At 40.7% G+C, this 143,439-nt stretch overlaps 8 protein-coding genes, 2 long non-coding RNA genes and 1 other non-coding gene across 22 annotated transcripts; 7 read left to right on the forward strand and 4 right to left on the reverse strand.

Annotated features, from left to right (window-relative positions):
• The first annotated feature begins 7,708 nt into the window (after positions 1-7,708).
• Positions 7,709-10,967, forward strand: LOC103702687. Of its 3 annotated transcripts, none has more exons than XR_603348.4 (4): positions 7,709-8,114; positions 8,190-8,479; positions 10,001-10,217; positions 10,372-10,967. XR_603348.4 is itself a non-coding variant. In XM_008785226.4 (3 exons), exons 1-3 carry the CDS (start codon positions 7,823-7,825, stop codon positions 10,055-10,057), a joined length of 639 nt encoding a protein of 212 aa, XP_008783448.2. In that variant the 5' UTR covers positions 7,709-7,822; the 3' UTR covers positions 10,058-10,962. The 3 variants fall into 3 exon arrangements, 1 of the variants encoding a protein (XP_008783448.2); XR_603347.4 differs by having other exon boundaries at positions 10,405-10,967; XM_008785226.4 differs by having other exon boundaries at positions 10,001-10,962.
• Positions 10,968-17,908: 6,941 nt separating this feature from the next.
• On the forward strand, positions 17,909-22,634 carry LOC103702686 (homeobox protein BEL1 homolog). Of its 4 annotated transcripts, none has more exons than XM_008785223.4 (6): positions 17,914-18,393; positions 18,487-18,704; positions 18,948-19,736; positions 20,459-20,841; positions 21,411-21,471; positions 21,679-22,634. In XM_008785223.4, the coding sequence occupies exons 3-6, from the start codon at positions 18,987-18,989 to the stop codon at positions 22,306-22,308; spliced, it is 1,824 nt and encodes a 607-aa protein (XP_008783445.1). In that variant the 5' UTR covers positions 17,914-18,393; positions 18,487-18,704; positions 18,948-18,986; the 3' UTR covers positions 22,309-22,634. The 4 variants fall into 4 exon arrangements, with proteins under 4 accessions (XP_008783447.1, XP_008783445.1, XP_026658656.1 ...); XM_026802855.2 differs by having other exon boundaries at positions 18,607-18,704; XM_008785224.4 differs by having other exon boundaries at positions 17,914-18,389.
• Positions 22,635-29,498: 6,864 nt separating this feature from the next.
• Positions 29,499-33,801, reverse strand: LOC103702685 (BTB/POZ domain-containing protein At1g63850-like). Of its 2 annotated transcripts, XM_008785219.4 has the most exons (3): positions 32,410-33,801; positions 31,299-32,301; positions 29,499-30,028 (listed from the first exon to the last, which is right to left on the reverse strand). In XM_008785219.4, exons 1-2 carry the CDS (start codon positions 33,349-33,351, stop codon positions 31,321-31,323), a joined length of 1,923 nt encoding a protein of 640 aa, XP_008783441.2. In that variant the 5' UTR covers positions 33,352-33,801; the 3' UTR covers positions 29,499-30,028; positions 31,299-31,320. The 2 variants fall into 2 exon arrangements, with proteins under 2 accessions (XP_008783441.2, XP_008783444.2); XM_008785222.4 differs by lacking the exon at positions 29,499-30,028 and having other exon boundaries at positions 31,051-32,301.
• An 8,846-nt stretch (positions 33,802-42,647) lies between these two features.
• Positions 42,648-46,308, reverse strand: LOC103702746 (serine/threonine receptor-like kinase NFP). The gene is made up of 2 exons (XM_039123506.1): positions 44,932-46,308; positions 42,648-43,713 (listed from the first exon to the last, which is right to left on the reverse strand). The coding sequence occupies exons 1-2, from the start codon at positions 46,153-46,155 to the stop codon at positions 42,976-42,978; spliced, it is 1,962 nt and encodes a 653-aa protein (XP_038979434.1). The 5' UTR covers positions 46,156-46,308; the 3' UTR covers positions 42,648-42,975.
• On the forward strand, positions 46,250-65,065 carry LOC120109895. Its single transcript, XR_005510652.1, has 3 exons — positions 46,250-46,263; positions 55,101-55,106; positions 64,748-65,065. It is a non-coding gene; the product is annotated as an uncharacterized LOC120109895 (long non-coding RNA).
• LOC120109894 (E3 ubiquitin-protein ligase RHA1B-like) lies at positions 63,463-65,021 on the forward strand. The gene has a single exon (XM_039123507.1). The coding sequence runs from the start codon at positions 63,669-63,671 to the stop codon at positions 64,257-64,259; it is 591 nt and encodes a 196-aa protein (XP_038979435.1). The 5' UTR covers positions 63,463-63,668; the 3' UTR covers positions 64,260-65,021.
• Positions 65,066-77,150: 12,085 nt separating the features above from the next.
• LOC103702684 lies at positions 77,151-84,382 on the reverse strand. 3 transcript variants are annotated; one of them, XM_039123508.1, is made up of 6 exons: positions 84,024-84,382; positions 82,581-82,679; positions 81,862-82,215; positions 80,864-81,776; positions 79,033-80,818; positions 77,151-78,925 (listed from the first exon to the last, which is right to left on the reverse strand). In XM_039123508.1, exons 2-6 carry the CDS (start codon positions 82,581-82,583, stop codon positions 77,521-77,523), a joined length of 4,461 nt encoding a protein of 1,486 aa, XP_038979436.1. In that variant the 5' UTR covers positions 82,584-82,679; positions 84,024-84,382; the 3' UTR covers positions 77,151-77,520. The 3 variants fall into 3 exon arrangements, with proteins under 3 accessions (XP_038979436.1, XP_008783438.2, XP_026658652.2); XM_008785216.3 differs by having other exon boundaries at positions 79,033-81,776; XM_026802851.2 differs by having other exon boundaries at positions 79,033-81,776; positions 82,835-84,382.
• Positions 84,383-95,405: 11,023 nt separating this feature from the next.
• Positions 95,406-95,511, forward strand: LOC120110037. Its single transcript, XR_005510815.1, has one exon. It is a non-coding gene; the product is annotated as a small nucleolar RNA R71 (small nucleolar RNA).
• A 9,997-nt stretch (positions 95,512-105,508) lies between these two features.
• On the forward strand, positions 105,509-108,226 carry LOC120104415. The gene is made up of 3 exons (XR_005506839.1): positions 105,509-105,596; positions 107,145-107,307; positions 107,448-108,226. It is a non-coding gene; the product is annotated as an uncharacterized LOC120104415 (long non-coding RNA).
• A 2,453-nt stretch (positions 108,227-110,679) lies between these two features.
• Positions 110,680-112,952, forward strand: LOC103702744. The gene is made up of 2 exons (XM_039123509.1): positions 110,680-112,462; positions 112,581-112,952. The coding sequence occupies exons 1-2, from the start codon at positions 110,984-110,986 to the stop codon at positions 112,695-112,697; spliced, it is 1,596 nt and encodes a 531-aa protein (XP_038979437.1). The 5' UTR covers positions 110,680-110,983; the 3' UTR covers positions 112,698-112,952.
• Positions 112,953-133,077: 20,125 nt separating this feature from the next.
• LOC120103750 lies at positions 133,078-140,291 on the reverse strand. Of its 4 annotated transcripts, none has more exons than XM_039123510.1 (6): positions 139,643-140,291; positions 138,766-139,563; positions 138,508-138,607; positions 137,782-138,135; positions 134,948-137,697; positions 133,078-134,842 (listed from the first exon to the last, which is right to left on the reverse strand). In XM_039123510.1, the coding sequence occupies exons 3-6, from the start codon at positions 138,508-138,510 to the stop codon at positions 133,444-133,446; spliced, it is 4,506 nt and encodes a 1,501-aa protein (XP_038979438.1). In that variant the 5' UTR covers positions 138,511-138,607; positions 138,766-139,563; positions 139,643-140,291; the 3' UTR covers positions 133,078-133,443. The 4 variants fall into 4 exon arrangements, with proteins under 4 accessions (XP_038979438.1, XP_038979440.1, XP_038979439.1 ...); XM_039123512.1 differs by having other exon boundaries at positions 138,766-139,072; positions 139,155-140,291; XM_039123511.1 differs by lacking the exon at positions 138,766-139,563 and having other exon boundaries at positions 139,965-140,291.
• Between the last annotated feature and the right edge of the window lie 3,148 nt (positions 140,292-143,439).

The raw sequence follows: 143,439 nt of genomic DNA on the forward strand, positions 1-143,439 counted from the left end.
GAGCCGCCGCCGCTGCCGGAGCCGCCATCGCCGCCGGGAAACCACGCCGACGACTAGAGGTGAGAAAGGCAACCTATTTATTGTTTTTTTTTGGGGATTTAAGGGGAGAGAAAAGAGGGATGACAACCGGTTTTCATCCCCTGTTTTTGGAAAATTTTTAATGGGATTCGGCCGGCCGACGGTGGCCGGCCGGGGTCAATCCGGCCGAAACGAGTTCGGCCGGAGGTGGGTGAACGGGGGCCGGGCTTCCAGCCCCGGTCTCCCTCTCTTTCCTCCCTTTTCTTCCTCCCTCTCTCTCCTTCTTCTCTTCTTCTTCCCTTCCGTCGCCTGTGACCGTGGGGTGACCGACGGTGGCTGGCCGAGCGCCGCCGCCGAGGGCCACGGTCGGCCGCCGAGGGCCGACCGGAGCCACCAGCCACCCCCCCCCCCTTCTTCCTTTCTTCTTCTTCTCTCCTTCTTCTTCCTCTTCTCCTTCTTCTTCTTCTTCTTCTTCTTCCGGCTGGGTGTTTTCCTTGCATCGTTTTTCGTGCCCTATTGGTGTCTCAAACCACACAAATGAACTTTGGGTGTTTCCCTTGCATCAATTTCCGTGCTCTGTTGGTGTCACAAACCAGACGCAAATGAACTTTGATTTGATTGAACCATCTTCTGACTGTGGATTTGGTCTAGACTTGGATTGGTCTAATTTGAGTGTAATCTGGTTTGTTAAGCTTGATCTAATCTGGGCTGATCAGAGCTGGTTTGGTGTGGGCCGGTTTGATCTAGATCTGTAATGTGGTTTGGTTCAATTGGGCCTAATCTGGGTTGGGCTGAGTTGAACCTAATTGGATCTGTGGGCTGGGTTGGTTTGGGCCCGAAATCTGATTTGGACCTGATACCTGGTTTGGTTCAATTGGGCTTGATCTGTTTTGGGCCACAATTGACTTGGGTTTAAAGGGTTCTGATTTTAGGGTCTATGTTTGATCTTAGGGGCCCATTCTTGGATCCATGAACTTAGGAGTTTAAGGGTTTGAAAAATTGTTTAAATTATGTTTCTTAGTTAATTAAATAATTAATATTTATGTTTAACCAGGGGTTTGTGATATCTGTGGCAGGGATTTTTAAGCGATCCCAGGTAGGTAACCTTGCTCAAAGTATGATTTACATGTATTATGCATATGTGTATGATTATTTCCGGCATATTGATATGTTTTATATTTCTTGGCATCATTATTATTTAAAAGCATGTTTTTGACTGAAAATCGATCATCTGAAAATCTATTATGTAGATATTGGTTTTGAAAACTTATGTTTATATTAAGTTTGATTGTTGGAAATTGTGGATGTGATTTTGGAGACCGCGTGACTATTGTCTAGGATTCCCGCCAATGGGGTGGAAACGTTGGCCCTGTCGACTTGTATGAGGAACTAGTTCCGGCACTATGGGGTGTTTTGGCTCTGCGGAGCATGCTCTGAGGAGCAGAGATTGGGCACCCTGGGGTGCAGCACTGCGGTGCAGGGCTCCATTAGGAGCAGAGTGTTGACACTTCGGTGTGACCATGCCACTGGGTGATGTGGCCGTAGTCATGCGGTTTGATCTGTGGATTATGTTATGCGTGATATGATAGACGGAGATGGTATATATATATTACTTGAGTATCGGATTGGTTTGCGGATCATCATATTTATTTTGTGCACATGACCTGTAGTTACATTGCATATGCTTTAATACATGTTATCGTGACTTTATGCATGTTGTTACCTACTGAGCTGTTGTAGCTCATACCTGTTTTTGACATAATTGCAGGAGATGATTGATGGGGGATTCGGGAGGAGAGGACTTATGACAATGGACATAGATAGATTTAGATTCATTTTGTCATAAGTAATTGATCTTGTAAATAAATGTTATCAACTTTATTTGAGACATTTGAAATTGAATTATTGATTTGATTATCATAAATGATAGATTTTTAGTATTGATATTGTGATCTGATGTTGTGACTTGAGTGTCTGATTATTCAGCCTTGCACGCCCGTGCGGTCCGCCGTGCGGGTGTGCGGCGTCTGACGCGTCCCGGGCCTAGGTTCGGGTTCGGGGCGTGACACTTGTCATTGTCTTGCTCAGAAAACTCGCTTTAGAAATTTCACTGTCTCAGGCAAGAAAATTTTATAATGGCTATTATTTGACCTTTTTATTGTTCATTTGACCGTTATTTTTCCCCTAGGCTTATTGTGCATTGCAATGTTGCTAAAGTAAAAGTTCCTAGTCTCCACTAAAAAGCGAAACTGATGGTGCTTAATTATCCTTATTAAGGAAGAAGCCCTTGTACCAATGGTGCCATGCGTCGGCTGTCCCAAGTTGCTCGTGATATGCGACACCACCGTGTCCCCTACTCCATTGCCTGCCCGTGCGGTATGGCAGTGCTGCATCTCTATGAGTAGCCCTGTCCTTTCTGAGAAGCGTGCAAAATCCCTGCATCCTCTTAAACAGAGATGATGATTTAAGTTTTAGAAACCTTATTAGGTCTGGAGAATGGGAGGATGAGCGAGACAGCGAACAGAGAGAAAGCCGGTGCTTGCCGAGCGGCACCCTCGCCACGGCTAAAACAGGGGATGGCCATGACCGGTGGCTCCCAGATGGCGGATGCTGCGAGTCTCAGAGGAGGAAGTGGAGAACTCGACACTGTCACAAGGTTATTACTTTCCCTGAGGAGTCGTCAGGGACATCAAGGGCAGAGTGGAAACTTGCCGACGCTGGAGAAGAGACTGAGGAAGGCGTTGATAGCCTCTTCTCTGAAGAACATATGGAGGTTAGAAAATGCATTGAACCGTGGAGACGATATTTTCAGGCAGCCGAAACACCCATCCGACATGCAGCCATTTGGGATCGGTTCCAGGATTTCCCGATGGAGTTCCAGAAGAGGGAGATGATCTTGGAGGCCTCTTCGGTATATCTGGATGACCTAAACGCTTCAACTAGATTTGGTGCTTGTCGATTCCAAGAACCGCTGGCTCCGGGGGTTGATGTGGGAGGGAAGGGAAGAAGGTGTTCCGGCTGTACCCTGTGGGAGGATTGGACATGGTGCTACTGAATGCTGTTATGCTGAGGTCGAGGGGCCTACTGCTACGGCTGACGACAACCCGCCGGAGTTGCGAATGGAGCCGGGAACCTGTCAACCAGTAGATGGGGATCTCCCCGGCGCTTCACCGCCGAGGAGGAGGGAGAAAGGGAAGTTACTCTGCTGCCATGGCTAGGAGCACAGAGGGTCAGAATGGCCAAGAACGGTATCGAGGAGAAGACCGAGTTTAACGCGGACCAAGCATAAACAAATCGCCGAGACCTATCAGGTGACGTGGCGCAGCGGCCCGGGGGTGGTTGGCCGTTAGGGACTTTAGGAAGAGTAATGCTAGGGTAACACGGATACTTAGCACAAATACCAAGATGCTGGCTCCTACCCCACGTATTAACTTTCTTAGAAAGCACTTTTTGATCCTCAAAAATTTTTTTTGGGGTGAATATAAATTTTTGATAAAAAAATTAAAAACTTATTTTAGTTTTAGCAAAAAGCTGAAAACGTCTAATTGGAAAAAGTTCCAAAATAGAGTTTCTTTGAAAAAAATATTTTTAGTATATGTCGAAAAATTATTTTAGATTTACAAAATTTTCTTTTTAGATCAAAATACTCATGATAAAATTATATAATTACCGAAAGTGTCCATTTATATCATAATTCATAAAGTAAAAAAAATCTGCAGAAACCCCAACAAATAAGGAACCCTAATCAAAGTATTATATTATACTATAAATATAATATTTTATTATATTAGAATAATATTATATTACATTACAATAATATTATACTATATCATATATTGTATTAATATATTATATTCATTATGCTCTGTTATATAATACTATCCAAGATCCTTTATAACTATTTTGTTATACTAAAATTACTTTCTTAGTTTGTTTGCCAAATACATATTAAAGCTTTACAACACTTTAAAAATATAGTTACAAAACAATAAATAACTTTTTATAAAAGTTCTACTTCAAAAATTTCTACTGCCAATAGTTTTGCCAAACGGGATGTTGGTCATCGCGGTGATGGAACGATGAATTCGTTTGAGTAAGAGAGGGTAGAACTGAGAATGGATCTCAGTTAAATGCTAGAGACCTTTCGTTCCAAAACAATCGTGAAGATATTGCTGGAACAACCGTTTCTTGATCTTTGATTGCTCATTCATGTTGCAACGTGACATGTGTGCTTAAATTTGTACATCATCATCTGATTTGAAAGCGATTGCTAATCTTTTAATTTTTCATTTATTTTACAGAGTATGCAACGAGGCAAATGTTGCTTCTTTAAATTGGATTTTTTATAGGTTTTTTTGGGACAAACTGCTAGCAGATTGTGATTGGGCAGCCTCTTCACGTTTAATAAATGCCTACATACACATCCAATGTCTCAGATTTGAGATAAGGCATGGCAACCCCGGCTCTGTGGATAATAAATATGCGAGTCTTTGTCATTAGTATTAAAATATATAGTACAATAAAATTTACATAAAGATGAAGTTATCGATACCATCGAGACAACTAGAACCAGCCTAATTGCAATCACAACAAGAATTGTGAAGAAGATCCAGTTGTGCTCCTCGCTGCCCGCGAATAGAATCTTAATTTTCCAAACCCAACTGTAGATATTTCACAACAAGAATTGTGAAGAAGATCCAGCTGTGCTCCTCGCTCACGAACAAGATCTTGATTTTTCAAACCCAAATGTAGATATTTTCGATGGAAAGATCTCACAAACATTTTTGGATGAGTTGGAGACTAAGTTCATAGAATGTCCTTTTATAACATGCCTTATCCATCAATATCAAAGTTAGCTAGGAAGACTAAAATACACATTATTTTCACTATAGTTATTTAAAATTTAATTTTATTGCAACCATCCTATAATATATTCGGTCACCATAAGGAGGCTTGTTTTGGATCAAAATCTAGATTAAATTAAAACAACTAAAGCAAATCTCATGACGTGGAACACAACCTAATTGGCTCAATCGAACAAAATTTCAGCGGTCAGCTCAGCCACTGATGCAATAGATATCATTTACGTCAGCTGTGGTTTGCCCCCTTTTTTTTATTATTATTTTTGAGAGAAGAAGCGTAGTCAATCGTTCATTCGTCCACGAACCGTCACGCATGAGCTCGTGATCTGTAGGCATGACTTTGGTGAGTTTCTTGTGCTCGTGAAGGAACCTGCATCCCTTTTTTTTTTTTTGGGTAAAACTCGCAGCCTTTAAATCACGTGAACCACACGAGATCCCAGTAATTGCTTCTTTGCTCATGTCATGGTCAGCTTGGATGGAAACTCTCGGAAGAAATTCAAATCATTGTTTCAGTGTCTCACACGGACACATTATGTGAAAACTTGTACCAGCATATATTTTGTCCGCATCAATTATTTATCAAAAAAAATTAAATATTTATATAAAATTAAAAAAAATAAAAAATATTTTTTTTTGCTAGACCGAGTGATTCATACAACATGTGTACGGATACATCCGAGGCAGCTCTCTATCTCTCATCCACAGAGTGCTGCTAGTATGGTTAGCCATGTAGGTAGCCACCCAATACGCAGCTCCATTAGCTTCTCTAAATACATACTTCATCTGGACAACTCCTTCGTTCCTCATCATCATTTAGATATCGCGAGTCAAGAGATGGCCAGCAGCAGCAATTCTTGGATTCCCTGGATCCAGCTGATGATCATAGCTGAGTCATCTTTTAAGATGACTGAACTAGCTGAGAGCACGTGTGCATCTAATTGCTGAAATTTTGCTGCAACATAGGCAGTTGCCTGCGGTTGCCCCCCAGACCCCTAGTTATGAAGAAATCCCTTGGGTGTTTTTTTTAACTATCTGAGATAAATCGAAATGTGGATTGGTGTGGCTGCAGGTTGGCCGCTGAGGTGATGGCTGAGGTCCCAAACAGGACCTCACAATAACTGCCTTTTCAGAACAAAAGAAGGTTCTCTTCACATGGACTTTTGACCAACAGAGGGCTAAATGGAACCGGATCCTTCAGACCAAGCCACCTGTGGACCGTAACGTTGTCCAAAGCCAGCAGTTGATGTTTATGCTTACGGGTGTTGGATCCGCTCCTTTAGCCGCAAACAGCGTGGCGTCCCACCACGTGATGATTCGCGGAAACATCGCGTCCTCTGCGATGGGTGGGTGAGAATATCTGGAGCCTCATCCTTTCATTTATAGGAAATAAAAAATATTTTTTGGGTTTTGCTATGGTAATTTTTTTAATATTAATTTATAAAAAGTGAAGGGATATCCATCGGAATAAATGCGTGAATTTACTTGGATAAATATGGACCATGGGCAGCTATTTATATAGGGTTTTGCTATGCTGCTACTTTATACTATTTTATAAAAAAGTTAGAAGGCATCTTGATCGTGCAATAAAATAGAATATTTAACGTATTTTATCGTTAACATATTACCAGTAAGTTTCCAGTCGCTCCTTTTTATTATTTTTCTTGTAAAGAAAAATATTTTATTAGTTACCAGGATCTATTTTTTATTATTTTATAAAAAGAAATATTCTTTATTATATTTTATTATTTTTTTATTTTTGTCTGTCTTTTCTTAATCTCCTCCAAAAGCAAGTTTTCTTCAAAGAGCGAGTTTCTCCTGTAGTTTTATTTTTTGGAGATAATTGAGTTTATCTTTGATTGCATGTTGCCGACTTGCCGCCCTCACTAACAAAGTGTGTGGTAGAGGAAAAAAAAGGAAAAGGTGGCTTTATAGATTTGGAACAACTCTAGAGACAGTGAATTTGGTGTCCAAGAGGAAAGCAAGGGCACAAACTAGGTATTGTGGTGGCCGGCAAAGACGACAGAGATCGTGGTGCAGATGCTGGAGAGGTAAAAGGCCTTGCAGGGGTCACTAAAGGAGAAGTTAAATGGAAAGGAGGGCCTAAGGATGAGGCGCTAAGTGTCGAGGGTGGTGGTGTCATCGAAGATGAAGATGGAGTCAAGGCTGCCAAACTCCTAAGGTTCGGAATCTAGAAGTCTCCTGGACGTTGTTGTTTGTGATGATGAGGGCGAAGGGGCAGAGGATGGAGGCAATGAGAAGGAAGGCAGAGGACGAAGATGGTACATTATCAAGGTATCGTGGACTCTTGGAGAAGGAACTGTCTAAAAAGAGAAGAAGATGAAAAAAAAAAAAAAGGAGTAACAAGCTTTCAAAACATCCCTTAACTCAACTGCAATTATAAAATAAAGTATAAATTTTATTTCCAAATGCTCTTAAAATTTAATATATTTACTATACCAATCATGTATACGAAGGATGGTTGCTCGTAGATATGTCAAACCGTCGATACTAAATCGGATGGTCAGAGATACAGAGTCGAAAGGATATTAAATTTTTTTTTGAAGTACCATAGAAAATTCCATTTATATAAAGTACATTTATAGGGATAAATATATAAATTCAAGTATATATATATATTATGCGAGAAAGATAAAAAATAAAAATAGAGAAAGGGAAAGGTTTGGGGTCAGAACTAAGAAGCTTCCGCGGGCCCCGGTGGGAGAGAGCCCCCCAAGGCTGCTGCCGTACGCCAACACGGAAACGGGGCGGTTGGGGCGGTCAACTGGATTCTTATGCACGCGGCCAGCCCGCCCGGACGGCAAAAAGAAATTTCTCTGCCAAATTCCCTTCCTTTCGGTCCCTTATATGGCTGTTGTCCAATGAGCCCATAGCAACATACATCGCCGGCTAGCTGGACTCCATTGCCCCAAGCATAGTAGAGCATGACGATGATGATAGGCGTCTCATCCAAGGTGTTATGGACTCGGCGGCCATGGAGATGGGCCAAGACTCTCTTCTTCCTGCTAACCATGGTGGCCTCCCTTCTAGTTGTTTGCGCCCCTCCTCTTTTAATCGTGATTCTCGACCTCCTGGTCCCAACTGCCCTGGTATCCACCTCTTCCGATCCGGCCTTTCCCTCTGCACCGCTCGCAGCCCAGCTGAAGGATTTCAATTTCCGGACTTCGCTGGTCGACGTGCCCATCATATCCGCAGCCAGATCCCTCCTCATCCTATGTAAGAAGGAAATCCAGTTCTAAGAGAATCGTGTCGCCGGATGAATTGGTACTCATTGGTATCGCATGCTTGCAGGTGTTTATGTGGTTTGTGGCGGACGGGGGCTGTACCTGGGGGTGGCGATGCTGTGTGGCTTTGGTTCGATGGGGTACGTGTTGGTTAAGGGTATCGGGATGTACGGGGCGGCGGCCTCCGTGCGAGGGGAAGGGAGCCAGGTGAGGGTTGACGGGATGGACGGCGCGGCGGCGATGGAGGGCTTGTTTTTGAGCTCGGCGGCGCTGGCGATGGCTCACATCCTGGTGGCCTACCGGACCGTCTGCCGGGAGAGGCGCAAGTTGCTTGTCTATAGAATTGACGTCGAAGCGGTCAGTCTCATTCTCCCCTTGTTTTTGGTAGAATAATATTTCAGCATATACAATATATTCGAAAACAAAAGTATCAGATGGAAGATTATAATTATTTTTGCTAAAATTATTGAAAATACACACTGATGGGCATAGGTATTTCTTTTTTGACTTTTAGTTCTTATTTTATCTAATCAAAATGCAGATAGAGGAATTCACAGAGGAAAGTAGGGTCAATGACAATATAGAAAAAAAAAGATGGCTCATATTTGGTTAATTTTTTTTTTTTTATAACAAAGTATGGTCAATGAGAATAAGAAAAAATAACTTATATTTGATCAGAGTTTTTAGAAAAGATAGACAAAAAAAATAGTTTTTCCATGAGAACATGAATTTCATATTTTATAAAAAGGAAAATCTATGTGGAATATTGAAAAGCTCAGTTCTTACAAGTTAAAAATTGAGATAATATTTTTTTCAACAATATTCAGAAGCTTTTAGATAGAATAAGATAATATATATATATTTTTTCAGAAAAATAGATGCTCATCATTCTAAAATAGAAATATACAAAAATTATTATTTTTAGATATTAAATATTCAGCTTTCTAAAAAAAATATTTGAGTAAGAAAATTTTTTTGCCGTGAAACTCGGCAACCCCCCGGGTCTCGGTTTAGAAGTTTCTTAAAGTTCGAGTATGCAACGGTAAGAGATGGAGGCCCTTGGGCCCTACTGTAGAAAGTTTGCACTGTATGCCGGAGATTGTTCGATACTTCAAACTCAATTGACCAATAAGATTAGCTTAGTTTTGACCGAGTAACTTTGACTGATGACCCGTAAGAATATAACCAATACAAAGACGTGTGACCAACCCTCTTCTTGACACGCTGAAACATTCAAAGAGTTCGTGCTGGTCTCAGTGGGCTGGGCCCAAAACTCTCAAAGTTTTCATCACCTACACAAGTTCCCAAATCAGCCCTAGTCATGCTTAACCTTCAAATATTTAGGCTTTTTACAAAAACGGTTCCAATTCAGACCCCTACGGAAGCCCACCAAGTTGACTGAGATCCCTCAATAATTGGGAAGGTCACCCCCAATCTAATCCTTCCATGCGACGTACTAGAGTTAACTTGAGCAATTTGTCTTAAATCCATCTTTCAAATATGCGAGCAGCGACTTCAAAAGATAAATAAATATAGAGCAATACTAAAATACTTGAAATGTTCATTAGATAAATATATTGTGAAAACCCGTGCGGGCGTATGTTTAATCCCGTATCAGTTATTTGCCGAGAAGATCTTGGATACTTATAAATGACTAAAAAATTCGAAAAAAATATTTTCCGGCTAGCTTTTTTTGAGTAAGATCTTAGGTTATTACATATATAGATCACATGGCAACTACCCTTGCAACAATAACCCTCAGCTAAGGACATTGTTCGTGTGCATCTATTCTTAGCAGTCTAATTGCATTACTAAGCATCATTTTATTAAAAGAAAGATGGTCATACCATTCTAACAATAAATTTCTATCTTATGCAGGTGGCAACGTGCAAAAATGACTTCCCTAGCTACCATAAAATTGCACTTAGTAAGTGAAGGCAAGAAAGATTTTTTGTATCTCTAAAGGGCATATCCAAGGAGCATGTAAATTGCAAGGAAGCTTTCAATGTTACATGCCAAGATTTAGTTCGATCCATGCCATTTCAAATCAAAGTGATTTTCCTACCATTTGATTTCGTCAACACAGCTATCAGTTGTAAGTAGTCAATTTTGTAGCGGTACGATAGCTGTGTACATTCATGTCTATGTTCATCTTGTATACTTGTATTTTATTTGATAACGGTGTGTGTGTATATATATATTCTTTATCATTCTTTTCTTCAAACGGAATCTTATATATGGATGTTCAGATAGTAGCCTGAACCATCCCTCTAACCATGTAGCAATGGAAGAAGCAGAGCCGGATACCGACTGGGCCGGGCTGGTTCTGGATCTCTTCATTTGGTTGGACCCAATAGACTGGATCTCTTCACAGCCCAAGCCTGCGTTGAGGGTCGTGGCGGAAGGTGAATGTGACTTGCCGACGGTGATCGGGGGGCCGTGTGTTTGAGAGCCATGAAATAGAGATGATTTTTTACAAAAAGACTTATGTTGGGATGGCGTGGGCCTAATAATCTGAACCCGGCCCAACCTCATGGGTGGGAAATGTTCAGGCTCTTCTTGTTATTTTTTGTTGTTTTGCTGCACAAATAGCCCCACTTCTTTGTTTCCAGCCTCTAGCTAGGAGTAAAGGAAGTTCACGTTCCGGGAGAGGTTAATGAAGCTGAAGACCTTTCTAACTTAGCCAATGGATCCTAGCATTGGTATGAGAGTGAGAAAAAATAATCAAACATCAACAATACGCCTTATTTTTATTAAAATTTGTGGAGCATTTGTATTTGAAAACTTTGAACAAGGGGTTACGTTGCACAATTTTGTAATGCCTCAAGAGTACCTGATCATGTTATTCTGGTTTGGTGGTTGCAAGTGAGATAATGTGAAATTGGTGATTGCAAACATGTGAAGTTTTCCAAAAGATAAGATCATTAGTAGTGTAATGCTATTTGGTGACTTTTTTCATAAAAAAATTGTTTTTTGATCGAATTATCGACATGCCTTTTGTTGTAGACAAAAAAAGAAAGAGTGTATAAGAACTTGAAATTGATGCTCAGCTTAAAATATAAAAATAGTCAATGACGAGAAAGATGTACCAATTTCAGTATTATGTGGTAGTATCATTAGTATTACAAGTTTTCATGGAATTCCATAAACTCGCGTTATATTAACATCGAAGGTAGTATCGGATGCAAGGTCTATCTTTTGATGGAAATGAATTTCATTTTTCTAAGGCTTGTCAGCTTACATTTTTGCAAGAAAAATCTAAGCCGCCTTCAGTGTTGATCGAGTAGTATCAGAAAAATTGTATACACTCAAATCCTTTGCCCTACGGCCAACTCTAAAGCTTAAACTAAGACGTATTTAGGCCCTTAAATTTTGGGGAGGGTAAACCCACGCAAAAAGACAAGACCTGAACATCTCTAAGTTCTTCAGTTTGTGAGCCATGTTTGCTATTTTATATTTTTCCCTGCCTTGTCTTTTTTGTTTTTCTCCAAGAAATCAATTCATATCCAGATTGAGGGTTTAGCTGACCCCTTCACAATCTTCACCATTGACATCAGTACTTCACCAAAAAAACAGTCATAAAGGCTTTAATTAAAAATCACCATGGCATGCTAATTTCAAGACCTGCGCAGATTACTGTCACGACTCACAAATAATATGAATTAGTTGATATCTTTTAGAATTAACATAAGGTTAGATTTGGTCAAGTTCTAGCCAAGCCCTTTGACTGCACCCCAAATTTGATTATTATCATGCTGAAACAAGTAGACTGAAACCGGTGAACTGGGACTTCTCCTAATCGTCGTGTATATCCCTCTGCTTAGAGGATTTGACTTCAAATCTTGGATGATGCGTTCTAAGCATTTGGACCTAAATAGTTATATATAAGTCTCCCTTCTTTTCTATCAAAGAAAAAAAAAAGAATAAAAGCAAGTTTTCTTCTTCTTCTTCTTTTCAAACCAGGTTGTAAAGTGAGATTCGCATATGGTTAAAATTCATCAATAAGAATCCATCCAATCATGGTTTGGTTGAAACAAGTAGACCCGAGCAGCTACTACTATCTCTTTACAGGTTGGACGCCTGGTACAGAGCATAGATATTGTCAGGCCTATCTGGGTTGTTTATTGATGACTGGATTTCTGAATGCGATGATCATTGTCTCACGTGTTCACAAGTTATTAACCCATCGGGTACGGATCTATTAGACAAGTCGACCTTTAATTGATAACCATTTGATCATTCGGATTTGTCTGAATACTGTGATGTCTCATCTCAAATAAAATCAGTGAATGGCTTATCCTAATATTTCACTCACAGCAGCCCAAAGTTTTCTATTTCTTTGTGTTTTTGATAAATATGGTGAATTAAACAATACAATATAGATACATTTATGGAAATCAAAAAATAAAATATTTAAAAATTAAAGGAGAGAATTTGTCGAAGAATTCTATGCTATAATTCCAGTACGATTGATCATATAGATCGCCATCCAAGCAGTAGCATTATTAGTTTTTCTAGAGATATATGATATCTCAGTAGAGAGCGTTGCACATACCATTCGCCAGCAATATTTTATAGAAAGGGATAGATTTTGGTATCTGTTGCGGGATTTTCACCCCGGCAACAGCCCGCACACCGGCCGAGCAGGAAAAGCGGCTGCGTCCCTCCTGAGGTATTGTCCGTTCTGGGCCCCGCAGGCGCGGAGCTCGCACGGGGTGCGCACCCACTTGCAGGCGCGGAGCTCGTACAGGGGGCTTGGGCGTCCCTCACGGTTTTGTCCCACAAAAGGGCTCTCGTGAGGAAAGATTTTAAGCCGCGAAAAGGTCTGTGCCTTATAATGAGGAGGCCTAAAACCTTTCCTCATGAGGGCCCTTTTGTGGGACAAAACAATGAGGGATGTCCAAGCCCCCTGTACGAGCTCCGACACCTGCAGGTGGGTACGTGCGCACCCCGTATGAGCTCCGCGCCCGCGGGGCCCAGAGCGGACAATACCTCGGGAGGGATGCAGCCGCTTTCCCTGCTCGGCCGGTGTGCGAGCTGTTGCTGGGGTAAAAATCCTGCAACAGATGGCGCTAGAAGGAGGGCCCCGGCTACGCACAGACCTTCTCGCTGGGGGCTGTGTTGTGGGATGGGGTTCCAAACTTTAGTCCCACATCGGCTAATCAGCGGAAAGGTCTGTGCCTTGTAATGAGGATGCCTAAAACCTTTCCTCACGAGGGCCTTTTTGTGGAACAAAACCGTGAGGGACGCCCAAGCTCCTTATATGAGCTCTGTGCCTGCATGTGGGTGCGCACCCCGTGCGAGCTCCGCGCCCGCGGGGCTGAGAGCGGACAATATCTTGGGAGGGACGTAGCCGATGTTGCCGGGGTGAAAATCCCGCAACAGTATCCGCAAAAGATGAATCTAAAAATCATCTACGAAGGAGGCCTCCTTTAAACAACTATTAGAAGCACTCAATTTACATGGTACGGTAGAATCAAAAACTTTGACACCTTGCGCAGCTAATGAAATTTCACCAGCACTCCTTATAATTATCTCTCTCTCTCTCTCTCTCTCTCTCTCTCTCTCTCTCTCTCTCTCTCTTTCTTCTCTCGCTTTCAATCATTTTTCTCTTCCATCTTGTCTTTAGCTAACTTTGTCGCGCACCAATCTTTCCTTTTTTTCTACTAAAATCTCCTCGCACTACAGATTTGCTTGGGTCGAATGCGGATGATACCACAAGCTGTCAACCAAAGCAGGATTATAGGAGTTTGGAATGTCGGATTCAGAGAATTCAGGAATTGTTAACCTGAAGACTGCGATCTGCACGACGCTGCCCGATTAATATATTACGTGTCGTGGCCTGATTTATGTATACAAGAAACAAGGGTGGAACGGTGGAAGCTAGCCCAATTCTCCAGCCTACGTGAAACAAGTGATCAAATGTTTCAACTTGAGCTCGACTTGCAAAATTCCCATATTATATTCTGTGACAACCAAGTTGACAATCTAACCTGAAACTGGTTCATCTGAGTGACATAAAATGGACCACAGAGAGTCCACGCACTGCACAATTTGCACCATTTTTGCATATTTGTTTGAAAATATTCTCTTTGGATTAGCAGGAATATTGAACCTTCTATCTTTAATCAGACCATACTCTTGTAATATAATAAGAAAAATGATTCTTAGGACTAACAGAAAGTAGTTCAGTAACTTCTCTTTACGTTGTTATTTGGTAAGTTCCAATTGTGATTCAGCCGAAGGATCCTGGCATTGCAGGCCTTCGAGCCGGGGGCCATCCGTGGGGCATTTAGATAAACAAACTCCTCATGAGGTTTGATTATCCAGATGAGAAAACAAAAGATTGTCAGCTTTCAGCAAAATCTGAACTGATTCCTGGCAAGGAGTAGTTTATTTTATGATATCTTACCCCTCAATGGCAGATGAAAACAGAATCATGGCAATGAATTTTAGTTTTCGTTTTTGATAAATAAGATGTTCTACATGTCTCTAGAGTAAATAGCATTGGTAAACACAAAGTCCTGCAATTGAAGTGGATAAGCATCAGTCTCTTTAGCATAATTCTGGTGATCATATGGCAATGAACATAATTTAGTGTAAGTTTAGGATATACAATATCCTATTAACGCGAGGAGAAAGAAGTCCAAAGACAAATGAGAATTACGATTCTACTCGGCAAAGATTATTCTAATGGCTAAAACATTATAATTAGCGGTCGCAAAAGTTGAGCCTCAACCTCTGAAATCTAGAACAAGTGGATGGATTAGCTTGACTCGATCTAACCAGATCAAGAAAATGGAAGCAACAATTCGAAACACATCAAAATGGATAGATTTTAGTGAAATTCATCCTAGAACAAATATTATGTGACCTAACATTCTTCACCCTAGGTTCATTTACCCAGAATAGCAGAATACCTCTAATAATATCTCATGTCAGACTTAGCTTCGCTACATGGGCCAACATGAATGTGCATGCTACGCGCATCAATTAGATGCCCTCGCGGCGATAGTGGCGACCACCCCATGCACTTGGCCTGGAAAATGTGAAGATATGGAACATGAAGCATCACAAATTAACACAAATATCAAATTTGATTTATATGGTAGCATCGATGTATGTTTACAATCCTAAGACGTACGTATATGCAGTCAAACAAGAATAAAGCGCATGTTGATTGTACTATGTGGAATTATCAAATATACTTCAGACCACAACTTTTGCACTGCAGAGTGCGGTGCCATCGTCGACAGCTGCCGTGCTATCTATCTTAGAGATGGGTGGCTCTCATGCATTGCAGTGATGGAGAAGGGCGATTCGTATCCAAAATGAATGATATGTTAGCTATTTACGGTGGTATCGTAATCCCCGCAGCGTGTAGATACTGCTCATTCCTTAGTCAAGGTCGTCTCTGGTTTGGGTGAGAGCTAAAAACGTTTTGCCTTCCATCACGGGCTTCCTTGTACTTCGATTGAAAGGCTAATTAACGTCTGAAACTGGAGATGACCTTGACTCCGTTCCTTGTCGATCGACCTTGCAAGGAGGGAATCGACGTGATTCACAATTTCACAGGAAACTGAACCATTCATCAGGTTCCATGCCAGCGACACAGGGTTTGGCTTTGGGCTCGCCGGTTTGTCCGCGGGTGAACGCTGTTTGGAGTTGTTGGCGCGAGTTAAATCGCAGGGCGCCACGCGTCCCGAAAGCCGGATGGAATACCGCCCGAAGACGGAGCCGATCAGGATCGGTAACGTCAATTCATGGGCCCCACAGGTCTCTCTGGGCTCTATTGGACAGCTGTATCCAGTCAGGTGCCACACAGCCATGCAATGCTCACGTGTTCTAAGGTAGGTCCCACATTTACTACACGACAGGACAGGCAATTATGTGGAAGATTTGGCTGTCTGTTCTTAGGTACCAACAGCGGATCTACTTCCGGGCTGGGCGGGTTGGAGAGATTGGAGAATCTGGGGGAGGGAATGGGTCCGACGGTTGGCGTGTCGGCTCCACCGACACTGCATCCACCTGGTTAGGCTATTCCAACGGTCACTTGTGTGGCTGGCGTTGTTCCAGCCTCCCCAACTAATACAGAAGATGCCATCGCAGCTAGCATGATGTCCCCTTGCCCCCCTGTTTGGTATGTACTCTCCTTGCTCTAATTTTGGCACAAGCTTTTTAGTACTATTTTCTTATGCTCCTCATTAATTTGAGATCCTCCTCCTCCTGAGTTACCTCCTATACCAACCAATTGGCACCAGTTAGCACGTATTATGTCATGTTATATTATCCCAATCTCTTGGAATCACTCCTTTTCTATCGAAAACTTCTCATCTTTATGTCAAGATGTCACAAGCAATTCTTCATGAAGGATAGAGATTAAAGGACGTAATTAGGACTTTAATGGGAGAGGAAGACTAGCACGTTTCAATTTGCTTTTCTATAGAGGCATCTTTTTTCTCTCTCTCTCTCTCTCTATAGCATGTAGAAAATGCTATATAAGTAACAAACAGTAAAGCTAGCAGTATTATAGAGGCACATGTGAAATTCAGCCAACTTAAAAAGGCTCCTGACGTCCAACACCTAAACTTGATCTTCTCCTGTTCAACCAATCCACATTTCCTGATTAATCTTTTCTTGGGCAACAAAAACTCATTCACTTTCATCCTTTGTCAATCAATGACCTATTCTGCTGGCTATTTTAATCATGTAAGTGCGTGCGCGCATACACACACACACACACACACACACACATATATATATATATATATATATATTTCATCCTTCAAGATATTTGGGTTATATTTTTTATGCAAAAAAATGATTCATCTTCTTTCATGACTTTGAATAGTTGGATTGCATAATGGCTACTTCAAGATCTACATAGAAGGGTGAAAAAAAAAAAAAAATGAAGTGCTTTGGGATCTCTATAAGCTGCATGATGTTCTAAAAGAAGATCAATTATTCATGAGGCATGCAAAAGTTGCAACCGGAGTCCCCTGTCCCACCTAAAAAATATTATCTAATCATGATTTATATTGGGCACATCTCCCCAATTATTGTCGCTACTTTTCTGAGCCTAACCTCTTGCAAGCTTACACGACGCCAACCAAAATAATTGAAGTACTATATATGAGGCCAAGCTGATGGTGGGTGTGGGTCCGGCATAAGATAGAAAAGAGACGTGCGTGGTACGCAGCACGCATGGAGTGTAGCTCCCACAAATGCCCACCACTCATAAGCCTACACTCAGAAGAGACATGGCGACCCCATTAACAAAAGGTGGAATCCGCGGCACTTCAACGAACACAAGCTCATACATACCTCTCCCCTTTCCTTGATCCACTGCTAACCTCTTATTGCTAATGCCGTTACTAAGGCTGCATTTAGTCCAAACAAGGACGACGATTAAGATGCTACGAATACGATGACGTCCGTCGGACGAAAGCGAGCAGTGCCAATGATAGGATTAGCACCTTGGATTAAGGTAGTAAAACTATTTTATGGAAGAAAAAAAATTAAAAAAAAAAGTGGATTGGTAGGAGGTGTAGAAAGCGTGAGAGTACCACCAAGGAGTAAAATAATTTGAATAGTATAAGGGAGAAAAAGTGATGCGGTCCCAAGTTGTCTGGTCCCCATTTTAATAGGCGTTTTAATGGGAATTTGTTGGAAATGGAGGACCACTGCCCCTTGGGTGGCGCCAGCCCCTTGGGTGGCGCCAGCCCCTTTTTTTCGGAATATTTTCCAGGCGCATCTATTCCACTGTTTTATTTACTCTTACACCCTCTCTCTTCTCTCTCTATCTATATCTTCTCATCTTATTTTTACTTTCTTTCCCTAGCTTTCTTTCACTTTTCAGAGGAAGAGGTGACGCCGATCCTCAAAGACCCAGATCCATATCTGTTTTCTTCTGAACTGAGGATGCAGGACCAAACAGAAGGCCATCTGAAAAAGTAGTGGGTGGAAGCAGGGAGGAGTAGGGAAAAACCCCCACTTTGGAGCATTTGGCATCCGTGCCAGTCCGAGATCTGGCTACTCTTTCATCCTCCGAGGAAAGGAAACAATAATTAGAGTGCTGCAGCTATTTACTCTGAGAGAGAGAGAGAGAGATAGAGAGAGAGAGAGAGCCAAGGCCAAGCAAAAAGAAGGAGAGAAGGGGGTCCATCTTACAGACTCAACTTGTAGGCCAGCAAGAACTACATGTCTTTGTGAGAGAGAGAGCGAGCGAAAGAAAGGTGAAGGGAAAATAAAGGCCATGCGGCGGCTGGTAGGTATGTCCAAATGAAAGGACGAGGATCCTATAAACTGCCCTGTTATACTTGCTCGTGATATCCTTTTCTTTTATCTCTTTTGTTTCCTTTTAGCTTCCAATCTTCTTAAGGAGTTGTTCATGGACGGCAACAGTTTTGATGGGGGAAGAGACTGTTTGTTTACTTTTAGCCTGCCCTTGGAAGCACTAACTCTTCTAGTGGTGTGCCCTTCAGAAGGTCTTTTACTCATCGTCTTGGCAAGCCCCTGGGTTCCAGGTTTTTGATACCATCTTCTTCAGAGACGGCACGGGCCATCTGCTCTTCCAAAACCGGTAACGGGGTTGGCCTACCTCGAGTCGTCTCTTGGACTGTAGAAACTAGATCATCTTGCATCATTTATATCTGATACTTGGAAAAATATGGCATATGAGAAGTGATCCGTTTGTTTTCTTTTTTTTTCGTTGATCTTTTGATTGCTTGTTTTGAAGGATTTGATTTTTCTCTTCTCTTTTTAGTCGGTTTAGTCTTGGGTGTCAATGTTTGACGTTGTGATTTGATATCAATTATTGTTGTAGGTTATAAGGGAGAGTTTCTTTTAATTACTGGAGAACAAGATGGCGCATCACCCACAAGAGAAGCCAGGGACTCAAATCTCTCCAGCTTTCGGCTACATCGATTTCTCCTCCACCGGCAACTCCAATATCCAGAGCTTCGAGTCCAACCAGGAGCTGTACAGCCTCCGGGCCGGGATGGAGATGCTGGGGAGAGGCTTCATCCCCAAGGTTGGCGGCAGCTCCTCCGGCATCGGTGGAGGGTTCTGCCAATCATCCAACGAGAATCTTATGGTCTCGGCCGAGACTGCGGGGACAACGACGACGGTGAATTCGTGGCAGCATCCGAATCGGATGCTGGTTGAAGATCCCTCGCTGAGGTGTCTATTCCCGAATGTTGCGAACCAGCAGCCGATCCGGGGGCTGTCCCTGTCCCTGTGCAACCCCGAGCCCTCCGAGTCTATAGCCGGCATGGAACAGCCCATCCTTCAGCAGCACCTCCCCACCAATTCAACAGACGAATTGTTCCCAAAATCCGCAGCCTTACTTCAAGACAGGAGGTTTTTCCAGCAATCCTATCAGCAACCACGACAGCTAAAGAGCTCCAAGTTCTTGATTCCAGCACAAGAACTACTCAACGAGTTCTGTAGTCTAGGTGGGGCAGGCAACTCCTCGAAGCAAAAGTCCTATAAAGCAAACCAATGGGAGGAAGGAGGGTCTTCTTCCAACTCTTCACGTAATCAATCCCTCTACTCTTCTGACGTTCTTGAGCTGCAAAAGAGGAAGGCTAAGCTTTTGTCAATGCTAGAAGAGGTGAGCTACTTAGTCTTCGCTTAGCTCTTCCACCTTGGTTAATAACACTAGAAACTACAATACTGAACAGCACACCCTCCTCTATATTGTTATTACTCCTAGGAGTAAAGGCAGTAAGATAAGTGGATACATGATTGATTAGAGGAAAACAGAAGACCATACCTTGGTGAGTCCGAAAGAGATAGGGAGTGGCCAGACGCATTACCCGGGGTAGGAGTCGATTCGTTCGGAAACTAATTGAATCCGGGTTCAATTATGTGGGACTGGCGAGATACCATTAATGCTGTACTGCGTCAGGGCAGGGACAGATTGATATTTCGGGGCATTCCATTTACTTTTGGAAACCTCTTTTCTTTTCTCTTAGTCGTCTAAGTAGCCCTACCAGCACCTCCAACCTCTCCATTGAATGGAACCCACCAGATCTATTATTTTTTACCATCGAATTCATTTATTTACTAGTTTCATGTTACAATTTGCGATAATTTACTGACAAAATCCGGGGTGTACTCCAAAAGCATTCGAGTACGAAACATTTGATGACAAAGCTCCATTGTACAAAACAAAAAGTTGCAGTACGTCATAGGGCCTAATTCCATGGTTCCCATACAGACTCTAGAAGAAGCTCCACACTGTTATTTCTTCCTCTTCTTGTTTGACACACTAATATTAACATCAAAGCAGTATTGTTCCTTTTTTTTCTCCTTTTGTTTTCACTGCATCAGGTGGATAGGAGGTACAAGAAATACTGTGAGCAAATGAGGGCTGTTGTCTCGTCATTTGAGGCGGTGGCCGGGGAAGGGGCAGCTTCGGTTTACTCGATGCTGGCATCAAAGGCCATGTCGAAGCACTTCCGATGTCTCAAGGATGGGATAGTGGGTCAGATCCGGGCGATAAAGAAGGCTATGGGAGAGAAGGACCCGGTCGCACCAGGGACGATCAGAGGTGAGACCCCAAGGCTCAAGCTGATCGATCAGTGCCTCCGACAGCAGAAAGCATTTCAACAGGCCGGAACGATGGAGAGCTGTCCATGGCGGCCCCAGCGGGGCCTCCCGGAGTGCTCCGTGTCGATCCTTCGAGCATGGCTCTTCGAGCATTTTCTTCACCCGTAAATCTCTCTCTTCTCTGATACACGCACAAGTAATACAAAAGAGGAACGTACGTAGGTGTCCACTGCTTGTGTTCGTTAATCACTTTACTACTTCAAAAAATTCACACGTTCTGGAAAGACATGGGAAATCACATATCTTCTCCCAAGAGCATAATGATATTAAGCTATCGACTACATGAACCATGGAAGAGTCCCAGTACAGATGCTCCCTTTTTTTTAGAAAAAAAAGAATCAAGTGCTGATGTTTTAGGGCAATATAGTTGTCGATATAAGCTTCATAGTGAATTATCACAGTTTTGATATAAGATATTTATCTCAATGCATGCATTCCCTAGCTTCTATCTTTTAGCTTATTACAGCAGGTGTCAGGTCATATTTCTATTTATTGATTGATGATTCATCAAACATTACTTTATGGATTAAAATTTCTCCTCCACATTCCTTGTTTTATATCGAAAGCAAAAAATAAAGACGTCGTCGGCGAGGAGAAACAAAAACCTAGCTATCAGTTGCCTCAGCTCCTAACTAATATCGACCTTGGGCTTATAAATTACACTTGACTACAGGTACCCCAGCGACGTTGATAAGCATATATTAGCTCGGCAAACTGGACTCTCCAGAAGCCAGGTACGTCAACATCCCTCGCCCGTCCTTTTTGCTGATTAATCTATCCTCCAACCTTGAATCCCACCATCTTTTCTTTATTTGTTATTCCATATGTTGACACATGTGTGATAGCCGCGTGTCTTCTGGTTCCCAATTCATCCAAGATCCAATACTGTCGAAGAATTTCTGAAATAAATATGTGAAACGGCTGCTTGGTTTCCGCTACAGGTTTCTAACTGGTTCATAAACGCAAGGGTTAGGCTATGGAAACCAATGGTGGAAGAAATGTACTCGGAAGAAATAAAGGAGCAGGACAAACAGACCTCCCAAGAGGAGAACAACGGTCACAACAACTGCCGGCCTGGAGAGCTACAGTCAAAACGAAACCCTAACCCTAATTCTAGCTCCCTGCAGCTGCATGCCGAGGACCAAAAGCCCACACCTGGGGAGCTCCTCAACTGCTCAGACTCCCTCTCCTCCATCGTCAACAGCAGCCACCACTGTACCAACGGAAGGGATCCCACAGACGGCAAGAGTTCCTTCCACGACCCTCGGCAACACCACCCGGTCCCCAGGGCCGAGAACTTTGGTGTGATGGACTTGGACTTCACTTCCTATGGTGAGTGCAGCAACCAGAACTTTGGAGACGGTGTCTCGCTAACTCTGGGTTTGCAGCAGCACAATGAAGGGGCCATGAGCCTGTCGTTCTCGCCGGCCTCTCAGCACTCTCTCTTCTTCTCCAGAGCGCAGATGGAGGACTGCCAACCGGGCCAGTTCTCTATATTAGACGGGGAGGCTCAGAACCTTCCCTACAGAAACCTGATGGGAGCTCAGCTGCTGCATGACTTGGCTGGGTAGAAAAAAAGGTGAGGGGGGAGGTCTCCTTGTGGAGGTTAAGGACAGGGACATGGTAACGGAAGTGGGGATATGGTATACTGGGTTCGTTGGTATATTATTTTGGGCAGGTTGGATAAAATAGGTAGATGTGTACTATAACGTAAGTTTTGGCCCTCAGTAGAAGGTGGCATATGGACAAATAGACAATGTTATGGCATTAATAGAGCAGAAACGCTGTCATTATTTGGTGCAGGAAAATACATATACGATTTTGTGGAGTCCTTAGATGCAGACAGTTCTTCCAGTGCTGCAGTACATGGAATAACTTCCTCAGCTTGTCGGGTAAATCCACCTCCTTTCTCCTTTCCCCCCTCCCCCCTCCCCCGAATCCTTCCTTGTCCCCTCAAATCATGGAAGGGGAAGGACAGGCTAGGGCAATGAATTGTTTTTTAAAGATGCTAAATTTTTATATGAACCCTCTATTAGATTTTACAAATCTTATTGACAAGACTAATAATGTTCGTGGATGGTGTTAGGATAGTCCAATGAATTATTAGTTGCTAAAATGTTACACCGACAAGAGGACACCAGCCCTCTAGTAGAAAAAGACATGAATGAGAAAACGTTAAAAGGATGTAAAAAGAAGATCTTGCAGATCTTTTTGCGTGGTAAGTCTTAAACCTCATCTCATTTTAGGCCATTTAGAGAAGGAAATTAATAGCTAATAATAGTGGATTAGAATAAAAAATCCTCAAAAATAAATGTGATAAGTGCTTGTGTGATTCATGTTAAAATACTATTTGATGATATGCAAGTGTTAGTTCAAAGACTGGAATTGTTCTGTAAGAATGTGAAACCATATTTGGATTCTATGCACCAGTAAAATATTTTATACGTGCGTGTGCACACACCCACATACATACACCCAAGGCAACATTTGAAGAATTATTATTTTTTGTTTTTATTACTTCTACTACTAATGCTATTCCATATTTTGAGATAACTTTCATAATCTTGCATTGGATAGAGAAAGGATTTTAGTGGTGCTTATATTCATGGGCCCATCCACCTATTAGCTTAAATGATTGGATTGGACTTTAACATGGTTCAAAAACTACATTCCTTTTTAGATGCTATTCTTCCAGCATTCTCACTTCAATTTCTCTAGCTCTGCATGTGAGAGAAGATGTTGATAGAGTGGTAATAATCTTACATCAGATAGGGAATATTAATCATGCTTATATACTTATGTGCCCATCCATGATCCATCTATTAATTTAAGCTTTTGGGTTGGATTTTAATATTTTTTTTTATGGTTCCAATTGCTAATATTAAAACACTCATGCTGCTGTTGGTGTTATTATTAATTAGTATATAGCTTTCCTATATTAATTTTACAATGCTTGTTCTAGATACGTTTACAAGGGTTGGTTGAGTTAACACATTTATTACCAAAAAGATGACTACATTATTAAAATATGAGATAGCGTTATGGTACAGGTGCAAAACCACTAATACATAGAAGTCACAAAATGACAATTTTTTTCTCTTTGATTGAAAGAAAATGTTCAATCAGACATCTAAAATGAATGGGAAATGCAATTAGAAGATGAATTAACAAGTTTGACCCCTAGTATGTATATGCTTTTGATGAAGATTGGTTTTCTGAATAGCTTTCTTGGAGGCTAGAGATATAGCCTTATTAGGAGCCCTCTGGCTTCCAATATTGTTTTTATGCTATTATCATTGAATCTTTTGATGATAATTAAAAACTAAAGTAATTTTATGTTTGCTACCCCAAGGCATAAGGGGTTGAGAGTGTAGAGGAGTTTGATTCTATTAGTTCTCTTGATGAAAGTCTTAGAATTCTTTGATAATTCTTATATGATATTGAAGGAAAATTAGAAACTGTGAATCAAGATGATGCAAAATATTCTTTTTGAAAAGGGAAAAGTTTAAAAAACACTAAATAAATATGTTTTTTTGTATGTTTGTCCTTACCAAAATAGCTTATTGTATATTTACTCTTCAAAAATTACTATATGTATAGATATCTCTTAAATCATTTTGTTTTTGCTTGTATCACTTCCATTATATTTTTGACTAATAGTGATAATAAACAACTACTTTAAGTATAACATGACGTATGCATTAATACCGTTGAAAATATTATATAAAATTATAGCTCTTTCAATAAAAAATCTAATGTAAATTTTTCAAGGGTGTTAACGTAAAATATGTAGCTCCAGTCGTCACATTATCAAGGTTGTGAGAGAGAGGAAGAGAGAGTAGAGGAGGTTGGGAGCCTTTGTTGGTTTGCCCTATAATGCTTCTAACCTCTGGTAGTCTAGCTTGCCACCAAGCTCCAATTGTCCAATAAGGAAGAAGGGGGTTGGGTCTTTCTGTCTCTTACCAATCGTTCTTTGAGATTCATTAAGGGTGGGCGGATGGTGAGAGAGAGGCCAAATGGAGGAGAAAAGATGAAGAGAGAATATGATAAGGTCTCTCTACAGTGTTGAACATTGGCTTGGTCTCTCCTTTATTTTTTTTAAGAATCGGTTTGTTTGAAAGAACTTAAAGCTGTTTTCACAAGCCAGCTGTTCAACCATAGGTTTGGGCTACTATTATGACCTAGTCCTAGGTCTTGACCTAATAGGACTAGTTCAAATTTACTTTCAACAATCTCTATTAAGCCTAATGTATGCCTATTACTTGACCCGGCAGAACTAGTTCCAGAAACTAGCACGAGCATCTGCCCTAGTAAGACTAGTTAAATGATGGGTTTGTTGTTGCTTTTGCTTTATAAAAGAAAAAAGAAATTAGAAACTAGACTTTTTAGCTTCTTCTAAAAGCATTTTTTTTTTCATTCTCTTCTTACAAAACACTACTCATATAATATTACTAAATATTTATTTTTTAAAAATATATTTTTTATTTCAAAAGTTGTAAATGTACCTCTTTAAACAGTACTTGAAATCTCACATAAACAATTTTATCCCAATAACATTCTCTTGCGAAATTCATTTCAAATAATCATAATGCCTCACATTCAGCTAAGCATGACAAATCACCATGATCTTATAACAAACTCCGAAGCCTTTCTCATGGCCATCTACCATTAGAAATATGTCATTCCGTGTTCCAAAAAAAAAAAAAAAAACCATTTCATATTTGCTTGATAAAATCAATGACAGGTCTTCACAAGCAACATTTGGTATTTTGCAAGTTGGAAGCCGCTCCATTCAATAAAGCCAAAAAGCCATTCGCAAATTTGATGAGACGGAACACGATAACTTACTCCATCAAATAGCAAATATTGCTAAATTTAGGATAGAACAAAAGTGTTGTTATGTTTATTCCATCCATATGTAAAGTAGCAGGAACAAGCGACATATGAATCTATTTTAAACAATACAGCATCATCTCTTCGAGTCTCCAACAACAGTAGTCATGCTGTTCGGGTTGCATTTGTACAGTGGTATATCCAATATATAGTAGTTTATTATCAGGTATAACTATAAATAGTTGAGTACCTGTACATATTCTTAAATTTACGCATGCATGCACCTGGGGGGTGGGCACGGTTAAGGCGAGAATTAAAGCCCAGAGAGAGTGAAAAAAAAGGGCACGTTGTAGGGTCATTCGCATCGGACAGCCATTCCTTTTTGTTGGTATCTATTGATCATTTTTGTAGCATAGAAGAAGTTTTACAGTCGTTACTGATGTCCAAGCCCGAGTGGCTGGATCCATGCGAACTTCTGGAGGACTTAAGGGTGGCAAGAAGGCCAAGCCACCGCCACCACCGCCTCCAACGGTGGTGGACAAACCAGGCAGTGTCATCTAGTTGAAAAGGAGGAGGTGAACAGAGTTCTATGAATAGAATATTTAGGCCATGAAAAATGGAGCATGAGTTAAAATAATAGCCATTGTAATATTATAACAACCATTATAACTGTCTCGAATATATGCTAGGATTATCATTAAGACTCACATAGCACCACAGCCTAACTCTATCTAGACCCGATCTAAGTATATGGGTTGGGTAGGTATGGATTTAAAAATAGATCCATGTTGTTTTTTAGCTCGAAATTCATGTTTTTTAAAAGTTTATCCCATCATATTAGATTATAGGTTTGATTTTCATGAAGCAATCCAATCTAGACCCAGGTCGAATCATTGTGCGTGCGTGCGTGCGTGTGTATTACACTCAGCATACTGCTCATATTTTTAATGCTTTAAAGTGAAAATTATTTTGCAGGCATGAAATGAATTGAACTTTTTTTTTTTTTCTATTTTCTTCAGCTACAGCTCTTGTTCGTGGGGGAAAATTGGCTATTTTCTTATTTCAAAAACTCTCTCAAACTTCTGTAAAATTTGGAGCTTGGGGCCATTCTGGATTCTTGTGCTTTTTCTTGAAAATTTTTATGACATCGCTTGGAACTTCCAAGCAATGAATGCTCCTGCTTGTTGGTCTGGATGAGGTTCTTTCCTCTACTGCTTCTTTTTACAAGCATCAACATTCTCTGTTCTGATTATCAGACACTTGGTTGGAACCATTTAGTTTCTTTTTCTTGCATCTATGCCTATCCTCTCTTGACAATGCAACTCATCTCTACCTCTCATTTTGTTGTAAATACGATTAATTTTTAATAAAAGCCGGGTGGCTCCTTTTGCCTCCCTCTTACATCAAAAAAAAAAAAAGGAAAAGAATTGGGCTTTTCAAACAATAATGCTTGCTTAGAAAGCAAAGCGGTCAGATTTATGTAATCCAACCCAAACCTCATCTCTATTAGACCCAAGTCCATCAAAGTCTGGATTCAGCCAATAGCATCCTAAGATCAGTTATACCGTACACATTAATAATAGAAATATGAATAGCAGATATAAATAAATTACCAAAAAATTACAGGCACACTTTCACTGTAAATGCTATTAGGTATTGAAAATAATGGTTGTTGTTATCTAGCATTTACATTGTTTTCTTAAATTAAATAATATTTTCAAGATTTGATTTTTTAACCGTTTGTCCTTCCAAAAAAGGTTTGTGCCACACAAGCCAGAGTAATTTTTTATTTATCAAACACTTATTCAGATAATAATGTTGTTACTCTTTTATTATACCATCATTATGATTGCCCCTATAATAGTTGCTCATTTCTTAATAAATATATTCTCAACCATTTAAATTGAGACAAACAAAGTTCCGCCACTTTTGCCGGAGGTCCATCGTGACAAAATAATGAGTGAGAGAGAGAGAGAGAGAGAGAGAGAGAGAGAGAGAGATGCATGGCTATACAACGCGGAGAGCTGAAAATCTCGTGCATGGAACTTGTTTGTTTCTAGTAATGTTGACTTCCTATGAAGAGTTTAATGGAAGTATCAATTTGGAGCCTGTCTCGGCACCCCGGATGAAGGGACTAAGTTCAAATTTGACATAATATAATTATGTACGTATCTTTCATGTGAAAAAAGGATTCACCTTTCAATCCAACATTGGATCATCCCCCGCATAGATCTCAAAGCCTCCGAACACTAGCATTCATCCGCCTGCACACTCAAAAGCGAGTAAATCAGTGGAACTTGCAACGTGTTGTCCCAATGCTTGACATGGGTTATTCTTCTCCTGCTCCATGAAATGGGTTATATTCTCATTATTCTGCCATAAAAATAGAAGAATAAAGTAAAAATCTCCAGCTGCTGCAACAGCCAGAGGAGCTCTCGGCTCTCTGCCCACTATTTTGGATGTGCAAATTAGAGCTGTCTTGCAGCCCCAGTGATGAGAAACTCTTCCTGAAATCAAGTGATTGCCGTCAATTCACTGCCCCCCTTAAAGAGTAAATCCTTGCTAACTCCAAGCAGACCCCTCCATGAGACCCCTCCATGACCAGGCCTTCATCGGGATGGGAGACTATGTATGTGCTCATTGAAAGAAATGCTTAAGGGGTTGATCGCCGGAAGCGATCAGACGCCTGCCCAAGCCCGCCCCGCAAAATTTTGGGCTTGGGTTGGCCTTAGGCTGGAAATTTGTTTTCAAATCCTAGCCCGAGCCCGGCCCCAAAATATTGGGGCTTCAGGCTGGCCTTAGGCCCGGAATTTCTTGTCACAGCCCAATATCGCCTGACCTGGAAAAGCTCATTTGGGCCAAAAGGCTAGGCCCTTCACGAATTGGCCCGTTTGCCCATGAAGAGTTTTGATCAATTTACTCAAGGTTCGGGCCGGGGTCCGGACCTTCGAGCTAGAAGCCGCTCTCTGGTGTTTTTGGCGGGCCCAATCTGGGCCAAGCATCCGCCCATCCCATTTTATAATTTTTCAGGATTTTTTTTTTGAGCTCAAGCCCAAGCCGAACGATCTTAGGCCTAGCCCAAATTCTGACCCAAAACTGCATCAACCTGATAGGCCATGGGCCTGCCGTAGCCCATTTTCAGCCCTGGTTGTACAATTTGGATTTACTGACTAGATTTAAGCTAAAAGACCACAGAGGTCAATACTTCTAAAATCATGTTTTTCTGCTCTTGGGTTGATCATTCGGAAGCAGAGAACGCTAAAGTCATTTGAGCAAATCCATGTAGAAGAAAGCAATAAATCCTATATTTTACATCCTTCATGCAGATGACAATCCCCATTGCCGAACCATACCATGCACTTGGATTACTCCCTTACAGTATGAAGTTATATTGACAGACCTATCAAACATAACCGCCCCGAGTTCGGCTATAGTTTCAGATCTTCTCAGTAGTTTCAAGTGCACGCATGACTCATGAGAAATGCAAATTGACCTATAGTGGGAAATGTGCAAATATGATTTGATTTCAGAGGCTGCTTTGTGCTCAAGGGCTAAAAAATATCATCGTTTTAGTTCCCTAGTTATGCATTTCTTTTGTCATATTGGCCCCATCTATAGTGGGAAACACCATGGAGTGTGCATATTTGCAATCTGGGTAAGGTACTGCATGCTTGTTCTGGCCTTCGCACTTGCCCAGCCCAGTGAGAGCAGTTCAGTTCGATCAGTTTGCGGAAGGTTAGTACAGTTCAAATCAAAAACAGCGTGCTGAGTCTGGTACTGGTATGAACCCGGGCATCTATGGGCCTTTTTGATATGGAACGTGATAAATGAGGCTCCTATTCCCCCTCAAAAAAACAAATGAGATTTCTTTAGGGGATTAATTGCACCCAAAATCGATACACACTTGGCATTTGTATAAGAGAGAGAGAGAGAGAGAGATGCTTAGATCAGTTCCTTCAATAAACTTATTTGGTAAGCCAGAAAATAACTTTTAAGTAAGAAATCCCCTAGAGAATTCATACACTTGAGCTCGTCAATCTTTCACCAAGAGTCAAGCATCCCTTGATCTTGCAGCGTACTTGATTATATCTCACCACACCTAGAAACAAAATCCAACACAATGAAAGCAGAGTCTACATGTTTTTTAAGAAAAGCCCTGCAAACTTATTGTGCGCCTTTTGGTTTATAATAAAAACAGACATTTCGAGCCATACATGTATTTAGAGAAGCTAATGGGGCTGTAGATTGGATGGCCATCTATGTGGCCAGCCATGCTGACAGTACTTTGTGGGGTAGAGATGAAAAGTTGCCTCAAGTGCTCCATGATATTCTGTTTTTTGGCTTCATATGCAACCTGTTTTATTAAAAAAAAAAAAAACCGACATTTTAACACTTGCTGGGCCTTCCAAGCGAGCTTTAATTGCACGGATAAGGCCTATAGCAATCCCCCTAGGAGTCCTGTCCAAAGAAAGGGTTTAAGACATTTTAACTCTTACGAAACTAGTTGATGTAATGGTGATGGAAAACAAAAGCTACATGCCTACATAATAACTGTCCATGAATCCAACACATGTACCCCACCTGGCAATTGAAAGAAGCATGACACAATGTTCGCTCCAAATTTATTGGCATCATGTCAAAACCACCGACAGGTGGGATTCCAAGAGTTATGTCCACCGCCTAGATTTTAAAGCGGACGTATGGGCAGCATGACTTTGGATTGAATGCATTTATATTAGATAAATAAAGCAATGTGATGATGGCTGTTCTATTGTTTCATGCATTAATGGTAAACATGGCCAGGGACGAGAATCCACATTAGATGAAGGTGCCAGCTCAGGCTCTTGTTTTTGGAAGATGCACTCATCTTATTTCTCGCCATTAAGGCATAGTTGGACGAAGTGTAGGACACGTGTGGTTCTCATATATATTTATGGCTAAGATCCACGATACTGAAATAAAAAAAGGCCTCATGATTAAAAATTCCACTGCTATACTAAAAAATGCAGCTTCGGTCAGATTAGCTGATCACTAATGGAAATTTACTTAGCCTCGAAAAACAGAGCGTAGGGCAAGTCTGAATCCAAAGGCAATCACATTCGCAATGCACATGCAGCCAGCAATTATAAACAAAGATGGTCACTCAATTTGCTCTCCATGCATGAGGCCATCCAACTGGAAAGCAAGCCATGCTGTATAAAGAAATTTGGAAAACCATTCGATAGTATAAGAAAGCATTCTTCTTAATTCACAATGATAAGGTGACCTTGCAAATCCACATGCGAACAATTTGGATTGAATATTTCACATTTTTAGACGAGTATAATGGAAGGAATCCTAATTGTTATCTAGATTTGAACACTTGCTAGTCCAATCCTACTCTATTACCTAATTCAACCGACTACCATTCTATTTTTTTTCCGAAAGGAATAACTGCCATTCTGGTCATGTTGACTCTAATTCTATAAAGTGCCAATTGATAGAGAAAAGTTTAATGAGAATTTTTCACCAGAATTAAGGGGGCAGTCCAAACTCACATCCCTTCTAAACTTCCACTCAAAACCAGGCCCAAATCAAGCTAAACACCATAGCCTACACAGGAGGTGGTTTAGGAAGGAAGAAGAAGATGGACTGCTGAAGAGATCTTATCATACAAAATCCAAACAGAAATAGAATCGGAAGAGAGTTAAAAAAAAATGAGTAAGAAGAGAATAAACTAAGAGCAAACCAGATGGCAACGAGGCTGCTGGTCAGGAGGAATTCTCACAGACGGCGGCGATCCTGAGCTGCGGCGGCTTCTCGGGCTCCCCATTCCGCCGCCAGAAAGCCCTCCGCCACCACACCTCGAACCCCCTCTGGATGTTAGGGCACTCATCGCCAGAATTCAGGAACCGCTCGAACCAGGCCAGAAAGATCTCCTGCTGCATTGCCAGTGGCAACGTCAGAATGGTATTGGCCAGCCCGTCCTCGATCAAGTGGCGGTCGAGCCCCTTGCAGGCTCTCCTCATCCACCCAAAGTCCTCGTAGAAAGGCTCAAGCCAAATCCTTAAGAGCATGCACCTCGCCTCCTTGGAGACCAAAATCTGGCCCTTGCCCACCCCAACAAAGAGCCGGGCGGTGACCCGGCTCACCTCGTAACGGTGGATTGCCGGGACTTTGGAATGCACCACCGAGAGCTCCGCCTGGGCCGCCCAGGTCCGGAGGAACTCGTCGGCGATCTGGCGGTCGATGAGGATGTCAAGGATCCAGTGGAGGTTGTCGGCCTGGCGTGCTATTTGGGCGGCCTCCGACAGGTCGGCGGCGGCAGCGCGGAGGAAGTGGTGGCGAAGGAGGCGGAGACAACCGTCGCAGGCGGAGTAGAGGGACTCCTTGCTGAGGTCCCCGCCGGAGGCGCAGCCGCCGCGCCTGCCGTAGGAGGCGCTGTTCTCCCGGAGCATTTTGGATACGAGGCCCTTCATCTCCCGCCGTGCCTTCTCGTCCTTGCCCTCCAAGACCACCTGGAGAAGCCGGACCAGGATCTCCTGGCCACCGTTGCTGTTGGCTTCGCTCGCCGACGAGGGCCCTACTTCCATGGAGACTCTTTTGAGGACCTCCCCTGCGCCCGAGCTCCCGAGTTGGAGCTGGGAGAGGAGCGAGGCCACCTTCTCCTCCTCGTCCTCGGCCCAGGGAGCGGCCTCCAGGTACTCCAGGCAAGACAAAACCCCGGCGTCGAACACGATTGCCGCCGAGACCTACTCACAACGAACAGAAGAAGGAGACATTTTTATGATTAGAGAGAGCCATTGCGCAATGCCCTGATTCTAAGAAGGGGGCTAGGATTAGAGGATTAAAGGCGGGACCTTTAGGATGCCGAGGACCTTGGAGACGTCCTCCTTCATGAGGCGGCGGCGGAGGTCCTTGCAGTACATGAGGCAGAGAGTCTCGATGTAGACCTCGACGTCGTCGCAGTCGGAGATCTCGACGAGGTGGGGGAGCGAGCGCTGCTGGCGGGACCAACGGTCGGAGAGCTTGGCAGCGAAGAATTGGCTGTGGGCAACCAGGATGTGGCGATGGACGTTGAGGGAGACGCTGAGGCCATCCTTGGAGCTTAGGGTGAGCCGGACGTCGCTGGAGTCCGGGTCATTGAACTGATTCCCAGGGCTACAGCTGCCCAGAACATCTGCGATCCGCTCCTGGAGCAGGAGCCGCTGGTCCTGGACCTGGACGGGCGCGGCGCGGCCCGCGGGCGGAGGGGGAGGGGGAGGGGGAGGCGGCAGGGCGCGGGGTTGGTAGTCCTGCTCGTTGGTCATCATGTCAAAGAGGGTGGGGCTTGAGCGGGGCGGGGGGGACATGGGGTTGAGGAGCCCCGCGTTGAGGGCAGAGTTGAACTTGTTGTAGCTCGAGGGATACAGAGGGTAGGCCGGGAACGCGGCGGCGCCTGGGGCAGCGTCCATGGCGGCGCCCGGTGAGGCCCAGCCTGGGGAGACCCGGGCCGGCGACTGCGAATGGAGGGAAGTCAAAGGGGAGGGCTCCTCGGCGAAAGCGGGCTCCGGCTCCGGCTCCGGCTCCGGCGGCGGCGGCGAAGGTGGAGGAGGGCGGCGGGGGTCGGGAGGGGAGGAGGCAGGGGAGGGAGGGCGGTGGTGGTGGGGCTTGGAGGAGGCGGCGCAGCACCAGGCGCCGCCGTCGGACGAGACGACGTGTGGGGAGGGGGAGGTGGAGATGGTGGTCTCGCGGCGCTTGTGACGCTTGGATCTCGAGGGGTGGGGATGAGACTGGGTTTTGAGGTGGGCGGACGCTGCCATCCAAGGCGGGGCGCGCGGGGACTTTAACTCCTCCCCCCGCCGCGGTTGTCGTCTTTTGACGAGAGCGAAGGCAAATGGGGCTTGCCTTGGGGGAGCCGCAACACTAAAACTAAAAGCTGCACGATTCCATTAATTTACTCTTGTACTGATAGATTGGAGTATGGCGATTGTTTCGATGAAGACAGCTGCTGAGGCTGGGATCGTGAGGTGACTCGAACAGTGAGCGTATACGAAGAGAGGAAGCAATGCATGCAAGGAGGTTGCAGCTGTAGCGAGACGAGCCTTTTTTTCCTTTCTTTGGGGTACATTGATCTTTCTCTCTCTTTTATGCTGTGTAGTTTATTCTGGATCTTGTCAGCTTGCCAGAACGCCGGTGGAGTTCGACGGTGAGCACGAGATGGGCCTGGAAATGATCAAAAACGGACAGTGGGGAGAGGGTGGGGTTCGAAGCATAAGGGGGTGTGGCGGGGTCAAATCTCAAGGACTCCCTGCCGATGATTTCGACTTCCTTGACATGGCATGTTTGATATACTTGTCCGGTCCTATTACTGCCATATATATTTCGTATGCATTTGGTTGTCGGTTGTATTGTTTAAGATGTTTGCCTGGGAGAGAATGAGCTTAAGACGAGCTTTCGTCGTCTCTCCTCTCTCAGCTTTCATCGTCCGACGACGCTATCCAACAAGAGCGGGAAGACGTGAAGGCGCTGAAGATTTGACTCATGGGAAGATCCTTTGCGTGCGTTTGTGCTTTTTCTCCTAGGAGAAAACGGCATATTAGTCGTAGATTAGGACTTTTTTTGCTGGACCGTAGATTAGGACCTTTGATGGTCAGGTTGATGCAAGAAAACAGTGAACAAAGATATCAGAACATGGCATTAAAGCTGTAGAAATTAGATTCACTCAGAAGTCCTTTGACTCGCACGAAAAAAAAAAGGTCGACTAAATACCTCATGTTTAGTTAAAATTTTCAAAAAAAGAAAAAAGAAAAAAAGGTTTTTTAATTAAAACAATATTTTATGAAAAAAAACATATCGAAAATTGAAATTATTTTTTACCAGCTAAGAATTAAGATAAATTCTTTGACTTTATTGGGTGTATCCGTACCCGTCAGGTATGATTCACCTGTATTAGCAAAAAAAAAAAAAAAAAGAATTATGATAATTTTTTTTTTCAAAATCCTCTTAAGCTTTTATATAAAATAGAATAAATTTTTTTCTTTATTTAAAATATAGCATATATTTTATATAATTTTTTTAAGAAAATAAATGCTCAACCAAACATAAGTAATTCTATAATGTATCATTTTTCTATGATCAATCAAATATGTAAAAATTACTTTTTTAGGCATTAGTTTTTTTAAAAAATAAAAAAATCTTTTTAATAATTTAGATTCTATCATCAGAATAAAATTGCCCTTGCATTGTTTATATAATTAGGAAGCGGGTAATGGTCAAAGAGTAATTAAAAGGATAATTGGGCGAAGTAAGTTTTGGCTAATTCGATGGATATGCTTATTTGGACATAAATGAAAGGGTATACTAGGTATAAGTGGAAAATAGGCATGTTCGTCTGTGCCAAAAAGTTATTCAGTAATATGGGAAGTTCTCCTATTTATTTTGAAACCCAACAAGGCCTTATACAATATTTTATTTAACAAGTTAATAAGAAGTGAAACTAGTAAATTAATAGAAGTCAATTAGTTAACCATGTTGCGGTCCAATTAACCATATGAAACAAGCTATATTAGACTTAATTTGATTGTTTTTTAGCATTTCCTCTACCTCTTCTTATCCTGAGAAAACAAGGTCACCTTGCGTCTTTAAACAGATAACTTTTCTGTTTCTCTTCTTTGAAAACTCCAACCAAATAAGCGGCATCTGTTTACTTTTCGGTTAACTACATTTTTTTCTTTTTTTTTTCCGCGAACCAAACGAGCCCCTATTGTCTAAGGATTCGACATGCTAATGGCATCATCTCGCACATGACTCGGCATATTTGTTAAATTTGTTACATGTATTAGGTAGTGTTGCCCGTTTAGCAAGCAAAATACATCAGGATTTATGCTTCTGGTTCAAACGGATTGCATTCTAGTCCAAATTCGGGATTCATTTATTAACTGAGTCATATATAGATTGATAGTTCTGTTATCATACAAAGTCATCAGGGTCTCAAATCCGATCCAAACTAGACTGTAGTTGATCCAATACCACCACCATTTTAAGACATGATATACCTCTCCTCTTCCTTTCCATGACTCCAAAAAAAAAAATAAAAAGGTACATATCCCATTACCTGGAAGAAAGATTATGCCCCAAATTTCAAACCCCCTCCCGTTTTTCTTACTTGTGATGCAGCAAGTCACACCTACTAATCCTACGCGACAATGGAAACTCAGCACTAAGTCCTAACCGACTCTACCCAAAAAAAAAAACTCATCTACCAGCTCCCTCGCATTTCCTGCCACCCTACAGTCCCTAAAAGAAGAATCCAAGAATCCTCAGCCGAGAGAAAATCATGCATGCCCTTTTGCGTGACCCTAGCTTCTGCTTTTTTTTTTTTTTTTTTGCTAAACTAGCTTCTGCTTTTTTACCAACGAACCTCAACTTTTTGATAGACAATTCTCCAGTTACCAAACTACCCCCACCCCCACCCTCATGAAAAAAATTATTTTCTTTACAAGGAGCAAAACTAATTATTTTATTTACGATGGCCCTGGCAATTTATAATTCGATCCATCAATCCGATCCATATTAAATAAGTTTAGATTTGATATAAATAAATTTGGATCGTAAACAGACTAACCTGTCTGGCCCGATTTATTAAATAGGTTAGATCTACATTTAAACCTTTGACCTGTTTAACTTATTTTGATTTATTTAATAATTAGGTCGGGTTATAATCCGATACATTTAACCTGTTTAAAATCTATGTGACCTATTTAAAATATACTTAGCCTGTTTCCGCTTAACTTATTTAACATGATTAAATTTATTTAATCTATTAAAAATTTATTTTACCTGTTTAACATATTTAATTTGGCATAATCTATTTAATAAATAAATTATAGAAATTAGATCAAATTTAATCTATTTAATAATAAATCAAATGTAGACCTTAATTTTAATTTATTTAATAAATAAATTGGATTTTTTTTGCTAAAACAGGTGAATTATACCTGACGTGTACGGATGCACCCAATAAAGTCAAAAAACAGAATGTCTCGAAGTGACAAGGGCAATTCTCTATCACCAGCCCACAGAAAATTACCGGAGTAGCTGGCTATATAAGCAGTCACCCAATCCGCAGCCTCATTAGCTTCACATAACACATGTTTGGTCTGAAAGTTCTCGCCATCCCTCACCATAACCCAAATGGATTTGGATTTGGATTTGGATCGGTCAATTTTGATTTATCCAATCCGAGCTGATTGCCGCTAGGCTAGCCTTAAAAAAATAAACGAAAAAACAAAAAGCTTTGAAGCCCCATGTTAATCTGTCCCCGTGATCTGCCCTTCTTTTCTTACGAAAACGGTGCCGGCATTGTTCAGCGGCCCCGCGCGAGGATAAGCGTGGGAGCGCGACCTTTTTCCTCTTTCGCTTTTGTTCGTTGCCCTACGCTTGGAAACGATCCGAGGAAAGCATCGCGTCCAGCCTTATAAAAAACGTATTTTTCTGTGGGAAGATGGTACCGAGCTGGCCGGGAATACCATGCTTTCTCGTGATCAGAAAGCCTCATGAAACGTGAGGACCGTGGGGACTCTGGGCATCCCGGTGCCCTCTGACCGATCTGGCAGTGCAGGAGTGCTGGTCCATCGATTTGGTGGTGCGAGTTTACGATAATGTTTTCCTCCAAAGATTCACGAAAATGCTAGCATGGGAGTCTCTCAGGCACTATCGGTTGGGCATATCCTATGCGAGGAGGATTTTTGAAGCCGACAGGATATTTCTAGAAAAGGATTTTATCGCAGTAGTTGACTAGATACGAGGAGAGGATCCGCATGGGAGACGGGCACCCATTGCTTTGTGAGATCCGTAGCTTGACCCGAAAGACAAGCTTCCTCTATGTAGTACATGTTTATCGGAAGGCGAACAGTATGGTAGACTGGATCGCCTCCTTTGCGGCCTGGCATTCGGGCAGATTGATTTGGATCAGGGTCGGAGATATATCCTACCCTCTGTATCATATTCTTTCTTTTGATTTGGCAAGTTGTACTCATGTGAGAACTATATGAATGCCGCTTAAAAAAAAAGAAAAAAAAAAAGAAAAAAAAAAAAAAGAAAGAGAGGAGGAAATAGAAGCATCACCTGTTGGTGGTCCTCCCTCATCGAGACCTGCACATGATCCCTTCCGAAAGGGTGGGTTTGAGAAATAAATTATCAAGGAACAGTTTGGAGATATAGCAAGTTCGCAAAAATAAGTTTCAGGAAACATGCTATGCCACTCCCTAATCTGCTCATATGCCTCACTAGTGTGGTGGAATTGGTGAGATTTGTGTCTATTCATGAAGTAGCACTTCATCAATCAGATGGTGGGGTTGCATTGCATTTCCCAAGAGGCTATATGATCGATGCTTAATTTTTCATCGAACATTTCTTTAGTACCATACTGTAGGCAAGTATGACGCACCCGATTCCATGAGAACTCCTAAAGTAGGCAGTATACAATATTTACTGACAGATGCAATGGAAAAAGTACATATCAGCTACGTGAATATTTTGGTATGAGATTCATCTGTTATGCTTGCAAAACGCTAACTTTGCCCCAGTCGTGAGACCAATTCCCTTACGCTTGTGTTCATCCAATTGATTCACAAGCAATTATGTTTTAAGATGGAGGAGAGGATAGGACCCAGGACCGGACGGCTTCCCTCCAGTATTCTTCAAAATATATTGGTCGATCATTGGTCTAGAGGTGGTGGAGGCGATACAGCAGTTTTTCAGCTCGGCAGTCCTACAGGCGGATAGGAAGAGGACATTTGTTACTCTGATTCCGAAGAGGGCGGATGCCTCGGAGCTGGCTCATTATACACCGATAAGCTTGTGTACTACCCTGTACAAAGCTACAGCGAAGGTTCTTATTGCTAGGCTGCGTGGCGTTCTACCTAGATTGATCAGTCCGGAGCAGAGGGCTTTTATAGGAGAGAGAAGTATCACAGACAATATTCTTATTGCCCAAGAGTTTATGCATGATCTTCGGAGTGCCCCGAGACGGAGGAACTTGATCAGTATCAAGCTAGACATGGAGAGGGCCTACGACAGGATGCGGTGGGATTTAATGCGCAGTGCACTAGTGAGCTTTGGTTTCCATGAGCAGTGGATCGACTGGACTATGGGGTGTGTGCTCTCCATCCTTTGCCATTCTGGTGAATGGCTCTCCGACACAGTTTTTTGAGTCGACGACTGGTCTTCGACAGGGATGCCCCCTATCCCTGCTATTTTTTATTCTCTGTTCTGATGCATTGTCTGCCCTTCGGTAGGCGGCTGAGCACCAGGTCCTGGAGGTGTATAGTCCTGCGGCAGGGGAGTGCCAGATCTCGCACCTATTTTTTGCTGATGACGGTCTGTTGTTGACACGAATAACTCATTGGGCTGCAAGGGTGATTTGGGATATATTGGATGATTACTGTTCTGCTTCTAGTCAGCTGATAAACAGAGGTAAATCTGTCATTTGTTTCAGTCCAAGGACCCAGCCACAAATAAAGATTTCCATTAGTGAGATTCTGGGTTTGGGTGAGCAGGACGGTTCGATGCGGTACCTTGAGGTTTCCAATACAGGTCGTCGTCTTCGGCGTAGTGACTGCTCTGAGGTGGAGTTGAGCATTGGACGTAGACTTGAGAGATGGCAGGTGGACGCTCTATATATCCATGATGCGGTGTATCATTCTGGTGTGGTCGGTTCTGCATTCGATTTTGATGTACTTGTTGGCGCTTGTGTCTCTACTGAGGTCTATGGAGCAGCTGTTTAGAGATTTTATGTGGGGCGAACGAGACGGTAGGAGTGGCATTCATTTGATGGCTTGGGAGGTTGTCTGCTAGCCGCTTAGACATGGTGGGCTGGGGGTACTATCACTGAGGGTGAGGCGTGAGGTCCTAGCTGCGAGGCGTGCTGCTAGGTTTATCCTGGAGCTGGATAGTTTGTGGGGCGCCCTGATGAGGGCTAAGTATGGTGCCTACTCGACCGGAGTGCAGCCTCGGGCTAGGCGGCACTGTTCTTGCATTTGGCGAGAGATCTGCTCCTCCGCCTAGATGGTGCTACTGGCGATTCGGTGGGTGGTTGGCGATGGACAGTCCATCGACGTTCTGGAGGATAAGTGGTTGGCAGAGTTACCGCTGTGTAGGATGCTGACGATGGTTGACTCTGCGAGACTGCTGGGCTTAGAGTCCGTGATATGATAGTTCCCGGAGGGGGTCAGTGGGACGAGGTCTTGATTCGCGAGGTTTTTGTGGCACAGCTTACGGAGTACTTGCCATGCCGATACCATAGGGTGGACAGGACAAGCTGGTTTGGGCGGCGACTGGGTCTGCCAAGGTGAGGTTGGCGGATATCCAAATTTTGGTGAGGGGTGAGATGGCCAGATGTCATGATGAAAGTTGGATTTGGAGGTTGCGGGTTGACCCACGGGTGGCACTATTTATCTGAAAGGTGGTCTGAGACTGCCTGCCGACAAGGAGTATGTTGGCTAGGGGAGGGGTCGGGATCTCTCCGCGCTGTGTGGACTGCCCTGATTCGGTGGAGACAGTCATGTTTTGTTTGAGTGCCCTCGGGCAGCCCAGGTCTGGAGGAGGGCATCGTTTCCCCTTTCGGAATCCGGTTTTGCGGTAGAGGACTTTCTTCAGCAGGTGAGAGCCACTGTGCGATCATCGAGCACTGTTGGATGGGGCATTACTGCAGTTTACTTGGCTTATCATATTTGGCTGGACAGGAACACCAGAGTCTTTGAGGATAGGAGGGCCCCCCTGAGATTTGTTATTGAATGGGCTCTCCATCAGGCAATGGAGGTCATTGAGTCATTTGAGTTGGATTCACCGGTGATGGCTAGTGACATCTTGGAACCCCCCCTTCACTACCATAGCGCCCAGGTTTCTTTTTGTCTCTTGGGAGCCCCCATACCTTGGCTATCTTAAGGTGAATTTCGATGAGAGTATGCCTGCCAGCGGAGATTGGGCAGAAGTGGCTTTTGTGATCAAAGAACATAGCGCCAGGTTAATTGTTGCGGGGGGATGTCGTTCCTTTGAGGCCTCGGCATTCGGAGCGGAGCTCAGGGCTGCATGGACGGGGCTATCCCATGCGAGATATGTGCTGGAGGTGGATGGGATCATTTTAGAGGGGGGACTCTGCTGTCTTGATTGATCGCCTTCAGGTGGAGAGATGGGAGGTGGTGGAGCACCCACTTTTGTGCGACATGTGATGGATGCTACGGGGATGCCGTGCTATTTAGGTCAGGCACGTCCTTCGGGAGGCGAACCAAGTAGCTGATTGGGTCGCCTCCTTCGCTGCTTAGCATTCAGGGGAGTTTCTATAGATCCAGCAGTCTTTAGTTCCTTCTGTTTTTACTAGTATTCTTGTTAGTGATGTAGCTGGTCGTGTTCATGCGAGAGCAGTTTAAGCAGCCGAACCACCAAAAAAGAAAGAAAGAAAGATGGAGGTTCATTTCCCAAATTCTTCATGTTGTAGGGGTTTTTCCTTATGACATTTTAATTAGTTTTAAATTGTCTCCATCATGACGATCACAAGGTTATTCTGTTGGTTCCATCATAATTATCTGCAATTACCTTTGTTCCTTGTACATGACCATGATGAGGATCCTTCGTTATGCTTTCAAATTTCTATCTCATCCAGGTTATGCTTACTTTCAAAATCCAACCCAACAGAGACCGCTCATGGGACTCAATACCTTTCTTTCAATGGCTGTTCCTGAGGTTTCCTGACACGAGACAAGCTAGCCATTTTATCCCATTTGGTTTGTTGAAATAATCAAAAACATGCTTCAATAACCAAAAATCATCCATTAGAATAAGAACATATTTTGTTGTACTTCAAATTTGGCCTGAGGGTGACCACGCCGGGAGAGTCAAGGAAGCTACCAGCTGAAGCGGAGAAAGAGGAGCCACCTTCCGCACTACGGCATACCTGCACAAAGCCTCACCAGTGGTTTTGGTGAGGACCATCCGACGCTCAAGTTAGAGTGAATTTTAGTTGGTCCAAAAAGGATCCCCCTTGCATTACCTGATGGGGGCTATGTATAGTCCCTGTAGAGATGTCCAGATGATAGAGGTATGGTCCGTTCTCATCATGGGAGGGGATGGGTTTTAAACAGATGACGCGCAGCTAGAGCTTGCTTGAGGCATACAGCGTAGGCCGTTTCTGTGGACAGTAAGGCGTTAATAGGTGTGACGAGGTATGGCTGGAGCAGCATGGCGTTGTTGTTGGCTGTCGTTGGCCGGCAAGCAAAGCATAGCGCGGTGATGTGGTAATATACGGCCACGTAGGCGAGTATGGGCATGCACGTGGATGCAGTCATGGGCGAGACCGAGCTCGATGAAAAGCAGCATCATATATTTGGCAAGGTCGGCTTGGCGGGTGCTGAGGTCAGCCTCGCTTCTCCTATTCCAAGGTTTGCTCGGTAGGGCTATCGGGGCGCATCGGCGAATATAAGGGCGCCCCGAGCTCGGTCGGGGCCCATTGGCGAATATAAAGGGCACCCCGAGCTCGGTCGGGACGCGTCGGCGAATATAAGGACACTCCGAGCTCGATCGGGGTGCGTCGGCGAATATTCATGCAGTTGAAGGAGTTCTTTGGCTTACAGTTGATACAGCAAGGCATTCTGAGCTCGAGCACGAGACGTCATTATAAGCATCAGAAGAGGTTGCTGCGAGTCATAGCGGCGGAGAGGCCTGGTCAAGGTCGACTGAGCCTTCGACGGAGTTTGAGATTGAGCTAGTTTCATATAGGACTGAGGTTCTGTCCGATCGGAATGGGATGATAAGGCATGACGATCCATTGTCTTGTGCAGCACGATCCATCCCGGCCCCAGAAGCGGCCACATAGCCATCAGTTGTGTTACGGTACAATTGATTAATGGACAGCAAGGGATAAGAACAATTTATTCAAAAGACTTGCATTACCTTACACTGTAGACTGTAGTTAATTGTATCCGTTGAGAATAAAGAAAGTTATATCAGAATTTTTCGTCCGCTTTATAAATAAGGCCGAAGATTAGCGTTTTTCTTTACAAAATTGAAAACATTAACATATATGAAAGGAAATCGTACCATAACACAATTCCGAACAGGATAAGATGGAAATGGTATTTTCCTTAAATAAAGACAAGATTTTTATCATATTCTTGGAAAATCTCATACAGGATTATATAAATACACGGTAAACCCCAGCACAGATTTTGCATGGGAGATTGCCAAGGAAATCATTCATGATGGCAGGGTCCCCTTTTATTTTTCTCGGAAACCAACATAAGACTAGAAACATAAAAAGAAGGAGCTGACCCCTCGGGACTCAGCATAACCATTATAACAAGCACTAAGTAGGTACCAATTAGTTTATTTTGCTCTCGGGAGGGGCAAGCAGGTGCCGGAAGGGAGCGCCCACCCCAGTCGGGGTCGCTTCACCTCGCCAGGACCGAGACATCTTCGCTCCCAACCGAGAGTCCATCCCCGGAGTAATCCGAGAACTGCTCGTCGGCCTTGGACAGGGTATAGGCCACGTCCACCATGGTCGGCCGCTTAGACGGATCCCGCTGCAGGCACGCCTTGGCCACGTTCAGCACGGTCACCACGGTGTCGATGGGGCAGGACTGCTCCCTCAACACCGGATCCATCCAGGCGACCACATTCGCCTCCGTCCTCTGGAACACCACCTCCGCCTCCACCCACAGGGCCTCCCCCTCCTCGCTTACCGCCTCCTTCCCCGAGATCAGCTCCAACAGCACCACCCCGTAGGCGAACACGTCCATCTTGGTGGTGACCAGCCCGTCGGCGAGGTACTCGGGGGCGATGTAGCCCTGGGTGCCGACGATGTGGGTGGTGACCGCGTTGATGCCGGTCTTGGCGAGGCCGAAGTTGGCGATCTTGGCGTGGAGCTTTGAGTCCAACAGCACATTGCTGCTCTTGATGTCTTTGTGGACGACGCGGGGCCAGGTGTGCTCGTGGATGTACTGGAGGCCGTGGGCGAGGTCGAGGGCGATGCGGAGGCGGGAGCGCCAGTCGAGCCGGCGGGTGGGGGCGGCGTCGTGGAGCCACGAGTGGAGGGAGCCGTTCGCCACGTACTCGTACACCAGGTAGCAGGTGCCATCCTCCGGGTCGATGCAAAAGCCTTCCAGCTTCACCAGGTTGGTGTGGTTCACCTGATTGTCAATAATATTTTATTACACTTCCATCCGTGACCGGTGATGAAGGAAATCGAAGGCTGACCAAGTCAGGCCTCGTTCGCTTGGGGCATTCATTTCACCTTTTGTAATGATTCCGCTACTTTAACATCATTTTCAATGGGCATCATCATAGCCCGTGATTAGCTTTTGTATATTTGGGTCAGTGGATTCATTTTAATAGGCTGTTCAAGGGTGCTAAAAGTTCCAAACGTAGTGCATCTAGAAAGACAGTGCTCGGAACCAACTGCATTAAGCCAATGCTTCAGTGTCTAGTTGGAATAATTGTAATCGTCTCTCGATCTTTTTGAATAATTTATTTGTAAAATGGCAGGAAGGAGCCCATAGGCTAAACTTTATTCTGCAGGACTCTTGGCTGACTATGGGCATCAAGACTGTACAGATATAATATAAGATGTGGATTAAAGCCAAAGACACATTTGTCAATGAAAAACGTTAAGGGATGGAAGATGACTTGTCATGCACTGAGCCAGTAAAGAGATGACTATGTTAATTGTAGGATGAAAAGTTAGGCGGAAGCGTGGACATCAATAAGTCGTGCGAGGGAAATTATATGTAAGAGACAAATATAGTTGCTTAGCTAACAAAATTAATGTTTAGAGACTCACACAAATGCTTACTTTCTAATTGAGTACTCGACTGAGGACACCTTAACAAGCAAGCATAAACTAATTAAAAAAAATCAATCTAAAACAAGCAAATAAAGAAAAATCAAAATGGCTGAAGTCATCATCGATCATACTTAATTGACTATGTTTGATTAGATTCCAAAGTGACTATGGCTTTCATCATATGCCTGCCGTATCAACTCCAGCAAAGGCAGAGAAACGGGCTGATGATTTGGGAGGCCTACTAGAAAGAGCAGATATTTTTTGTCTAGGGGAGAGTTCTCTAAACGGGTGAAAGGAAGCTTACATTTTGACCTTTTGAAATGTATTCATATTAGGATTGTATGAGCCATCTATTATAGTAAAAAAAAAAAAAAACAAACTACCAAAAAGTCTAGTAGGTGATCGATGATGGGAATTGGCGTGTTAACTCGGTCCAATTTAAATCCAAGACCTTTTCCTACCGAGAAGTAGATAGATACAAAAGTGATTACTGAGAATACCTATGAATTAAACTAACAGTGAATATACTTGAAAATCAGGTCTAAATAAAAGAATATCTAAGTACCTTCTGCAAGATCTTGAGCTCTTCGCAGGCGTTCCACTTCATCTTCTTGATGGCGAACACCTCACCATCAATCGTCCCCTTGTACACCGTTCCCTGGATCAGACAGCTATAATCGAAATCAGACGTGGCCCGGCGCAGCTCCTCGATCTGGTAAAGCTTGTACTTGTCCAGCAACTCCGAGATGTCCGTCATCAGCTTCACATCCGACCCACTCCTCGCAAACCTCCTCTCCCCACCTCCCTTATTATTCCACCCACCATCCCCCTTTCTCTTTCTCGCTTCTCTCCTCCTCTTCTTTCTTTCCCCTAAAAACAGCACCAAGACCAACGCGAGCAAGATTGCGAAGAGTCCCATGCCGACTGCTAACCCCACGATGACTCCCGTCCTATCCCTCTTCTCGACGACGGTGGAGGATGGTGGTGGCGGGGGCGAAGGCGAAGGCGAAGGGGAGGACGAGTTCGATAGCAGCAGCGGGGGAGGGAACTTGGAAACGGGAATTAGAATCACAGAGAAATTCTCGACGGCTGTCTCCGCGCCGTTGAGCGAGATCAGAGACTGGACGGTGGTCCCGAAATTTGATGCGATGGAGGAGTAGGAATCGGAGGGCTGGAAGACGTAGCTGACGATACTGACGGTGGTGCTGCTGTTGTCGTTGATGAGGGTATTGGTGTTATTGGGGCACTGGCAGAAGATTGGGAAGACGGTGATGACGCCGATGGAGAGGTTGGTGGGGACGAGGGTGGGGTTGACGAGTTCGACGGCCTGGTAGCCTGTGAGGTTCTGGAAGTTGGTGGTGGAGAGGATGTAGAAGGTGTCGCCGCCTTTGATCTGGTAATCGACGAGGGCGTATGAGTGGTTGTCGACGCAGGAGCAGATGAGGGGGACGAGAAGGGGCTGGCCGGAGCTGAGGACGGCGGTGGAGTTGTCGGTGATGTTGCTGGCCCGGGCGATCGATAGGGTGCTCACGCCGAAGAGGTCACTGACCGAGGCCAGGTCGTCCCCGCCGCTAGCGCGGTACAGGGCGTAGGCGCGGCACGGATACACCGACCGGTTGGCTATGCAGGTGAAGCCGCGGCATGGGTAGACGGACTTCTCGGCTGCGCAATTGTAGTTGTCGGTTCCCGGGCGGGAGGATCCCGATTGGGCGTGAGATGACGGGAGTATTAGGGCGAGAAACAGGAGGAGGAGGAGGGGAAGAAGGGGGTGGGCACCGTCTCTTCTCATTCTTTTTTGGGTTTCTTGGTTGGTTGGGGGAGATCCGCAGCTTGCAGATGAGGAGATGATTTTGTTCTTAAGCAAAAAAGATATTTTAACTTCTTCTTAATGGCTTTCGTCATAGGTTTTTGGTAGCAGTCGGAGACGGGAGAGGGGAGTCGATTCAAAGTCAATGGTCTTCTGTCGCTGTCGTTTTGGAAACGGAACAGCGAAGTCCGCAAGCGGTGCGTATGTCATCAGGCGGACAAAGAGGTTGCAGGGGCCAATCCAGCCAGCTTTAGGTGACTCCTCCGGATGACCATAGCTTCTGGATCAATAGTGCCGCAGGAAAAATTGACCATCCAAGCTCTGGATTCGGCCGAGTTTTTGATAAATGGATCGATTGTCCAGCTCTATAAACTTTCTAGCGAAGCGCATTTGAGAAATTACCACACGGAACATTAAAAAATATGAGCTATCAAATCTTCGGCCAAAAATCATGATCGTGTCAACCACATTAGAGGGAGATGGCATGGTTCTTCATGAGACAAGTATTGAGTGCTCCAAGATTTTCTTCTTCTTTTTTTACAAAAAAAATTCAAACTATGGATCTAGAATTCAAATTTTGGTGCACTGATGGATGACAAATCGATATGCGTAGTAATTGCATATTTTATTGTTGTTAAATTTTGGTCGGTCATTCATGGATATTGTTGCAGCTTCGAATAAAAGAAAATTTTGATTGGGATTTCAGCAACTAACCATCGAAATGGCGGTTTACTGTCTGGAGGAGGATGAACTGATCACATTGATGGTTCATGTCGTGATAGAGCATGTAAGTCGTATGTTTGATGCATTGACCAAGTGTGTTGCTTGGTTTAGTGTTGGGTCGTTTATTAGCCTGAGGCACGTTAGGCATGTAATGCAGACAATGCTGGGAGATATAGTTCGGAGGTTATTCCTTTTTAAAAAATAACTTTTTATTTTTTAGGCTCCAAGATGTTGCTGTAATAATCCAGATTTTTGGATTTGTGGACCGGCCTGGAGTAGCCAAGCCCGACCCGAGCTGCCTTAGCTCACCAACCCATCCGTGCGCCAGCCCGAAGTGGCTAGGCCCACGACCCGCGATGCCTCCCATGCGTGGCACGTGAGGAAAAATTGGAGAAGAAGGAGACTTCTTCCTCCCGATCTCGATTGCAATCGAGCAGAATACCAGAAATTTTAAGGCAAACCGAAGACCGGATCTCACCTATTTAAAACCTCATCCTAGGAAAGAACGGCTCTTTAGAGTGAGAAACTCTGAGGAGAGAGATGATGCAAAAATAAAAAGAACAAGAATATATATATATATATATATATATATATATATATGATATGCTAATGATTCAGATAAGTAAGAACAAGAATAGTTTTATGATAGTTTTAGTATTAAATCATATTTTGATCATGTATGCTTGTGCTTGATAGTATGATGGGTGTATATGTGAGCATAATTTACACTTGCATAATCAGAGTAATAGATGTGGTGCTTTAGACTAACCATGTTATATTGATTACCCCGTCATAGGTGGAAAACATAGCCGTAGTTAGTCTACAGTCGGAAATAAAAAGAAATTGATGTGTGGATATAAACTGGATTATATGAATATGAACTTTGGGCTTATCTTGTTACCATGCCAGGCCCCATTACAGGGTGGAAATGTGAAATTATAGCAGGCCCCACCACAGAGTAGAACTGTGAAACTATAGCATGCCCTGTCACAGGCTAAAAATGTGAAACTATAGCAGGCCTTGTTACACACCGGAGATGTGATACCATAAAGCCACATCAGAGGCTGGAAATGTGACTAAGATTTGGCCCAAAGTCGAAAAGATAATTGATTCGGATCAAGTTAAAAAAAAATAGAATGAAAAGTATTGAAAACATTATTGAAGATTTATGAGATATCATGTGATATATCACTCTTGAGTGGCTGAATTTCAATTAATATCTTATATATATATATATGTATATTATTTATTCGAGTATTATTAGTAGCGGTTTATGATTTCATGATGTGTGCCATGATTTTTGGCTCTTTTTAAACTTATATTAGTAGGTCGGTATGAATGCGTGGAAATTTTTATTGGGCTGTAAAGCTTATAACTTCTTTCTTTTTTTTTCTTTTTCAGAGTTGCAAGTTGCATAGTATATAGCTATCCCAACCCCAATTGCTCTCAAGTGTCATGATCTTTGTTTTGGTTTGACAGCTCACATATGTCACAATCATAGTAGGCTTAAAAAGAAAAAGATAAGACTATTGGAAAATGATATTAGAATTACTGACCCGATTTCAATATTTAAATAGGCCATTATTATGAGAGGCCACTGTATAGTTAAAATTCAAGCTACCATCGATTTAGTGTCACGCGTTGGACCTAAAGCGTAATAGATGTCGCATACGTACAGGATAGACCATACAAACACACAAGGCTACTGATTAAATCATAATAATCTCAAAGTAATAATAATAATTCTTCAATCCTCAACTATTAATTTCATCAAAATCCAATCAAATTATTCTCATAAATAAATATCTCATAAAAATAGCATGCTTAATCTACTTAATCAAACACAGAGCAGAGATAATAACCACATTTAATAAACTAATTATAATTTTCCAAAGATCATTAGAAAATATACTTTGAAGCATTTAGTTACGTACTTTGCGAGCGAAACCAAACTACAAATTCAAATAATTTCAAAAATTTCTCTCAGAACCTAAAATTTCGACGAGCGCTCAACTAAATCTAGTGTGATCACCATAGGCCAAGATTGTTGGAAGTCAAGAGAAGAAGAAGAAACGAACCTGCGATAGTCTAACGGTGTTGATATGCAAAATCTATTGTGAGTGAGGTGCAAACGGTATGGAGGTCTTTAAATAGCAGCCGATGGAAGCTAGGTTTCCTAGCTCCGATATGAAAGCGAGATGGGGAAAGAGTCCATCTTCTACTCCAAGTTGAGCAATTTTTTTTTTTTTTTTCATTTCCTATCTCAACTCTTACATCTGAATCAATCGAGTAGACTAGGCTCACTTTGTTATTAGCTCGATTGGGTGTTATATTCTTCCTCCTTAAAAATTAATTCGTCTCGACCAACCCATCCACTATAGTACCCAGGCGCGATGTAGCTCTAGCTAGCAATGATAGTTGTGGTGATTACCTTGCACCCGGTCTTGCGCGGTGATCTTGGCATGGAGTTTGATGTCCAATGAGGCATTGCTGCTCTTGATGTCCTTGTGGACGACGCAAGACTGGGTGCAGTCGTGGATGGAATGGAGGCGGCCGCGCCACCGAGCGTGGAAGAGGTGGCGGGGCCGTGGAGCCGGTAGCGGAGGGAGCCACTCTCTGCCTTGTGGACGACGCAAGTTGCAGGTGCCTGCTTCCAAGTCGCTGCGGAAGACTTCCAAGCTTGACCTGGTTTGATGTGGTTCGTCCGTGTTTCCCGGCGGCGCCATGAGTAGGGATTAAAGAACGCAAAGTCGAGGCAATAAAGAAAGAGTGGTCGACAATAACGCTGCCAGGTCCGATCAAACGGAAAGCGAGGTCATGAACTTGTTGACGTGGACGTGGGAAATGGCAGTCTCCGTGCGGGTAGCCATCAAAGATGAAGGGATGGATGGCACTCAGGGCTTTTAATGGCTGGTGAAGGTGCCATCTGGATGTCGCCATGGGAACAACTGACAAGACTAAGGACCATTGCATCCGTGGCCGGCCGAACTTTAGTTTCACATCTAGCTGGTAAATGATGGAACTCAGTTCACACAATGGGCTAGTGGAACTTTCCAAGGGATTTATTAGATTCGAAGGAATGAAATAATTAGCTCTTAATCAGTGTCCGGCGCCCGTCGATCCGGGTGGATCGTTTGGTCTTCGGAAATTTTCGATCGCGGGTCGCTCCATTAGCCCGTGGTAATGATAAATAAATAAGTAAATAAATATTAATCAAGAAAAAAAATTAAAATTTTAAAAAAATGAAAAATATGACATTTTTACAATAATTATTTAATCATAAATAGTAAAATGTAAAAAATATTTAAATAATTGATTTATATATCTTTATTTTCCACTGAAGAGAAAAATATTTTATTTTTTATTGAATGAACGGATTACTCAAATGTCACAATTAAATTTCAAACTGTTTCATGACTAGCGTACTTTATAAATATAACAATATGTAATGGTGAACAAGCACCATATAAATCGCATAACTTTTAGAGATTAACTTTAAAATGGTTAATATTTTCATAAAAATAAATGAAATTAGAAGAAAATCTTGATAATCCTGCATTAAAAAAAGTGGCTTGGCGAAAGGACATAGCGAATACACCTTTAAAATTTATATAAATTTTTTTATGATAGTTAAGATAATCACTATGATATAGTCTTATAACAAAGAATGAGCACTCCCCAAGTGTATTCTCAAATAATCTTTTGAACAGTAGTCTCATTAAGGCTCTACTCCTTTTCACAGAGTGTGTTAGATTTGGAGAGCACTCCCAAAGCGATGCTTATCACTTATTAAATTATAGTAAATATCTAGACTTGCATTTGGTATAATATGTATCTAATTAATGTACATACAATACAAGTCCAAGCCGCACTGTTTGGTGGCCCAAATATAGCTTGATTTTGAGCTGGGCTAGAAATTTGTGATCAAAAACTTAGCTCAACTCAAAAATACGCAAGGAATGGCCGGGCCCGTCTGCTCGTGCATCACGAGGATGACCACAGCCAATGGCTCTAATATTATTACAACTTACAAGCGCCAAAGTAAATTGGCCAATTGGCTGAAGTTTCAGGCTTGGGCACGGTTTTAGGTCCATGGGACGGGGATGGTGAAAACTAGATCATTGAATTGCCAAATCCTTTGCTATCTACCAAATGCTAAAGATGATGACGGTCATTGAAGGACTTTTGGACTTCAATATAGCTTGGCTTCGGCTTGGTTGGGCTTCATTTTTGGACCAGCCTAGGATTTTTGGACTCCCTTCAATTTTTACGTCTGGTGGCGCTCCATGGCTCGTAATGAAGGCCGGGCTTGGTCTTTCTAATTAATTTTGCTTCTTTGCTCCGTATGGGATAGCACAGCGTATCACAGCCCTAAGCTCTAGCGTGTTTGCAAGTACAAATCTATAAGTAGCGGTGTTCACATAATTAACACGGTTGTCTGAAAAAAAAAAGGCACCAAAATTGCTATGAAGCCTCGGCAACCCTAGTGCAATTGTAATTCTCAGCAATAATATATCACCTTTGGCATGAATCAATCAAATCTAGAAAGGGCTTAATTATATTTATGTATAAAAAGGATAATATCCAAAATCAAAGAGTATTCTTTCTTGGTTCTATTCGTCACTTTTTACATCAATAATGCCCTCCAATTATCTTTAAAATATCTTAATTATTCCATTAAGTTTTTTGCCCATATTAACTACCACATGCATTTTTCTTTAATTTGACTCAAGACGGGGAAACAGATTGGACTCAATCACATTCTCATCTCTCTTCCCTTCGACTTGCACTTCATGTGCCTGGTTGTTAATAGTTAACGAGAGGTTAAATTTGTCTTGGGGGAAACCTACAATGCCATCTTATTTGTCATGCAATTATATTTCTTCGTTGTTGAACAGCTGCCAATCTTTTAAACAATTTCTTTTGTTGAGCAATAAATTATGGGACTCATTTATTGGCTTTAAGGCTAGTAATAGAGATAGGGAAAGTAAAAATACGAAAGTGAAAAACATGCAAATCAAAATAAAGCATGAACTCCAATTAGTTATTCTTTGAAGAGAAAAATGAACCTATGTCAAGGGAAAAAAAGATCTCGATATGTTATATCCTATTTAATCATGCATAAGCAAAAAAAAAACTAAATTATTAAACTACTTTTTCACTAGTTATTATCCATCTCCCATCTCCTTTTTTACATTTGTGTGGAATCTCCTCCCAGAAAACCTCTTTGCATGCAGCAAATATCAAGTTCAAGAATCAACGATACTTACACTTCTACAAATGGGAAAAAGAAAATTGCTAAGAAATGCAAAATAAAAAGCAAAAGGAAAAAAAAAATAATACAACTAGTACTAGAATATGTACTTATAGAAAACTGGATTAGTATCATGTTGTAACATATTGTATCGACACACGGTACATACATCGGTGCTGATCAAATAATGGAGGAGAGGAGGTAGATTGAGAGTCGGAGGTTACCAGGGTTAGAGCTCATCGATTGAGGCTACAAATCATCGATTCAGATGAGAGGTCGTTGATTGGGGGTTGGAGTCCTATCAGCCCTAGGTTGGTCAGGTTAAAACCAAAAGATTGAGTTAGAGATAGGCAGATGGAGTGAATTTACGCTTTGGAAACTAAAATCAAGTGCCTGTGAAGCTCACATGGAGAGAGAGATGCAGCAGTGGGAGGGCAGTGATAATGTGCCGCACAAATGTAACATAACAAGATAGGATTATAGACCTTGTTGGATCCTAAATGAGCTAGAATTAATCCATCTATAAGCTCTATGCTTACTTTAATTCTTTTATATTTAATTTCCTAGCATGTAAAATAAATGGCATGGTGGGCTTGAAATCAAGAAAAGCAAGATGGGACGGCCATGTATGTGTGCGTGTGTGTGTGTGTGTGTGTGTGTGTATTGGACCGGAGAAGAGGGGGCACAATTCATAAATAAGATCAAGAGCGGCCCTGAACTATTGTAAAAGACGAAAGGAACAGAAGAATTCCTATTTCATGTTGCCATTTTAGCTTGGGCCAACGTGATTTCAGCGACGGCTCAATTTGCACTCATTAGGCTGAGTTGGGCAACAAACCAAGTAAGGTTGCAGGTGTCTAGTACCATGGACTCATTTGATTCATGAAAAAAGAAGTAAGAAAAGTATGGTCAACTAAAAAATGAAGTTTTCAAAGAAAAAATACAGAAACTTACTTTCCAATGAAAATAAGATTTCTATAATCCATGAAAAAAAAAAGTCATGTAGGACATGAAAAAAATAGCTTTTCTATAGGATAATTTTATAAAAAAAACGTACTTAAGCTTTTAGATAATATGAAGTAAGTTCTTTTCTTTTATTAAAGGCATAACAAATATTTTGTATATTTTTTTTTAAAAAATAGATATTTAATCAAATATAAGTCATTCTGAAATATATCATTTTTTTCATGGTTAACTAAATATATAAAAATTACATTTTTCAATATTATTTTTCTTCAAAACACATTCTAATGAAGAAATTTATTTTTGGTGAACCAAATGAGGCCTAAGTGCCAAGCGAACGAACGGTAGCCTAGTCCAACTCCTTGGTACAAAACCCGTAGGTCTGTTTTTTTCTCCCTTGGATGATGCCCGAGTTAATATGCAGTCCCATAAGTTTTTTTTTTTTTTTTGCTAAAGCGGGCATTACTACACGAGTTCGAACACATCCAATAAAATTAAAAAATAAAATATCATAAAATATCTTAGACAAATCCATATTCTGAGTCCACAAATTTCAGAAATTTTGATGGCCTCGGACTTGGAAGCCCGCACCAATGTCAATGTCGCTACCGTGCGTCGCTCGTGAATCACATGCCCAGTTACCTCACGGCATTCCATAAACGCACGGCAATCTTGAGGCACGATTTAACATTTGCGAACCCAGGCGCTGGCTGACAAGCTGCCGGCCCAAACCTACCATTGGTTGAAAGAAAGAGCTCTTCCTTTTCGTCGAAGAAGGATGATTAGGACTAAATTGTCTGAAGCACGAGCTTATTCAACACCAGTATAATTGAGACATATTACCGTGTCCGAATAGGAAGAAGCCATGCAAAACGGGTTACCTCATCGCGTGCTGAATCAAAGCACTCAACAGCTATCATGAGTTCTATAATATGTATTGTTATAACTTGACTACTTGCACGGGCATTTTATGCAGTTCTTTTTTCGTTGGATAAGAATACACCGTGATAACTTTGTACCAAAGGGGAGGGAGGCATGACATGGAGGATTGGAAGGGCGATGTATAGAATTAAGTGGATGGTCGTCATAATGATAACGTTTGGTGACTACATGGAGGTTTCCTTCGGCTGTTGTGATTATGTTCGTATCCATGAGACTGGGCAGCATGGCTATTGTAACAATTTATTACCTCGTCGAAAAAGACTATCTGAAAAATTTTATTTAGATTTCTACCCGGCGAATAATCTATGTGGGACTAAATATATGCTCGCACGGATTCTCATATACTCTACTTGTTTAAGTCATGACGTCCTCATCAGGCTAAGAATCCAAATCCATTCAAATCTAATAACAAGCATTATAATCGGCATGTGGTCAGCCACAATAAACCTGTGTTGCAATGTTCCATAGTCTATATGGGCCGGACCCACTCTGATATCATTTGTAATAATCCATGACCTCATCTAAAATACAGGTGCTGTAATATTTTCTAATCCATATAAGCTATAGGCCGGACCCACTCTGATACTATTTGTAACAATAATGACTTCTTTTAAAATGCGGGCCTCACATACTCTTCTCTTTTAAACTCTGACTTTCTCGTTAGGCTAAGAGTTTAAATTTATTCAAATCTAATCGCAAGTATCACAATCGGCCCGTGGTTAGCCTCAATAAGCCTATGCTGCAATATCTCCTAGTCTAAATAAGCCATAAGCCAAATCTGCTCTAATATTATTTGTAACAATTTAGGATCTCATCTAAAAAGACTAATTAGAATGTATTATTTAGATTTTTTTGATTCTATATATCCATAAATTATCATATTTTTGTTAAAATATTCTTTCTATTTTCAAAGTGATCTACTATTCTATTCCGTTTGCGCCCACACATTTTGTCTGTCAAGTGGTTTAAATAGGGTCCAAGTTTAACATAAACTAAGAATATGGGTTTCTTGACTCCGGCTTTGTCTAAGTTCTTCAAATTTGAGACCTTAGTAGGTCTGTCAGGTTGGACAGGGTTTCAGTGATGATTATTTTTATAGAGAAACGAAGAAAAATGTTTGATGAGAACAATTGGGATCAGGCCCATCATGCATGAGGCACGGGCAATTGCTTGTGCTACTACTTGCCATTACATAAATAGCTAACAACTGGCAGGACATTGTGATATCTTGAACAGTAACTAAGCATGCTTTTTTTTTTTTTTTTCCCCCTTTCTTTGTTACCCTTTTTGTTTTCAAAACAACAGTTGGGGTACGACCAATTATTTGATAAGATACAATAAAAAATTTGGCCATGTGGCAAAACAGTACAGTATTTGTCGAGTCTCGAGCACACCAGTTACCACCTCCTTTCAATGGCAGGGTGAAATCTCTATGGAGATTACCTCCCATCAGTCACAAATCCTTCCCTCCTAGGAGCCGAACTAGCTGTATTTGCGAGCATAGGGAACCGCAAGAACAAATCTAAGGGAATAAAAAAGATGGGCCATTCAAATATAAGAACCTCAGGAAAAGATGAATTTACAGAGATATGATTTATCCTTCTCATCAGCATGACACTGAGTTACTGGTTCAATTAATATCATATTGAAAAAAATATATATATACATAAGACTTGTTTAGTTCACAATTTTTTTTTCTCATTGAAATATTTTTATAAAAAACTGATATCTAGATATATAATGCCTGAAATTTTTTTTTTTTATATTTGGTTGATTATAAAAAAGTAGCATATTGCAGAATGACTAATATTTAGTTGAACATTTACTTTTTTAAAAAATTATATAAAATATTTATTATAATTTAATAAAGAAAAATTATTTTATTTTATCTAAAAGCTTAAAAACAGTTTTTTTAAGCAAATTATATCAACTTGCACCTGATGGGAATTAGACATTTTCATATCCTATATTGTTTTTCTTTTCTATAAAATGTGGAACCTTATTTTCATAAAAAAATACTTTTCCATCCTTTTTTTAAAAAAAACTTCAATCGAACATAAGATACTTTTCTATTTTTTCGTTGACCATACTTTCTCCTTGCTCTTCACGCGAACCAAACAAACTCATAGTATTCCCCAATTTTGTTCCATATATAGATTCAAGAAACAACATTCAATAGTATTCCCCGATAATGATCTATGCATATAGATTCAACAAACAGCATTCGAAAATAGAATTCTGCCCATGTCTTTATGAATAACAAAAATGAGAAGTGCCCATCTGTTAGCTATATAACTATGATAAGAAGCTTGTCAGGCGTACATTTGGCTCCCAGTGGATATATAGTTGTTAGCTGCAAGTAATTGACGCATTAGTTCATAAGGCATCGTGTTTTAATCGGTAAGGCACGCATCAAATAAATTAATGAGACATTGGAAGGCCGTGGGGGTAGGGCTGTCAACGAGCCGAGCCGAGCCCAAGCCTGGGAGAGCTCGGCTCGGCTCGTTTCACAGAAGCTCAGGCTCGGGCTCGGGCTTGGGCTCGGTAACGAGCTCTATTTTGGGCTCGAGCTCGGGCTTGCTTGGCAAAGCAAAGGCTCGGGCTTGAGCTCGTAAAGCTCGTTTCAATTACGAGCTCTAGAACGAGCCCGAGCTCGGGCTCGAGCTCAGGCTCGGGCTCGATAACAAGCTATTTTTCTCTATATGATTAGATTTTTATGAATTATGGTGCTGAAATAAGATTTTTCAGTGGAAGACTAAAGCTCGTTTGGGCTCGTGAGCTGCTCGGGCTCGAGCTCAGGCTTGGGCTCGAGTGTAAACGAGCCTCATATTGGGCTCGGGCTCATTTGACTACCGAGCCGAGCCCAAGCAGCTCGGCTCATTAACAGCCCTACGTGGGGGTTGGAGGGCGACTTCAGGGCGACTGCTGGTTGCGGGCCCGGGTGATGGCGAAGAGCGGGAGGAAAGACCGGCAGCCCACGTGGGCGATTGGTCCACTCATTATATTCGTGCCGGCTTGATGTCTCAATCGGCCCATGAAATGGTGACGCGGAAATGGCACCCACGCTGATTAAGAACAGACTGAGCTCCCCCCCCCCCCCCCACACAATTTCTTTTTCCCACCAACCACTCTTTCATCTACGTTCAATGCAGCTAAATAACAATGCTTAGGTTGGAAGAAGGAGGGATGTGGTGGTGGGGAAGGAAAGGTCGAGAGAGGGGAAAAATTATGAGAGTAAAGTAAGGAAGATTAGGTGATCACAGAGGCGGCGGCGGCTCGGAAAGGAAGAGCTAACTAACATCCAAAATAGAGGTCAGAATAGATGAGCAGTGCAGGGAAAGGGAGAACATTTTGAAAAAAATCGAACTTTGAGGAGGCAATTGAAGGTGCTTATTTTCCATTCAGGCCTGCATTGCACTCTTTTTGCTTAAGGCTGCAAAGGGACCGAGGCCGGCCAGCTGAAATTCGATTCATATATGAATCGAGTTTGAATTTAAATTCAATTTTCTAGTCAATTTTCATTCATATCGAAGTAAATGAAATTCAAGATTGCTTTATTCATTTATTGAAATTTTGGAGCAGGATGATCAGGAAAAATCAAGAAACGAACCATTCGAAACATATATAAACTAGGAACTTGATTATATGTTAAATAAATCGCGCAAACATAACTGCATATGAAGATTCTTAACAACCCAATAACCATATATTTAAAGAAACTAATGGCTGGCTAATAGAAGGATATTAGTTTCTTGAATTCAAGTAAGGTTGTGATAATTATTTTAGGTTGCTTCAGGTTCAGTTTAAGTCACCAAGTCAATACCCGAACCATTTGTGAAGCAGATCACATTCTTCAATAAAAATCGATTGAAGCCAAGTTCTAGCACCTTGATTAATAATAGATTGTGTTATTCTCAAATACATTTCAATCCACGAGTAGATCAATCCAATTGGCATGCATTCGAAGTCGTGTTCTTTCGAAATGTTGTAATGTCGCCTTTGTGCTTGCCCAAGCAAAATACCATGATCAGTAAGCTGGGACGCTCAATGTGCCAAGCAGCATCGGCACTTTCAGCAGTATGCTTTCTATCTCTACTTTTTGAAAGCATGACCAGGCAACTGTTCATGAGAACCATAGTATTATTCACTCAGCAGCTAATATAACAAACATGGGTGTGTATAAGTTGAAAAATATTCCTTTGGATGTCTGTGGGTTGGGGGACATTTACTTGAACGTTTCGTTATTAATAGAGTTTAAAGGTCAAGTACTAATATTACCTCAAAAAACAAACAAAAAAAAGGGTCATGTGCTAATATATCTTAGGCCTTGTTTGGGTATGGACACCGACAGCTGGATCCCTAATACATCATTTGTCGAATTGTGAAAGGGTTGAAGAGATGGCATGGAATGATGAGCAGTCAATTCATGATATGGGAGAGGCGCCAGATCGACGCTTTAATTCTAGGATTTGCAAGATACCGTCAATCAATTTTTTAATTGATTTCATATCAAAGATATCTAATGGAAAGATCTTCCTTCTCGAGGGCTGTCTAATTTTTCCTTTCATTAATTGGCTTCTTTTCTATCCGTGTGACAATTCGTAGTAGAGACATCGCAGCATATAAATGTTGGATCTGTAAACAAGCTCTAAGATTTCTGCTGCAAAGATAAATTGTGCTTTGTTTCTTAGTAGCTCACTTGCAGGAAAATATCTCTTTCTTTTTTTTCTTTTTTTTTTTACGTGGGAAAAACTAGATGACTGAGCCGCAGATGATTAGCGACCTTGGCGGTGAGAGGGCAGGGAACCAGTACTGATGGTGGTTCGAGCTTTTGATTTTCTTGGTTTCTGAGAATTTTGGCTGTTTGTATCCTGAACATAAATTCATCAAGAAAAAGAAGGAAAAAAAAAAGAAAGGGTGATATCTTAATGGAGATGCTAGAATCATGGAAGCTAGGAGAAGGATACAGACAACTTTCGTCATTCTCACATCAATACTTCCCCTTTACTCCAACCCTCTGCTACATGAAATCGATTTAGCTTGCTAGTGTTAGTGAGGGCACGGTGATTGCATTGCATGCGCACCTCCATTATTGATCAGTGTGAGACGTGAGGCGTTTGCCGTGCCAATGACGAGGCAAACTGCTTCCTTGGTACATATTATACAAATGCTTTAATAGATGTTGTGTATGTGGGAGCGAATCTCTCACTTTCAGGTACATGATTTCTCATGCCTTAAATAATATATATATATATATATATATATATATATATATATATATATATATATATATAAAATAACAATAATTTATCATATTTTATTTTAATTAAGTTTAATTAAAAAAATATATTTATTGATAAAATGCTCTGAGAGGCAAAATTGATCGTCCAGCCCGCAACTAAAATGCGGCCCAGTTTCGGCCCAATAAACGTCAACTCCAATCGGCTGAATACTCACTTCGGCCTAAAGTCAGCTCGACTTCGGAACTCCGCCAAAAGCTCCACCAACTTCAGATATTCGCCGATTTCCCCGACCAAATTCGGGGTGCCTCTAGTATTCATCGACTCCTCCGACCAAGCTTGAGGTGCCTCCAGTATTCGCCGACTCCCTTGATCAAGTTCGGGGTGCCTCCAGTATTCGCCGACTCACCCTGACCAAGCTCGGGGCGCCTACCTTAGCAGTACGCCCGACCTTCGAGCTTGGAGCGCTCCACCGAGCACACCTCGAAATCCGGAAAGGCGAGCTACTCTCAGCACCCATCAAGCTGACCTCGTCAAACGCATAATGCGACCTCTCAACAAGCTCGGCCTCGCCAACGACCGCACCCATATGCGTGCCTACGCCCACCTACGTGGCCGTACATTGCAACACTACTAGCCACGTCTCCATAGCTGGCTTTCAACAGTCGGACGACACCTTGACTACTCCGGCCATACCCTGCTGTGACTGTCAACACCCTACATTTTTTAAGAACGGGCAGTACTACACGCCACCAACCAGCCTAAGCTGTGTGCCATCCGGCTCAGAGCCACGCACCCTCATGATGAGGGCTGACAGTGCCTCTGTCATCTGGGCCTCTTCATTGAGACAAAAAATAGCTCGGTCAGGTAACTTCTAAGAGACTTTTGGCTGGACCAAATTTATTCCTCTAATTTGATCGTCAGAGAGTCCCCACCGAAAATACCAATGAAGTTTTGTGCATATCCACGACGGTTGCACAAGAGGTGGCTTTCTCGATTTATCCGACGTGGTCACTCTCGTACCAAATTTGAACCACAACACTCATATTAAATTTTTTTTCAACAAACAGCATGATACGAATCAAGTCCCGAGACTCATTAGTATGATCGATGGATGACTTATTGAATTCGGTGCAACGGCTTGCAAAGCAGTGAACATCTTGTCACGAACTCCACCATTTATCATAGTCTTACCATCGTTCCCACAATTAGACAGTCCACACCGTCCATCAAATACCGAGTTGCCACCGCGCTCTACCCGTACCCCTACCAGAAGGCCGGACTCATTGAACTAAGAAATTATCAAATGGATCAGTTCGACCACAAATCTAGAATAAAATTATTTTATTTTTTTATATTTTTATGTATAACAGTAATCTGTTCTAGGATAATTTATTTTAGATCCATGATGGCCGCCTTCATCTGTCCCTTCCCTTTTTTCCCCCCCTCCATTCTGCCACACCAACAATGCCAGCTAAGTCACCGTATATTTGGCATTTGCCCAACAATATGAGTTGGTGGGGCCGGTTTCTATGGAATCCAAGACGGCTAAGGTACGGATCTATTGGGCGTAAACGATCCACAAGCTGCTCGTAATCCTATGCAGTAAGAAAGAGACGACGTGTTCATGTGAAAGCCAGCGAGACCACGCTGGCCTTTTTCTTCGCGCCAGAGCTGGCTCTCTGAGTCATCCCTCGAGTTGGGAGTATCTCCTTGTTTTTTTTTTGTTTTTTTGATGAAAGGGTTGTATCTCCACTTACTATTTTGGGAATGCAAACTCATGATGCTTCATGTGATTCTCTGCGTCCATAGTACGGGATGTGGGAGATATGTCTCCGTAAAGAAGGGTAGAACGGCAACAGTTTTGAGGATGCAGCTTGGTTGAGTCACATGGGATCATGCCTCATGTCACAGGTTCCATGACCATAAGAACAGAGAGAGACGGAGAGTATTATCTTGTCTACAAGCTTATCCTAACGAGGTTGGGAAAGTTTGGGCCAATAAGTATTTAGAATCATGTGATTCCAGATCACTTCTGTTTGACTACCACGAAAGTTCTTTGTTATTGATTTATCTCTGCTACTTGTTCTTGTTAATTTAGCTTTTACGTTATGCTGTGTAGTTGGCGGAACTAAATTATATACGTAGAAACTTAGGGAAACACCTACCATATGTTTTCTACTTCCAAGTCAATTAAAGGGTTGCGTGTGTATACAGTTACGTTGAAACTTAACTTGGGGGTTCTTTTAAGGTGATGTAGTAGAAATATTTGAAGACTTTATCTTGGAACAGAGCGGGTTTGGCGCAAATGGAAGGGGGTTGGTGCGAAATAACCCCTAAAACGTCAATGGTGAATAAGAATTTTGAGTTGCCTTGAAAGATAAGAATATAAGATTTTGGAGTTAGTGAGGTTAATGAGCATGCGAGAAGTCTATCTCTATTCTTGCTTTCTGTGGGCAGTTAGAATGTGCGGCTGTTTCAGTCGAATCACTATTTTGGCTGTCTGCCTTGCTAGAGAATTTCACAGAGCTAACAAATGTGAGGTCTTATTCTTCCTCTAGTCTTTTGATAGTTCCCTCCACCTGGAATATTTAAGGTCAATTTTGGTCTGCTGGATTCTTAACCAAAGATTACAGGGGCACTGTTCTTCGCGCAACCAGTCTTAAATTGTCTAAATGAGGCAGAGCTAATAGCTACTTGGGATAAAATTTGGTATACCACTCAAATGCTCACAGGGCGATAATGCCTTACTCCATTTTGGACGATCCGTATAGCTTTTACCCGTTTCCTTGCCTCTCATGCTTTTAATTAACGAAAGTTTGGCTAATAAAAGCTTGTAATCATGTGCAGAAAGATTATTTTTATATTTTGAATCTATGATACCAAAATCACGATGAAGTAACGTTATTGCTGCGTTAAATCTCACACTCTTGCCCGTTACATCTCCACAAGGTTCTTATTTGACATGTCCTCCAGCCTTCCTGGTTCATTCACTAGTTTGTTCATTCGCTCTAGTTTATAGCTAAAAATGAATCCCAAGCTCGGCATGGTACAATGTTTGAGTGCCCAATAATATGCCTCGGCACGCATATATTAAAGAGAGAATTGCAATTGCTCTACTTCATTTGTCTCGATCTGAAGCTGGGAGCTGCAGTGGCTTAATTTATTCCAGCTGAAGACATTCTTGTTTGATGTTCCCATCACAGGTCAAGGTCGTGTTTCAGGGGGGACTACTTCCCGGAGCTTCTCAGTGCAGCAGCCCTGACCTTACCGACAGCATCACATAGGTGCACCGTGAAACCATCTTACCCTTCCGATATGTGAACTTAGAAACAAATCCTAGACCTGACCACACTGTGAACAAACTCCGGGGAGCAAAATTCTGGCCTGAAATACCTAAAATAGTTGAATGAGACAAACAATCTGACCTTGCAAGCGTATCTAACAAGCTATGATGGTTCTCCAAATTTTTTGCCAACATCAAAACTAAATGCATTCAGGTGAGACACGTTCATGTCCAAAGACCGCATGCAAATCTCCAAAATCCATAAATGCTCTCCAAGATGACCGCTCCCTCACCAATGAAGCAAAGACTAATAATAATTTAGAAAATAATGATTTTTTAGACGTATCCATCAGCATATAATGCAGGCAGTAGCCTCTCCCATCAAGGCAACTCATTTAAAATCTATTGTAGATCAAGCCGAGTGGTGCTCCGGCCCCCACGGCACGTCACTATTAGTCTGAAAGAAAAAGAGAGAGACAAGAAGATGATTAATAATCTACAGTTCTCTTAGTCTAAAAGAAAAAAGAAAAATCTTCAGCCCAAATACGATCAAAGTTCGTAGATTTTCTAAAGCTACAAAATGAGACATGAATGATGTAGAATATTAACAAAGAGGAGACGGGGACAAAAAACAGTTCCAAGAGCCAGGAAACAGGAGAGAAGGCTTCAGTTTTTGTTAAAAAAAAAAAGTCGTTGGTGCTCGTGGAAAGCGCACCTTCCTGTAACCATCCCCATCCAAGCATCAAAAGAAAATCTAACAAAATATTATACGACCCCACAGCTCGTTCTTCAACAAATCCCCACCTATTCTATAAGAATAATTCTGCCACTGCATTCACATGGCATTTCCGCGTCCCCACCCTCCCCCCCCCAAAACCTCTGCATAAAAGCAGCCCAGCTTGCAGCTTGCAGCAACCCCGGCATCATTACTCCCATCCCGGAGTTGCAGGAAACGGAAGAGCGAAAGAGAAGTGATCAAGTCTCTCACAACCCAAGCCCAATTCCAAGAGGATCTGAGGAGGGGAAGGAAAGGCGATCCTTTTCCCAGGTGATTGAAGTTGGAGTTCCCGGTTGAGCTTAATATATAATGGGATTCCCGGTTGGCTACTCAGAGCTGCTCCTCCCCAAGCTCCTCCTCCACACGGTCTTCCTCCTCGGCTTCGTCCGGCGCGTCATCTCCTGGATCTTCACCGCCGTCGGCCTCGGCGACCTCCTCGACTCCGACATCCCCTGGGTTGACCCCCCTGCCCCCCACGGCCACGGCCAGCACCACCGCCCGGAATTCCGGTCGGCGTCGGCGATGCTGATCCAGGAGGTCCTCCCCGTGGTCCGGTACGAGGAGCTGGCGGGGGAAGGGCAGCACCTGGGGGACAGCTGCGCGGTGTGCCTCTACGAATTCGAGGCGGCGGAGGAGGTGCGGCGGCTGGCCAACTGCCGCCACATCTTCCACCGCGGCTGCCTTGACCGCTGGATGGAGCATGACCAGCGGACTTGCCCGCTCTGCCGCACGCCGCTCATCCCGGAGGAGATGCAAGACTCCCTCAGCGACCGCCTTTGGGCCGCCGCCGGCGTCCCGGACTCCTTCTACGACTACTACTATTCCTCCTTCCCTTCTCCTCCTCCGACGCCGACGCTGCTCGTTCACCACCAGCTTCAGCTTCTTTCCACTAGTATATAAATGGCATACGAGAAGGAATCTGGAGCGGCCAATTGTACATAGCACGCTCGCGGAAACCAGAATCTCTCCACCACAGCAGCAGCAGCAGCAGCAACAACAAAAATAAACAGATAGAAGATCGAGAAGGAAAGAGAGGTGGTCGGAAATTACGTGTGTGTTCCTTGGAATTTGGATTTCTGAACGCTAGAATTGGAATTCGATATGTAGCATGCAAAGGGTTTGTTATTGTTTTAGTCTGTAATTTCTGAGGGCCAAGATCGCCACAGATAGTAATGATAGCAAGGGGTGTCAAAAGAACCTCAAGAGAGAATAATTTTTCCGACGAGTGTTTCGAGGAATTGAGCACGGTGATCCAGCGGGGAAATGGGGGTAAACAGGGAGGCAGACAAAGCAAGAGGGGGGCTTTTCTTTGTGCTTCGGCCTCCAAACAAAATTTGCGTCTTGACGGAAAAAGGATTGACATAGAGTTTTCGCTTTTTAGATCGAAGGCTGGAACAGCCTCAATTCCTCTCTCACTCACGATGAAAGCTAAGAGCTTGCTCGAAGACAGCCCAACTAGGGGATGTCGACTTCTTTTTGTTGAATTGATTCAGGCGCTTACTTAAAGGTAGGCTCCAAAAGTCGCAAGATCATGCCGAGAAAGTCGAAAAGCCACAGGCTGTTCTCCCACCAGAGAAGTTCATCTAGAGAAAGAGTAGGGAGGAACAAGCTGTCGATATTTGTTTATCTTCCTCTATCTATAAAAAATTATTATTTTTTCCATTGCTGAATGATTTTTTAATTCCAAAAGCAAACAAGTTGAAGTAGTTCTTTGATTATTTGCTGTCCTCACATTTTTGTCGGTATCAAAGAAGATAACGATCGAGCTCGCCCGAGGCCTCGTCTATCATGCTTCTTCCATCAATTAGAGTGGCGGCTACTGTTCCTTAACATCCTTTGCCGCCAGCCTTGGATTCCTTGTGCCCAATTCAGCCAAAGGATATTGCAATAATCTACGGCTCGGCTTTCTCAGATCTCAAATGTACAGTTTTAAACTTCGTGGCAAAAAGCCCGAATATAACTCGAACCACACAAGGAGTTCTCATCATCCCCACCTCGATTTAAATTCTGTAGAACGGATGCACAATAAGAACCTCTTGCTCACAAAAAAATGTTCAAAGTCGAGCTACCATGTTTGCAGCCATCTTGCAATCCAACGAAACTGACATTTTTTTTTTGTTAAGAAAACTCTTATATTCAAGCTCTTGCAGCCAAAGCCGTTGAGCGGAAAAAATCTAGTTCTGCTTGTAGGATCCTCTGCTGTCATTCCCATCCCGGAAAACCAATGTCATATCTAATGGCGCCGTTGGCATTTATATTTCAATGAAGTTTCTAGGTACTGCCAGCCATTTGATCCAGGTCGCCTCCGTCCTGCGAGACTCTATTTTAGAGTATGGTAGGCTTGAAATCTCCCACCAACTTCCGAATCCTCCAATGGATAACGCTGCATAATTTCTGAACAAGCATACGTTCCTCGTACAACCTTCTCTCATATATTAAAAAAATCCCTCGTACATCCCATGTCTTAGTATCCACCAGGGATCCTTTCAAGAGATCCCAAATGGCCTTTGTTCTTTATTTTGTTTTTTTACTGGTCATTAAATCACCTCCGCTCCTTCACAATTAGAAACCATTAAATGCTTTCAGTCTCTCTGATAGCTTGGATACCGTCCAAACTGAAGTGTAGTCTCCAAAAGGAGTTTCCGGTGACCGGCGCAACTCGAGCAATAGTCCACAGAAGAGGTCACATCGTGGGCACCACAGGCATCTTCCTCGTAGCTTTCTAAAGTTCACGAATCTCTTCATGGTAGCTAGCAAGAATATGCGCGCTTAATGATCATCAGATTCCATAGTCACCAAACTGATGCATCAACGTCATGATGGAAAATATGCTTGAGATCTTGCTGCACTTGCTCGACTTCATGTATTCACCATGTTCCGCACAATGATTTCAGTTTTGACTAAGAAGTTAGCAAGGCTTCTAGCAGGACTCCATGAACTTCCAACCTTCAAGCCCTTAGTACCTTTCCGCTATTGAGCATGTTCATATTTACATTTTACCGTTCTCATCCATGTACAACCCCAACAACAAAGAATTTTACCAGGTTGCTTCATTACAAATGTATCTGCACTGCCTTAGGCTTAAGAAAATCTAGAAATGTGAGTCTCATCCAAATATACAGTCACGCACCATGACCACATCCAAAAAAGTTATTCAGAATGTATTATTTAGATTTTTTTGTATTATATAAATATTTAAAATGTACATGGTGCATAGTCAGTGTAGGACTAAACACACGCTTGCACAGATCCTCACATACTCCCTCCATTTAAGTCCTCAAGTTCTCGCCATGCTAAGTATCCAATTCCATTCAAATTTAATCACAAACATCATAATCAGCCCATGGTCAACCTTAATGCAACTGTGCTGCAGCATCTCTTAATCCACATAAGACATGGGTTGGATCTGCTCTCGTACCACTTGTTACAACAAAAGATCTTTTCTAAAAAGACTAGCTAAAAGATATTATTTAGATTTTTTCGATCCTGTATAAGTATCCAAAATACATGCTCACACGAATCCTCATATTTACGAAGATTCTTACTATTTTCCTCCATCGGAGTTTCCTAACTGCCTTGTTGACCGGACATCACATGCAGGGAAATAATAAGGAAATAGCTAGCAACAACAGCTTACCAAATTAATCATAAGGCAACTTCACCACTTCTTCGAGATTACCACAAAAATAGTCTATGTTTTCTCCATTAAATCCCCAAGTACACATTTGTTCTTTCTTAGGCAGTTCGTTGCTCAGGGTATTTTGCTGGATAATCTTCTTGGTTGATAAAAATCATTGTCTCAATCATCCGCCTCTGTTATACTCCAAGATGAATACTGCTATTTTCGTTTCAGTTACAAGCTATCTTGAGGCCTCCCACTGTCGCTAATATTCACTCTAATAACGAGCCCTGGCACCGCTGATGCTTGCAATAACAGCTAGAGATAATCTAAACCCACTGGTTAACTTCTTTTCAAAGCACCCTTTGGAGATTTCATTGGATACGCACAGCTAATGCAGGCATTGGTTAACATCTCGTCAAACAACTTTTCCCATCCAAGGAAACTTGACGGTGATCTTTCTAAAAGGCAGGCGTGATGCGCACGCGGCCGGGGAAATTTCCAGAGCTTAGATGGAAAGCAGCTGGATGCTTAGGCAATGGTTGGAGGAAACTAAAGAAAAGAAAGAACGTCAAAGAAATGCCTTGACCTTTTCTCGAACACTTAATCTACTATATCATGTTGGTTTAGTAAAATTACAAATATTCCCCAAGATATTCAATTATATTAATTGATCACACATCATCATTTAATGCAACTAGCAGCTGTAGAAAATGACAATTTGAATCAAACAACCAATAAAAATAGTGTAGTTTGTAATTTTTTTCTACGGTGTTACAGAACCAAAGAGATGCGGCGTCTCTCACGGTGCTTTTGCTAGGCTGTTAGCCAACAGATGTTGCCTTGGACAAATTGGTGCATATCTTGGTAAGTACCTTTCCAGAGTTGCACGGTCTGAAGTGGCAATGAACCTTACGGTCTTAGGTTTCAGGTCCGAGCAACTTAGGAATTGGGACTATGAAAAAAAATTCTACTCGGTAGGAGAATGTCCTCTCACAAGAAAAGATTGAGCTATTTGACAAGAATTGACACCCATATCTTGCAAACAGCTTGTGCTAAGGGAACAATTCGTTTGGTTTCTTCAACAGCAACCATCCTTTGATGACTTTTCCCTCTCTTCCATCAACAAATGCAGGAGCTCCACAAGGCTAAGAAGATAAATGCATGATGCCTGATCCTCCCGTGTTAGTGCCCTCAATAAAACTCTAGCTAATTTTCAATTGCTTCTAGCATATCATAATGCCCAACTTCTAGACTTAGCCCTCTACTGCAAGCAGCTTTTTCCGAACCAAAGGATCCAGGTTCTCTTGAAACAAAATATCCTGATCCCTCAGCATCAGGCGATGTCTCAGTATCATCTGCATCCAAATCAGAATTTGACTCCGAAGAGGGACAACTCACTTTTCCATAATCATCCGACAAGTCGAATCCATATCATCAGAATAGAGGGCATAGGACATGAAGTTAGCATGAGTAAAAATCTGGTACCAAGATCCCCCCAGATTTGAATTATTTCTACTCTGCTGCCAAGGTTCTGTTTAATAAAACCAGGTGCTTGTGAAAATTGTCTTTTGGATTTTCGCTACCGTCCTTCTTCAGTCTTTTTCACAAGCTGCTTTCCCAAGGAAACTTGAACCTGAAACCTAGACCTGAACCCTTCCAAGAATTTAATTACCATATCTCTTTTCGTGACATCAACTTCATTTCAATTTGCACCCTTTCGCTTCAACCCTGATCACACGATCCAAAAGAGACTTAGTATGGACCAGATACTTTTAAGTTCTAAGATGATATGGCTCAAATTTTACTGTCAACACGCGGGCCGCATTAGGGACAATATAAGTTAAGCCAAGAAAGATGCAGGCGGCACACGACCGAAGTCTATCACCTTATACTAAATCTCTCGTGTTGCTTCACCACATAAATGGATATCCTTTAAGATGATCAATCGAGTAACTCATCTGATAAGAAACATAACAGTAGGCCTGCCCATTACCTTAATAGGTCCCCAAAAATTCTTTGACTGGCGCAGAACACCTGTGTTCTCCAGCAACAACATGGGGAACATAGCTGCTGAAGCTAAAAAATTTCAACCCAAAGCTCTCCTCTTTGCATGTAGCATGTACTAGAATAAACAATAGTTATACTTCTTGACTGCTACTTATCTGAAGGCAAAATGTCAAGTGCGCTACATGTATCTTCTAAAATTAATGAAACTTGCTTTAGCAACATCCTTACCCATAAGATGAAAATGCCACTGATGGGGCAACCAAAATGTATAGAAAGATAATGCGCATTCAAGCCAAATAGGAGAATGGTATGCTACAAACTTCTTTTACAGCTATCACCAGAAGCAAAAATGATACACAATTCTGGATTCTGTTCCCTTCTAAATTCTTCTAGTACATTAGCATCTTTGTTTTGTTAATCCCTCTGCATTTCCAACACAAAAAACTTTGTATGTTTCCTTCAGAATTTTATTTTAAGCAACCGTTCTCTAATATGACATTGTACTCTTTACCTCCATTCATCCTCTTTAATGCTGACACGAAACACAATAGTGGGAATTCCTGAAGCACTATCATCTATCTACCCTAGAGCAGCCTGTTTGATCTCATGAATGGAAGCATGTAGATTTTTTATATGTACAGGATTTGGTATTTGAAGAGATCCTCCACTAAAATATATTATGCTGACCCTCCATTTCTTGCGACTGGAACAACAGTCATATCATAATTACCCTGCCACCGTAATTTCCTCAGCATCAAATTAGGATTATCTCATTAAGTTTTATACTTATTTCTAGAGAAAATATGGCCATAGCAAAGGTAAATTTTCCATTTACTAATTAGTTAAACATGAGCAAAAAATCCAATCAACCATGTTCATATTCTGATATCCAACACCATGTTCAATGATCTCCTCCAGAATACCATAATTAAAATTTATGCAAAGATCTACGTTAAAAACAGAGTAATGGGCTTTTAAGTATCCATCTCAAGTAAACACCTATATCACTTAAGCATCCTACTCCTTGCTTTGTTTCCCACTGCACTTGAGACTCCATCATTGAAACCACTCAGTGTATCAGAGGTCTCAGCAGAAGATACACCAGGTGACGTAGGACAATAGAATTTAGGGCTGCCTGCATTCGATAGTGGACCTTGAGGTAAACGATTAGGTTATGAAGGACTTTGTTGCAGGCTGTCCAGATACCAAGATTAGGGCAGTCAATAGAAAAACTTGAAATTTACTCTATTTTTGGTGACCTAGATGTGAGCAGATGAACCGAACACAATCTAGAACTCTCTTAAACAGTCAAATATAGGTGCGTAATCATAATAGATCAAATAATGCACATTGATTATAGATGCAGAATGGTTTTGAATTTTTTAATCAAAATGAAGAAGTAATATCAATTGATTTTGAATTTTGTTAACCAAAATAAACAAGCGATATCAGAACCATAATAATATATATCCGAGAAAGAACTTAGCACATAAAACAATAAATTAGTGTAGCAAATGAATATTAACTGTGTCTATCTCCTAATAATCAAGTATTGCAACAAGCAACTAGTGAAGAGAATAAGAGGTAAAGAGAACAGAACCAGTAGAGAAAAATTGTGAATAATAAAGATAGGGAAGAAGAAGTACAAGGGAGAGAACCGATGGAACTAGCCCTTCTTTCTTCAAAACCAACATACAGTGCCCTGCAACAGACCCCTTTTGGACTCTTTATAGACTCAAGAAAACCCCAAAAAGTTCCTAGTTGGAGTCCGTTAGGATTCGTACAAATATAGAAAGAAATCACTTGAAAAATCTCCCTGATTAACCACCGTTTTAACTCTTAGAAGGTCTCTTTAAAGATTATGAACAGAAACTCCTAGTTGCTTTCCTATTTAAATACATCAATTACTGAAAGAAATAAAATAGATAAATCAGACCTAAATAATTTCTAAACCAAATAAATAGAAAAGTTTGGACTATTGGACTTCTGCTGACTACTATATGGACCCAAGGGATGCTCTCGCAACACCAGGTGTGACATAAATAACCCCATGTACCGAAAAGAGCTCAGCCTCCAAAAGTCATACAGATGCCAATTAGACCTAGCTGCTGACATCCCTCCCCACCTGAGGACGATCAGGGTTCAAACGTGGTGTTCGTATCTCCACCATACTTCCATTAAAAATAAAAAAACAAAATAACCCAAATCTAGAACAACCTGACATCACTGCATCAGGAGCCAAACCTGCTCTTGTACCAAATCTATCATGGTATAACCTAGGTAAAGTTCAACTTTCTAAGAGTTCCACAATTTTGTCTTTCTAAGTGATTAAGGTTATGCCAGGACATAATACCTAATAGAAAAGAAGTAAAGAAACAAATAAATATAGGATAGTTTGAAAGAGAACCAGGAAAGAACACACCTGTTCTTCAACAAAGACTTGGAGGAATCACTGCCACCAAAAGACTGATTGAAGCCACTGCCAATCAGAATATTACAAGTCAACACCACCAATATTCCTTCCAGGCAAACAAACCCAAACTTCTGCTCATTTACAACCAAGCACAAACTTTGCGAACATATGTGCATATAACTTTTAATCTAGCCCTCAACTGATGGGAAGACATTGCACAACACAGGACTCAACAAGTAAACCAGGAAAACTTCAGACTATAGTCAATTGGTGCTAACTTACTAGGAACAACAGTATGCTAGCATCAGCCCGAAACCTGAAGTGCTGTTGGAAAGTAGTTAGGTAGAGTTTACTCAAGTTGATACAAACCTACTGAGGACTCAAGGATTTAACTTATTAGACTATGGATTTAGGAGTACGGAATTGATTACAAAACAGTGGTTCATCGAAAATTCTACAATGCTTTGACCGAATTTCTTTTACTTCTGTTCTAGAGTCATTTACCTGATTGTTTTTGATGATGCTATACAACTTTAGTTGAAGCATTCAAGTCAAACAATCAAGGGAGTGTCTTATTGTTGATATCCAATGTTTGACTGACATAAAATAGTTTCTCTTATTTCAAATTTGTCCATCTAAACACCTTCCAATGAGCATCAAGCGAACTTGTAGTAATAGCAGCTCCAGCATTTCTTTTTATAACTTCAGAACTTATATGTACTTGCTCTAACACCCCATCCCAACCCCCAAAAAAGGGAAAAAAGCATTTCCTTATTTCCAATGGATTAGATTGCCCAATAAATATATGCACAAAGACACACAGGGAAACTTGGGTAGACTGCTTCCCTAGCCCTAACACCAAATCATTGTCCTAGCTTATTCTTCTTCGGGCTTACCCCTCCCAGGCCACAACCAAAGCCATACCCTATCCTAATTTCATTCTTCATCAGACTTATCTCATTTGTCATATCACCTTATATCTCATAAAACATGTATTAAGGGTGCTTCAAGCATGCTTTCTCCCATCCTTTCCCTTATCAAAGGAAAAATCATCCCCAAGGAAAATGTAGCTACAAAGAAAAAGGAGAAACTTATTCGTTTAGGAGGAATTATTAAATGCAGTAGTATACCACTCATCCTCCATGTACATGCGCGAACACAACTAAATTACAAAAATTAAAAGAGCTTTGTAATATCATGCAACTACTTTAAAAATGTTGTTTTGGATCATCTGATCAATTTTAGCAACAAGTATAAACTTTCCTAATACTTGCATTTCTATATCTTCTTATTGTATATGCAGTTTCAGCTTTATGGACCTAAGCACTTTCCATCACATATGAAACTGTTCTAAACCTATTTCCTAAACTAATATCGACTCTATAAGTTCTTAGCCTAGCAACTTTGGAAAAGAAAGGATCTATCCATAAGACCTACAAGGCTCATAAACATTAGTGGGATAATTCACTATATCTGTTGAAACAATTGTTGGTGAATGAGGATCCATAGAGCCAACCCGAAATAGTTGGAAAAAGGCTAGATGATTACGGCTATGATTATGAATCAATCCTCAATGATTTTGCAATACTTGGAAACATTTTATACAAACAGAAAAAGAAGACAAGGTCCAGTGAAGAGTGAGGATTGGGATCTATCTCCGTGGTAGAAATTCTGCCCTAAAAAATAATCAAATAAGGGGATATGTATATGTACTATGTGGTGCCACGCATTTATTATATATTCATTTGGGGGAAAAGAAATGTTCAATTATAGATTTGAATAATAGATGAAAATTTGGAGGATAAAAAATTATAATTAATTAGATATATAAAAAGCACATAACATGCAATTTTCAAAGGTAAAAAGAGTGAAGATTAAACACTATAAAATAGTGGGCCAACAGATATTCTTATTTTTTATCTCTACCATGGTATGCCATACCTTACCGAACCGGTACGCTACGAGCATACCGTACCATACTAGTTCGGTATCGGTACTGGTGGCATACCGAGTGTTGGTATACCAAAAAAATTACGTACCATAGCGTACCGACATTATACTAGTGTGGCACCGGTACGGAGTCCGGTACCGAGACGGCAAACCTTGATCTCCACTCAAGCAGTATTGAAAGAGCTCGACTGACGTAGCTAATAGAATTCTAGAAAGGTGAACACATTAGACTGGTCCTTCTATACTGTAGTTTAATGAGTGTTTATCTTCGAGACTTAAGACCTTATAAATAAACTAAGTTACCAATAGAAAGGGGAAGGATTGGGGTGGGGGAGAGGGAGAGAGATGGATAATGCAGTTTGCATTCATGGGAACCATCTATAGAGTCAAACTTATGGCTGAGCTTATGGTCAACAACTTCCTATGTAAAGTACCCATGGTCACACCTCTTGCACATATAGACACCTTATGTTTATTTCCATTTAAGCAAATTCTACAGCCACATTCAACTGGAAATCTTTGTCGCTAATCCCCAAACATCCAACAAAAAATTCTGCCCATAGTGGACCTACTACCTAGTTACCCGGTCTTTCATTTCTTTAGGTGGATAGCTTAAGGCTAATATGAATCATTAACAAGGATTCCCTGGGTTTGCTCGATCTAAAATCAGCTAAAACCTATTTTGTAATAAATATTTATTTTAATAAATGTGGTTTTGAAAAAGTTGGAGGTTCTATCCCAACCCCAACTCCAACGCCCCCCCCCCAAACCAAATGAGCTTTTGGTCTAAGCACTAAAATACATTATAGCATTTTATAAAGTCTAACGTAAATGATATAAAATAATGTTTGTTATACAATAAAAGCTTGTTTTTACATATTCTATTTTATAGCTGCATGCGTTTAATCAAGCCACTTAACTTTAAAAATATGAGGAAAAAAACCATAAACTTCATATGTCAGCAAGTTCGATCTCAAAATGATGAAGCCAAAGAATGCAGTACACCAGGAATTAAAAGTCTCAAAGTTGCTAAATATAATGATTTTTCAGAAGAATTGATTTTTGATAAGTAAATAATAAATATGTTCAAAGTACAATAATGTCAAGTATAATTACATGCAATATTAACTTCAGTGTAAATCTGCCAAAATCACACAAATAATGAACATAAAAATAACATAAATACTCTCTAATGTCATGTTGTGAAGAGTGACAATTATTTAATGTTTCACTTTATTCCTTACTCCTTTTTTCCTGTTGTTCATCAATCTCTAAATATCATAAGGGAGGAGGTCGTCATCATCATAAGGTTGAAACTCAAAATCCTTAATTACATGATTATGGCAACAAAAAGACACCGGATTAAATGATTATGACAATAAAAGTATTTTAATTAATTTTTTTAAAAAAATTCTGTTGCAGGGACAAAAAAAAAGGAAGAAAAAAGAAAAATAAAAGGCTTTCTAACGCATCTCAAGTAGACCTTTTGCCCGAAAGCTCCAAATTAGAGCTTTTCCCTAGACTTTTTTTAACTTTAAGAAGAAGTAGAAAGTTGCTTCAAAATTTTTACCAAACACATCAAAAACATGCAAAAGAGCTTTTAACCCTCCAAAAAGTACTTTTTAAATGGGGCGTAAGAAGCTACCACGGAAACAACCATAATTACCAACTCAAACATCTCAACTATAATATCAAATCTGAATAAATAGCAAAACCATTTACATACTTGTATCCACATGAAACTCAATTTTTCACGAGTAGGCCCACCAATTTGGGCTCTTTTATAAACTAAGCAAATCATTTCACTCCCAGAGTAAAACACCATAACCCTTTTCCATGAAGAAAAGAAAGCATAGAGAGAGCTCTCCCCAATTCTAAAGCTTTGCCTGCAACTCAACTGCTCAGCTAAAAAGTTCTTCAACCCCAAAGTTAAAACATGGTTTTAAATTCCTACCTTCCACCATTCACCGACTTTATTATTTTAGCTAGCATGTGTTGAACTCCTCTTCTTACATGGCGAATTTCTCATTTTTCCCCCTTCCCTCAGTTTTTCTACAAGATTCTAAGAAAGAACTAGAGAAGCTAAAATATGAATTCCTAACAAAAGCGACATTTTCTGTCATTTTTCAAATGACACTCTAAAAATGGATTGTGGCATGATTAATCAGTATGCTTGAATCAAAAGTTCCTCTACCATCTAATTTTCAACCTGCAGGGATATATCTCACCATACTGATGTAAGCAGTTAAATGACTAGATATATTCATACTGCTACATGCTGGATTGGGAAGTCCACTAGTTCATGCAACATTTCCAGAATCAAGATGCCAGATGATCCCACATCACATACGAAACAGTAGGAATCTATATTAGCTCTCTCAGAGATTAGTTTTCTAAAGCTCATTGAGGTTCAAACCAGGCATAAACGATTAACTGTATCAGTGCCCCGGCACTATTTAGACCACTATCGACAAGCTTGGATTCTGTCAAAAGTTTAAATACCATAATAGCCATCTTCAGTTGTAGGTGTCAGCAGAACCAACACAAACATGAAGTGGCAGGCCAGAATCCACAGCCAGATACCATGATGAAGGCATGAAACTACTTGAAAAGGACTTTTGAGGCGATTGCTTATACAAGAAAGTATGGAATATGGCAAAGCGTCAGAGTCTCTGGGCACAAGAATCTACGCTCCTCAAGCGAACCTGCCTATCCTCTGCTACGCTACATAGGGGGACTTACGTGGTGGTTGGATGCGGAGACACATTTGGTTATGAATTCCAACGTGGCGGATAAAATCATATATCTGCATGGCCCAATTAATAGTTCAAGTCACACACTCCCATAATATTCTTCCCAGCGGACAGGAGCCCCGACCAAGAACCTGGTTGTGACACTAATTTCAGAGTCTATAGTTCATACAAGGCTCCCAGCAGACAGACGACCGACCTAATAATCCATTTAACTACTGAGCTGCTTTTAAAATGATAAATAATGTACTGCATCCTCCCATTAGAATCACATTCCTAGCTTGGAGCAAAGTTCACCAAATAACACAACCCTCCCCCCATCTCCCACCCCCAAAAGACCAAAAAACAAAAAAAGCACAAACAGGGAAAAAACAGAAGAAGAAGCTCTTAAAAAGACACTGGAATAATCAACAGTGCACACAGATAAACAGATGAATAAGACATGCAACACTAGAACATTTCTTAAGAAATTTACGCATTCACGTCACTTTTGTACTTCTATGTAAGTAGTTTATCACCAAGCAGACCTCAATAAAATGTTCAACAACATAAATAACACAGTAACAAAACATGTTTGCACCAGATGCCATCATAATCTTCAATTACGTAGAGAAGAATTTAAAAAGCATTTTATTGGTAATTGGTTTGACCATCACCTTCAAAAAATGTATGACCGATGAAAAGAACAGATTGCATGACAGCATTTGAAAAGACAGAGAAAAACAACAGCTAGTTGCCATAAAATACCTTTAGCAATTTTTGCCTTGTAATAGCCAGTTTAAAGATCAACAAATTTGAATTCAAATCTTCCTGAAACCAGAAAAACCATAGTAATAAAGATTTATTGCAAACTGAAGGCTTCATGAATAATAAAAAACATGGACCAAAAATGACAATTCCCTTGAAGAATGATTACCTTGCTGTAAAACATTTATACTGCACAATCACAAAGTTACATTGTTAACCGTTAAGGGAAAGTTGGTTGGATGAAATTCTGCCAGGTTCCACAACTTATGATGATCTTAGAGCTGAAAAATCAAATGCTGGAATTTCTGTAGTATAATTAGAATTTTCATAAACTTTAACCAAGTTAACAATGCATGCCAATTGTCAAAAGGCGCAAGCTCAAATTCCATTGGCTGATCATGTTCAAATGGGTCCCATACAAAGATTACACCCGACTCAAAATGGACCCAGATTAAAAATATATAATGAAAATGGAGGGCAGAAAAGACAACCTCAAACCCAAACAAAATTTTCCGAAGTTCTACTGATGATGTAAGATTTTTACAAGCACTAGAAATACAGTATGCTGCCAGACTAAGACACATTTCCCTCTGAGAGAAAAAATATCATTGGGTTTAGCATCTCCTTGGCATCCCATGTAAGCAGCAGATCGAATAATTAGTGCACTTGCAGTCATGAAGGCCTTCTCTGTGGGGTCGTGCGGTCATCATCACGACTTTGGACTCCATATGACTCGAAACTGGAAGTAGGCCTTCCACTTCTGCCATATCTGAAATGACTTTTCTCTTCTTTAGCCCTTTGAGGCGAGTCTTCAAGTTGGCTCTCAATGTGTCTGTCAAAGCCCCTTGGGCTCCCTCGTCGGTGGAACTCTGAGGATTTCGGAGGAGGGTCATGAGCCCTAAAACCATCTTCAGCATCAAATCGCAAATGCTTGATATTGCCATCAATATCATGCTGCCTTACAGAATGGAGCATTCCATATCTCTCACCATGTCCTCTTCCATCTTCACCACTCTCATCATGCCTGGCTCCCCTAACAAAACCAACAAATCCACGGAACCTGCTAGAGTACATGGAACGATAACACTCATCCGGCTTCAATCTTCCTGGGGAATCCAGTAGGTCATACCTATCAGTTCGTGAGAAGACCCTACATTGCTTGTAGTCATGTTCTATAAGATGATCTGGTGACTCTTTCCTATCATTAACCCATCTTGAAGAATGAGGTGGGGAGGCATGGTTTCTGGATGTTGGGTCATGGCCTACCATGTGATTCTCAAAGCCTGGTTGCCTACGGGGTGCCCTCATTCTCTCCATTCTGGCTTCAGTCTTGAAATTTGGAGGAGACCTACTGCGCCTGCGTGAACCAGGCCCCCGATTCATCCCATCACTCCTTCCCCTGGGTGCTGTCCACATATGGGGGGAGCGAGTCCTGGATCTTGAAGGAGATCTGGTACAGGACTGAGATAGATGAACAGGCCCTCTACGTGGGGAAAAGCTTCTCTCTCTCCTTGATAATGAATTCTGCATTGATAATGATGAATCCATGCAGTCATCAGACACAGGCCTGCGATACCGCTCCCTGGCCATTTCCGGACCATATCTGCCAACATGACCCCAATCAATACCAGCATGTCTATCAGGGCTCTCTCTTGAATGTCCAAGTCTTCTCTGCATACCACATGCTCTGTCTCTCTCAATTGGTGATCCCCTTCTTGATAGAGAATGATGTGTACTTCGCAATGGAGCATTTGCTGATCGTCTGGGTAGCTGACTGGCAGATCCCACACCACCAGCTCTAACAATTGTGCCATCAGGTGCAACAACAAAGCCACTACTCTCCACCTTTGCCACGACAGCAGCAGCCGCATTTCTTGAACCAGGGTGAGTGAAATTAGGCAGCCCATAGCAACCTGATCTGTCATGATGACTGGGACCATAACGGTTGGAAGAATCAGCCCAATGGTCGCCTCTGCCCCGGCCTCGAGCATGCCGAGATGATCCACCCCTTCCAACTGATCTAGGAGCACCTGTATCCCTTTCAGCTTTTGAATCTAAACCAATGCGATCATCATACCTAAATAATAACAATGTATGATAATAAGTAATAGTAGAACAGTTGATAGGTTTACCAATCAAAAACCAGATAACAAGAAGAATATAGAGAACCTTCCAAAGATTTACCTGCTTGCCCTAACATATGACTTATCCGTTCTGTGTGAGCAATCAGCGGAATTTGGCCTCTCAATTCGAGATGATAAGTCTCTCTTCAGTGATGATCCCACCCTTCTCAAAGATTCACGAGCACCAGATGCATCCATAGAAGGAGCAACATGATTTTGGCCAACAGAATGAAGTCCAGCATCCCTCAGGCCATCTCTAGAACTTCTACAACATTCAGGCAACTGATCCCATCCAGAAGACTTCATTCTTGCTGAATGGCTTGACTCCTTGGTATCATCACCTTCTTTAAGAAACTTACCATCTCCAATCACCTTATCATGGCCTACACCAAATTCTGGAGACCCTCTCGCATCCCTCCCTGATTTCTTACTTTGAGTTCTCTGAGCTTTATTTGCAATATTTCCAATACACTGATTCCCAAATCCAACATTCCAAACATCTGCTTCGGATGGGCACTTCAATAAGGGTTGAGAAGCAGCATATTGTGCATTCTTCTTCCCAGTCCATGCTCCATCATAGTTACCATTGGATAATCCTCCATTTTTGCGAGCCATATAATCAACCTGGAGAGGAGCAGGCGGCAAACTGGAAGCAGCTTCAAACATATCATTCTCTTCATTGTCAGACCCATAATCCACACGTTCTGATTCCCCTTCCTCAGCGCCATCTTCACCCCAGGTATTCAAAAGAGATTCTCTGAGTTCCCCATCTTCATATTGAGAATCATCATCTTCGAGGTCAACTTTTTCCATTCCAATAGCTCGATTAGCATCATTTTTAGATGCATATGAATCATTATCACAATCAAAACGATCACCTAAAGCAGCCTCAGCAGGGCCATTCACAAAACCATCCATATGGTATTTACTTGCTTTATGGGAACTTACAGGACAATCCAAGGTAGAGGCATCAATCACTTCAGGCACCACACCTGCTGATTTGCAGTCAGAAGTGTTGGAGACGATATGAACAGATGTATGAGTTATGGTGGCAGCCAAATCAACATCAGATTCCACAGAAACTTTATCATTGTCCATCTTCAACTTTGCAGCAGTTGTTTCATATTCACCAGCAATTGTGCTTATGGAAGAAAGCTCATCCTGATTAGATGAACCTTGCCTATCCTGAGGATGAGAATTTGATAGGCAAGGGCTTATTTCTGCTTCACGGGCCTTATCAGCACGATCAGATTCAGTTTCACCTATACCATCAGGGCTCAAAAGTTCACTGGGTAAGTCACCCGCATTTATTGCATTTGCACAGATATTTCCATCAGAGGCTTTTTCAGTAGGAGGACTAACAGTGTGACACTGATCAGTGTTGCCACTCTGAGAATCATGAGGAAAACACCCATCCTTCTCAACTTGAGAACTGCTTATCTGAGTGGATTGCCCCATTCTAGCATCAGTCAGGCAACCATCAACAGAGAAGTTATCAAGATAAGCTAAAGATGCTGGATTTCTGTCTTCCTCCAAGGTTGGGGTATTGATTAAGTCCACTTTGGGATTCGATTCAGATGGAGTTAAATAGCCACAGCTCACATTCACACTGGAAACCAGATGAGAAGATGAGGTTTCCGCTTCCACCTCAGAGCCAAAGTAGACATTGTCCTTTTCTTTCTGCACCACCTCAGTCACCAAAGGGTCCCCTAATGAACCCGTAACACCTCCAGCTAGAGAAGAAGAAATTTTTACTGTGCAGCTGCCCATCTCCTGATTATGCAAAAGTTTTGTTTCCTCGACAGAACCCACCACAGCAACTGAGGCTTTGTCCAACTGATGCTCCTCTAGGACCAAACCATCGGCACAAGGAACAGAGCAACAGTCATGATCTACAACAGAGTTATCCTTGGCACCAGGTATGTCTTGCACTTCAGTATCCAGTAATCTATAATCAATTTTAGGTATGTCACCTACCTGAATTCTGGCGTCAACAAGTTCAGGAGCATGTTTGGCATCTCCACACTCCATGTCGCATCGAGAAGTTTCAATGTTTTCCAGATTTTCGTTATGAATACCATTTTCGCCAACAACAGCAGGAGCAACTGGCTTGGAATTCATGACTACATCACAATTACTCTCCCATGCATCCATCACAGTGTTCAGATCCCAGTGAAATCTAGAATCATGGGAAGAATGTTCTGTCCCCGTCTTGTCTGGAAAATTTTGCAAGGTCTCAATAGAGTTTTCTGCATCATGTGATTCATCCAATTTCATTCTGTCTGATCCCTTACAAGGCAACTCTAAGGTAGAAGATGCTTCCAGATGTATCTCAGATTTACCATGCAAATCTTCAGAACTGTGCTGAAGCTGTTGATTCTTTGTTACTTCAAATAAGGAATGTGATTCAACACAAGGGGAGCTTCCTAAAAGGTCATCTGCTTTAAAACCATGTCCATTAAAAACTAAACCTTCAGGATTCATGCTGTCACACGTCATGTCACTGTCACAAGCAGCAGCAGCCAATATTGAAATACCAGAGAAATCCACAGCATCAGAAATCTCTTCATTAAAATCCTTTAAACCAGTTTTATCATCACCAATGGATATTTCTTGATGTTGTTTTGAATATGATGCAGTCCTTTGATATGAAGCACACTGGGTCTCTTCCATGTGATCAGAGTCATCAGAATGAGATGGTTTGGGTGGTGGTGATGGAGAACGGACTAACAAAAATCTTCTTTTCTTTATTGGAACACTTTCTAAAGCATCACCAAAGCGTCGTCCAAGAATACTTACACCAAGCTGCAATAAGAAAAATTAAAGCATTAGAAATCATGGGAGAACATCAGCAGTTTCACACAAGAATCACAAAATTTCACAGAAGAACCTTCTCCGATTCAGAAACTGGAATGTCCCCCGCTCTCTTTAATTCTTTATCAGCAGCATCCTCACTGTCCTTCAAACTTTTGTTAGTAGACTTCTTTTTGTTTCCCCCAGGAAATGAAGTCCTAGCTCGTCTTACAGCCCTTTGCCTGCCTTTAGAAGCCGTCTTCCAGTTCAAGTGAGGATCGATAACTCTTGATAGTTCCAGTCCAACGGTGCTCAGCATGTTTCCTGACAGGGATCCTTGCCTATCAACTGCTAATCTGCCACCACAGCTCTTGCAGGTATTTGATCCTTCTCGGTGATTAGGATATTCAAGAGCAGAGGGGGAACCTCTAGTACAAGTACACAAACGAATCTGCAAGGTAAAACTTGTCTTCTATTAGAATTGATATTGTGCTTTGAAAGAAGAAATGGAATGAAAATATCAAGTATAAATGCTTTCTGAGAACCAGTGATATTGTTAAACAGTTTGAGACTGTCTCAAGAACCAGTTAAAGCAAAATAGCCAACCAATTCTAAAAGAAAGTAATTACTATGGTTATTCCGTTAATGCAACAACGTGCTCGAATATGGCTTCTTATGAAGGACACTAACCCACATAAAATATACAACATAACAGAACATACACTTTGAGAAGTATGCCAGAAATTCTTGCATTTACTTCATGCTAAATTGGAGTATGACATATTATTCCTTAAAACTAGAAGATTGGAAACCAACCATTGACTCAGATCCCTCATCTTCTTGCTTCCCAAGATGAAGTAAAAGACTAGATGCTATCAATCACATCGCCAGATCCAAATCAACATGAGACCGCCTCTGTAAAACAACAAAGTAAGGATCAGCACCTGCACACTCATCACGATGTTTGGTATATTCGAAGTAATTAAAAAAAATCAGCAAAAAAAACATTTTTGCAATTCACCGAAAGGGCTGATAACAGACAGTCTGTTAAAGCCCTTAAAGGCCATTACCTTGAGGCTGATCATGTTAACCAGCCTTATAGGCATGCCTGCATCTCTTCCTTCAGTGCAGATTCAGAAAACAACAACTATGGAGCCAGATTAACAGTGTCAAACTAAAACTTTCAAGCACACAGGCACAGTACAAAATCTATCATCACTCCTCCAAAAATTGGCAGGGCGACAACACAGACAAGAAAAGGCAGTAAGGGTTCCCCCATTCCATACTCTTGCCAGTCTCCACCAGAGCACAGATAATTATTCAGAGGACGGATAATCATTCACCTCTCAAGAGATCAACTGCCTAGCACCACTGTACCTAGGATTTCAACCATAGCTAATAAGGTGTATGCCAAGTAAGGAAAATCCCCTGAGCACTAAATCTTGGATCGAAAAAATACCAAAACGTCCTCCTCTGCCAAAGATCATCTGATCAAAAACTTAAAGCAGCAAAGAAGAATCACTGCAATGAAGGAGCAAGGGTCACCAGATGCCCTAATCCAGTCTCAAGCCAACAACCTCCATCCCTTCAAAACAAAGGGAAACCCCAAAAGCATCCCAGATTTTAAGGCTATTAGCAGAAGCAACAGAAAATAAACTTGGATGACGATGAAACAAGTGAAGGCACTCCAAGAAGTAATTAACCCGTCAAAACCCTAAAACAATCTAGTAATAAACCGAAGGCAGTCCGAGAAGAAGCAAGGATGCCACTCTCCTCAGCCAATACAGCAGCTATGCTCCCTTTATAACCGAGGCAGCCATAAAGACAAGGAAGAAGACATGGATAGCAGATCCAAGTCCAAGCCAAGACCTATAAATCGACGAGGACGATCACAGTAACGTCTCTTCTTCCTTCATCACGGATGAGATCGGGTCAAAAGATCTCTAACCAGAAACCATGGAATCTGATTTCAAGCCAAGATGTGCAAAACTCCACCGTCTTCAAAGGGATGGATCTAACGATCGGCGCCCCGAATTCCACACAAAGTCCAACCCTAGTCTCCATCTGCCATGATCCTCTGCCATCCTGTTGTCAAAGATCCAAAACCAGCTCCGATTCCCAGAAAAAGGGAGCAAAGCTGGTGAATTCCTTGGCGATCGGAGCAGCAGAACCCCAGCCCTTCCCATGGCGAGTCGAGAGATGACGATGGGCTAAAACAACCTAAAAACATAGAGAAATCAAGAGCTAGGGTTTCAATACCTGGATCCAACCGAGGCCACGGCACACGCTCCTTCCTCCCTTCCTTCCTGTTTTCTTCTCTCCTTCCTCCTTCGAAAAGATCTCTCACCTTCCTTCTTTTCTCCTTCCCAAATCTCTATCTTCTTCTCTTCTTCTTCCAAGGCTGAACTATAAAGAAAGAGGTGGAACGAGAGAGATTCCTTCCGTGTGTTCTTCCTTTCGAAACAATTCCTTATCTCCGACGCCAATCCACTCGCTTTCGCCGATCCTCCGCGTCTTTCCTCTTTCCGGCTCTCTCTCTCTCTCTCTCTCTCCTCCTTTCTTTGAGAAACAAGAGTAAATTTTAATCTTCTCCTTTCTCCACTATCGTCGCGGTTTGAGAACCCCATCGGCACCATCCCCTACCACTTATTTATGCTCGGGCTGCCCTCGGATTTTCCGTAAAATTACCATAATACCCTTAGGGCGAGGGTAACCCTCCCCGCTCCTCCCGTTCCCGGTTTCCGGCTTCCGCCGCCAAACTCCAGCTGGTTTTCCTCGGCTCGTGCCGGCTTGGACCCGACTCAGCTCGGCTCGGCTCGGCCCGGCTCCGCCGTATCCCAGATGGACACGGTGTAATTATTGGGTGCACCAGGACGGATTTATCTGATAAAAGGACCCTCATTTCGCCCACAAAAGAACCCACGGCGGAGAACTGTCTGGGGCCCGCAAACGCTGTAGGCTCGCGGAGATCTTGGCAATCTAGCTCGAAAGAATTAAAACCAATGTCATGGACGAAGACGAAGCCAATTTGACTTGCCATAAAATGTTAACCCGAAAGTCGCGCAAGACCTGACATGCCTATAACAAAAACAAAATATATTCGACTCTTGACGCGCCTCTTGCCTTGATGTATGGTTTTGTGACTCTTCGTTGGAGCCCATTTGTAATCTAATTGACGTGAGACGGATTCTAGGGATCAGGTGCATGAAGTTTTTATTTTGTTTTGACTTGTTGACAAACTATTTCTTTTCAATTATTCTCATTGTATGTGTTCTTATTGTTTTCTCCTTCTCACTTTCAAGATTTTCCATCAAATAAATGTTACTTGAGCGTGGCAGGTTTTATTATGCTGTATGAATTCATGTCACGTTAAAAATATAAATAATGCACATAGCATGTATTTTTTAATATATTTTTTAAGATTAAAATTTAAATGAACAAATCTTACAAGAAGCATTATTCGCGGTGCCGAAAAAAAATGCTATAACATACACAAATAATTTCCAATTTTATTGTATAAAGATGAAAGACTTTTGTGCTATGCAAGTCTACAATGAATGCATTGACCATCATCAAACAGTGGGATGAAGCATTGATATATTAATATATGATACAATATTTATAAGGAAATATGTATTTATCTAGAAGAAGGTTTGCTTATTTACTTGAATGGAACGTACTAATTATTATCACATGTTGCAATGAATATTTCATTTACTAATGCTTGCAATTTATCATGTATACTTGTCATAAATGATAAATTTAATACTCATAAGTCAATATATACATTGCATACATGTTCATGCGTTCAAAGATATGATTTGCTTATATTGCCTAAATAAAAATGTGATATTTTTCATCTCTTGACATATTGGAACTTCGTATGCCAACATATATAATGCATCATTTTTACGTCCTAATACTATATAAAGTGGAAATATTTTGCAACTTTTAAAGAAAATTATTTGGATTATGATAAATTGAGTATGCAGCGGATTTTTTCTTTTTTTATGAAGGTGGAAATGTGGGGGAGCAGCTGGGGCTTTTGTCCTCTGATGTCTTTCTATATAATAATTTTTTTGGAAAAAGGTGCAATGCACAAAAAGAAAGTTAGATTAAAATAATGCCTCTCCCCTCCCGCCCCCTTGTTAGTTATCTATCCAGAGATTGTGATTGCTATATATGGCACCCTAAATCTATTCACTTCTTAGTTTCTACATTATATTTAATTAGATCTCTTTATTGAACAGTGTTTATCCTTATAACCATGGATATTCTTCCTATCTTAAGTTTGTTATATTTAAAATCCTTATTAATCTTCCAACTTAATCTTTTTTCCCCAAACTACTAAAACTCTAATCTTGAAAACTCGTGTATATATCGGTTTGCCAACCGATTACCCTTCACTCAAAATGATTATCTTTTAAATATTATTAGTGTTAAGTTGAATTTAATTTTTGAAAATTTAGAACTCAATGAACTTGCATATAGTAGAATCTTTAACAAATATGTGCATTTGCACTTGTATTATGTAACTAGTGCACTGAAAAGATATATTACTCGCTTGTCAAGAACTCACTGTGCGTCTGCATCTCTCTCTCTCTCTCTCTCTCTCTCTCTCTCTCTCTCTCTCTCTCTATATATATATATATATATATATATATATATTAAAAAGATGATTTGTTCTTAGTACTAACTTGAAAAGAAAAAACATTGTCAAAGTAATCGATTAATTGCTATCTTATTATTGTAAACTTATTTTAATCAACATTTACCCAAACATATCTTACAAGAAAATCTTATAAACACTACTAGTTACTTGGACATGCTCTATATGGGGTTTTAGTATAAATAACTAGGGCTCAATAACTATTATAATGAGAAAGCAAATATAGTTTAGTAAAATAATTTAAAAGTAAAATTTAACTCTAATAGTCACTACCTTTGGAGTTTGTGTTATATATGATATTTTATACTAAAAATAAGTAATAAATTTTAACAACATTGTATTAGAATGGATTTCAAGGGTAGAGCAATGAGCACAATAAATAATGCAAACAAAACTTGTAATTTTAAATCAAATTTTGATATATTTGCACATATATACATATTAGAAATTTATCCAGCACAAATTTTCTAAAACATGACTGAGAGAATATTTTAAATATTAAAATTTATTTAACTATTTTATCTTATTATGGAATTTTTTAACTCTAGATTCTCAAAGTATATTTTAATTTTTTATTTATTTTAATTAATCATCCTTGATGTGGAATATAATAAGAGGTTAAATGGCAATGTATCAATATTGTAACATGTGTTAATCTAGACACACCACATGCATACATACATACATATATACATATATATACGTACATATATACATACTCATATGTGTGTGTATGCTTATGCATGTATATGTGTGTGTGTGTAATGAATAGATGGCTTGAGCTCGTTAAAGAGGAGGTAAACAACTGAGCAGTTACCTAATATATTTTAAAAAATCTTAAATCTGCATTCACCAATTATCTTCTCAATGTTATTTAAAGGATTTTAGAGACTTGACGATTTATCATTCCTGGATAAAAAAAATAGATACACATCAAGTAAAAAATAAAGGCTCTCATGAATTTTAATCATAAAAATAGTTTTATTAACAATATCAAGATAAATCTTACTCATTAATTCTTTTTTAGTAACAATTAATTGAACAATATATATCTTATTTTTCCAACCTATATCAAAATACTTGCTCTTAACACTTCATTTTTTTTAACAACCTACTATACAATCAATGCATGAACGCGCACACGCGCCCACACACAGACACACACACATATATATATATATATATATATATATATATATATATGTATACATATATGATGTATAATTATATGACAAACACATAAGAAAAATGGTCAGAAAAATTATAAGAAATCAATTAAAAAATAATTGATATTTTTAAATCCAGATCTCTCCATTAATATCACCAATGACTGGCACTTAAATATATAGATCAAATAAACCTACATTGTTGCTAGCATATGATATTTTTATAATTTTGATAGAAATCCATATTCTTATTCTTATTATGAAAGTTGGAATGGTTATTAAATTAGATATTAAAAAAATATTTAAATTGTGTACCCATAGTGTGAGAGCCGGTCCATTGACCGCCTCGCATAAGGATTGGGCTTAGGAGTTGCACGTGAGTCGAGAAGAAAGAGAACTCCGACCTTGAATCCATCTCCTTCTCTGACTCTGCCGGACAAAAAAAATTTTGGTTGCGATTTCTTTTTTCGAACCTTCGATTTCATTTATAAAAGAGACCCCCATGTCCCTCTCTAGCAACCCACGTTGAGGATTTTTGAATCGAGCCATAGATCTCTAGATTTTTCGTAGAGGATCTCTTGAAGTTTCACCATTTTTCTAGCCGTGAGAGCTCGTCTTCAATGATGGATAGTTATCAAACCTTCTTCTCTTCCTTTTAACCATTTTTAGCCATCATTTTTTTCTTGAATTCGGCCTGCGAGTCGCCGGATTGATAGTGAACAGGGCCTTCCTTGTTTTTCTTGTCTTTCCCTTTCTTCCGTGCTGCCGTCAGTTGTCGGCCACCATAGGTGTTGTTGCCATGATCATTGTCGGAGACAGGACCATGGGTAGGTGTTTGCCCCCACTATTGACCGTTGATTTGAGCTTTCCTTGTTTCGACCTCTTTCCTATGTTTTTCTTTCTCTTCTTCTTTCCATCCAGCCAATTGTTGCCGCTAGTCACCAACCGTAATTGATAGCATGGGGTTGTCGTCGCTGCCGTTGTCACTAGGGGTTGCCACCGTGGGAGGGTGGCCAGCTGTAGAGCCCAGTTCCCTTCCTCACTTTTGAGAAGAGAACCGTAGGTTCTCTCTTGCTTCCTCCCTCTTTCTCCTCTCTTTCTCTATCTTCACTCTTTTTCTCTCCACTCTCTAATCTTTCTATCTCTATATATTTTGATGGACCAATGGTGGGTCTAGATACTTTGTGAATTCATGTAGACCCTAGGAAGGGCCCCAGACTAGCGTTGTGTGACCAAAAATTCTAGGCCAACATTGCGCAACTAGGGGGTATTGCAAACCAGGGAGTCTCGGGTCGGTGTTATGAGGCCCTAGGAGGGTTCTGGGTCGGTGTTATGCAGCCCTAGGAGAATTCAAGGTCAGTGTTATGCAGCCCTAGGAGAGGGTTCAGGCTGACCTTATTATGATCATCTACCATAATCTATAGATGGTTATAGTTATTCTGATAATGAAACCTGACTCTCTAGGTGAGCAATCATTTGGGCTAGGTGTTAAGTAGACCACTTTGCCCCTGAGTTCGTAGATCGAGAAGAGGATCGGTGTACCCAGTTTTTGAGTTTGTCATTGATAGAAGTAAGAATCCCTCAACATAATCATCTACATGATTATGGAAGTTTTATATATAAATGTATCGTGCATAATTATGGATATTTTATACATATTGCTATGTGTATTATGTGTTGATGTGATGTTATATGAATTATGATGTTACTTAATCTAACTTTGTATGAAATTTATTAGTTGGTGAATTATTATAGAAATCATGTAGACTATAAATAAATTGAGACTTTGGTATAATTATAAGATGGGGTATGTACGGCACCTGGATTGGTTGGCCATGCAAGAAATATGGTGCATGTGCTGGGTCAATCTTGGGTTGGGGTGTAGCATTGTGTGTTTGGCCTACCACAGGCTCGAGCATGGCTATAATTAGTCCAATGCCAAAAAATTAATTCCAGATAACGAACTAAAATTAAATCATAATTATGGCATAATTAAATTATTTTTTTATAAGAGTGGGAAAAAGAGGAGCATCTGAATTAGTTGTCCATGTGTGAAATATGGTGTGTTAGTCGTGATCTAAGTTGTGATATTGTGATTACCGGCGATGGGCAGAAGCATAATATGTGTTTGGCCCACCACGGGCTAGATCATGGTCGTGACTAGTCCAATACTGAAATCAAATTAAGAAAATAAATTATGTTTAATTAAAAGTTTGCATAACTGTGAGATCGGGAACAAGAGGGGCAATTGGACTAGCTGGCACGTATGAAACGTGGTATATGTAATATTGGCTGTGGACTGAGATGTGATATTGTGGTTGCTGGTGATCGGTTATTTCAATTTCAAAAATAAACCACGCAATAGCACGTATCCTGTAGGATAGTGATTACGGGTGTCGGTCCACAGGGATTGGAGACAAGTTATTTTTCCTAATTAAATAATTACTTCAAAGGGGATAAGCTAGAGTAAATGATAAAAACTAAGAATTAATATGGGTGTAGTAGTATGAATTATCTATGGAGAGAGGTGTTTAGGGCTAGATTCCACCGATAGATTTATATCCGTGACGCTTTTCAATGATTGAGTTGTATGTAAGACTTGATTGCTCCCGACTACAAGCCAAAGCAATCACAAAAGAAAATTATAACTAATTCCCAGCATGAATCATCTAAGTCTAGCACAAACCATCTACTCTAACGATAAGCATGACCTGTCTAACCTAGCATGATGCATCTGATCATTAAGTCATTAAACATGAAATCGATGTCACATGAATATCTCCTCCAAACCACAGGTGTTGGATTCGATGAAATAGATCAATCTATGTAAAATATTTTATGCAAGATAAATGATTCACATAAATTGGATAAATCATAAGATCAATTGATAAATTCTTCATCATGCAACCATCTTACAATACAAACTCAAATCAATAAAAATGAAACGAATACTCCTCTATGGCTTCATCAAACCCCTAAACCGAGGCTTAGCTGCTCATGGTGGCCGAAAGTCCTCCCATCTTCATAAAAAATTGCTCTTCACTCCCTTCCGCTCCCAGCCTCTCTCTCTTCTCTCTTTTTTTTATTTTATTTCTTCATCTCCCTCTCGGCTTTCTTCTTCTTTTCACTGAAACAGGGGGTCTCCCCTGTTTTTCTGTTGAACCGAGCTCTCCCCCTCTCCTCTGCCGTCCTCCCATTTATATAGCTTGCCAAAGCCTTGAAGCCGGCGAAGGATCAAAACGGTCGCGGGATCAATGGGCGCTTGATTTTCTTCTTCTCGGAAAACAGGATCATGGCTTGATCGTTGGGAGGAATGCACGGATGGTGGGATGGATCGCTTGCGGAAGGAAGGAGGCGCTTCACGAGCAGCTAGGATGGAGTGCTAATCCGGAAGCTTTGGAAGAGGAGGAGACGTGGATCCGGGCGCTGGGAGGAGCCGATCACGGGAGGACGCCATTCACGGATGCGGTGCCGGCTTGGAGGCGGAATGTGGGGTCGCGGGCTGTCCGGATGCGGAGGCTGCAGTAACGGGATCGATCGTGGAAGGAAGGAGGCGCGCGTGGAGGCGGAGGAGCTGCAGATCCGGAAGGGGGAAGAATGAATGCACGGAACGGCTGAGGGCTTCACGGCTTGATCGGGTGCTGGGAGATCGCTGGAAAGTTGAAGCTCGGACGCGGCGTCGGAGGCTGATCCGGCTGGAAGAAGGGAGGAATCGTGGAGGAGGCGTGATCACGGGATTACAGATTGGAGCAGGGATGCTGCGGGATGGGCTTGGGGTCTCCCGTCATCGCACGGAATGTGGCGTGCGTGAAGAACGGGATCACGGGAAGGCTGTGTTCACGCCTCGTTGAACTGAATATGGGTCATGTACCCGTTTCTGCAATGGAATTGGATTTGGAGGAAGGTCTGGACTCTGGGAGATACCAAGTTCCATCCAATTAGTCATATGAATAAAATAATGTGATATGAAATTTGGCTTGTAGACGGACGGACTAAGTTCGTCACGGGTCATCTATTCTGACTAGAGGTCAGTTGCAAGTCTTTCAAGTCATGGGTCACCCAGCACCTTATAGTTATGACATGGCCAATTTAGATTTGTCCAAAATTATTTTCCAGAAACACAAAAGAGATGGACCCGATTCGGACCCGAACCCGACTCGAATCCGATTTGAAGTCAAATTTGCACTCAATGTGCATTTTATCTCTAATTTATACTAATCTATGTTAAACCTAAATATAATATTAATTCAGTGAATTTATCATTATCGGTTAACAATAATACTAATTTTAGTAATATGTAGGTCGCACTTTTGTGCTCTCATCACTTACCATAATTTAAATTTATTTCAATGATTATTCGATTTCATGGTTAAACAAGTAGTTATCCGTTTAAGAACATTGATAAGTGCTGAAAAAAGAATATTAAATTATAGATTAATCAGCACTTATCACACCCCCAAACCTATGTTTTGCTAGTCCTCGAGCAAAATAAAATTAGAAAAGAAAAACTCTAACTCACTTTCGCAGGCATCGCGATTGCATTTACCATATGCAACATGGCTTTAAACCCCTAGGTTACCCTAGTGGACGAGTTATAGTCTCGTGAGAGTTTTCAGTGAAGATACCCACAAACTTCAATAAATCATTTTTTTTATTATTATTATTTATTATTATATTTTTTTATTTTTTATTTTTTTATTTTTTTTTATTAGATCGATTGATCTATGAAGTGAAAATCGAATTCCAAATGCATACTAGCTAAGATTTTCAAAAACTCTCTTTTATTATTATTATTATTATCTAAGATACATAAATGATAAGAATTTCAAAGCACACACGGTTTTATTTACTAAGTCAGCCCAAATTCTAGGTTAGTATGCAATCTAAGTTAAAGTCATTAAGTTTCTGTTTAGGGAGTTGTAAGACTTATTTATACTGGAGTGCTCGGTGAAATCTGGACCGTACACAAGCTAAGGGTTCGGATCTCCAAAATATTGTTAATACTAGTAGTTTCCAAGGATTGGTCGAAAAGACCTACTCACTGATTCAAAATCATCTTATCTGCAGGATTTCGAGAGTTGTGGATGTTTACTTTAGTACCTCACGGGCTTTATCTGTAATATTCCAGTTTACTCGAATTTTTACAACGACGACTTTCACACTATTGTCTTTTTCAGTCAATACAACATTTTTTTTTTTAAAGAAAGATATATAAATTGTGCACTTTTACTCTTGTGGTGATTTCTCCGTGTAACGAGCAATCAGTCGACAACTCTCACACCAGTTGGCATAAGGTGTCGGGCATCAAGACTCCCCTACGGACTTATGCTCGGAGTCCTCATCACAAGCCCACTTGATCTTTGACAATAGGTAGCCCTTTTCGATGTTCCTGACTAAATCCATTTTTATTGATGTTTTTTTTTTTTTTGGATTAGATAAGTATGATTCATCAGGGTCCAAGGTTGCTACCATACTCTCAACATAATGTCGAGCCTAGACCTTAGAAGAGTCGGCCAGTGTGTAGTGAAATTCTAAAGTATTAATTAGCTTGCAACTCCCTAAGAGAGACTTAATAAAAGAACTTAAATTTGTATTACTTTCCACTAGTCATTGGGCTTTTTAGATTTTATATACCTTGTGTGTTTATCATTCTCGCATAAATGTATATAAATTAGGGGGTTTTTTTTAACAAAAACTTTTTTTTAATAACTTTTTTTTTATTATTTTATAAAAAATGAAAATAAACACATTTTTTTAAAAAAATATTTTTATTTTTTATTTTTTATTTTTTAAAAAATGATTTTTTAATTATTATTTTCTATTTTTTATTATTTTTTTATTTTTATTATTATTATTTATTTTTATTTATTTATTTTTTTATTTTTTTATTTTTTTTTTTTTTTTTTTGGGGGGATGAAAATCAAGATGAATACCCCCAAACCTAAACCTAACATTGTCCTCAATGTTAAGAAATAATCTAAGAGAATTGGGTTGCCTCCCAACAAGCGCTAAGTTTATTGTCTTCAGCTAGACATAGTGAGATAGTTTTTGCATCTCCTTCTATGAGGTCATCTATTTTGTCTATCATAAAACACTCAATTTCCCTTGCGGGTTGGTCGGCCGCATTGAACACATTTAATTTTACCTTCATATTCCCAAATGATATGTTCATTACCCCTGTTCTACAATTGATGCACGCATTGGCTGTTGCTAAAAAGGGGTCCAAGGATAACGGGGATTTGTTTCCTAGGATTAGGTTCATGTTCCATATCAAGGACAATGAAATCTACTGAAAAATAGAATTTGTCTACCTTGACAAGAACATCTTCAATTATCCCACGTGGTGTTTTTACAGATCGATCAGCCAATTGAAGGGATACCGAGGTTGGTTTTAACTCACCTAATCCAAGTTTCTCATAAACTGAATAAGGTAAAAGGTTGACACTTGCCCCTAGATCTAAGAGTGCTCGATCAATGAAATTATTTCCTAAGACACAGGAGATCGTGGAAGCACCAGGATCTTTGAATTTTGGAGGGGTGTTGTGTTGGAGAATAGAACTCACTTGCTCAGTTAGGAAGACCTTCTTAGGCACATGTGTCCTAGATTTTCGCTTTTGTGTACAAAGGTCTTTGAGAAATTTGGTATAGGAGGGAACTTGTCTGATGGCATCAAGGAGTGGGAGGTTGATTTTAACTTGTTTGAAGACCTCTATCATCTCTTCTAATGAAGTTCCCTTTTTGCCAAATGGTGAGGGTGAACTAAGAGCTTCAGAAAATGGGGCCTTTGGGATGTGAGTTTTGGCAGAAGATGGACTAGCTGAAGAAGAAGAAGAAGGTTTTAGATTTTCATTTGACACATTTCTATCCTCTTCTTCACCTTCCTTATTGTTATCCTCCCCAATCTTATTGTCTATTATACGTCCACTCCTTAGGGTAGTCAAAGCATTGGCTTGTTCATGATGAATTGTATTTAATTGATTTTCTTGATCCATGTATTGTCCCCTAGGATTACTTAGTGGTTGGCTTGGAAGCTTTCCTTCCTCTCGCTTGTTCAGTGCATTAGCTAGTTGCCCCATCTGGGATTCTAGCTTGGCGATTGATTGCGTGTGAGAGTGCACCAATTGTGTAATGGTTTCCAAACCTTGAAGGGCGTTCAACACTTTCTCCTCAAAGGCTGTGTTTCTTTGGGGTGGAGGAGGAGTGTGTTGAAATTGAGTCGAGGGATGGTAGGGATGAATATTTTGTGGGGTTTGAAAATTCTGAGGATTTGGAAAGTTTTGGGAATAAGGTTGGGCAGTATTCGAAGCTTGCTGCTTCCAAGAAAAGTTTGGATGATTTCGCCATCCCGGGTTATATGTATTGGAAAATGGGTCATTACCCGGTCTAGGCAGTGTTTGAGCAGCATTGATGTGTTCTTGCACGAGTTCGGGGAATTGGGGCGCTGAAGGGCACTCATGAATAGGGTGGGATGGGCTAGAACAAATAGTACACACTTGTGCTTTGGAAAAGTTCATGTAATGCCCACCTATCATCAGTTGGTCAATCTTATGGGACAATGCATCTACCTTGCTAGACAGGTCCATAGAATGACTTATTTCACAAATGGTCCCTTTTCTTTGAGAACTCGGGGGTGCTTGACGAGAACATGAAGCATGGTGGAGGGAGTTTTCATTTAGATTTTCAAATAATTTCCATGCTTCATGCTCATTTTGAAGCATGAATGTCCCCCCACATGCGGCATCAATCATCTGACGGTTTCGTTCTGTCAATCCGTCATAAAAATATTGCACTAGTTGCCACTTAGGTATTTGATGATGAGGGCATTTACGGATTAGGTCCCTAAATCTCTCCCAAGTTTCATGAAATTCTTCTCCCTCAGTTTGGGAGAAGCTTGTAATGGCACGTCTAAACTGGTTCGTTCTTCCTATGGGAAAGTATTTTTTAAGGAATTCTTGTTGCATTTGATCCCAAGAACGAATTGAGTTAGCTTCTAAAGAATTCAGCTATTGTTTGGCTCTATCTTTAAGGGAGAAGGGGAATAATCTAAGTTTCAGAGCATCATCAGTGAAATTCTGAATCTTGACAGTGGTGCAAATTTCAAGGAATTCATCTAGGTGTTTATATGGATCTTCATTGGTGAGCCCATAAAAAGATGGAAGCATTTGGATCACACTAGACTTTATTTCATATTGTACAGCTGCTACTTCAGGTAATCGAATGCAAGATGGGGAAGTGTAAATAGTGGGAGTAAAGTACTCCCTCAGGAGTTTGGGTTGTTCTTCAGCCATCTTAAGAGGTGGGGATGATCCTAATGTTTTGATCTTAGCTCGAATGTTCCTAAGGGTTCGTTCTATTTCAGGGTCGAAAGGTAATAGATTTTGTACTCTAGAACGACTACCGTGCATACACTAGTACTCGATCAATCAAGCATGCAATAAAAGAGAAAAGCATATCAATCCTAGTCTTTGACCTAAAATCACTAGACAGCTCCTAACTGGTTTGAAGAGGGCACCTAAGCCTCCAATCCGGTCTAATGAACCGAGTTGACCAGGTAAGCTCCCAGGTAAGTGGAGGGGTCACGATGCGTTTGCAAAGGTCCCACTTAAAACCCACTTGCCTCGAACAGATGAACTGTCTCCCTTACAGGGACAAAGCTTGCCTAGACATCAACTAAGCCACAGAGCGAAATTGGTGCAACTTTCGGTGATCTTCGTCCTATTGAGCTCGAATGTCTCTAGGGGCCAACGTCTAATTGATTTTAATTAAAGATGACACTATGTGAGATTGAGTTCACCTAAGTTGGGCAAGAGTCCGGTGATGAAATCCGGCTCTTATCTTGTTGGGGTGATTGCCCTTACTATGTGCAAATTGATTTGTGTATGTGTATCAAGCATGCATTCACACTCTTGCTGAAATTGAAATCAAACAATCACCACAAAATTTCAAGCTAATAATTAATTTAAATAAGAAAGGTTTAGAGGTTACCAAAGGGAATTTTCCCAGCAATTTAATTTTTTTTTTAGCAAACCTCCAAAGCATTCCTTTCTGATAGCCCATATCTCCTCTTCGATTCCTGATCAAATAAGACCAAAAGAAAAATTAAAAAAAAAAAATTAGTAGAAGAGAAAAAGGAGATAAGAAAAGTAACAATAATAGAGAATAATTTTTTATATATATATATATATTTTTTTTGAAAGTTTTTTTTAATTAATTAATTTTTTTTTATGATAGGAAAAATAACTATGCAAGCAATCCCCGGCAACGGCGCCAAAAATTGATCGGTTATTTCAATTTCAAAAATAAACCACGCAATAGCACGTATCCTGTAGGATAGTGATTACGGGTGTCGGTCCACAGGGATTGGAGACAAGTTATTTTTTCTAATTAAATAATTACTTCAAAGGGGATAAGCTAGAGTAAATGATAAAAACTAAGAATTAATATGGGTGTAGTAGTATGATTTATCTATGGAGAGAGGTGTTTAGGGCTAGATTCCACCGATAGATTTATATCCGTGACGCTTTTCAATGATTGAGTTGTATGTAAGACTTGATTGCTCCCGACTACGAGCCAAGCAATCACAAAAGAAAATTATAACTAATTCCCAGCATGAATCATCTAAGTCTAGCACAAACCATCTACTCTAACGATAAGCATGACCTGTCTAACCTAGCATGATGCATCCGATCATTAAGTCATTAAACATGAAATCGATGTCACATGAATATCTCCTCCAAACCACAGGTGTTGGATTCGATGAAATAGATCAATCTATGTAAAATATTTTATGCAAGATAAATGATTCACATAAATTGGATAAATCATAAGATCAATTGATAAATTCTTCATCATGCAACCATCTTACAATACAAACTCAAATCAATAAAAATGAAACGAATACTCCTCTATGGCTTCATCAAACCCCTAAACCGAGGCTTAGCTGCTCATGGTGGCCGGAAGTCCTCCCATCTTCATAAAAAATTGCTCTTCACTCCCTTCCGCTCCCAGCCTCTCTCTCTTATCTCTTTTTTTTATTTTATTTCTTCATCTCCCTCTCGGCTTTCTTCTTCTTTTCACTGAAACAGGGGGTCTCCCCTGTTTTTCTGTTGAACCGAGCTTCCCCCTCTCCTCTGCCGTCCTCCCATTTATATAGCTTGCCAAAGCCTTGAAGCCGGCGAAGGATCAAAACGGTCGCGGGATCAATGGGCGCTTGATTTTCTTCTTCTCGGAAAACAGGATCATGGCTTGATCGTTGGGAGGAATGCACGGATGGTGGGATGGATCGCTTGCGGAAGGAAGGAGGCGCTTCACGAGCAGCTAGGATGGAGTGCTAATCCGGAAGCTTTGGAAGAGGAGGAGACGTGGATCCGGGCGCTGGGAGGAGCCGATCACGGGAGGACGCCATTCACGGATGCGGTGCCGGCTTGGAGGCGGAATGTGGGGTCGCGGGCTGTCCGGATGCGGAGGCTGCAGTAACGGGATCGATCGTGGAAGGAAGGAGGCGCGCGTGGAGGCGGAGGAGCTGCAGATCCGGAAGGGGGAAGAATGAATGCACGGAACGGCTGAGGGCTTCACGGCTTGATCGGGTGCTGGGAGATCGCTGGAAAGTTGAAGCTCGGACGCGGCGTCGGAGGCTGATCCGGCTGGAAGCTGGGAGGAATCGTGGAGGAGGCGTGATCACGGGATTACAGATTGGAGCAGGGATGCTGCGGGATGGGCTTGGGGTCTCCCGTCATCGCACGGAATGTGGCGTGCGTGAAGAACGGGATCACGGGAAGGCTGTGTTCACGCCTCGTTGAACTGAATATGGGTCATGTACCCGTTTCTGCAATGGAATTGGATTTGGAGGAAGGTCTGGACTCTGGGAGATACCAAGTTCCATCCAATTAGTCATATGAATAAAATAATGTGATATGAAATTTGGCTTGTAGACGGACGGACTAAGTTCGTCACGGGTCATCTATTCTGACTAGAGGTCAGTTGCAAGTCTTTCAAGTCATGGGTCACCCAGCACCTTATAGTTATGACATGGCCAATTTAGATTTGCCCAAAATTATTTTCCAGAAACACAAAAGAGATGGACCCGATTCGGACCCGAACCCGACTCGGATCCGATTTGAAGTCAAATTTGCACTCAATGTGCATTTTATCTCTAATTTCTACTAATCTATGTTAAACCTAAATATAATATTAATCCAGTGAATTTATCATTATCGGTTAACAATAACACTAATTTTAGTAATATGTAGGTCGCACTTTTGTGCTCTCATCACTTACCATAATTTAAATTTATTTCAATGATTATTCGATTTCATGGTAAAACAAGTAGTTATCCGTTTAAGAACATTGATAAGTGCTGGAAAAAGAATATTAAATTATAGATTAATCAGCACTTATCAGCTGGTTATAGGCAAAAATATGGTATGTTTTAGCCTGCCATGGGCTGGAGCATAGGTAGGACTAATTTAGTATCAGAACAATAATATTGTCAGAATTTGAACTGTGTTAATCGATTAATGATAAGTAACCTCACTAACTTACTATTGAATAGCATTGCTGATTTGGATGATATGTGATGTGTATACACATAACTATAATGATATATGTCATCTATCTGAAGACTTCCTAATATGATGATAGATATATGATTGTGTTGCTATGTGGTTAAAACTTGATGTGTATGCTAGCATGGCTTATATGGGTGTTTATATATATACACTGGATCTATTAAGCAATATTCAATTATTAGATTATTGATATACAAATCTGACTACTTTTTTGTCGGCTTTATATTCCCTAAAAAATGTTCTCCATATTCATGCGGGTGTGCACGCATGGAGGATTCTTAATAGGTTGTAAAGCTTATACCACCTTTTTCTTCGAGTTACATAATGCTCAGTACTTGGCTATGATTGGGATCATGGGTTAAAGGATGAATAGATAAACCATCAGTGAAACTGATCGGATCATTAAATTTTGTCATTGTACATGTTTGTTGTTTGTTACAAATTAAGAGGTCATTATTGTTTACAGATATTGAGGTTGTAACGAATTTTCAGGCCTTGCATATTCTCTAGGATCTTGTCTTAGTGAGTATGCGGCCATATCATGTGGCCGATCCGGGTGATGGATTGAGGGTGTGACACATAGTGCCATACAATTAATATATGTCCGACAAAAACACATACCGCTATGTAAGTTTTTCATGAACCTATTACATGCATATAAATATTCATATTCTTACAAATATTGAACCGCTAGTTATTTTTTTAAAAAAATATATTAATCATAAAATTTTATTTTCTTAGAAATACTATATTTAAAATAAATAAATATTTTTGAATGCTTCTAAAAATTTATGTGTTTAAGTGGCATGATGGAAATTTTTTGGAAAAATATACAGAAATTTTGAACTTTTATGATACTTTGGGAAGAATGACTTATATTTATTAGACATATTTCGTAATGAGATTCCAGTATTGGATTCATTAGCTTTTAGTTTCACAAGATCGATATGGCTTAATCATTTATCTTTGACCATTTATATATAGGCGATTAAGGGTCAAGTTTCCATAAATGTATTACGACAATGAAAAATCATGCAGTTTGCTATATAAATAAATCACATAATATATAAAAAGTTATCTGATAAATATAAGAGTACGTTAGTCTATAATTAATATTTAGAATTTATCTTGATCAATGATAAATAATAAAATTTCAATCTATCACAATATATGCAGTTATAAATCCTAAAGAACTAAGTAGAAGTATTCTTGTCATGTATGCACATTAATACTAACAACTTTATTTTAATAAATAGTACATGTTTTCTAATTTATGGTAAATCTTATTTTTTGGTAAATTATTTTAAAATAGCAATGCATACATGTCCACTATTGTTATGAATATTTTTCATTACTTATGATATCTATAAGAGATTTTAGCTATGTAAGCATTTTTTTTATAATATTTTCTTTACCATGACATTTTTTTATTTACTTTGAATATTCTTACCTAACTTTCTTTTGAAAATTTTAAGCATTTTAAATATGTTTTTATGTTACTTGAGAGATTTAGTTCTAGCTATAAAATAAAAAATTCATATGCCAATATCAATCACATATAAATGAATAATTACTTCAATATTCTAAAAAAGTTGGTGTTTTATTATATCCAAATTATTTTGTGTTTGTTTGGCATTGCTTTTATTCTTTTTTTAAAAAAAATAAAAACATATAGACGAAACATTTCGGTGCATTTATTTTTATTTTTTATATATTATTTTTATTATTTTTAGAAAAATAAATATGAGAAATTCTTACTCATTTTTAAAAGAAAAAATATATTTTTTACTGTCATCGGTTACACCGCCATTGCCTTCATCGCTACCAATGCTATTACTCCATCACCGCCACCACCACTATAGCACTCCCTTCTGCTACCAATATCACCATTGTTGTTGTCTTTGATAATACCACCACCACCATAGTGGCCATTATCACCATCTTTGCCACACCACTACTGCCTCTGTCACCACCAACACCATTGACACAACCTCATCCTCCAACACCAGCACTATCATTGCTACCTTTATTGCCACCAATCTATTTAAGACCTTGACACAAGAAGACCTACCGGATCCAATCAATTTAAAATATAAGCTAAGCCCGATCAATGAAGGTCCTACTTCCCTTCCAATCAAATTTGATCTAACTTGACTCCGAGATATAAATGGATTGGAATGTGATGATCAACTCTCTAATCTGAATCGACCTGACATTAGTGAGCATATGTGTGCCATGATGTGCACATGCAAATAGTGGGTCAATTGGATGGTGAGAGACAAAACTAATGAAGAGGGGCTTCTTATTTTTAAAATTAAAATATTCAAGCACAGTCCTCTTTCCCATAAGGAATCATAACTACAATAATGCAAACGCTTAGATGTCAACTCCACCGAGCGTTCGACTCCAGTTTCCTATTCTTTCCTTTCGAAGGGAAGCATGCTCTTTTTTCAAAAAAAAAAAAAAACACACACACAAAAATTTCTCTCCTTCTCATAGAAAAACTCCTGATTTTGCGTGTACTCTCCCTTTTCGTATAGGATATTCTCTCCTTTTTTTAACGAAAAATAACTCCCTTGGGCTTTTCTTTAATTAAAACAATCCCTGGGCTTTCTCTCGTGTGCTATATCTAAACAAATGACGGGCGTAGCTCGAGCAAAGGTCTAGTAATTAGTTGTATTGCCTGGTCATATCACCACCCTTAGCCTCCATTAACCAAGTTCTTATTAGTAAAGCCCAATAGAAAATTCAGAGTCTTAGGATAAAAATAGCATGAGCCCATGGTACTGCTCTTGCCAAAATCCAAAGCCTGATACATGCAACAAACAAGAAGATGGGTTATGGGTGAGGAACTTTGACCATGATACTACTAATGTGGCATCTTTTTTGCAACACACCATTAGGTACCTTGTGTGCCCCAAGGACACATGTTCACAACTACAGTTGGCTTGCTTCTTTTTTTTTTTATGGGCAAAATATGGAGCAAATTGCTGCTGCATTAATATATAATAGTAGCAATTACGGCACCATTAGTACCGGGACCAACCCTAACGAAAATAAAATTACAAATCTACAGCAACATAGAAAACTATAGTTTCCAACCGGAAGAATATAACAAAACATGATTACTGTACAAAAAACTATAGTCATGCTTAGAAAAGAATATATTAGCACAATGGAGTGGTAGCCTAACAGCAAAAGAGCCTTGGCTATGAGAACCCGTATGGGCGTGTGTTTAATTCCAAATTCGTTATTCGCCGAGGATATTTTGAATACTTATACAAGATTAAAGAATCCAAATAATACCTTCCGACTAGACATTTTGGGTGAGATCCTGAGTTGTTACAAATGGTATCAGAGCGGACCCGGCCTACAACCTGTGTGGATTGGGGACACTGCAGCACGGATTCATTAGGGCTGACCACGAGCCAATCATAGTGCTTCTGATTAGATTTATATAGATTTGAATCTTTAGCGTGACGAAGACATCAAGGATTAAACAGAGGAAGTACATGAGGATCTGTATGGGCATGTATTTAGTCTCATATCGATTATTCGTTGGGTAGCTTTTGGATATTTATATAGGATCAAAGAACCCAAATAATACCTTCTGGCTAGCTAATTAATTTTGAAGAAAAATAGATGATGGGTTGACTTGCTGCTTCTAGATTAATCTAGACTAATGAAATAACTCGACGGGCGGAAACCATGACTTGGTGATAGTAGTTGACGTCAGTAGGGACAAAAATGTAGAGAAAGACTGGGGGATGGACATTGATAAGTTTCCATTAGGAACTATACATGGTTGAATAGCTATGACAAATGAGATGGTCCACACACGGAAATGGCAAAAATAAAGAGGGCAGTGGCGGGGATGGGAGGCTAGGAATTAATTTGGAAGAATTGGTATTGCGCATGTGCAAGGCACATGACCTGGAAAAGACCAAAACTTCAAAGAAAAACAAAAAGCATGGTAAGTCGTCGCATGAAAATATTAAATGAGCGAAGTTGGAACTAGTCCAACTACGGTGGAGTCGAAACTAGGATTTCAAAGGAGCTTTCACCAAAATTTCTTCTGCAAGAGAGGAGTAGGTTCCCAGCAGGGGCGGCCCAATGCATTTGGGGGCAGGGCGAACTCACTAAATGAGGCCTTTTTCTTTTTTTTTTTTTTAAGTTTTTCATATCCACATTCATATTTTCTATTAGACATTTGAATATAAAAATTATATTACCAAACAAAGCAATTAAGATAATTACTACAAACAAATTAAAATATAAAAGAGAAAAAATAGAAAAGAAAAATTGTAATAAAATTATAGAAATTGCAACAAAATTAGAAAAATTAGACACTGGATGTTGAAAATATAATCAAACAACAAAAAGAGGGTTAGAAGGATCACACCATATGTTGTGCTACAGTGCCACTAGGCCCCCTACCCACTGAGTCACTATCATAGACTGACAGACTCAGTCTCTCAGTGACAACTGACACCGTGACACTGACGTGAGGGCTCAGGGCTGAGGGGACGGTCGGGCCCGCCAGGGTCACGGGACAACGAGGGCCGGGGAGGGAGGCGAGGGCTGAGGAGGTCACGCCGTCTGCCGTCACGGCCTCACGAGTCACGCCTCACGGGAGCCGGGGCTGGGGTCGGGCGAGGAGCGAAGGAGGTCACGGGCTCACGGCCACGGGAGTGACGGACTGACGGCCTGACGGTGTCACAGGCGGGGTCCGGCCGTCCGGGGACGGGGAGGCGCTCAGGCGGAGGAGACGACCTCGCCGGCTCGCTGGATTGAGCCGGACGGGCCGACGGGGTCACGGCCTCACGGGAGCCGGGGGCCCGAGAGGCGGGAGGGAGGCGAGGAGGTCGCGGGCGGCGGGACCGCCTAGATGCCGGGGAGGCGGGGCGCCGGGGTCGCGGGGACGGTCGCGGGATGCCGGGGCCCAAGGAGGCGGGGAGGCGGACTGGCGGAGGCGCGGCCGTGCGGGGGGAGGCGAGGAGGAGACGAGTAGACGACCCAGGGCTAGGCGGCAGGCAGTCACACCTTCACGGCTTCACGGAACAGTCGAACAGAGCTGTCAGAGCAGAAGAGGATTGAGGAGTGGAGGAGGAGTGGAGCAGGATGAGGATTTTAAAGAGAGCCAGAGAGGAGGAGTGGACAGTGGAGCACCCGCGTCTTGTCGAGGTAGCCGTTGGCTCCTGCGGCCTTACCCTCTGAGGCTCTGACACTGTAGCTAGCTAGTAGCTAGGAGCGGCCGAGCGGGAGCTGGGAGGCGGCCGAGCGGGGCTGCGGGAGCTGGGAGGCTAGAGCCTAGGATGCCGTCGCGCGGGGGCCTTCTCTCGAGCCGGGGCCTTGGGCGACTGCCTAGGTCGCCTAAGGCTTGGGCCGCCCCTGGTTCCCAGAAAGCATCATAGCAGTGGTCAATTATATTTATTTAATAGATTTGATTATTACTCCTCTTGCAATAGGACTATGGAGGCGGGCTGCAGTCAAAAGAAAAAGATATTGGAAACAACATTTTTGGTTTTTAATTGAGTAAATAACTGATCTAGATCACAACTCACTAATAATTGCAACAGTTGCAAGGAAGAAGTAAAACAAGAAAAGGAAGGGCAAGGGAAAGAAAGAAGAGAGAATAAAAGCGAACACAGCCAGTGCTAAAAAATCTAAGAAACAAATATGACAACCTTTGGATGATTTTGATAACCACGTTCTTTCTCAGAGAAGATTTTGATGAGGCCTTAGCCTGTCTCTGGGGCTTGATGCTTTTCATGCATTAAAACCAAGCATCGATAGCTCCATCACCATGATCCCAGATGTCTCCTACGATTACAAACATGTTTGTAGAGCGAGCACCTTGAGGCAGAAGGGGTTTGGCTCGTATGCTCGGATCTGCATCAGGATCCATGTAAAGCACAGGCCACATTGGTGCAATGAGCATCGGACCTGACTCTTTTTTTGTTAAGGCTTCGGACTAAGCTTTAGTTGGATGGAGTTCAATGGTTCCCATGAGATTTCAATGGTTTCATCCATCTGGTGCTCGACAATGATGATTTGTTGTGATGCAATTAGAGCCATCCGCTGGTCATCTAATCCAATATCCAACACAATCCGATCCTGTTCCTTTTTCTTTTCATTTGTCTTGCTGCGGCCCATTCTAGGTGGACGGGGTCAGGGACTGTGCATGGGCCCTTGGACCGCGCTCGGCTGCTCTCGGCATCAGCACGCGATGCGATGGAAGCGAACCCGGTTTCCATGGACCGGATTTCTTCCCCGACCATCCTGACCGGATATCCGAAAATCCCAGGCCGTCAAAGGGCGTCAAAAGGAAGGAATCTGGTGTCCGTCTGGAAAGAGCGGAAGCGATGGAAACGAAGAAACCCTAAAAGACGAATCCTTGGAGAGAGGATATGGAGGGGAATATCCGATGGTAATCATCGCCTCCCAACTCTTTTCTTACTTTCCTTTCTCGAAACCATCTACATCTCTTCGGATACTATGAGAATACTTGCATGAGCATGAATCAGCATGGTTGCTAGGAAAACAAAAAACACACCTGGTGCTGCTCCCAAGAAGGTCAAGTTATGAGACAAATCATAATTTTTTAAGATGATGATTATATATGAGATGACTCTATCGGGCAAAAAAATGATATGGAGAAGTGTCTGCACTGAGAACAATTTGATGGAGTGTCTGTTATATATTAGCTTAAAAATGTTGGACTCTTGTAGTCATGTGTCATATCTTTGTTTGTTTTTTTGTTATGAATGTAAGATACCACCGTTTAATCGAAAATGGAAGATAACACCGACGGCAAATTCTCTGATAAGTATCATTGTCTAGTCATCTTAGTCTGGTAGTAGGCGTATCTTGATGTATTGATATATTGATAGCTCGGCAATTTTATATTGTACAAAGGTGCACAAAATTTAGACTCGGGGAACTTGAATAATTGGTACTCATGTCATGCCAAGTATCTACTGTCTAGGAAACAGTAATCGTGAAAGGAACTTAGGTCCCTAAACTAGTATCAATTGTTTACAAGATGGATGGTGCTTCATTGGCCTCCCTCTCTTAGATGATTCTAAATGATGGAAAATTCTAAATGATGGATCTAACTTAGGTCCCTAAACTAGAATGTAATAAGGGTAGGGCCTCTTGGGAACATTTGTCGGATTATTTAGTCCGATTTCTTATTAATCTTTCGGCAAGATTAGGAAAGATTATGTTTTTGCAACATTTCAAATTAAATTATTGTTCTACATCTTTTGCTGATTGGCTCAGGATGATTGTTTACAATAATGTTCTGACTTCCATAGGTCCAAAGATTATGTTTTTGATAATTATCAAAATGTTAGGGCAATGTTCCCACCAAATGGGAACAGATAACAATGTTATTCTCTTTAAACCCTTTTTTCCCATCAATTTTGACTGGAGCCTCTTTCTCTTCTCCTCAGCAAAATTACAATTCACAATCTTTCTATAGTTTAGACAACTCATAAGCTTATTTGCACCAACGCATTTTTCCTATTACTAGAGTTGATTTGAGCCCATCTTGCTGTTTTCTTTTATTATAATTTCTTAATAATGCTTGATCGATGTACAACTATTAGTTTCAGTTATTTTTATATTAAGAAAGATATAATATGTGAAATTGTTTTGCATAATTAATAAAAGTTATCTTTCTCATCTTATAATGTTGAAGCTGGGTGCGTACATTTCTCTCTCTCTCTCTCTCTCAAAACAAGGCGTTAAGTAACTGGATTTTTACAGCGAATACTCAAACTTCCAGCTGTGACTGAAACTCGGTTTCTTTCAATGAGTTGATCAGGGCATTTTTTCTCTTTAGATACTCTATGAATTTCTTACGCATTCCATGTTAAATATCATGATATTATTTACTTTTGACACATGATGGGCTTGTGATATTTGTTATGGTGCAATGATGGGCCTGATGCTTGATGATGCCTATGCAAAGGTAAAAAACTGCCACTCATGGAGAAGTAAAAGCTGAAAGAGCTATCATACCGATTCTGCAGGTCCCACATGAGAATTTTGCTACTTCACTGGGACTCAATGATGCTTCTTGGCTCATTGATGATATGCAACAAAGAAGAAAAGACCAACTCAGGGACTCTCCTGTGAGGCACCCTAACTTTATCAGAAAAATGCATGTCAAGTTTCTTATCTTTTAAGAATTAACATGATGCATTTACCATTTCTTGACTATTTTGATTGATGTCTCACTTTCAGTGTGTGATATGGGCATCCTTTTTTGTAGCTAATGGGAGCTTTAGATTGTGCCTTTTGAGCTTGCACACTACCGTTCAATGAGTCTGAATTGAGGCTTGCTTCTAGCATTCGCTTGCTGGTTTCCCTTGTAGGAAGGGAGGAATTTGATAAAATGAAGCATCAAGGATAGAAGATGAACCTTTTGGTTCTCAATCTTTTTGTCAACATTAGCTTTCCATCTCCTAACGGAGTAGACTGGATGTCCCCGAAACATGGTTAAAAAATGTTATCCTATGGGCCTAATAACCCTGGTACCAGAAAATAAGTTTGATCACTGCCCAGCCGACGAAGCGGCCAACATGAACTCATTACTGTAGGACTATGGTTACTTGGAGGTAACTTTTCGTTATATCCGAAAGATCTCATTAGAAGTGTGTCCAACGTCGGAAAAGGTGTCTGTTTCAGCCCAGACGAAGGAAGTGCGTTACCTCCTTGGTATATTGCGTTGGCTTGTGAAGTACGGGTCTGAACTGGACTGCAAAGAGATACTTAATTTGAGTTATGAATTCGTTATTTGGCTTGGGAAGGTGTAATTTCTAACTTTTATCTGAAGTGGGGAAACCTCTTGTATGTAGGAGCAACTCCTCAGCTGGACGTCTCCAATTTTAGTATGTACCAACCAAGTCCTCGGTTGGGATGGTTCCAGTTTGCAGTTTTGGAGTTAAACCATTTGTAATATATTCCCACCTATCTGTAATTGATCACTATGTATATTGACCACTTAACCTTTTTAAGTAGTTTGATGCTTTAAATACATGATAATTTCTAGATGCGCGTTACATGAATTGCAGCAAACTTTGTGTATCCGGAGAACATCTGGGCACCATTTGTTATATATTCTTCAAAGGTAGCAATGCCCACTGATTCCACGCTCCTCCATGACAATCTGAGCGATGGTATGGCTACCGACGTGTAACTGTGGAAGCTTATTTGCCTTGATGTTGTAGCATGTGATGGGCCATGGTTGAGGTACGCATGGCATGGGGAATTTACACAGCGAAGTCCAATCATGCATGGGCCCTTCAGCATGATGCCTCATGAATACATACACATATATTTTATTTTTTCTTTTTATCTTTTTCTCATTAAGAAGGCAGAGATGCCGCTGTTGTGCCACAATAGGGGCTTGCTATTATTGCCCTTTCCCTATAACGCGACCGGGAGGGCGTTAGCAACAGCGATACCGTCGAAAGCCTACAGGGCCTAAATAACTCTTAACCCTGCTCCCAGTACCACTGATTCGTTTGGTTCTTGCTCATCCCTCTCCAAAATTTCAAGCATCTGAATGGTGGAAACGTAGGTTGAGAAGAACCAAATGAAACAATGGGATGTTTAAACAATAAAATGATGTCGAAATGTTAAATAGGTACCCTGGAGAAGGAAGTATCAAAATTACAATCTATGGTTTTCTTCTGCAATAATACCACCAGCTGGGTTTTGGAAGGATCATTAGCAATGTTGGTAAGGCAAATTATGGAAGCATATTTGGATAATTTTCTAGCTCTAAGCATGCCTGAGGCAAGAGGTTGGTGTATGTTTAAGAGGTTGTGGTACCCAAACTGATTCAACATGACAAAGTTAGCATCACTAATTTAACACTGCTATCTGATATGGTGACCAGGGAAAAAGGAAGCCTTTTTTTTTAATTTAATCCTAAAGCTAAAACTATATTGGCCCTTCAAAGCTCCATTCTGTTACCCTTTTTTGGTAAATCATTCACACCTTCTCAGGAAATATTAAACATCCTGAGGAATATTGTTGCTGCTAAATTCTGAATCGAGGTTGAAGTGCTGTTCGGCTTGCTCCGAGGTCGGTGAGAACCGAAGTGGATGAGGCTGGATGAGACTGAGGTGAGAAAGAACTTGTTGCCTTTGGAACCAACCTATAAGAAGTCTACTTGCTGAAAAATTTTCGGCAGAAGACTTTCCGATGCCCAAGTCAGAATAATAATATCAGTGTAGAAAGGAGAAAATTTATGGAGAGAAGACTGCAAATAAGGTTCCTTGAGGATCTCGAGACCACCTTTTTATATAGAGTCATATACTGATCTGTTATCTGATTTGGCACAATATATTTTAACTGTCTGGTAATGATTGGCTATACGTTAACAACGTGGTAATCATCCTATGTGAATAGCATACAGTGGCAATTACGCTGCTTATGTATTGACTGCAGTATCACCATAACCGATGGTATTTATTAGTATGAGCGGACTGATACTTTAGTTTTCGCCGGAGTTGTCTATCTAGTTAATGCTGAGAACAAGAATGTCGGTCTAATCCAAGATTATCCATATTTTTCCAAACAAATAAGGAATTAGCTTTTTGGCTGTCAAATCTACTGTTTGCCGGGCAGCACGCGTTCCTGTCGCACCACCTCTCCATTAAAACTAGACACTTGTGTTGGTGGACACATCCACGTGCTCTTAAAAACTTTGTTTCATTAAAAAACGTTATTTTGAAAGAAGTATTTATGGAATCGTGTAATGCTAATGTTTATTTACCCAGTTGAGGTTAGTTTGCTGGTTCTCTTGATAAAAATAATAACGGCCAGCAGGGCCCTCTTACATGGAAGACCGAACAGCATTAACCATTCTCGTCCGTCGATACAAAGCTCATCAATACATTTACAGACCGATAAAAATAATAAAAAATTTCACTATAAAAAAATTTAAAATAATAAAGTATAAAACTAACTCACAAACTCAAATTCTAATACATTGAATATCTAAAACATTCAATTATTTTTTTTCTTAAAATTAGGAAAAATATACATAACAGAGTAAATTGATTTAGGCTTGCAGTAATATTTCTATAATAATCATGTCCTATGTCAATAGGGATTTGAACTAATATTCTAAATCAATCTTTTAGAATTGGTGTGGATTCATCTTTCTAGAACCCATAAATTAAATATATATGAAACATATGAATTTAAATTTTTTCATCTAATTAGTATTTATATTTATATCTATATTTATTAAATAAAATAAATATAAATATAAATAGACTAGCATCGCATTCGTATCCAATCGAACTCGGTTTCAGTCCTATTATTTCTCATTTAGTTCATTGACCACGTCGCTTAGATATAAAGCTTTGTATGGAAGCGAATGATTTACTCTATCAATGAGCGTATCGTAAATGCATGCCCCTCCTTCCTGCGTCGTCCTCCTAACTCTAATCTCTCAATCTATATAATCTGTGTCCCTCAATCCCAACGATTCCCCTTGTCATCGTCGTCTTCTTCTCCTCCTGGTGGTTCTTTAATGATTCCATGCCCCTACCGTGGCCTCTTGACGTCGTCAGGCCGACCGACCCAGCATAACATTGGATAAGACAAGATACGGAGCAAATCTCCGCGTCTCCTAATTTCCCCCCGCGATCCGTATGCGCTTCTTCCCCTAAAAAAAAACAAGAAAATAGAAACCCAAAAAGACACAGGGAGGGTGGAGATTAGAAATAGCGAGAGGAGTGGAGGAGGCGAGAGAAGCAAGAGCTATGAAAGCCGGAGGAGGAACGAAGGATGGCTCCGATGGATATGACCCCCACCACCAACAATAAAGCCCCTCTCATATGGGGCATCCTCGCCACCAGCGGCAAGCCTTCCAAACGTCCCATGTTCATCCCTCGGTTCATGATCTGCCTCCTCGTCTTCATCTCTTCCATCTACTTCATCTACACTATCAACCTCCTCCTCTCCTCTTCCCTTTTTCACCGCCAACTCCCCTGCTCCACTGCCACCTCCTCCTCCGCCGTCGCCGACCCGGTCCTCCACCTTTCCTCCTCTAATATCTCCGTCCGTCCTCCCCAAACGGCCATCACCATCACCAGGGCCGCGGCGCCCACGGGGCTCCAGCACATTGTGTTCGGGATCGCGGCTTCCGCCAGCCTCTGGGACCGGCGCAAGGATTACATCAAGCTCTGGTGGCGACCCCGCCAGATGCGGGGTTTCGTCTGGCTCGACATGCCGGTGAAGGAGTTCGACAACTCCGCAGCCGCCGCCGGGCTCCCCGCCCTCAAGCTCTCCGGCGACACCGCCCGCTTCCCCTACACCCACCGGAAGGGCAGCCGCTCCGCCATCCGCATCTCCCGCATCGTCTCCGAGACCTACCGCCTCGGCCTCGAGAACGTCCGGTGGTTCGTCATGGGCGACGACGACACCGTCTTCGTCCCCGACAACCTCGTCCGCGTCCTCTCCCAGTTCGACCACCGCCAGCCCTACTACATCGGTTCCATCTCCGAGAGTCACCTCCAGAACATCTACTTCTCCTACGCCATGGCCTACGGCGGCGGGGGGTTCGCCATCAGCCGCCCCCTCGCCGCCGCCCTCGCCCGCATGCAGGACCGCTGCCTCCACCGCTACCCGGCCCTCTACGGCAGCGACGAACGCATCCAGGCCTGCATGGCCGAGCTGGGCTTCCCCCTCACCCGCCACCCGGGCTTCCACCAGTACGACGTCTACGGCGACCTCCTGGGTCTCCTCGCGGCCCACCCCGTGGTCCCGCTCGTCTCCCTTCACCACCTCGACGTCGTCCAGCCCGTCTTCCCCGGCATTTCCTCCCGCGCCGCCGCGGTCCGCCGCCTTTTCGACGGGCCAATCCGGCTCGACTCCGCGGCCATCTTCCAGCAGTCCGTCTGCTACGAAGCCGACCACCTCTGGACGGTCTCCGTCTCGTGGGGCTTCGTCGTGCAGCTGGTGCGGGGAGTGATGTCGCCCCGGGAGATGGAGACGCCCGCGCGGACCTTCCTCAACTGGTACCGCCGCGCCGACTACACGGCCTACCCCTTCAATACCCGGCCCGTGGCTCGCAATCCCTGTCAGAGGCCTTTCGTCTACTACCTCTCCTCCGCCCGCTACGACGCTCCCCGCCGCACCACCGTCACCGTGTACGAGCGCCACCGCGAGGTCCACCCGGCGTGCCGCTGGAAGATGGACGACCCCTCCGCCTTCGTCGACCGCATCGTCGTCTACAAGAAGCCCGACCCCTCGCTCTGGGACAGGGTAATTAGTATATATTATAGAATAACTTCGTTGTTTGGCTCAGTTTGGTTAACTACACATTATGGTTAGTAGTGTTTGACGAAATGCTTGTCGCCGTTGTTGTTTGTGGAATGGACAGTCGCCGAGGAGGAATTGCTGCAGGGTGGTGTCGTCGCCGAGGGATGGGAAGAAGGGAAATAAGACGATGACAATTGATGTGCGCGTTTGCCGGGAAGGCGAGATTAGTGAGATCTAGCTACCTCCCATTTCTTTGTTTGTGATTCTTGGCCTGGGATTGGGGAGGGCAAAGGGCATTGAATCATGACCGCGACTCGGCTCAGACCTCTACAAAGAAACTAGATGAAAAGGAGAGGCAGAGAGATTCGCCATGTATTATTTATGTTTTTTGGCTGTAGGGTTCAGCTCGCTATTTATTATTTTATATGTATTCTATATTTCTATTTCTATATGCTTGCCTCTATGTATGCAGCTGGTCACGAGGGGCTGGAAATGTTCTTGTAACATCACTGGGTTGCTCTGGTCCAGCCTTGTCTCCATTGCCTCCAGACTCTTCTTGTACGTGATATAGATATAGATGTCAAAAATAAAAAACGGAAGGCCTCCTAAAAGGTGAACTGGTCTCATTCCATAACTGCATACCTCTCTCTCCATCTAAGAAAACGAGTAGTATACATGCTAAATTACGATCTTAAATATTGGTTAAGTGCTAAATATTTTTCGCCGGGACGGAAAGGGTAAGATGGGGTGGCAAAACGGTAAATACGTTGGGTGGGATGGGAACTAGGACTTGGATTCCTTGCCGCGGCCTCCACACTGTTTACAGTGGTGGCATCGTACGGCTTCGTCGCTCAGGATGAATGTACGCCACGTGGCTTCCGTCCCTCCTTTTATTAATAGCAATATCATGCTTGAGCCCTCGCGGGCCCCATCGTATTGACCGAGTGCGGAAATATGGAGGGGTCTGTCCCCAAGCGAGGCCAAAAAGAAGGCCCAGAAAACGAGTGATCGCACCGCACCGAGTCCGTGACCACCTTGACCCTCCCAAGAGTCGAACTTGGATTGTTGTGACTCGTGCTTGGCATTCTACTTTTCGACGTGCTACCTTGCAGGAATGCAGACTATATAGCTGATTAATTTCAGGATATGGATCCAATACTTATGGATCGTTGGTGATTCATCTGCGGTCTTTAGAGCGTTTATGCTCACAAAAATTCTGGGCAACCGAAGGCGGCAGTCTTTGCATAATTTACAAATGATGACATGAGTGTAATTTTCCATGCAGAGTGCGAAGGAAGTATGAGTTAGAATTTCCCAGCTAACAAACATTTTAGGGTAATTTATGAGCACTCCTATCCAATTATCCAGCATCCAAGGCTACGGCTCAATGATTTAGTGTAAAGAGGTAGAACTAGATGTAGCTGCAGTTTGTCAAGCATAATTCAGGCCACAAAGCCATGGTGGTGTTGATGAACTGGTCTCTCTGCCCGATGGATTGGGTGCAGATATGGAAAAAGGTGAAAGTCTGGCGGAAGTAGGACATAAGCTTTTAAGCTTTTTAAAAAAAATTGGCATACAATTTCTTTTTCGTATAAAAAGGAGAAAATTATGGTGTCAAGATTAACAGAAAACATAGTTGCACTTATGGCATTTAAAATGACATACAGTTTCTTTTTTAAACCATTTCTGCTTGCGAATAGACCTTACCTCAACAAAAACTCTTGATAGTGACATTACCACCATATTTCTTAAAATCAAATCTACAAAAGCAAAATTATAACGTCGAGTCTCCCATTGTCCATTTTTGTTTTTGTCATTATACAAAGAATTTATACGTCAAACTTAGTGTGCGTACAACGAATCTATGCGTTGAAAAAGGTGGCTGGGATCAACTCCACCGACCTGTCTATTTATTTGGGACCTTCTCCAGCTGAGCCTTTTAAGCGAGACAGAGGTGCGCCCACGCCATAGTTTCTCGATTATCAGAGTCCGTCTGTCCTGATTCCTCCGGTCGTTTCAAACCAAGGTCTTCAAAATAGTCTGAGCCTCTCTTACCTTTTGTTTACCATCCTTGGTTGCGGTTGATCTGCCTCGCAAGCCTGCAGGTTTAGTAAAATAGAAATAGCTATACTTCGGGGTCGTACCGTGCCAAACTGTACACAAACTCGCAGCGATAGGAGCATCACGGGAATTAGTATTGTTGCCGCTAGATCTTGAAACAAGGTCCAAATGCTGCTCGGCTTGCTCTAAGATTAGTGAGAATCGAATTGAATGAAGTGATTGAGATAAGGAAGAACTGGTCGTTTTCGAGGATGACCTATAAAAAATCTACTTGCTGAAAAAATTTCGGTAGAAGATCCTTCGATACTTAAGCCAGAATAATAGAGCAACAATATGAAAGGAAGAAAATTTGTAGAAGGAGATCTCTAAATAAGCTTACTTGAGGATCTCCGGACCACTTCTTTATATAAAATAGTATACTGATCCGTTATCTAATTTGGCGCGACGTGCCTTAACTATATGGTAGCGATCGACTGTACGTTAACCAAGTGCTAACTGTTCCACATGAGTAACACGCAGTGGCAATTATACTGATCATACATTAACTATAGTATTGCCATAACTACTGATTTTTATTAGCACAAGCAAAGTGGCATCTTAATTTTCACTAAAATTATTCACCTCGGTTAATATCGAGACCAAAAAGATCAGTCTAATTCGAGGTCAAAATATTTAATATTTTGTCCATTAAAAATTACTCTAAAAGTTTAAGAATATATTTCAGGAGTCACGTAGCAGCCTCCATTGGGTCCTCTTTCTACCAGAGAATGTTCGATGCGGGTCGCAAGTTTTTACGTACCCTTCCCAATGTGTGGCAAACCCCAGGAGCCGAACTTTTTAACCACCTAGGTATATCGCTTTTTAACCACCTACCAGAGCATTCCTTGGCCATCATATAGCCTGGCAGCTTCCTTGGTCATATAAAGTTGCTGGGCCGGGACACATGCCTGAGGCTACGGCTGGGTAAAGCTGTCGCTTTGCCCGCAATCACATGTTTATGGGCAGGAGATTGAGCCCACCATTGACATCGCCTGCACTCAGAACTGTTTCATGCATCCTGCTCATAGCTCTTAGCAAGAAAGAATGAGGAAATAGGGGCATATTTTTCCTATATTTTATAAAATATTAAAAATTTTAGAAAACAGCTCCCCCAAGTCTGCAAGCTAACTTAGGTTGCTGGTTTGAGAGTGTCTGGCGCCTCTCAGCCTCTCTCTTTTCACGTTTTAAAATTCTGGTAGCTGGTTTAATAAATACCTATTTCTAAAGAATTATTTGATTTTGCATGTCGAATCAGGTGCTCGGCAGCCCTCTCTTGATGCGATACAAAATAGAACTCACGCCAGTTTTGAATTCCATTCTCGATGAGAGAAATAAAAGTGCTGAGTGACAGTATATTAATCCGGTATTTTATTAACTGGCTAAAAAGATGTTATAATGGATTCGATGCTCCTCTCATAATGTACTTCTGACAGGATGAAATATAATCTTTTTTTTTTTTGGATAACAGAAATAGGAACAATAATATACCTCTTCTCCAATATTATATCACGAGTGCCAGAGCATCTGCAATTATCTATATCACACACTAAAAAAAACTGGCTTGGATAGATTCAACAATCTTTGTACTTGCCAAGATAGTAGAATCTATATCATTTAGAATTATCTAGATAGCTAATGAAATAATAAGTGGTGGTATATCCAGGCTTATTCCCTAATGGATTACAAAATCTTGATCTCTGTAGGACGGCCTCATATATAAAAGTGATTAATATCGGATTTTATGCAAACCCATAAAGCAAAGAGTGTTATACGAACAGCTTAAGTAGAAACCATGTTCAAGATATACAAGGCGGTCTTTAAGTCCTCATCCGAAAAATAACCATATCCTTAAGAGTGGGATTATGCATCTTAGTCACACCATTTTTGCTCAAGGTTCAGGTATTGAGTAACTATCTTACAAGTACTTAACAAATAATTCCATTTGTTGGCTAAATTCACCATGTCGACCCTAATATTTGCCACCATAATCAGATCTCATCATTTTAATTATCTTCCTAAGTTGTTTTTCAACCGCAATTTTAAAGATTTTAAACATATCAAGTGCTTCAAATTTTTTCTGAAAAAGATAGATATACACATGGCAAGAAAAGTCATCAATGAAATTAATGAAATACCTACTACCCCTAATAGCAAGATCTAAAAATCCACTAATATCTATATGAACAAGTTCTAAGTGTTAATTATTACATGTAGACTCTTTTCTTTTTGTTTTGATAAATTTGCCCTTAAGATAGTCAATATAGATGTAAAAATTACTAAAGTCAAGCGAAGACTGAATTTTATCATCAATTAATACCTTTGAATCATCTCTTTAAAATTGTGACCCTTCCGTTTATTGAAGGAGTACTTAAGAACTTTCTTGATAACAGCATGCATGCTTCTAGAATTCTGATTATCACTTCAAGGATTATAAATCCAGCCATCCCATTTGGAACCATGATCCTTTTTCTTATTACATCTTGAATTCTTAGGGCGTGATACACCACATTAGCACTCTCACCATTTTTTCTAAAATATTTTTTTTCCTCTTGAACACAAATAGAAATTAGTTCATTCTTTCATGCATTATATATAATTTTAAGCTGACTAAATTACGCAAAGAAAGAATTAAAAGCTTGATGAAAAAAAATCAATACAAATAGAAATCTCGAGATTACTAAGCATGGATGCAATACTCTAGTTGCCCTAACACCTCCAGTACCATCATACCTCATATTAATTAATTTACCTATTTAGCTCTCCAACCTAAGCTTTATTAGATTCTACATGCCTCTTACTTTTGACATCAAAGAATTACCTAGCATTAACATTTATCTGATATAACATCTAAAATAAAATCAGATATGGACCTATTTATAATCATTAAGCTAAGATGATTTGCTCTATACCACTCTTCGTAGGCAGCTTTTTATTTTAGAGCATCCTCACTAGTAACTTGAGATGGAGGATCATCATGCAGTGCAATATCTAAATTTATCAAACCAAGTGTCAGCTCAATTTCACGTTTCCATCTTTTATAATTTGTTCCCATCAAAGTCTCAATAGGAACAACAACATTATTCACAACAAAAATGCTAACAGTTGATCAATAAACAGACATGGATAACCAACATGCTTCAAAATATTTATAAGTATCACTTTAATGAGAGCTTTTGATGCTCAAAAATATCAGTAAAATTACCCAATTCGTCCCAAACAAAGCGATGGCGCGAAGGTTGCAACGACGAGGCTGCTTTACAGATTCTAAATAGATAAAAAAAATATCAGTACCCTCAACAGGCTCACTCAAACACGTAAATCACGGACGTTTGACATTGTTATCCCCCCTTCTGCTTTGCATCACCCATTTCCATTAGTTGGCCATTCCGGGGCATGCCATCATCAATACTCTTAATGTGCAAGGTCACAATTCTTTTTTCTTAACAAAAGACCAAATATAGCTATAAAATAAAAACAAACCCAACACCATCTGGTGTAGAGTTAGAAGTAGACCATTATTTGAAAAAGAAAAGACGTATGCTTCTTCTATCCCTCACACTGGAGACACGCACAAAAAAAAAACAAACAAACGGGAGAAAGGAAGAAACACGCAAACAAACCCACAATCACAATCACATAAAGTAATTCACGCGGCAAAATTCTGTATATATAGAAAACAAAATGTCAGGGGGGAACGCGGTTATCTATGTCACTATGTGCAGGGGCGGCTCAATACATTCCAGGGCCTAAGGCGAATCCAATGAACGAAACCTTTTTTTTAATAATTTTAATAAATATAAAATACTTAAAAAAAGATATGAAAATAGATAGCTATCAAGTACACTATTTCAACAAAGATACAAGAATCTAACAAAAATAGACAAGAAGCCTTTTCAATTTAATATAATTCTTGAATGGAAGCACATAAAAGTAATTACTCTAAATGAAGGGCAATGAAACTGATTAAATAATTAAGATAATGCTTGGCATTACTGTTTACCATGTCAAGCAAGAGCCGAATAGGAAAAGGCCATCCCATGGCACTTCATGGTCAAGGTAAAGAAAAGAATTTGTCCATAAAGGAACCTTTCTATAAAAGAAAGTAGGGTCATTATGGAAAATTCACTCCATCTAATTAATAAAAGTCCCGTCCCACCATCTCCCCTTCAAGTGAGTACCCAAGCAGCAACTGCAACATCACAGCACAGCAGCCATTCAACCCCCTCCCTCCTTTTCTCTCTCTACCACCCAAGAGGGGAGAAGAAACCGAGAGGAGAAAACTAAAAGAATCTCCACCCTCCAAGAAGTCCATCTCCAATCCCCCTATCTTTCTTCCGGATGGCCCAGCTGGATCAGGAGTAATGTGAGGGAAGGAAAACCAAGACCAAAACCAAAAAAGAGTAGGGATGAAAGATAAGAGTGGCTTCAGGCGTCTATCAAGCCAACCAAATCCCTCCTCTCTCTCTCTCTCTCTCCCCACCCAAAACAAAACAACCGTCCCCAACATCCCAAATTGCCCCTCTGCAAGCCAGGAAACTCTCCACCTCCCTTCCATCAAGGGGGAAGACTCGTAGCCACCTGATCCCGTTTTATAGGGGGCCTTTGCTTCCTTTTGGTCAGCCTCCCGGGGGTCTTCCATTGGACTGGGGCCTTAGGCGACCGCCTCGGTCGCCTAGGGCTCGGGCCGGCCCCGACTATGTGAGAAAACTCCATTCCTTATAGCATGGAAGAGAAGCCGACCGGACATCAAAAAGCTAGCCTCCCGTTTTGCATTTCAGCTAAAAGGCAAAATTCTTTTGCTTCAAACCCTTTGATTTACATGCCATGGCATGAAAAAAAAGAACAAAACTCCCACCCACAATCATCACTTGAAGCGAATCATATAGGACGATGGATGTCCGATATATTGCCTATAATGTCCAATTAGGGGTGCACTGTAAGTTATTTGAAGGGCAAATACTATAACAATACAATTGTGCTATCTCCTGAGCTATAGATGATAAACAATAACAACAATTAGCCTACCCTAAAGTTGTAGAACTACTCAATTAACAAATATCAGTCAAAAATTTGGTCCATGGTCGTACTAATTAACATGCACTAGTTGAATATTTTCATATTCACTACTCGATTCTTCCTTGGAGCCTTTCCCAACTTGTTCCAGCTGACCCATGTGAATGATGAAATCACAAGATTAAATTTACTGAAATGCATATACGGTCTTAAAAAATAAGTGATTTCACAGTTAAGTGTAACGATAATGAAGTAAAAGTAAATACAAATACTTTGTCATGATTACTACAACAGAAGTTTATATATTTTTGTTCTGGATAAAAATCAAGTTACTTTGTCCAATATAAATGTTTGGGTTAGATAAAAGCATTTTAATTTTTGCTGCATGCCAAACCAGATGTACGGAGCTTAAACACTGGTAACATGTTTTGGGTTCTGGTTTAATTAAAACAGAATACAAACCTTTAAAGTAAAATATCCTGCTTCAGCCAAAATACCAAACCATGTTTTGTACAATCTTGAGACCAAACAGCATATATTTTATGAAGATTGGAAGGCTCATTCTTTAAACCTACCAAGTTGACGGTTGCTGATACTTATGCACCCAAAAATGAAGAGTTTGCGTATGGTCAATCATTTTAAGGATCGTAATAAACTGAATATAACATAATCATTCACGTGTTAAGGCAGGTTATGAAAGTGTCCTTTTGCCTCACTTTGCCATCCAACTCTAATAGAATATGAATAATAATTTCAGTCATTATTGATCTGTAGAACTTATTCCTTCTTTTTTCTCTCCTCCTTTTTTATTGCTTCTCTGCTCGCTGGCGTTTACACTAAAAATTGTCTAATGATAGACCAACTATGATGAGTGATACAATGCATGAACCAAGGTTTATGAAGTTGTTTGTGTATTGATTGACACTTGGAGAGATCACGATTGGTCGCCTGTCAACCATACAAGATGTCATATTTGGATAGTTTATTACTGGAACTACCTAGGAAAAGTTATTTAGACACACACAAGATACTCATGCAGGAAACCATCGGCAACCATCAAAGGAGTTACTAAGACAAAAAACCACATACAAGATATTTAGACACAGAGAAAAATTTCTGACTTAAGAAAAGGAAGATGGCTTTTTCGAGATCTGGGGCAACTTTAGACAAGACTATGATGGAGCTACAATGGTGCCTATATTGAATGGGCTCTCTTAGCCCTTTATCTCGGATCTTGGTTTAATGGGCTCTCTTAGCCCTTTATCTTAGATCTAGGTTTTCTTCTCTAGATCAAAGGTCTGACATACTCTAGAGATCATCTTGGTATTTCAATGTGTTCTTGCTGTTCTTAATCATTTATGTCCCCAAGGATTTATAAATTTAGATAGAACAAAGATAGTGTTATTATTTGCTTTCTTTGATCAAATTCTTGCCTTTGATTGGCTTATTCTATCATCCCTCTTTGTTTTTTATTACTCAGTAGAATTTAACTCCTGTTCTTTGAAGCATGAAAAAGAAACAATCCTCTAATCGACCTAAGCCATGGTTGATCATGAGGGAAAATTTAAAACATGTGAAAGGTGTTTGTTATTCATTTCTTTCACCTTCTTCTTAACTTATTAAGAAACAACCAATGCTTGGTTAATTTTAAAATCTACAAAGAAAAGAAAAGACAACCTCAACACCTAATTAATGAAAAACCTTAATGCATTTGAACATACATATAAGACCATCAATTTCTAACAATGAATTTATTATATATCAGAATGTATCTAACTATTAGACATGCAAAGAAGTAATGTTGAATGTATAATAAATAGCAAATGCAGAATGCTGAAAAATGTAAAAATTTATGCAAGCACAAATTTAGTCAAATTACCTTGCTCCCAGGCATTAGAACTAGCATCGTTGCAAGCAACTAGGTCCAAAACTTAGTTAGGAGAAGCAGGTGTAGTTGTAGGATCAGAATGGTGCGGAAGCGGGAAATTGGGTCTCTCAAAAGATATCTTCCTAATGAAGCGGGTGCAGAGAAAGTTTCGGGGAGTTTGCAGCAGTTGTTTATCAGTTGTGGCTGCTATAGCAGTTGCCGTTGCAGTTTTGGACCTAAAGGCCTATGCTAGTTGCCATGGTGGCCTCAATAGCATATGGAATAAAAACACCCGATATAGCAGGTGAAAAACCACTATAGCGGCAGTTACACTGTTGGTTTATAGCGGGTGATATATGGACCAGTTCTAATTGGACTAGTTCAGCAATTAAGCAATAATTTTGACCAGTTTAGGTGTTCATTAAAAGAAGGGCCAGTTCACTTATTTGGCGTTTTAATTAAACAATGAGTGGGAAAGAAGACAACAGAGAGTGGGAAAGAACAGAGGCATCCCTCAGCGTGGCACTACCAAGCCCCAACTCTGGAGCTCCCTTTCTGATGCTCCACAGTTGGCACGCAGCCTAAGCTCACCAAAGAGGACACAGGAAGGCTTGGAAACAGGCCCGTCCATCTTTTTTTTTGTTTTCTTCTCTTCTTCCCCTTTCGTTCCTTCCCAGCAGCTGTTGCATCCCTTCTTTGTTTTCCTTTGGCTTCATCTTCCCCATTCTTTTTCCCTGTTTTTCTTTTGCTGTTTTCATTCTAAGCAGCAGCAGAGCAACTATTTTGGGGTTTAAAATACATCCCAGCTCCCCTGCATGCTGCTTTATGGACAAAATTAGAAAGTTTTAACTCGTTCCCTTTTGTTGCAGCAAGAACATCAGAGAATGTCATGGGATAGCATGGCTGTTACGAGATTTATTCCAATAACATTGTATGAATATTGATATGATAGTATGGTTTTTAGGTTGATACTGTTTTATATTTCTGTCCTTGATTTTTTGTTTTTACTTTTTTGTATGAAGTTGACACAGAGTATTGAATTTTGATAGTAAGAAACACACAGATTTGTTTTAACAGCCTACTTTGGGTTTATAGCATCCGCTAGAGCACCCAATATCCATTATCTTCTGTGAAACCAACTGGGTGCTACATGCCCCCCATCAGTTTTTTGATACATTGGAGTTTCTAAAGAGGGTCTAGCATCTATAGTCCAAACATGGGTGACAGCTATATTTGAAGTCTAGTGCAAGTTCAGCTTGATATTTCTATATATTATGCGCAAGCTAACATACTTGGTACGCAAAATTAAATTGCATAAATTAAAACACTTGAAGCAACATAAAGGCCCTAATTGACAGTTGTAGCTATTCTTAGCTGCCATTACTGAGAACCATATATGAAAAATGTAATTCACTGACAAAGTTCATCAATCAGTATGTAAACAATGTTCTATAATCTTGAAAAGAATGCCAAAAAAAAGAGAGAATAACTAAAAGAGTATACTTACCATGCTTTTGAGATTGTATCCAAGAGTAAGCTCTGCAAATGAATTTTCATATTCGAGAAAGGTAACAATAAGGGACATCCTTCTCCAAGAAAACTTTTGAGTTAGAATGTAGCATGGATTTTATCTCCTCAGAAATAAGGGGAATCTTTTCTATATCATGAATACGTATAGGGATTTTAGTCACACTAGCATGCCATTGAGCACGTGATTTATTCACAATCACCTGCAAGTTTTCCAAGTAGCATCGTTAGTCATGGAATATAGACTTCTGATCACATTTTGGCAGCATCTGTAAAACTTTTGTCCTAATGCTAGCCATGAAGATCTTTAAAACAAAACTTTCTTCACGAATGGGAACATGAACTGTGATATAAAAATGATAAGGAGTTACTGTGGCCCATTCCATTCATTGAAGCAAACATCATGCAAGATAACTTCAGAAAGTTTAATGTTGCATGTTCCAATTCCTAACCTTGCTGCCTTCGATTCAAAATCCTAGTTCAGAGTTCAGAATATCTATTAAAGATGATTGGATTTGACTTGTATTGGTTATTTATATCAGCAAACAACTGGACTTCAGAGACAAGAAAAAAGTCATAGAATATTGCTTGTTATTTCCACCTAATTATGGAGTGACCAGGTATTTATGTATATATGACCATGTTGCAGGTTTGCACTGCTTGATTATGCTGACAATAATTTGGTCCCCACGAAATTAAATAATGGTGATGATGTAAAGAAGGAGACCAGTACATGTATGGAGCGCTTGATGAAGATGGAAGAAGTGGAGTTCTTTGAGAAGGAATAGGATACTTTTGTTTTCACTAATGTTAAAGTTAACCCACAAGAAGAAATCACATAATGGAACAGCTGGGGAAATCCTAACTTTAATGTTTAAGAAAGCTATTTGGCATACAAGTACAAGAAAAAACTATTGATTTCTAAGTGTGTGATTTGCTAGTAACATTAACAATTGGTAATTAGACAACCATTTTGATTACAGCAATCTATGCATGGGTAAAATGAATCACATTTTACCTGCTTGCTCAACAATGTTAAAAATCCAAATAGTTGTGTGGAGTGATATGCAATTCTTAAAATTAAAAACCATTGTTGCTGTTCTCTAAGAAATAGAAACTTATAGGAAAGCCTAAGAAGAACGATCATGATACATTTGTTGACAACATACTAAACTTGGTGGTAATGAATGAAGAATGGGAGTCCATTTGCAGAAAAGTAAAAAAGAATGATGACGTTGGGAATAAAGTGGCAGACTTAGGATTCAAAAAGTTTATCAACGAGTTCACCATAGCTTGACAGATGTTGTGTACATAATAGAAGTCCAATTTTAAAGGTCCTAGAAAGAAAAACATATCAGACAGCTCAAATAACCTTGTGAAATTTAAGCAAAATCAAGATGACACACCCAGTTAACCTGAATTGGCAAGTTTGGCAGATTATAACTCATGTCCAATTCTTTAAGATGGTGTCCAGGAAATAGGAGTGCTTATAAACCTGATATTTATGCATTTAAAGCAACTGGATTGTTATTTCATATCAGGGAGAAACAAGGTAATCTTCTGTGATATATTTTCTCAGTCAATCTAGTCCTAGTCGCTTGATGAGTCCATCGATCAACCATTACTACTCAACTCATCACCCATATGCAAGCCTTTGTAGCTAAATAAGGCAAAGTTTGTATTTCAGAGAGACAGAGCATTGGAGGGGGCAGATGACAACTTTTCATTTCATAACCTTTTATATTTATGTTTTATATGACAGTTGAAGAATAAAACTGTGTGAAGAACTAAGATGAGATATTTGGAATATTATGCTATGAACCTAACAAACAATCAGTTAAGCTCAATTTTTTAAAAGACTAAACGAATGAAAACATGTCCGAAAGCAAGGGCAATTATACTACACACCTGCCTGAAAAAATAGGAGTTTGGAACTCTGACAGGAAACTTTTCAGGATTTAATAAAGTTGTGGTAGTAAGCCCCATTTCCATCACTTGTCCTTCCATGGATCCAGCCTGTAAAACTCAAAACATAAACAAATTAGAGGAAGAAACTAAAACTCATTATATAAAACAGACAGTTTAATGTGACAAACAAATTGAACAACGTACCATCAACTAAATGCAACGTCGACAATTCCCATTGACTAGTATTGAAAAAGTAAAGGATAATTTGCAGCTAAATATACAATGTCTGTGCATAAACACGGTAAACTATATCTTGCAAATATACAACAACAGGATTCAATTTCATGGAGTTTCCATCTGTTAGTTGTTTCATAGTATCATACGGGAGGTGAGGTAGAATTTTGCAGCTAACATATCCAAGGCAGGTAAAGGACCAGTGATTTGACCAAAAGTTCAATGCATCCTCATGTATTCCATCCCTTTGTCTGTGCATCATTGCTTCAATAGAAGGTCAAAGTTTAAGAACAGAAAAAAATACATGTATGAATGCCTGCATAAAACAGTTAATGCAGGCTCCCACAAATTCCATGCATGGTAACCCAAAATATACCTCACCCATCTGCCTATATTGGTGATGATACAGGCAAGCAGGTGAGGCCTATATATAAAAACTCTATACAAGCCTACATAAAATATATGTGTTCTTCCAGATTTGCCAGGCATTGTTCCTGAAAATAGATCTTACCCATCGCCCATGTTGCAAAAACCAAGTTACAGAACTTGTGGCCAGTAGAAACTTCCAAAACTTAACTTCAACGCAGGTGCAGCTGCTCAGCCTCAGAATCTCTCAAAGTTAGAAGCCTTCACCACAACTTTTAACTTATATATGTTTGGGAGCAGTTCATAACATGTAAGGCATTTATTTAATTATTTGCTTAACTTTTTGTTTCTAAAAGTTGATAGCGAGCACTATGCTTACTCTTTGTGCAGAATGAACATATGGCTCTGATTTTTTCCCCTCTTCTAGAGTGTATTCATAATTCTAATCAAGAGTAAATACTTACATCTTCCAAATCAAAGCCAGCCAACATCCAAGATAAAATGGGTAAATTGTAACAAAATGTAGTAAAAAGCCTTTTAATCATTTTTTTGTGATTTCTCCTTGCTGGAATGGGAGTTACAATTACATGTTGAAATTTGTTCATCATGACAGATGATATAGACCTTAACAGGAACGAATGGTTAAGAGGGCACCAAAGTCCAACTGAAGATCTCTAGGACAAATCTAGGTTATCTCATGTGATGCGAATCTAGGACGAATAGACCTGGGGACAAAGAGAGTTAAGCTTCGCACAAAACTGATGTTATAGGAGGGTGTCAGTTTCCCGCCCTGAGACAATACTAAGTCAGGCTTGACAGAAGAGATAGACAAGGGGATGAAGAAAAGGCATGTCAGATTTCAGGGCATCTGAAGTTCAGTTTTAATAGAGATTTAGGATGAAAGGAGATAAGAGAATGGATTAGTTGAAAAACTGAGCATGGCTATTGATGAAAAGTCTGATTCAGATATGATGAGCAATCCGATGTTAACTTGACATCAAGGGAAAGAACATAACGAGTTATGTAGGGCTTGACTAGAAAGAAAATGTTACTAGCGATTTATGACAATTTTCTGTTGTATCATGGGAATAATAAATATCCTGAAAAGATTGCACCTCCAAATAAAGATGAAAAACTTGAGCAAAATTCAATCATGATAAAACCGTGCTTCATATACTAACTGGCATGAAAAAAAATAGACCCCAAATAGACTCCAACCAAGTAAGGTTAAAGAGATCTCTAACAGATATTTTATAGAGATAAGGAACAAAGGGGAAAGAAAAGGTGGAGAGTAATACTTCTATAATGATATTTTTCCAAATTTTCTCTAAGTGATATCTATTATCTCAGCCTACTCCTCCTAATTTGCATGGTCCCTTTAATCAACTGATTAAGACCAAAAAGTGATTTTTATGGAAAAGAAGAGAGCAACAGAAACTCCTAGCTTTTTGGCTCCTATTTCTTTTCTCTCAAACTTACATCTCTGGCACGTGTGTGTGTGTGTGTGTGTTGGGGGGGGGGGGGAGGTGTTAATTGTGTGGGGTAAAATAGGCATTAGATTCTCAATGCCAAATTGGCACATTGATCTGGGCATGCAGATCGCAACTACACATTTTAGAATAGGTGCCCAATCTAATGTTTTCTTTTTCTTTCAAAAATATTTCATATGGTAACTACCATGTTTGATCAATTGTCTGTTCCCTGTACATGGAAGCATCCAATGTGCTCATATTAGTGCACCAAGCCAAATGCCCAATAAACACCTTCAATGTTGGTCTCAAGCCTGAATGAAAAATATAGAAGATTATTATTGAAACAACAACTACCTATGAAGAAGCTCAAGTTATGAAATGAATCAAATTCCTTACTGTATCTTTTCTTCTGACGTAATTTTGTAGAGACATACAAACAAATAGGATGTATACAAAGAAGTTAGCCATACCCGAAATTTCCAAATTATTAAAAGAAATAGAAAAAAAGTTTTGTTACAATATTAAGGTATATGTTCTTTTATTTTCCATATATACCTTTTTGTGCCCTAAAGTGGAGTCTTGGAGTTAAAAATTTGGAGCTGTACCGACATAAATCATATGGAATGCAAACTTGATGGAAGATCCTTTGGAAGGAAAACTTGGTCACAACCAGTGGACAAAGAATTCCTTAACTATGTACCTCCAAAACCTGAAGGTGATATTGATGTATAAGCTCGATTCTATAGGATTTTGGAAGGAAGATTTTCTTAGAGATTTAAAGGAAACTGAAGCAAGATTAATTTAAACAGTGGATTTGCTGTAATTTATTTCAGTTTGCTTTAGTTTGGTTACAGGTAACTTTTTCAAATGGACGAAGCAAGACATAAAGTGAGATTGGTAACATTGTGGTTTGGCCCAACGATAGTTGTATTTTAATCTTTCGATAGGCTAAATCAAAAGAGGGAAAAACTAAGAAAACACATAAAAAAATGATGAATTGGATAAAAAGGCAGTCATCCCACCTAGGGCTGCAAGCAGCTCAGGTTGGATAGGAGATGGGCATAACCCAAATCCAATCGATATCTGAATCGGGTCAAAAGATTGAAATCAAACCTAATAGAATTCTCCTCGGGTTTGACTAGATTGGATTTAATATTGATTTTATCTATCCATCAGATTTTTTGAGTCGAATAGGGTCCAAAATAGTCCAAACATAAATCATAATGAATATATATAAATTGATTATCTAATTATATAATAAAAATATTATGCAATAATATACTAATAAACACCATTTAAATATATATAAAAAATATTCTACAGATTGGCTGTTAACCACACATAATTATAATCAAAATGCATATTATTGAAAAATTATATCATGAAAAGAAGATTAATTTCTTATATTCAAGGAGGGATCTGAAACATATAGTACACTAGTTTTGGATTGTTCAGGTCTATTCAGCTTTAGATTGAGAACTTAAGGATCCAAACCTAATCCATATATGAAATGGGTCATGTTGTTGAATCCAAGCCCAGTCCAAACGACTTTGGTTCGGGTTGGACTGGATTAGTTTCGGATTGGTCGAAAGCGAGTTAATCCAATCCACTTGCAGCCCTAATCCCACCAAAATTTACTACTAAGTTGCACATAGAGCTGAAGGAGCAACACAACGAAGGACAGATAAAATCTTTGTTTCATTGCTAAAAAACTAGAATATATCATGGGGAGGATCTCCTTTCCATAATGAGACAAGGTTAACACTAAAAATAAACCCCTCCCACCAACGAGACATGTATAGGCTCTTACCATGTCTTGCAAAGAGTCGACTAAAAAGGATTTCACTTGTAGAAGAAAGGATAAAATTAAAAACAAGAAAGAACTTCAAAGCCAAAAAGGTCAAGTACAGAGTCCCACATATAAAAGATTCAACCTTTTCTATCTACATTTTAACCACTCGAGGACTTGGCCAATCAAACTTGTAACTAAAATAGCAATCTCTGTTAGTAACCTAGAACTTCAGACCAACAGCTGAGTTAGATTTGGAAACCAGGATGAAAATTACATGATAAGAAAAAGAAAGAACATCATAACCATCCCAAGACTCCTAAAACAAATTAAATTAAACTTACGATAACCCAAAGAACATGCCGGGATCAAAATCTACTCCCTTTTCTTAGAAAAAGAATAAAATAGCTGAATAAATTAAACATTTTTCAGTACACATGTTGATGATCTCATAATAGAATTAAATTCTACTGAAGTATGATGAGAAAGCAAATTTTAGAATTTATAATACTTTCATCTGATCTCCCACTGAAAAGAGCTTTGAGAATTGCAAAGAAAGCCCACTAAGCAGGTTTCCAAGGATGTCTCTAGCAGCAAAAGCAGTAGCCACATCTGCAACAAGGATAGATAACTCTTTGATCATCTAGAGGTTACAAGAGTAATAAACAATGAAATATACATCTAAAAGAAGCAGGAGCAAGAATCACAAGTTCATTTTAAGAAAACATGAATAATTAGGAGTTATGCCAGTAATACTTTTCTCGTTCAGTTGATAAATTAGCCAAAAGAAGAAACTGAAAGATACACCTTCACAAGAAAAACGATTATATCCTAATACATGACATATTGACTATAGATACTATAAGATGAAGTATATCAAAGCTACTGTCACCATCATTATGTTCCAACTCTTTCCGACTTCACATGCAAACACTGGCAGCCTATCTTGAATGAGGATTATGAACCTAAGGGGTATGCTGATATTGCTAGGAGATTATTTTGATGACTTGAAGAAATAAACTATAGCATTTTATCCAATTGCGAATTTAGCATACCTCCTATGCCACCAACAGTTAAAATTGTTTGAACAGCCACACCAGAAGCCTCCCTCAGCTAAAGCCACTACTCCCAGTACAATAAGGCCTACCGATGACACATTCTCTAGTGTTAATAATTTGCCTCGCTCAAGCCCTACCATGGCTTGCCCGGCCAAAGCATTGGTGAAAAAAATGGTTTTCCACCTACGAAGAAACCACACAAAAGAAAGAACAACTGCACCCCTCCATGCTTGTGAAAGATCAGTAGTTGGTGCAATCATCATACCTCTGCAGGAAAAAGAAGCAAACAAGGGATCGAGAAAATAAACTATTCAGAACCCAACTGGCAATATAGGATACACACAGTGAAATTTCTTTTCCTTTTAATCATCAGCATGGTGCCCATGCATTTCATAGAATAGATGAGGAAAAAGAAGCTGTAAATTGACGGTTATGCAGATAATTTAATGCATATGCTGGTCAATTGCCAACAGATTTTTAGTAGGCATGCTGAAGATATTTCTTGTGGTTTATTGTTACAAATTTTTATAGTAAATTCTATGCACAAAGATATTTTTCAGAGCAGTAGTCCTACACTGACAGCAAATGCAGGCGTTATTAAGAGAACTCATTCAGGCATATAACAGTCAATTGCTAATAGATTTTTCAGGAGGCATGCTGAGGACATCCATTTTAATTGAATTTTTAATATATTTTAATTTCTAAGCAGAAAGGAAATCTCAATAGCACAAAAAGACAAAAATAATTCAAATAGTAATAACATTAATAATTTGATGATATATGCCATTTCAATATCAGTTTCCTCCCAATTGAAGGTATTAGCATGAGGAAATCTCAATGCCGAAACAATTGGGGGAAGATGGCATGCAAATTTATAGACCAGCACAAAATTATACTAGAGGGGCTTAATATCATTAATTGAGATACAATTAAGATTTGCCATCTCGGTACCGAACTCTATACTGGTGCTATCCTATTACAATGTGGTCTATGGTATGGTACAAGATGAGGCATACCAAGTGTCAATACAGTACGAGACTGTATACCGGTATAGTACGGTACCAACCATTATGGTAAACCTTCATACAACTTATGGAAAAGCTGGCAAATTATGATAAACATCATGCTAAATAGCAATCAGATGAAGCTTAAAGATTAAACTTATTCAATGCATAGAAAAGTTTTGTATTTCTACATATAATACATAACTTTACAAATATGTACATAAGAGAAAGACCCAATTCGGTATCTGTGTAACAATTTCTGTTCTGGGGTTTACATATACACATATATTTTGTTATAATTGAAATTGAAAAGGATTGATTATTGAAAATAATTGATACTGATTAGTCGTAAATCAATTTGATTTTGTTATACCTAAAAAGAGCTTCAAAGAAGGATAAATAATCATGAAGTACTGATTGTGGGAAGAAACGTACAGCTGAGAAAATGCCATGAAAGTAACAAGATATCCCTTTTCCTTGAAGAACAGATTGACCCAAAAAGCATAGAGAGAGGTCTCCTCAATTCTAAAGCTTTGCCTGCAACTCAACTGCTCAGCTAAAAAATTCTTCAATTCCAAATTTAAAACATGGTTTCAAATTCTTACCTTTCACCATTCATCAACTTCATTATTTAAGCTATCATGTGTCGAACTCCTCTTCCTACATAGTGAATTTCTCACTTTTCCCCCTACCCTCAGTTTTTCAACAAGATTCAACGAAAGAACTAAAGAAGCTAAAATAAGAACTCCCAAAAAAAGCGACATTTTCTGTCATTCTTCAAATGGCACTCTAAAAATGGATTGTAACATGATTAATCAGTATGCTTGAATCAAAAGTCCCTCTACCATCTAATTTTCAACCTGCAGGGATATGTTTCACCATACTGATGAAGCAGTTAAATGACTAGATACATTCATACTGCTACATGCTGGATTGTGAAGTCCGCTTGCTCATGCAACATTTCCAGAATCAAGCCGCCAGATGATCTTACGTCATATATGAAACGGTAGGAATCTATATTAGCTCTCTCAGAGATTAGTTTTCTAAAGCTCATTGAGGTTCAAACCAGGTATAAACGATTAACTGTATCAGTGCATCAGCACTATTTGGACCACTATTGAAAAGCTTGAATTCTGTCAGAAGTTTAAATACCATAATAGCTATCTTCAGTTGTAGGTGTCAGCACAACCAGCACAAACATGAAGCGGCAGGCCAGCATCCACAGCCAGATACCATGATGAAGGCATGAAACTACTTTCAAAGGACTTTCGAGGCCATTGCTTATACAAGAAAGCATGGAGGAAGAAAGCATGAAATTCCTCCCAGTGGACAGGAACCCCGACCAAGAACCTGGTTGTCACGGATTTCAGAGGCTATAGTTCATACAAGGCTCCCAGCAGACAGATGACCGACCTAATAATCCATTTAAACTACTAAGCTGCTTTTAAAATGATAAATAAGGTACTGCTTCCTCCCATTAGTATCACATTCTTAGCTTGGAGAAAAGATCAACAAATAACACAACCCTGCCCCCACCTCCCACCCCCAAAACACCAAAAAAAAAGCACAAAAAAGTGAAAAAACGAGAAGAAGCTCTTAAGGGAAGCTACTTACAATGGTAAGACGCTGGAATAATCAACAATGCAATCAGATAAACAGATGAATAAGACACACAACACTAGCATATTTCTTAAGAAACTTACACATTCACGTCACTTTTGTACTTCTATGAAAATAGTTTGTCACAAAGCAGACCTCAACAAATTGTTCAACAACAAAAATAACACAGTAACAAAACATGTTTGCACCAGATGCCATCATAATATTCAATTATATAGAGATCAATTTAAAAAGCATTTTATTGTGGTAACTTGTTTGACCACCACCTTCTAAAAATGTATGACTGATCAAAAGAACAGATTACATGACAACAATTGAAAAGAGAGAGAAAAACAACAGCTAGTTGCCATAAAATACCTTTGCCAATTTTTACCTTGTAATAACCAGTTTCAAGATCAACAAATTTGAATTCAAATCTTCCTGAAACCAGAAAAACCATAGTAATAAAGATTTATTGCTAAATGAAAGCTTCATAAAAAATAAAAAACATGGCCCAAACAAGACAATTCCGTGGAAGAATAATTACCTTGCTGTAAAACATTTACACTGCACAATCACAAAGTTACATTATTAACTGCTAAGGGGAAGTTGGTTGGATGAAATTCTCCCAGGTTCCACAACATATGATCTTAAAGCTGAAAAATCAAATGCTGGAATTTCTGTAGTATAATTAGAATTTTTATAAACTTTATCCAAGTTAACAATGCATGCCAATTGTCAAAAGGCACAAGCTCAAATTGCATTGGTTGATCATGTTCAAATGGGTCCCATACAAAGATTACACCCGACTCAAAATGGACCCAGATTAAAATATATAATGAAAATTGAGGGCAAAAAAGACGACCTCAAACCCAAACAAAATTTTCTGAAGTTCTACTGATGATGTAAGACTTTTACAAGCACTAGAAATACAAAACATTGCCAGACTAAGACAGCTTTCCCCCTGAGAGAGAAAAAAATCATTGGGTTTAGCATCTCCTTGACATCCCACGTAAGCAACAGATCGAATAATTAGTGCACTTGCAGTCATGAAGGCCTTCTCTGTGGGGTCATGCTGTCATCATCACGATCTCGGACTCCATATGACTCGAAACTGGCATTAGGCCTTCCACTTCTGCCATATCTAAAATGACTTTTCTCTTCTTTAGCCCTTTGAGGCGAGTCTTCATGTTGGCTCTCAATGTGTCTGTCAAAGCCCCGTGGGCTTCCACGTTGGTGGAACTCTGAGGATTTCGGAGGATTATGAGCCCTAAAACCTTTAGCATCATAGGGCAAATGCTTTATATTGCCATCAATATCATGCTGCCTTACAGAATGGAGCATTCCATATCTCTCACCATGGCCTCTTCTATCTTCACCACTCTCATCATGCCTCGCTCCCCTAGCAAAACCAAAAAATCCATGGAACCTGCTAGAGTACATGGAACGATAATACTCATCCGGCTTCAATCTTCCAGGGGAGTCCGGTAGGTCATACCTATCAGGTCGTGAGAAGACCCTACATTGCTTGTAGTCATGATCTCTAAGACGATCTGGTGAGTCTTTCCTATCATTAACCCATCTTGAAGAATGAGGTGGGGAGGCATGGTTTCTGGATGTTGGGCCATGGCCAACCATGTGATTCTCAAAGCCTGGTCGCCTATGGGGTGACCTCATTCTCTCCATCCTGGCTTCAGTCTTGAAATTTGGAGGAGACCCACTGTGCCTGCGTGAACCAGGCCCCCCATTCATCCCATCACTCCTTCCCCTGGGTGCTGTCCACATATGGGGGGAGCGAGTCCTGGATCTTGATGGAGATCTGGTACAAGACCGAGATAGCTGAACAGGCCCTCTACATGGGGAAAAGTTTCTCTCTCTCCTTGATAATGAATTCTGAATTGATAATGATGAATCCATGCAGTCATCAGACACAGGCCTGCGATACCGCTCTCTGGCCACTTCCGGACCATATCTGCCAACCTGACCCCAATCAGTACCAGCATGTCTATCGGGGCACTCTCTTGAATGTCCAAGTCCCCTCTTCATACCACACTCTCTGTCTCTCTCAATTGGTGATCCCCTTCTTGATAGCGAACGATGTGTACTTCGCAATGGAGCATTTGTTGATCGTCTGGGTAGCCGACTGGCAGATCCCACACCACCAGCTCTAACAATTGTGCCATCAGGTGCAACAACAAAGCCACTACTCTCCACCTTTGCCATGGCAGCAGCAGCCGCATTTCTTGAATCAGGGTGAGTGAAACTAGGCGGGCCATAGCAACCTGATCTGTCATGATGACTCGGACCATAACGGTTGGAAGAATCAGCCCAATGGTTGCCTCTGCCCCGGCCCTGAGCATGCTGAGATGATCCACCCCTTCCAACTGATCTAGGAGCATCTGTATCCCTTTCAGCTTTTGAATCTAAACCATTGCGACCATTATACCTAAATAATAAAAATGTACTATAATCAATAATAGTATAACAGTTGATAGGTTTACCAATCAAAAACTAGAAAACAAGAATATAGAGAACCTTCCAAAAGAGTTACCTGCTTGCCCTAACATATGACTTATCTGTCCTGTGAGACCCATCAGCATAATTTGGCCTCTCGATTCGAGACGATAAGTCTCTCTTCAGTGATGATCCCACCCTTCTCAAGGACTCACGAGCACCAGAGGCATCCATAGAAGGAGCAACATGATTTTGGCCAACAGAATGAAATCCCCCATCCCTCAGGCCATCTCTAGAACTTCTACGACATTCAGGCAACTGATCCCATCCAGAAGACTTCATTCTTGATAAATGGCTTAACTCCTTGGTATCATCGCCTTCTTTAAGAAACTTACCGTCTCCAATTGCCCTATCATGACCTACACCAAATTCTGGAGCATCTCTCGCGTCCCTCCCTGACTTCTCACTGTGACTTCTCTGAACTGTATTCACAATACTTCCAATACTCTGATTCCCAAATCCAGCATTCCGAACATCTGCTTCAAACGAGCACTTCAATAAGGGTTGAGCAGCAGCATTTTGTGCATCCTTCTTCCCAGCCCCCACTCCATCATAGCTACCATTGGATAACCCTTCATTTTTGCATGCCATATGATCAACCTGGAGAGGAGCAGGCGGGAAACCGGAAGCAGCTTCAAACATATCATTCTCTCCATTGTCAAACCCATAATCCACATGTTCTGATTCCCCTTCCTCAGTGCCATCTTCACCCCATGTATTTAAAAGAGATTCTCTGAGTTCCCCATCTTCATATTGAGAATCATCATCTTCGAGGTCAACTGTTTCCATTACAATAGCCCGACCAGCATCATTTTGAGATGCATATAAATCATTATCGCAATCAAAATGATCACCTAAAGCAGCCCCAACAGGACCATTCACAAAACCACCCAAAAGGTGTTTACTTGCTTCATGGGAACTCACAGGACAATCCAAGGGAGAGGCATCAATCACTGCAGGCACCGCACCCGCTGAATTGCAGTCAGAAGTGTTGGAGATGATATGAACAGATTTATCAGTTATGGTGGCACCCAAATCAACATCAGACTCCACAGGAACTTTATCATTGTCCATCTTCAACTCTGTAGCAGTTGTTTCATATTCACCAGCAGTTGTGCTTATGGAAGGAAGCACACCATGATTAGAGGATCCTTGCCTATCCTGAGGATGAGAATTTGATAGGCAAGGGCTTATTTCTGCTTCCCTGGCCTTATCAGCATGATCACATTGAGTTTCACCTATACCATCCGGGCTCACAAGTTCACCGGGTAAGTCACCCGCATTTATCACATTTGCACAGATATTTCCATCAGAGGCTTTTTCAGCAGGAGGACTAACAGTATGACGCTGATCAGTGTCGCCATTCTGAGAATCATGATGAAAACATCCATTCATCTCAACTTGAGAACTGCTTATCTGAGTGGGTTGCCCCGTTCTGGCATCAGTCAGGCAACGATCAGCAGACAAGTTATCAAGATAAGCTAAAGATGCTGGATTTCTGTCTTCCTCCAAGGCTGGTTTGTTGATTAACAGGTCCACTTTGGGATGTGATTCAGATGGAGAAGTTGCACGGCCGCAGCTCACATTCACACTGGAAACCAGAAGAGAAGATGAGGTTTCAGCTTCCACCCCAGAGCCAATGCAGACATCGTCCTTTTCTTTCTGCACCACATCAGTCACCAAAGGGTCCCCTAATGAACCCAGAAGACCTCCAGCTAGAGAAGAAATTTTTTCTGTGCAGCTGCCCATCTCCTGATTATGCAAAAGTTTTGTTTCCTCGACAGAAACCACCACAGCAACAGAGGCTTTGTCCAACTGATGCTCCTCTTGGACCAAACCATCACCACAAGGAAGAGAGCAACAATCATGATCTACAACAGAGTTATCTTTGGGTACACCAGGTATGTCTTGCACTTCAGTATCCAGTAATCTATAATCAACTTTTGGTATGTCGCCTACCTGAATTCTGGCATCAACAAGTTCAAGAGCATGTTTGACATCTCCACACTCCATGACACCTCGGGAAGTTTCAATGTTTTCCAGATTTTCATTATGAACACCATTTTCACCGACAACATCAGGAGCAAGTGGCTCGGAATCCATGACTACATCACAATTACTCTCCCATGCATCCATCACAGTGTTAAGATCCCAGTGAAATCTAGAATCATGGGAAGAATGTTTTGTCCCTGTTTTGTCTGAAAAATTTTGCAAGGTCCCAGTAGAGTTTTCTGCATCATGTGATTCATCCAATTTCATTCTGTCTGATCCCTTACCAGGCAACTCTAAGGTAGAAGATGCTTCAAGATGTATCTCAGATTTATCACGCAAATCTTCAGAACTGTGCTGAAGTTGATTCTTTGTTATTTCAAATAAGGAATGTGATTCAACACAAGTGGAGCTTCCTAAAAGGTGATCTGCTTTAGAACCATGTCCATTAAAAACTAAACCTTCAGGATTCATGCTATCACACGTCATGTCGCTGTCACAAGCAGCAGCAGCCAGTATTGAAATACCAGAGAAATCCACAGCATCATAAATCTCTTCATTTAAATCCTTTAAACCGGTTTTATCATCAGCAATGGATCTTTCTTGATGCTGTTTTGAATATGATGCAGTCCTCTGATTTGAAGCACATCGGGTCTCTTCCATGTGATCAGAGTCATTGGAATGAGAAGATGGTTTGGGTGGTGGTGATGGAGAACGGACTAACAAAAATCTTCTTTTCTTTATTGGAACACTTTCTAAAGCATCACTGAAGTGTCGTCCAAGAATACTTACACCAAGCTGCAATAAGAAAATTAAAGCATTAGAAATCCTGGGTGAACATCAGCAGTTTCACACAAGAATCACAAAATTTCACATAAAAACCTTCTCCGATTCAGAAACTGAAATGTCCCCCTCTCTTTTTAATTCTTTATCAGCAGCATCCTCACTGTCCTTCGATCTTTTGTTTGTAGACTTCTTTTTATTTCCCCCAGGAAATGAAGTCCTAGCTCGTCTTACAGCCCTTTGCCTGCCTTTAGAAGCTGTCTTCCAGTTCAAGTGAGGATCGATAACTCTTGATAGTTCCAGTCCAACAGTGCTCAGCATGTTCCCTGACAGGGATCCTTGCCTATCAACTGTTAATTTGCCACCACAGCTCTTGCAGGTATTTGATCCTTCTTGGTGATTAGGATATTCAAGAGAAGAGGGGGAACCTCTAGTACAAGTACACAAACGAATCTGCAAGGTAAAATTTGTCCTCTATTAGAATTGATAGTGTGCTTTGAAAGAAGAAATGGAATGAAAACATCAAGTATAAATGCTTTCTGAGAACCGGTGATATTGTTAAACAGTTTGAGACTGTCTCAAGAACCAGCTTAAGCAGAATAACCAACCAATTCTAAAAGAAAGTAATAACATTACTTTTGTTATGTGGGTTAGTATCCTTCATAAGAAACCATATTCGAGCATGTTGTTGCATTAACTGGATAACCATAGTACAACATAACAGAACATACACTTTGAGAAGTATGCCAGAAATTCTTGCATTTACTTCATGTTAAATTGGAGTACGACATATTATGCCTTAAAACTAGAAGATTGGAAACCAACCATTGACTCAAATCCCTCATCTTCTTGCTTCCCAAAATGAAGTAAAAGACCTAGATGGTATCAATCACATCACCAGATCCAAATCAACATGAGACCGCCTCTGTAAAACAACAAAGTAAGGATTAGCACCTGCACACTCATCACGTTGTTTGGTACATTCGAAGTAATTAAATAAAATGAGCAGAAAAAAAAAAAACTTTGCAATTCACCGAGAGGGCTGATAACAGACTGTCTGTTAAAGCCCTTAAAGGCCATTACCTTGAGGCTGATCATGTTAACCAGCCTTATAGGCATGCCTGCATCTCTTCCTTCAGTGCAGATTCAGAAAACAAGAACTATGGAGCCAGATTAACAGTGTCAAACTAAAAGTTTCAAGCACACAGGCACAGTACAAAATCTATCATTACTCCTCCAAAAATTGGCAGGGGGACAACACACACAAGAAAAGGCAGTAAGGGTTCCCCCATTCCATACTCTTGCCAGTCTCCACCAGAGCACAGATAACTATTCAGAGGACGGATAATCATTCACCTCTCAAGAGATCAACCGCCTAGCACCACTGTACCTAAGATTTCAACCATAGCTAATAAGGTGTATGCCAAGTAAGGAAAATCCCCTGAGCACTAAATCTTGGATCGAAAAAATACCAAAACGTCCTCCTCTGCCAAAGATCATCTGATCAGAAACTTAAAGCAGCAAAGAAGAATCACTGCAACGAAGGAACAAGGGTCACCAGATGCCCAAATCCAGTCTCAAGCCAAAATCCTCCATCCCTTCAAAACAAAGGGAAACCCCAAAATCATCCCAGATTTTAAGGCTATTAGCAGAAGCAACAGAAAATAAACTCGGATGACGATGAAACAAGTGAAGGCACTCCAAGAAGTAATTAACCCGGGAAAACCCTAAAACAATCTAGTAATAACTGAAGGCAGTCCGAGAAGAAGCAAGGATGCCACTCTCCTCAGCCAATACAGCAGCTATGCTCCCTTTATAACCGAGGCAGCCTTAGAGCTAAGGAAGAAGACATGGACAGCAGATCCAAGTCCAAGCCAAGACCTATAAATCCACGAGGAAGATCACAGTAACGTCTCTTATTGCTTCATCACGGATGAGATCAGGTCAAAAGATATCTAACCAGAAAACATGGAATCTGATTTCAAGCCAAGATGTGCAAAACTCCGCCGTCTTCAAAAGGGTTGGATCTAACGATCAGCGCCCCAGATTCCACGCAAAGTCCAACCCTAGTCTCCATCTGCCATGATCCTCTGCCTTCCTGTTGTCCAAGATCCAAAACCAACTCCGATTCCCAGAAAAAGACCCACTTCCGGAGCAAATCTGGTGAATTCCTTGGCGATCGGACCGGCAGAACCCCAGCCCTTCCCATGGTGTGTCGCAAGATGACGAGGGGCTAAAACAACCTAAAAACATAGAGAAATCAAGAGCTAGGGTTTCAATACCTGGATCCAACCGAGGCCACGGCGCACGATCCTTCCTCCCTTCCTCCTGTTTTCTTCACTCCTTCCTCCTTCGAAAAGATCGCTCACCGTCCTTCTTTTCTCCTTCCCAAATCTCTCTCTTCTTCTCCTCTTCTTCTTCTAAGGCTGAACTATAAAGAAAGAGGTGGAGCGAGAGAGATTCCTTCCGTGCGTTCTTTCTTTCGAGACAATTCCTTATCTCCGACGCCAATCCACTCGCTTTCGCCGATCCTCCGCCTCTTACCTCTTTCGGTCTCTCTCTCTCCTTCTTTCTTTGCAAAACAAGAGTAAATACTACAATTATCGTCTCTGTTTGAGAACTCAATCGCCCCTATCCCCCCACCACTTATTTATGCTTGCGCTGCCCCCGGTTTTTCCCCAAAATTACCATAATGCCCTTAGGGCGTGGGAAGCCCGCACCTCTCCTCCCGGTCCTGGTTTCCCGCTTCCGCCGCCAGACGCCAGCTGGTTTTCCTCGGCTCGTACCGGCTTAGGCTGGGCCCGGCTCGGCTCGGCTCTGCCGTGTCTCCGAAACCGTAAAATTATTGGTTGGACCAGGACAGATGGTATCTGATAAAAGGACTCTATTTTTCGCCCAATGAGAACCCACGGCAGAGAATGTCTGGGGCCCGGAGAGGCTGTGGGCTTGTGGAGTCCTTTGAAATCTAGTTCGAAAGAATTAAAATCAATGTCATGGACGAAGACGAGGCCAATTTGACCTGTCACAAAATGTTGTCTAGAAGTCGCCCAAGACCTGACGTGCCTACGAAAAAACCAAAAATAAAAATAAACACAAAATATATTGGACTCTTGACGTGCTTGATTACCTTGATGTATGGTTGTACGACTTTTCCTTTGGAGCCCGTTTGTAATCTAATTGACATGAGACGGATGCTATCATATCTTCATTAGTATCTACTGGATCAGGTGTTATTTAATTTTAACATAGTTGTTATCAAACTATTTCTTTAAAATTATTCTCATTATATGCGTTCTTATTGCTTTCTCTTTCTCGCTTTCAAGATTATCCATCAAACAAATATTCCTTGACCATGACAGATTTTATATACGCTATATCAATGCATGTCATATTAAAAATATAAATAATGCATATTGCATGCATCTTTTAATGGATTTTTTAAGATTAAAATTTAAATGAACAAGTTTTGCAAGAAGCATTATAGGTGGTACAAAAAAAATTTGCTACAACATATACAAATGATTTCAAATTTTATTGTATAAAGATGAAAGACTTGGTGCTATGCAAGTGCACGATGAATGCATTGATCATCATCAAGTGTGACGAAGCACTGATATATTAATATATAATACAATATTTATAAGGGAATGTGTGTATCTAGAAGAAGGTTTGCTTAATTATCTGAATTGGAACATACTAATTATTATCACATGATGCAATGAATATTTATTTACTAATGCATGCAATTTATCAATAATGCATTTCTCAAATGATAAATTGATTGCTCATAAGTCAATATATGCGTTGTATACATGTTCATGTATCAAAGATATGATCTGCTTATATTGCCTAAATAGAAATATGATATTTTTCATCTCTCCATATATTGGAACTTCATATGTCAACATATATAATGCATCATTTGTACATCCTAATAATATATAAAGTAGAAATATTTTGCAACTTTTTGATGGACATTATATGGAATCTAACCACAACTCTAGAGTATGCAGTGGATTTTTTCTTTTTTGTGTAAATCTATTCACTTCTTAGTTTCTATATTATATTTAATTAGATCTTTTTATTTTTTTTTGCTTAGGCAAAAGGGGAAGAGGGAGAAGGGACAAGCCCACCCCCGCGTAGCAGCCCCCACTGGGCCCCCACCCTGCCAGGTCGATGCGGGTAAAAATGACCGTGTGTTAGGCACCCTGGCCGGTTTTACTCATACCCTCCCCATCTGTGGTCCGGTTCGGTTATCCCTCTGGGCTCCGACTCGAACCCCATATGAGTACGTCACACTCGGCACCACCAAGGCTACTAGAGGATCAATAAGCCCTCCCAACCAAGTGTCCGAGTAGGGAACATCTCGTCTCCACAATTAGACCTCTTTATTGAATGGTGTTTATCCTTATAACCATGGATACTCTTCCTATCTTAAGTTTGTTACATTTAAAAGTCCTTCTTAAGCTTCCATCTTAATCTTTTTTCCTAAAACTACTAAAACTCTAATCTTGAAAACTCATATATATTGGTTTGCCAACCAATAACCCTCCACTCAAAATGATTATCTTTTAAAAGTTATTAGTATTTAGTTGATTTTAATTTTTTTAAATTTAGGACTCAATTAACTTGCATAAATTCAGAATCTTTAACAAATATTGTATTTGCACATACATTATATAACTAGTGCATTGAAAAGATATATTGCTTACTTGTTAAGAACTCATGGTGCGTGTATAATCTCTCTCTCTCTCTCTCTCTATATATATATATATATATATATATATATTAAAAAGATGATTTGTTCTTAATACTAACTTGAAAATAAAAATCAGTGTCAAAGTAATCAATTAATTGCTATGTTATTATTGTGAAATTATTTTAATCAAAATTTATGCAAACATATCTTACAAGAAAATCTTATAAATACTACTAACTAATTGGACATGCTCTATATGGTTTCTTAGTATAAATAACTAGGGCTCAAGAACTGTCATAATGGGAAAGCAAATATAGTTTAGCAAAATAATTTAAAAGTAGAATTTAACCCTAGTAGTCACTGCCTTTGGAGTTTGAAATTTTGTGGAGTGATTGATTAAAACCCTATTTGATTTTGATGAGCTCAAAGCATTTGAGTATATCTCTTGTTTACTAATGAATTCAATTAAGTGTTTCAGTGAAAATCTTGTCTAAGTGTCTCTAGACTTAGTTCATAATATTTTGGATAAGTTAAGAAGTCAGCCTGAACCAAAGTCTGAGACTCGAGTCGACTCCAGAGTATCACGAGTCGACTCCAAGCGTATCAAGTTCACTGGCACGGGCTCGAGTCGACTCCGGATAAGTACGAGTCGACTCCGACTTAGAACAGACAGACGAACAGAAAGCATCAACTCAAAACCTGTCAGCGAGTCGACTCCTGAAGTTCGCTAGTCGACTCCGATGTTCACCGAGTCGACTCCAGGGTAGCAAGAGTCGACTCCAAGGAGCCACAGGCAGAAAAGTCAGAGAGCAGTTTTCGGGTCTGAGATTCGAGTCGACTCCGATGGTTGGCAAGTCGACTTCAAAGAAAGTGAGAGTCGACTCTCAGAGGAACACAAGGAAAAAGTCAGAGAACGTTTTTCGAACTGAGATTCGAGTCGACTCCCGCAATACGCGAGTCGACTCCGAGACTCCGCGACCACAAAGAAGACAGAAGACCAATTTATTGTCTCTGAGATTCGAGTCGACTCCAAGGCAGCTCTACATCAAAAAGACAGA

The sequence above is a fragment of the Phoenix dactylifera genome, chromosome 2 (genome assembly GCF_009389715.1).
Source record: "Phoenix dactylifera cultivar Barhee BC4 chromosome 2, palm_55x_up_171113_PBpolish2nd_filt_p, whole genome shotgun sequence".
NCBI lineage: Eukaryota > Viridiplantae > Streptophyta > Magnoliopsida > Arecales > Arecaceae > Phoenix > Phoenix dactylifera.

What these genes read in the sequence shown, in the direction of transcription:
- LOC103702685 (XM_008785219.4), bottom strand. Translation starts at nt 33,351, where the DNA reads ATGGCAGCGTCCGCCCACCTCAAAACCCAGTCTCATCCCCACCCCTCG. An exon ending in AGGTCCTCGGCATCCTAAAG is followed by an intron (nt 32,302 to 32,409) that starts GTCCCGCCTTTA and finishes CGTTGTGAGTAG; the next exon opens with GTCTCGGCGGCAATCGTGTT.
- LOC120103750 (XM_039123511.1), bottom strand. An exon ending in CAGTTTCTGAATCGGAGAAG is followed by an intron (nt 137,698 to 137,781) that starts GTTTTTATGTGA and finishes TTCTTATTGCAG; the next exon opens with CTTGGTGTAAGTATTCTTGG. An exon ending in TCATATGTTAGGGCAAGCAG is followed by an intron (nt 134,843 to 134,947) that starts GTAACTCTTTTG and finishes TTTATTATTTAG; the next exon opens with GTATAATGGTCGCAATGGTT.
- LOC103702746 (XM_039123506.1), bottom strand. Translation starts at nt 46,155, where the DNA reads ATGAGAAGAGACGGTGCCCACCCCCTTCTTCCCCTCCTCCTCCTCCTG. An exon ending in AGCTCAAGATCTTGCAGAAG is followed by an intron (nt 43,714 to 44,931) that starts GTACTTAGATAT and finishes ATTGACAATCAG; the next exon opens with GTGAACCACACCAACCTGGT.
- LOC103702684 (XM_008785216.3), bottom strand. An exon ending in CAGTTTCTGAATCGGAGAAG is followed by an intron (nt 81,777 to 81,861) that starts GTTCTTCTGTGA and finishes TTCTTATTGCAG; the next exon opens with CTTGGTGTAAGTATTCTTGG. An exon ending in TCATATGTTAGGGCAAGCAG is followed by an intron (nt 78,926 to 79,032) that starts GTAAATCTTTGG and finishes GTTATTATTTAG; the next exon opens with GTATGATGATCGCATTGGTT.
- LOC120109894 (XM_039123507.1), top strand. Translation starts at nt 63,669, where the DNA reads ATGGGATTCCCGGTTGGCTACTCAGAGCTGCTCCTCCCCAAGCTCCTC.
- LOC103702686 (XM_008785225.4), top strand. Translation starts at nt 18,987, where the DNA reads ATGGCGCATCACCCACAAGAGAAGCCAGGGACTCAAATCTCTCCAGCT. An exon ending in TTCGAGCATTTTCTTCACCC is followed by an intron (nt 20,842 to 21,410) that starts GTAAATCTCTCT and finishes ACTTGACTACAG; the next exon opens with GTACCCCAGCGACGTTGATA. An exon ending in CTGGACTCTCCAGAAGCCAG is followed by an intron (nt 21,472 to 21,678) that starts GTACGTCAACAT and finishes TTTCCGCTACAG; the next exon opens with GTTTCTAACTGGTTCATAAA.
- LOC103702687 (XM_008785226.4), top strand. Translation starts at nt 7,823, where the DNA reads ATGACGATGATGATAGGCGTCTCATCCAAGGTGTTATGGACTCGGCGG. An exon ending in CAGATCCCTCCTCATCCTAT is followed by an intron (nt 8,115 to 8,189) that starts GTAAGAAGGAAA and finishes GCATGCTTGCAG; the next exon opens with GTGTTTATGTGGTTTGTGGC. An exon ending in ATAGAATTGACGTCGAAGCG is followed by an intron (nt 8,480 to 10,000) that starts GTCAGTCTCATT and finishes TATCTTATGCAG; the next exon opens with GTGGCAACGTGCAAAAATGA.
- LOC103702744 (XM_039123509.1), top strand. Translation starts at nt 110,984, where the DNA reads ATGGCTCCGATGGATATGACCCCCACCACCAACAATAAAGCCCCTCTC. An exon ending in ACCCCTCGCTCTGGGACAGG is followed by an intron (nt 112,463 to 112,580) that starts GTAATTAGTATA and finishes TGGAATGGACAG; the next exon opens with TCGCCGAGGAGGAATTGCTG.